This window comes from Budorcas taxicolor, chromosome 7 (assembly GCF_023091745.1).
Source record: "Budorcas taxicolor isolate Tak-1 chromosome 7, Takin1.1, whole genome shotgun sequence".
Lineage (NCBI taxonomy): Eukaryota > Metazoa > Chordata > Mammalia > Artiodactyla > Bovidae > Budorcas > Budorcas taxicolor.
The window spans coordinates 30,296,247-30,440,425 of NC_068916.1; the positions used below are offsets into that span (position 1 = coordinate 30,296,247).

The 144,179-nt window shown below is 38.4% G+C and overlaps 2 protein-coding genes across 2 annotated transcripts; one reads left to right on the plus strand and one right to left on the minus strand.

Moving 5' to 3' along the window:
• The first annotated feature begins 18,435 nt into the window (after positions 1–18,435).
• Positions 18,436–102,707, plus strand: CEP120 (centrosomal protein 120). The gene is made up of 20 exons (XM_052643098.1): positions 18,436–18,488; positions 25,551–25,707; positions 27,322–27,436; positions 32,352–32,493; positions 54,237–54,385; positions 60,629–60,826; positions 62,585–62,812; positions 63,769–63,985; positions 65,383–65,560; positions 68,862–69,011; positions 69,761–69,943; positions 71,682–71,778; positions 71,885–72,037; positions 72,787–72,876; positions 76,999–77,091; positions 78,202–78,363; positions 82,797–82,919; positions 88,632–88,730; positions 97,957–98,102; positions 100,964–102,707. The coding sequence occupies exons 1-20, from the start codon at positions 18,440–18,442 to the stop codon at positions 101,196–101,198; spliced, it is 2,964 nt and encodes a 987-aa protein (XP_052499058.1). The 5' UTR covers positions 18,436–18,439; the 3' UTR covers positions 101,199–102,707.
• On the minus strand, positions 86,348–86,743 carry LOC128050747 (ER membrane protein complex subunit 5-like). The gene has a single exon (XM_052643099.1). The coding sequence runs from the start codon at positions 86,741–86,743 to the stop codon at positions 86,348–86,350; it is 396 nt and encodes a 131-aa protein (XP_052499059.1).
• Positions 102,708–144,179: the final 41,472 nt, after the last annotated feature.

Consider the following 144,179-nt stretch of genomic DNA (forward strand, 5'->3'; position numbering starts at 1 on the left):
GATACAGGGTCAATGAAACAATACAAGTTAGGCTGCTTTCCATATTATCACTAGGCTAAGTGAAATCCGTTTTTTTTTTTTTTTAAACAAAACAATAACAATCTTTATCACAGGACTTGTGGACTTGTGAAACCAAAACAGCAAGTGAAAAGAGGCTGACATCAGGATGAAATATGAATAACCAACTACATTATTTTATTCCTTTACAAACATTTATTTTTGGCCCCTCACATTAAAAAGCTTTTTCTACAGCCATATTTCTCAGTAATTTTGATGTGGTCATCCTTCAGATCCAACAAGGCTCCCTACAGTAACTAATTTTCAGTGTGGCAAGTAAAAGAGCCTCATACAGGTACAGATCAGAATAGGGAGGGGAATGTAACTTTGATAAAAAATATTTTTAGATGCTTCTGATACCCCCCACATGGGTAATTACTGCTTTATGTTGTTATCTTTTATTGAATATTTAGTTCAACATCACAGGCAACTACCTGTTTAAAAAAAAAAAAGCTTTATTCTGCTAAACATTGTTGGTTTCATTGTTGTTTAGTTACTAAGTCACGTCCAGCTCTTTTATGACCCCGTGGACTGTAGCCCGCCGGGCTCCTCTGTCCATGGGATTTCTCAGGCAAGAATATTGGAGTGGGCTGCCATGCCCTCCTTCAGGGGATCTTCCCATCTGAGGGATCGAACCACATCTCCTGCACTGGCAGGCAGATTCTTTACCACTAAGCTACCAGGGAAGCCCACAAACTTTGTTAATGCTAGTCCATTCTCCCTTCTCCTTTCCTAACTGTATCCTGTCTTGCTGTCCTTTCTCCACAGTTCACGTGCTTCAGGGAAATGTGACTTCATCTCCAGCCTCAGGGTCAGGCCTGGCTGGTTCAAAGTGAATCTGAAACTCTTGCAACAGTGTCTGGTTTAGGCAAGTCAGCTGTGACATTCCCCTGGCCATAGGATTGTTCAGAAATGAGCCTGAGGGACAGTGTGAGCCAATGAGACTCCAGCTGCTTAAAAAGGAATGTCCTCAGTGTTAGGAGAAAGCCCCTCTGATAGGTGCTGTTTCTCTGGAAATCATTCTGGGTTATTACAGTCTCTTCCCACTGAGTGATGCTGATTGAGGATGAAATAACTCAAAACAAAGAGCACAAATAACACACCAGAAGGGACTGCATGAACCCTGAAGCTCTCTCTACTTCCAAAGTACCAGGTACAAACATTATCTAATGCTATAAGCCAGTTGGGGTCAAGTTTTCTACCTCTTGAAGCTGAAAGCATACTGATGCAATATATGTAATATAGAAGAATTCCTCAAAATATAGTTTTATAATTTTAGTGTGAAGTCTTCCCAGGCTGGAATAATAGAGAAAGAGAAGCTGCTTGACTCTCTGTAATTATTGATTTAAGTTAATCACTTTTAACAGCATCTTAAATATTCATTCTAAAAGTTTCCATTAAATACAGCATAAAATATGGTTGGTTATAAAAGGCTTTTAGCAATCACAAAATACCAAAGATCTTAAAGCAAATCTCAATAATAGGATTTGTGCTTAAACTACGTTTTACCTGCAATGTCCTTGAGATCTAATCTTAAAATATGATTGCTGATAAGTGATTAAGATACATTTTTTCCTGAATAATTTACGTGTCACATCATCAAGTTGAAGAATTACACTGAAGAGCGTTCAATAACTATTTATAAAAACAATCCTTATATTTTTTTAGTGGTCCTTTTCAAATAATTCATTCCTTTACATTTATTGAAATGTTTAAAAATAACATTAATAACAAAAAAAATAGAAGCAGGTAATTAAAAAAAATGAACTCAATTTTTTCTTTCTTTGGTGAAGTTTCATATTTTGTTCCATAGTTTGTATGTCTAAGAAATCGGGGCATGGGAAGAGGAGGAGGTGCTAAAAAACAAATGCACGGTGACTCAAATGATTGTTTTCTAGCAGAAAGGTAACTGCGCTACAAGTATATGTTTTGAAAATTACTCAGATGCCAAAAGAATTGTGGAAAACTTGTGTTATATTCTGATAGAAAATCTTCTGTCCTTCAAAGATACCTATTTTGGGCATTTCCATTTTCCATTAAATTCAGCAGTAATTATTCTGCAGACTACAGATCCATAAGTGCTTTGGCATCCATCCTTCATTATTGCTGCTGCTAAGTCGCTCCAGTCGTGTCCGACTCTGTGCGACCCCATAGACGGGAGCCCACCAGGCTCCTCCATCCATGGGATTCTCCAGGCAAGAGTGCCGGAGTGGGGTGCCATTGCCTTCTCTTCCTTCATTATTACTTGCATTTAATCTGGGGGAGTCATATTTCCTACATATTGTAATAGCATGTAGCCACAGAAGAAACAGAGTATACAAGCTGGCTGCATATTGATCATCTAGATTTAAACTGACTTCTATTTTGCTGACATAAGAAAGTAGAAAAAAGAAAGAGCTTCACTGAAAGAGAAAGCTCTTTAATTAAGGGAAATGTATTAAATTAACTCTATTTTTTGTGTGTTTGATTCACATATGAGATTTTTACAGAGAAAACGGTAGCTGATAAAGTCCAAATAACTAATATAAGCTGATTTATAGGTTCTGTTTCCAAAATTTTAATCCAATGAGACTTTGTTTTAGGGGGAAGATTTATAAACAAAATACCCCAATGAGTGAAGTTTTGACTAATGTAAATAACGTATCTGGATATGTTACTATCTTTTAATATAACCATGGTTGATTTAGGGAGAAGGAGAGAAAAAAAAATGCATGGAATAGTTGCCTCATTATTGGATATCAGATTAAATTGTTTGATTTAAATGGATGTAAAGTTAATGAATACAGGGAACTGCTATGAAGTTCTACCTTTTCTTATCAAAATGATAACATTAGGCACCCATACTCTTGAGAACCAGGCTGGGTGGGGAGAAAGTTAATTGATCTAGGCAGAAATCCTTCAGGGGAAAGGACAAGAAGAAAAGAAATCTGGCCCTGTGTGTAAAATGAGCACTCCCTCAGCTCTATTCTGAGAAGTGGTAAATTAACCATTTGGATGGACTGATAGTTGGGTTCCATTGCAATGCATTTGTTATACCATTTAATACTTTTTAAATGGAAACCAATTTAAGCTCTGGAATGTCTGCTCAGTTTTCCTAAAACTTAGAAGCTTACATTAATTAAAAAAAAACAAACAGTGAACTTGATGGGACAGAGATATATGATAAATTTATATAATTGCCCTGATTAAGTTCAGAGGTAAATTTTCCAGGCTAGATAGCAATGTGAAGTTGGGTATTTGAAATCTGAAGAAACTCCTGGGAATCTTATGGTTCTAATTTGGTCCACTTAAGAAATAAGAGAAAGTCCTTGAAAACTTAATTTCTACATTAAAAAAAAAATGAAGTGTAAAAGTTTGACAAAAGTAAGCTACTAGCTAAATATAACAAAATAGTATTATAGTATTTTATTTTGAAGAAGTAAATATTCTAAGAAAATGTTTAATATTTTGATAAATTTACTTTATAATGGAGGATATTAGTCAAATATGTCATATCATGTTAGGTTTAGAGTCCATCTGCTGGCTAAAATACATTCTAGTTTTGTCAGTTCATTCAACAGATATTTATTAAATGCCTACTGTGTGTCAACCACTATTTTGGACCCTGGAGATAAAGAAAACAAATAAGATCCTGTCCCATGGAACTAAATTTATAGATTGTCTTTTATTGGCACTTGTTCAACTAATATAATGACTTGTTAACGTAAAGATTTGGAATGAACTATACCAAAGCTGTTACCATTTCCAATAAGAAAACAGTAACAAACAAGTTATAAAATGTCCTTTTAACTTCATCCTGCTGAATAGCCATCATTTTGGTGTGTTCATATTGGTTAATAGAGATGATGGAAACCAGTTTGTTACTGCTGGATGGTGGACAAAACTATAAAGAAGAATTCTGTGGAAGTCTATTAAAATATTTCTTTTTCCTTGTTTTATCTATCCTTCTCACTCCCTGATGGAGTATTCCTTTTTCCTTCTCAGACTTCTTATGGCACTGCCAGTGAGGACACTAATGATATCTCCTTTAATATCTCCTTTTCCTTTTCTTCGATTTTTCTTTTTTTCTCCTTTTAACACATGCAGAATAATTATCCTTTTCAAGGCTAATTCACTCACTCTCATCTCTGCCATCCTTGCAAAATCATTTCATTACTGTCATCTTGACCTTTGAGACTTTCCCAAAGTACTACAGTAAGTGCTTCCCAGGTGGCCCTGTGGTAAAGGATTTGCCTACCAATGCAGGAGACACAAGAGATGTGGGTTCAATCCTTGGGCTGGGAAGATACCCTGGAAGGAGGAAATGGCAACCCACTCCAGTATTCTTGCCTGGAAAATTCCATGGACAGAGGAGCCCGGTGAGCGATAGTCCATGGGGTTGAAGAGTCTGATATTACTGAGTGGGCATGCACACACACACAGTTCAGTTCAATTATTTCTTTTCATATTGTTAAAAGTTCCTGAGATCAAGTGGATTACAAAGTGTTTTTAATGTATTGGAGAATGACTGTTGCAATCTGATCAGGAAAATTTCAAGACTACATTTCTTGAGCTGTACCAAATTATGTATTCACTTTAGTACTCTACACTTGGATGAATTACATCTCCATTACTCTCTGTCACTGGTGTAGATATAATTCTATGATTGCTGTAAATTTGGCTCTATTTATTTAGCAAGAATCTGTTGAGCCTCTATTACAAATTGACTTGACACTCTTCCAAGCACTAGCAATAGGATAATGAACAAGATAGACATGCTTTCTAACTTACTGGGATTTACAGTCACTAATATTTGGAAGATTATATATTTCTGGTTAATGTGAGGATAAGTCAGTCAATGTTGACATTGTAGTTTTTAGCCACAAACTAAAAAAACAAAAACAAAAACAAAAAACCACTGATTTTTACCTTGTATTCAACTTTGTCTGGGACAGTAGTCATTTTTATGATAAAAAACCAATTCACAATTGTAGAAATTTGCAGAGTACACTAATGTTCTGTTATCACACTCAACAGTCCTAAGAGTACCTCTCAGCTAAATGTCCAACCATTTAAATCTAACATGACTAGAATATCAAAGTCAACCAACCTCAGGACTTCATTTACTACATTGAAATAATGATGATTTCAATATATAATTAGTCTTTAATCTTCTCTAACTTCCGCTGGAGAAGGGATAGGCTACCCACTCCAGTATTCTTGGGCTAACCTTGTGGCTGAGCAGGTATAGAATCCACCTGTGATGCGGGAGACCTGGGTTCGATCCCTGGGTTGGGAAGATCTGAAAAAGGGAAAGGCTACCCACTCCAGTATTCTGGCCTGGAGAATACCATGGACTGTATAGTCCATGGGGTCTCAAAGAGTTGGACATGGCTGAGTGGCTTTCACTTTCACTTTTCAACCTCATAGAGTGCTATGTGGAAGTATGATATTACTTCCACTTAGACATTATATTCAACCTCACTTACGCAGATAAAACGACTCTAATGGCAGAAAGCGGTGGTTGGAGAGCATCACAGACTCAATGGATATGAGATGAGCAAGCTCCAGAAATTAATGAAGGACAGGGAAGCCTGGCACGAGGTAGTCCACGGGTTGCAAAGAGTTGGACACAATTTAGCAACTGAACAACAACAAAAAGACATTATGTTTCCTCCTTTCATTATTGCAAATAGCTTTTAAGATATGAATCTAGCTCAAGAATATAAGTGAGGTCCTTTTCTAAGGGTCTAGTAAATAACCAACTGGAGAGGAGGGCTGACATGAACGGAGTTGGCGGGCCAGGGTGAGGGGGTGGGTGGCAGTGGTGTTGGAGGCTGAAAGTGTGTTAGTCGCTTAATTGCGACTAACAGTCACAGTCATTGTCTGATTGTGACCCCCTGGACTGTAGCCCGGAAGGCTCCCCTGTCCATGGGATTCTCCAGGCAAGAACACTGGATTGGGTTGCCATTTCCTTCTCCAGGGGATCTTCCCAGCCCATGTATTGAACCTGTCTCCCAAGTTGTAGGCAGATTCTTTATCACTGAGCCACCAGGGAAGTCCCTGGAGGCTGAAAGTGTTCTCCAAAGCAAATTTCTTTGAAGTGTTATGCTCTGTCTTTGAAAATCAGGCAAAATATTTCTGGGATCCATACAGTTTCACGCTCATTTTAATATAAAAACAATGTTTTCATTTCTTACCACTTATTAACATTGTTGCCCCATCCATAGTGTAAAGAAGTTTCGACTCCAGGGCCCCAGCACTGATTCATGCTCTCAGGTCATAGGTGTACCTGGTAGGGGGCTTCCCTGGGGACTCCTGTGGTAGAGAACCCACCTGCAATGCGGGAGACCCAGGTTCAATCTCTGGGTGGGGAAGATCCCCTGGAGGGAGGGCATGGCAACCCACTCCAGTATTCTTGCCTGGAGAATTCCATGGACAGAGGAGCTGGGTGGGTTTAGTCCATGGGATCACAAAGAGCTGGACACGACTGAGTGACTATCACTTTCACTTTTCACTTTTCAGGGCATTTGAACATCACTGGCTTAACAGAAGCACTCAGACACCCTGACATCTGATTGTTATCAAATTATTCAAGTTATCCAACCTCAGATTTTCTCAGCTGTTAAAAAGTAGTAAAAACCCCTGGTTTACTCTCCAACCTGTGCTTTACTCTGCTGCTGGAAAGATCAGAAGAGTCAGTAGAATATTATCATTATTAAATAACTGATTTCTTCAACAATCAGTGCTTAGGTCAGTGTAGAAATATGAATGGTTCCGTGTTTCTCCAATTATTGCTTTCAACTATGCAACATTGAGTTTCCTTCTCCCATCCCTTCAAGACAGCTTAGTCAGACCCTACAGCTTTCTGATCATTCAGCTATTAAAATATCAGTTTAGTTCTACTTATTCCAGTTTAAAACTTCACCTTATACATATGTTTAAAATCTCATTGGCTCCCAACCTCCCCATTCCACGGAAGCTTGCATTTAAGTAATTTAGACTGGGAAAGGAGTGGGATCAGCTGTCCTACACCCTCACCTCTCTTCCTTTTGGGACCCCTTCTCCTCCAAAGAATTGGGATCAAAGATGGAGAAAGACTGCAAGTATCAGGTGTCAGTCTTCCCTTGCCTGTCGTTCTTTCTCAGTTCAACATCCATCTATCTCTGAGGCCTTCTGAGTAGCTCTCAGCTAAATGCTGAGTCTTCCCTGGGATATGTATGTGAGTTTTCCAGGGGTGATGTTGGTGGGAGTGATGTGGGGGGCTTTCCAGTGCACTATATTCTCTTCTGGGAGATCAGCCTGACTTGGTCACTTTTGACTCCTGCTCAAATGCTTCTGAAACCAGATCTGTTCCCACCTCAGATTCTAGACCCCACAGCCTCTGGTGGTTGCAGCCTCTTCACTTTATGGCCTCTCTTCGTGGACACCAAATATCTCCATCAAAGTGACCCACCACCATATTCATCTCAACCATGGGAATCTCCTCTACCTTGTTGCCGCAGCAAAATCTGAATCTGAATCTCTCCCATTTCTCCATCTCTCTCATATATACACACAGAGTCTCTCTGTCCTTCCAACTCAAGTATCCACAATGAGCTTTGACCAGCAAGTCTGTCCATGTCTCTGAGAAGTTCCTTTGGATTCGCCACCTTTTACTTCTCTTGGGATGAGGCGGGCAGGGGTGTGCGTGTGTGTGGCTATTTCCACTCTCTGCAATGGGAAGGATGTCAGGCTTATCACTCATTCCTCCTCAGCCCACCATTTTGAATATAGTGTTAGCTGGGAGCTGGACTGATGGTAGTGGGTAGCAAAGCTGTTGTAGTCACCTCTTACAAGACCTAAGAGAGGGGTGTGGACCTGAGTTGTCCAGGGTGCTCTTCAGGAAGATGGACAGATGACACCTCTTTGCCATCCTTCGGTTCACGGGTGTCAACTCCATGGCAACAAGTGAAATCCCCACGCAACATCCTGTTACCTTGCTATGCTCATTACTGCTTGGGAAAACTACTCATTTATGCACACACAAAGTATTACATTGGCAGCAGGAACACACGCAAAAATTCAGGAGGGACAGTACTGTGATTTATGTGGAATCACATGGGATAACAGTTTTGTTGTACCGTTTGTGGTATGACAAAGTTTGCTAGCTGCTGGCTGGGGAAGCTGCTGTGTTCTGGCTTAGGGATGCATGTGAGAAGGAGGCTTCTGTTTTCTTTGAATCCAGGCCATGTGTTTAGAAACTTTGTCTTAATTCAAGGGTGGGGGGCTGTAATTATTGGTATGTAATTTGTTGTTGGTTCACTATAACATAGTGAGGTAGAGAATGGTTTTATTCCCTTCAGGTATACTTGTAATAGCAGCAAAAAATAGAACTCTTGTGCCAGGAATTTCTTGTAGCACAGAAGACTCTGTGTTACTATTTAGTGGAGTCAGACTTCTATGGGCCAATCACCCAGAAGCCTGGGGAATTTTGCCACCAGACAGCTGAGTAGGCTGGCACAAGCTCCTCCTCCAGTTTTGGCTTCAGTGTTTCAAAAGGGAGCTTTTTAGAAGGAAAGAAATATCAACACACATCAGACATTACATAACAGGTGAAGCAAAGTCCCAAAATGTCACGTACTGTTTCTCAATGTCACAGTGTTCCCATGGCAGGTCTTTCATCCCAGCGTCTACCATATGTTCTATGGTAGTAAACGGGATCCCTTAAAGTCAGCTGCCCCTAGTACGTGGGCACTCTACAGATAGCGTAGTCTTTCCAAAGCAAGACAGCAGCATTTTTGTTGGCCTGCAGCCCTTCCCCAGAGCTCCAGAAGTGTCTCCAAATCTTCTGGTCTCTGGAGCAGGGGGAAGGTTCTCACCCTTTACATTTTGCCCCACAGAGAGCTGCTGTGACAACATACTGTGACTCAGGGGCTCAAAGCTCATCCCAGCCTAAAGTAACCCCATGAAAACTATTCCACATAGGAGGGAGTGCCAGATATGTTCCCAGCTGGGGCTAGTGGTTAAGAACCCACCTGCCGATGCAAGAGATGAGGGTTCCATCCCTGGGGTCAGAAAGATCCCCTGGAAGAGGGCATGGTAGCCCACTCTAGTATTCTTGCCTGGAGAATCCCCTGGACAAAGGAACCTGGTGGGCTATGGTCCATGGGGGTCACAGAATTGGATATGACCGGAGCAACTTAGCAAGCACGTACACATGCCAGAAATATTGCTTTTCTTTAGATTCTTAACTTCAGTTCAAAGTTCCTTCCAACAGGCAGAAATTCAGTCTCAGTTATCATTGTAGCTCCCCTCACAGAGTGTTGTGCAAAGGTTCTAGGGTGCTAACACTGAGCAAAGACTGGCCTTGGAAGTTTTTGCCCTTGCTGGTCTCTGTTCAGCTGTCTATCAGCCCAGGCTCCACAGTTCCTTGAATTCTAGTGAGTTTGATGATTCGGTGTCAAATTAGGGGCATGAGAACTGGTGGCAAGTGCGATAAATTGAGGGCTATAAATTGACTCCGAGGTCAGGGGCAGAAGTCGGGAGGACCCCACGCCCGAGGGGTGGCAGCTGAGAGGAGCTACCCCACGTCTGAGGTCAGGGACGGCAACCGAAAGGAGTTATCTTGCATCCGAGGTCAGGGGTGGCCAGGAGGAGCGACCCCACGTCCAAGGAGTGGTGGCTGCGTGGGCACCAGAGGGCCTAGAGGAGCTGTTTCACGTTCAAAGTCGGGAGGGGCGGCGGTGAGGAGATACCCCTCGTCCAAGGTAAGGAGCAGCGGCTGCGCTTTGCTGGAGCAGTCGTGAAGAGATACCCCATGTCCAAGGTAAGAGAAACCCAAGTAAGATGGTAGGTGTTGCAAGAGGACAGACACATTGAAACCATAATCACAGAAAACTAGTCAATCTAATCACGCTAGGACCACTGCCTTGTCTAACTCAATGAAACCAAGCCATGCCTGCGGGGAACCCAAGACGGGCAGGTCATGGTGGAGAGGTCTGACAGAATGTGGTCCACTGGAGAAGGGAATGGCAAACCACTTCAGTATTCTTGCCTTGAGAACCCCATGAACAGTAGTAGGAAAAGGCAAAATGATAGGATACCGAAAGAGGAACTCCCCAGGTCGGTAGGTGCCCAGTATGCTACTGTAGATCAGGGAGAAATAACTCCAGAAAGAATGAAGGGATGGAGCCAAAGCAAAAACAATACCCAGTTGTGGATGTGACTGGTGATAGAAGCAAGATCTGATGCTGTAAAGAGAAAAATTGCATAGGAACCTGGAATGTCAGGTCCATGAATCAAGGCAAATTGGAAGTGGTCAAGCAGGAGATGGCAAGAGTGAACATCGACATTCTAGGAATCAGCAAACTAAAATGGACTGGAGTGGGTGAATTTAACTCAGATGACCATTATATCTACTACTGTGGGCAGGAATCCCTTAGAAGAAATGGAGTAGCCATCATGGTCAACAGAAGAGTCCAAAATGCAGTACTTGGATGCAATCTCAAAAACAACAGAATGATCTCTGTTCGTTTCCAAGGCAAACCATTCAATATCATAGTTATCCATGTCTATGCCCCAACCAGTAACGCTGAAGAAACTGAGTTGAACGGTTTTATGAAGACCTACAAGACCTTTTAGAACTAACACCCAAAAAAGATGTCCTTTTCATTATAGGGGACTGGAATGCAAAAGTAGGAAGTCAGGAAACACCTGGAGTAACAGGCACATTTGGCCTTGGAATGTGGAATGAAGCAGGGCAAAGGCTAATATAGTTTTGCCAAGAAAATGCACTGCTCATAGCAAACACCCTCTTCCAACAACACAAGAGAAGGCTCTACATCACCAGACATCACCAGACGGTCAACACTGAAATCAGACTGATTATATTCTTTGCAGCCAAAGATGGAGAAGCTCTATACAGTCAACAAAAACAAGACCAGGAGCTGACTGTGGCTCAGATCATGAACTCCTTATTGCCAAATTCAGACTTAAATTGAAGAAAGTAGGGAAAACCACTAGACCATTCAGGTATGACCTAAATCAAATCCCTTATGGATTATACAGTGGAAGTGAGAAATAGATTTAAGGGACTAGATCTGATAGAGTGCCTGATGAACTATGGAATGAGGTTCGTGACATTGTACAGGAGACAGGGATCAAAAAGCAAAATGGCTGTCTGAGGAGGCCTTACAAATAGCTGTGAAAAGAAAAGAAGCGAAAAGCAAAGGAGAAAAGGAAAGATACAAGCATCTGAATGCAGAGTTCCAAAGAATAGCAAGGAGAGAGAAGAAAGCCTTCTTCAGTGATCAATGCAAAGAAATAGAGGAAAAGAACAGAATGGGAAAGACTAGAGATCTCTTCAAGAAAATTAGAGACACCAAGGGAACATTTCATGCAAAGATGGGCTCGATCAAGGACAGAAATGGTATGGACCTAAGAGAAGCAGAAGATATTAAGAAGAGGTAGCAAGAATACACAGAAGAACTATACAAAAAAGATCTTTACGACCAAGATAATCACGATGATGTGATCACTCACCTAGCGCCAGACATCCTGGAATGTGAAGTCAAGTGGGCCTTAGAAAGCATCACTATGAACAAAGCTAGTGGAGGTGATGGAATTCCAGTAGAGGTATTTCAAATCCTGAAAGATGATGCTGTGAAAGTGCTGCACTCAATATGCCAGCAAGTTTGGAGAACTCAGCAGTGGCCACAGGACTGGAAATAGTCAGTTTTGTTTCATTCCAATCCCAAAGAAAGGCAATGCCAAAGAATGCCCAAACTACCGCACAATTGCACTGATCTCACACACTAGTAAAGTAATGCTCAAAATTCTCCAAGCCAGGCTTCAGCAATACGTGAACCATGAACTTCCAGTTGTTCAATCTCGTTTTAGAAAAGGCAGAGGAACCAGAGATCAAATTGCCAACATCTGCTGGATCATGGAAAGAGCAAGAGAGTTCCAGAAAAACATCTATTTCTGCTTTATTGACTATGCCAAAGCCTTTGACTGTGTGGATCACAATAAACTGTGGAAAATTCTGAAAGAGATGGGAATACCAGATCACCTGACCTGCCCCTTGAGAAACCTATATGCAGGTCAGGAAGCAACAGTTAGAACTGGCCATGGAAAAACAGACTGGTTCCAAATAGGAAAAGGAGTACGTCAAGGCTGTACATTGTCACCCTGCTTATTTAACTTATATGCAGAGTACATCATGAGAAACGCTGGGCTGGAGGAAGCACAAGCTGGAATCAAGATTGCTGGGAGAAATACCAATCACCTCACACATGCAGATGACACCACCCTTATGGCAGAAAGTGAAGAGGAACTAAAAAGCCTCTTGATGAAAGTGAAAGTGGAGAGTGAAAATGTTGGCGTAAAGCTCAACATTCAGAAAATGAAGATCATGGCATCTGGTCCCATCACTTCATGGGAAATAGATGGGAAAACAGTGGAAACAGTGTCAGTCTTTATTTTTGGGGGCTCCAAAATCACTGCAGATGGTGATTGCAGCCATGAAATTAAAAGACGCTTACTCCTTGGAAGAAAAGTTATGACCAACCTAGATAGCATATTCAAAAGCAGAGATATTACTTTGGCAACAAAGGTCTGTCTAGTCAAGGCTATGGTTTTTCCTGTGGTCACGTATGGATGTGAGAGTTGGACTGTGAAGAAAGCTGAGCGCTGAAGAATCGATGCTTTTGAACTGTGGTGTTGGAGAAGACTCTTGAAAGTCCCTTGGACTACAAGGAGATCCAACCAGTCCATTCTAGAGGAGATCAGCCCTGGGATTTCTTTGCAAGGACTGATGCTAAAGCTGAAACTCCAGTACTTTGGCCACCTCATGCGAAGAGTTGACTCATTGGAAAATACTCTGATGCTGGGAGGGATTGGGGGCAGGAGGAGAATGGGACAACTGAGGATGAGATGGCTGGATGGCATCACTGACTCGATGGACGTGAGTCTGAGTGAACTCCGGGAGTTGATGATGGACAGGGAGGCCTGGCGTGCTGTGATTCATGGGGTCGCAAAGAGTCCGACATGACTGAGCGACTGAACTGAACTGAGCTGAAGTTCTCAGTCCCCTCCTGAAGGTTCTGTCATGAAATGGAATGTGGGTGCCTTCCACACTCCCCTTCATCTTCTTCCCAGTTGAAGGCAATCTTTTCTCCTTCCCTTATGTTGTTTCCTCTGCCCTCCAGGGACAGCTATGATAACCACTTTAATGAGTTTAGAACAGGGAGAGGGAGTAAGTGTGGGAGTGGGGGGGTGGGTGTTGCATGTGCTCAGTCGTGTCCGACTCTCTAAAGACCCCATGGACTGTATCCCACCAGGCTCTTCTGTCCATGGAATTTCCCAGGCAAGAATACTGGAGTGGGTTCCATTTCCTCCTCCAGTGAATCTTCCCAACCCAGGGATTGAACTCACATCTCTTGCATTGGCAGGCAGATTCTTTACCACTGAGTTCATATAAATGTTAGCTGCTTATTGAAATTTGGAAAATCTGGCTTTTATTGCATGACAAAAACCAGCAGGGGAAGAGAAGTGCTCTCCTTTCTTCTGATCAGGCCAAGCCCAGCCCATTGCACTAGTTAACAGCACCTGCCTGACCTTAGGAGTATCTGACTTTGGAAAGTTCTGCTGTGATTTTTCACAAAAGCCAAGCAGAATGGGTAGAACATAAATATAGGCATAAGTATAGAAGATCTGGTTATCTTTAAAAAACCAGAAGAGGAACAAACTAAAAAATAATAGCAGAATAAATTATCCCTCAGAATCCCATGGACGGAGGAGCCTGGCGGGCTACAGTCCAGGGGGTCACAAAGAGTCGGACACGACTGAGCGACTTCACTTTCACTTTCCACATTCATAATAAAAATGGCTATTATATTCAGAGATTGCATCACATCCTAGGCCCTTAAAAGAGGCAATACCATTTAATCCTCACAAAAATCATGTGAGCTGAGGACTACTTAACCCTGGTTTACTGATGGGAGAACTGAGTTTCCAGGCAAAGTGATTTGGCTAAGCCACAAAGCTGCTAGGTTGAGAAACTTGGAATGAAGCCTCGTATGTCTCTTTACTGTGGGGCTATATTGCCTCCCCTCCTGTAGACATTAGTGGTCTTTCTTTAAGGGATTAAAGGCACGAAAATTAGTTGCCAAGTTTAATGAGGTCAGATTGGAGGTCATCTTGACACTGAGTACTAGTTACTAAGTCTACTGCCGTTTCCTCTTCTAGAAGGAGGCTATTTATTTCTAAGCACCACTTCAAGATCAGAGTGGCACCATGCTTTTACTAATAGCAGTTACCAATAGATATGTTAAGTTCTTGGAGCTTGCTTTAAATTTTACTAAGTGGGCATGTGTATGTGGGGAGGGGACCAGAAGAGGCAGGGGGCTGACGAGGGGGACACAGCTCATGATGCCTCCTGTGGTGGCCACAAGTGTTGAAAAGATAAGAAAATATATAGATTTACACTACCAGGAAAGTGGTTTGCCAAAATGTAAAATAGCTACAGAAATTGAAAGGCTTGAAATGAGTCAAAATGCTCTGTTTGGTTCTGGGAAATCCCTAGAAATAGAAAGCTACCTAACATAAACTTTCAGGTTGACAAACATGATTTCAGAATCAAGCATTTAATCACACTGGTTAGTTTGAATTTGCATGTTTAGAGTGTAATGAATCTCACATTATGTAATGGACACAAATTTTACATTTTATTAGCATTTACTGATGTATTTTGGAAAAGACTGATGCTGGGAGGGATTGGGGCCAGGAGGAGAAGGGGACGACAGAGGATGAGATGGCTGGATGGCATCACTGACTCGACGAACGTGAGTCTGAGTGAACTCCGGGAGTTGGTGATGGACAGGGAGGCCTGGCGTGCTGCGATTCATGGGGTCGCAAACAGTCAGACACAACTGAGCAACTGAACTGAACTGATGTATTTTGAAACAGTAATTGACACTTTATAAACTTTAACAAATTTTTTTCTCATGAATTTAAGTTGAAATATGATTTATGCAAGAACTGAAGTTATTACTGCTAAATATCTCATATGAGAGGAAATTAGATTGTAGAATAACAGATAAGGAGGAGGCTCTAGATGCTGATAGAATTATAATTCCATTTCTAGGTGGGACAAATGGGAAATTTTATGTCATTAGTTTTATAGTTATAAAAAACAAAAAAACAAACCATGCCAACTAAGTTGATGACTTTTCAGTAGCTATGATGAGGTGATTTTAGAAGTAATAGTGTCATGTGGGGTAAAAATTTAGAGAAAGATAACTATGTGAAAATTTTACTATGTGAAAAAGTTTCTTAGTTAATTTTAATGATTTTTCAGATTTTTTTTTCTGACCTGAGATTATTCTTTGGCATTCAGTGGTGGTTTACAGACCAGATTTTCAGCCCTGGTAGATATACTAAAGCAAAACAATGAGGTATGTTGATGGCAGTTCCTGATTCTTTCATAGCTATTAGGTAAGGTCTGAGATTGTTCATATAAAAAGGTGATAACTAAATGGCGTGTACTACATTTAAGTCTTGAACTAAGGAATCATTTGTGTTACCATTACAGAGCGGAAACAGAGGCTAACAGCAGTAAAATGCCTTGTTCAAGGTCACCAGCATGCAAATAGCAGAGGCAGGCACCCAAACTCTTATCTCCTGGGTATTCTTTCCATTGGAGATCCTTAGTTTCAGTGCTTTGACGTCCCTTTTCCGAAAGTGTAAGGCTAAATAGTGTTTTACACTCTGATAACCTTGTATTTTGCTTGTTGTTGTGATCTGTTTTGCTAGTATTCTTTGAGTATTTTCAATGTGGACTTACTTGTTAGACTGCCCAACAGAGGATATGTTAAATAACAACACTGGTATTGTATCAAAAAATTTAGACTGTGGTAAAATCTGTAAAATTATGTGACCAGTTTCTTCAACAAAGAGTTTCAAGGAAAAATAAAGTGGAAGTGAGTACCTATAGATTAAAAAAGGCAAGAGACAGATGAACCAAATACATTGTATTTTGGGTCCTAATTTTAACAGACAAATGAACCAAATACATTGTGTTTTGGGTCCTAATTTGAACAGACCAGCTGAAAAAAATTATTAGACAACCAGGGAATTTGAACAGTGTATATTTAATTGTGTTAGTGAATTATTGTTAAATTTAAGGTGTAACAGTACAATTGTGGTTAAGTATCTAACATTTTGTTGCTGAGTTGCTCAGTCATGTCTGACTCTTTGCGACCCCATGGACTGCAGTATACCAGGCTTCTGTGTCCTTCACCATCTCCCAGAGCTTGCTCAAACTCATGTCCATTGAGTCATTGATGGCATTCAACCATCTTGTCATCTGTAGTCCCCTTCTCCTCCTGCCCTCGATCTTTCCCATCATCAGGGTCTTTTTCCAATGAGTCCTCTCTTCGCATCAGGTGGCCAAAGTATTGGAGCTTCAGCATCAGTCCTTCTAATGAAATCTAATATTTAAGATATTAAAAAAAACCTTTATCTTTTAGAGGTACTTATTGAAAAAGATGAACTGATACGACATTAGGAAAGTGAAAGTCCCCTCTGACTCTGCACCCTGGTGGACTATACAGTTCATGAAATTCTCCAGGCCAGAATACTGCAGTGTCTAGCCTTTCCCTTCTCCAGGGGATCTTCCTAACCCAGGGATCAAACCCCCGTCTCTCACATTGCAGGTAGATTCTTTACCAGCTGAGCCACAGGGTAAGCCCAAGAACACTAAAGTGGGTAGCCTATTCCTTCTCCAGGGGATCTTCCCGACCCAGGAATAGAACTGGGGTCTTCTGCATTGCAGGTGGATTCTTTACCAACTGAGTTATCAGGCATTTCCTTCAAATACCTGTTCCTCTGCAACGGATGAAGATGACTGGTCTTCAGCTGATAATTTCCCAAACTGTGTTCTGGGTACCTGGGGGTTCTTATATTATTCGATCCACTTTTGAGTCTGACATTTTCTGCAGAAGAATGTATTGAACCCAAAGTGGATCATTACTTTGGTTTTATTTTGCATAATGCCTTATTTCAGGGAGGCCTCTAAAGGGGCCTGAAAATGTTTTATAAGTAGTCTAGTCCGGTCTCCACATCCTCCTTTTCTTTGGGGCACAAAGCGGAGATGGGGTGGTGGGGTGGAGTGAAGGAGAAGAAATTGTTCTCTCTTCCTCCTCCTCCCACCGATCCCGCCCAAGAACCAGTTTCAAACTTGGTGCTTTCCAAAAGACTTCTGCTGCTGCTGCTGCTAAGTCACTTCAGTCGTGTCCGACAAGACTTCTAATCTTTCCTAAAATAAAGCCTGAAGTGTGTGGGGGAGAAGGCATGGAAAGGGGGAAATGTCATCTAAAATGAAGCTTTTAGATGCTTTTTAATTTCTGGTCTTGATTTCGCTAATTACTTTGTCGTTAGGGGGTAGAAGAACCTATACCTTTAATTTTCCTGCCCACGTGACAATGTTTTTGTTTTAGGGTAGTTTTTACTGTACAGGAAATTCTCAGCTAGCTTACGTCACTGCCAGCAGTTAGAGCAGTTACCGTAATGACGCTACTTTAGTTTACAAAGCATGAAACCTGAGCTGCTGCCAGGACAATTTTAGTTGATTTTAGAGTTCAGACTTAAATCATTATTTTTCCAGGATTTAACTTTTAAGTAGTATTGACATTGGTGGCCTAAACAGAGCTAGCTTTTTTGGTTTTCAAAATCTATATTGATGTATTTCCCAGGTTTTGTTTACGACGAAAAGCAGAGACTACATTACATTCACTTTCCGTACTGGGGAAGTTTGGGAAGGGTTTACTGCAGTAGAGCGCCTGCGCAGTTGATCTCCACCAAGTCGCCCGCTTTCCCCGGCCCTGCTAGCAGGGGGCGCTGTGAGGTAACGGCTAGTCTTTTTTTCAGGGCTCTGGAACGTAGCGTAAAAGGGTAGGAGGTGAGGCGGGCTGAGGGACGTTCTATCCTCGACTGCCCTGATCTCTATCACCCTTTGTCCTCCAGCATTCCCGGGGCTCTGGGCCTGCGGGCCTGGTTGCTAGGCGGAAGCGGGGAACTGCGGCGGCTGTGGCGGTAGCAGCCCGGGTGTGTGAAAAGCTTTTACGCCGGCGGCAAAAGGTCCTCTGGCGGCGGGCTCGTGTCTCCCTGCAGACAGGCCGCGCCGGGAGGCCGATGGCTTTTGCCCTGAGTCGGGACCGGGTTGCGGGTGGACCGGCAGCCTCGGGCCGGGGAGCCGGGAGCGCTGCAGGCTGACCGCCGAGCGGGATTCGGGTGTCCGGGGCTGTGGGCGGGCGGCGGGAGCCTCACCGGGAATTTGGGCAGGGGTAGCGGGCTGCCCGCCGCTCACCCGGGCCCCTCTTCCTCCCAGCAGACCCCCGCCTACCGGCCGCCGACCGCGACCATGGTCTCCAAGTCCGACCAACTGCTCATCGTCGTCTCCATCCTGGAAGGTGAGCGACCGGGGACTTGGCGTTTGCAGCTGCTGCTTCCTAAATGTTAACGGAGTAGTGTGGGACCGAGGCTTTGTTAACCTGAAGAACCCTGTCATCGTCGCTGGTGCGGTCTCCAGAGACTTGTTTGAAGTTGTATGCCGTAGGGTCTGTTGGGCAGTTGATTTAAAAGTCCCCCAAGGGAGTGGGAGTATGAGAGCTGTTAAGGGTAGGTGATACTTAGCGTGACTAGCGGTAGACCCAGAGAATGTTGGAGAAAGTTTCTATCCGAAGCAGCATATCGATGCTGCTTATCATATGAGCTGAAAGAGTACCTGGAAAGCACGTTCTGTTCAGCGACCTCCTGGTATCAGTGTTGAGAACTTTGCTTTGACTCAAATACACATTTCTTGCATTTTTCAGAAGTGTTTATGTGTTCTTGCATTTTCAGATGTCTTTGTGCGGGGCGTCTCTACTGGGTGCTTAGAGGACTAGAGTTGTCAAGGGGGTCTATTGCACATGCCCGGAAGTTGGGTTTGTTTGTCCCTGAGTGTCAGGCACTGTGCTGGGAATAAAAACACAACAGACCTGGTTCCAAAAGCTACCGGTGTAGCCTGGAGAACAATAAAGCGTATCAAGGTGTGGAAGAAGGAATGACCGCCTCTGTCTGGGGACGTTGGGAACGTTTTCCCAAAGGAGATGACTTTTTTTTTTCTTTTTTTGGTCCTAAAGAATGATTAAAAGTTTGTCGGGGAGAAAAAAGGAAGGAAGGGCATTCCAGGCAAAGAGAAGAGCCAGTGGTGTTTAAGGGATGGTAAAGTCAGACATGTTCTTTGCTTGAATTCAGTGTGGTTGGAGAACAGGAAAGTGGAGGATATAGGAGTTGATGGGTATATTGAAGTTAGGTTTTGAATAATATGACAAGAAGGAGTCGTCTTGAATGGTGAGAGGAATGGTTGGGGACCCCTGGCCTTCAGGGGAGATATCTCATGGAGGCCTGGCACTCTTTGGGAGCTGAGAGGAAAGAAAACATTTGGAGAAGATGGGCCGGAATCCGTAGTGTCGGGGAAGATTTAACTGTTAGGTTACTGACTGTTTAAAGACATAGGACTAAAATCCCCTTGTAATTTGGTGAACAAAAAGCTTTTGGACTGTGGCCCATGCTGTGAGGTAACAGAAATGTAAGGTACTCTCTTTCCCTTCAAGGTTGTAGGGTTCTGTCTCCTTAGGGAGGTCACATTAATGTGTGGGACATAATATGTTGGGATGTAATGTAAATAAAGTAAAAATAAATGATACAGTCTGTAAACACAGGTTTGGGAGGTGGATGAGGTTGATGGCTGAAGTGCCTTGGTTGGTAGGTAATCGAGGATAGAAGAGTCATTCCAGGCGATTAGACAACTCAGACCACTGTGGGGATTGAGTATGGTGGTTTCCAGAGAACCTGGAATTGGGAAGGTCAGTTAGGCGTTGCTATAAACATACGCAGACCGCCAAGCTGTTCCTCCTTTTGTGTTTGTATTTCCATTCATTGTAACCACGCTGTTGCTTCAAGCCAAGACCCTGGGAGGCATTGTCTTCTTGGGTTCCCTCTCCATCCCCAGCATCCAAATGGTCACCAAGTGTTGATTTTATTTTAAAAATAATAGTAGGTGCTTTATATAACTTTTTCAAAAATGTAAACTTTTAAATGGACAAGTTTCCATTGTGGGTGCCTTGCTGTGGGGCTGTCATTATCCCCCGAATCTTCTGTAGTGATCTTCTTAGTAATCTGTTTCATAAATGTTTTCAGGAAACACTGTCCACCTTACTGTCAGGGGTAACTTCTGAAATGCCTCTCTAATTTTCTTAAAGTCTTTTGATGTGCTGAGGGGTAAGGTCCTGCTTAGAGTGGCATACATGGCCCTTTAGGGTAGACTTGTGACCTCCCTTTTCAGCCTTCTCTCTCCTGCTGTGTGTATTCACATGTTCCCGGTCCTTCAGCTATTTGAACTGCTTGTAATTTCTTGGCCATGCTTCTAGAAGTGCTTTTTATTCAAAAGAAGATCACTGGGCCTCTACCATGAGCAAACCTTGGCTTAAGTACTAGATTCCATGGATGAGAATGGCAAGGGTTTCTGTTTTCAAGGTCTTCTTTGTCTTTGGGACGAGGCAGGCACCTGTTGTTCCCTTACTTATCCTCTGTTTTCAAGCTAATTGGAAGTTGTAGTTAGGATAGTCTGAAATTATAGGGAAATTCATGAAATTCATTTGTGAAACAGTGATCGATTAGAGCAGCCCACAGTGATGTCCTGTGAGAGGCCCCTGAGTTCTAACTGGGAGAGCCATGCCCAGTGTGGCAAGACTCTTCATAGGGAGTTTCAGATGAGCACTTTAGGCTGACACTGACAGGTTTGCAATCAAGGTCTTTATGACCAGCTTAATTCCTTTTAAGCAGCTTGAACCAGAGTAAGTAGCAGGAGGGATGTGCTTATTTAACAGTGGTTAAACTCCCCTCATGGAAACTCCCTCAACAGACCTGCAGACATATTGGCTTTAAGATGCTTAGTGCTTATTTCTTTTTTAGTGTTTTTTTTTTTTTTTCCACTGTGTTAAGTCTGTTTCCACTAGACCCTCAACTCTTCAAGAACACATACTCTGTTTTCTTCCTTTTGCATCCCATTTTCTGGTATTAACCTAACTCTGAATATGTCTTCAGCAACCTGAAGGAATGAAGTCAGGCAGTACAAATGAACAGTAATGCATAGAGAGAATATTTTAATATTTCTTGATAGTGTATAGCGTTGTCATTGAAAATAACATGAATGAATGAATGTGTTTATTTTCCTCTGGCTAATTTGTAAAGTATCCTTTACTGTGTTAGTTCAGTTCAGTTGCTCAGTCGTGTCTGACTCTTTGAGACCCCATGGACTGCAGCACGCCGGCTCTCCCTGACCATTGCCAACTCCCACAGTTGACTCAAACTTATGTCCATTGAGTCATGGACGGATGCCATCCAACCTATCTCATCCTCTGTCGTCCCCTTCTCCTTCCCCCTTCAATCTTTCCTAGCATCAGGGTCTTTTCAAATGAGTCCGTTCTTCACATCACATGGCCAAAATATTGGAGTTTTAGCTTCAACATCAGTCCTTCCAATGAATATTCAGGACTGATTTCCTGTAGGATGGACTGGTTGGATCTCCTTGCAGCCCAAGAGACTCTCAAAGAGTCTTCTCCAACACCACAGTTCAAAAGCATCAATTCTTCGGCGCTTAGCTTTCTTTATAGTCCAACTCTCATATCCATACATGACTACTAGAAAAACCACAGCTTTGACTAGACGGAACTTTGTTGGCAAGATAATGTCTCTGCTTTTGAATATGCTGTCTAGGTTGGTCATAACTTTCCTTCCAAGGAGTAAGCGTCTTTTAATTTCATGGCTGCAATCACCATCTGCAGTGATTTTGGAGCCCCCCAAAATAAAACCTGTCATTGTTTCCACTGTTTCCCCATCTGTTTGCCATCAAGTGATGGGACCGGATGCCATGATCTTCGTTTTCTGAATGTTGAGTTTTAAGCCAACTTTTTCACTTTCCTCTTTCACTTTCATCAAGAGGCTTTTTAGCTCCTCTTCACTTTCTGCCATAAGGGTGGTGTCATCTGCATATCTGAGGTTATTGATATTTCTCCTGGCAATCTTGATTCCACCTTGTACTTCATCCAGCCCAGCATTTTTCTTGATGTACTCTGCTTATAAGTTAAATAAGCATTGTGACAATATACAGCCTTGAGGTACTCCTTTTCGTATTTGGAACCAGTCGATTGTTCCATGTCTCGTTCTAACTATTGCTTCGTGACCTGCATACAGATTTCTCAGGAGGCAGGTTAGGTGGTCTGGTATTCCCATCTTTTTCAGAATTTTCTACTTTTTTTTTGTGGTCCACACAATCAAAGGCTTTGGCATAGTCAATAAAGCCAAAGTAGATGTGTTTCTGAAACTCTCTTGCTTTTTCGATGATCCATCGGATGTTGGCAATTTGATCTCTGGTTCTTCTGCCTTTTCTAAAACCAGCTTGAACATCTAGAAGTTCATGGTTCACATACTGTTGAAGCCTGGCTTGAGAATTTTGAGTATTACTTTACTAGCATGTGAGATGAGTGCAATTGTGCGGTAGTTTGAGCATTCTTTAGGATTGCCTTTCTTTGGGATTGGAATGAAAGGTGACCTTTTCCAGTCCTGTAGCCACTGCTGAGTTTTTCAAATTTGCTGGCATATTGAGTGCAGTACTTTTACAACTTCATCTTTTAGGATTTGAAATAGCTGAACTGGAATGCCATCACCTCCACTAGCTTTGTTGGTAGTGATGCTTCCCAAGGCCCACTTGACTTCGCATTCCAGGACGTCTGGCTCTAGGTGAGTGACCACACCATCGTGATTATCTGGGTCTTGAAGATCTTTTTTGTACAGTTCTGTGTATTCTTGCCACCTCTTCTTAATATTTTCTGCTTCTGTTAGGTCCATACCATCTGTGATTTTCTTGAAGAGATCTCTAGACTTTCCCATTCTATTGTTTTCCTCTATTTCTTTGCACTGATCGCTGAGGAAAGCTTGCTTGTTTCTCCTTGCTATTCTTTGGAACTCTGCATTCATATGGGTATATCTTTCCTTTTCTCCTTTACCTCTTGCTTCTCTTCTGTTCACAGCTGTTTGTAAGGCTTCCTCAGACAACATTTTGCCTTTTTGCATTTCTTTTCCTTGGGGATGGTCTTGATCCCTGACTCTTGTATAATGTCATGAACCTCCATCCATCATTCTTCAGGCACTCTATCAGATCTAAAACCTTGAATCTATTTCTCCCTTTCACTGTATAATCATAAGGGATTTGATTTAGGTCATACCTGAATGGTCTAGTGGTTTTCCCTACTTTCTTCAATTTCAGTCTGAATTTGGCAATAAGGAGTTCATGGTCTGGGCCACAGTCTTGTTCTTGCTGACTGTATGGAACTTCTCCATTTTTGGCTGCAGAAAATATAATCAATCTGATTTTGGTGTTGACCATCTGGTGATGTCCACGTATAGAGTCTTCTCTTGTGTTGTTGGAAGAGGGTGTTTGCTATGACCAGCGTGTTCTCTTGGCAAAACTCGGTTATCCTTTGCCCAGCTTCATTCTATACTCCAAGGCCAAATGTGCCTGTTACTCCAGATATTTCTTGACTTCCTACTTTTGCATTCCAGTCCCCTATAATGAAAAAGACATGTTTTTTTGGTGTTAATTCTAGAAGGTCTTGTAGGTCTTCATAGAACTGTTCAACTTCAGCTTCTTTAGCATTACTGGTCGGGGCATAGACTTGGATTACTGTGATATTGAATGGTTTGCTTTGGAAATGAACAGAGATCATTCTGTCATTTTCGAGATTGCATCCAGGTACTGCATTTTGGACTCTTGTTGACAGTAATGGTTACTCCATTTCTTCTAAAGGATTCTTGCCCACAATAGTAGGTGTAATTGTCATCTGAGTTAAATTCACCCATTCCAGTCCATTTTAATTCTCTGATTCCTAAAATGTGGATGTTCACTCTTGCCATCTCCTGTTTGACCACCTCCAATTTGCCTTGATTCATGGACCTAACATTCCCGGTTCCTATGCAATATTGCTCTTTACAGCATCAGACTTTACTTCCATCACCAGTTGCATCCACAGCTGGGTGTTGTTTTTGCTTTGGCTCTATCTCTTCATTCTTTCTGGAGTTATTTCTCCATTGATCTCCTGTAGCATATTGGGCACCTGCTGAGCTGGGTAGTTCATCTTTCAGCGTCCTATCTTTTTGCCTTTTCATACTGTTCATGGGGTTCTCAAGGCAAGAATACTGAAGTGGTTTGCCATTCCCTTCTCTGGTGGACCATGCTTTGTCAGAACTCTCCACCATGACCTGTTTGTCTTGGGTGGCCCTACACAGCATGGTGCTCACGGTTTCATTGAGTTAGACAAGGCTGTGGTCCATGTGATCACATTGATCCTGTTACTGTCTTAAAAGGAAAATTAAGATTCAGGTAAATTTGTTTTTGCTAATTTGATTATTTCTTAACTCTCTAGATAACCTCTTCTGTAATAAATACTGGTATTTGTTGTTGTTCAATTGCTCTGTCTTGTCTGACTGTTTGTGACCCCATGAATTGCAGCATGACAAGCTTCCGTGTCCTTCACTATCTCCCAGAATTTGTTGAGACTTATTACCATTGAGTCAGTGATGCCATCCAACCATCTTGTCCTCTGTTGCCCCCTACTTTTCCTGCCCTCAGTCTTTCCCAGCATCAGAGAGTCACCTCTTCATTTCAGATGGTGAAGGTATTGGAGCTTCAGCTTCAGCATCAATCCTTGTAATGAATATTTAGGATTGATTTCCTCTAGGATTGACTGCTTTGATCTCATTGCTGTCCAAGGGACTCTCAAGAGTCTTCTCCAGCACCACAGTTTGAAAGCATCAGTTCTTCAGTGCCCAGATTTCTTTATGGTCTAACTCTCACATCCATACTTGACTACTGGAAAAACCATATCTTTGACTATATGAACCTTTGTTGGCAAAGTGACGTTTCTGCTTTTTAATATGCTGTCTAGGTTTGTCATCGGTTTATTCCAGGGAACAAGCATCTTTTAATTTTGTGGCTGCAGTCCCTGTCCACAGTGATTTTAGTAATATCTAAAATTGGTATAATTACATTTTTAACACTTTAATTCTGAATGTTCTTGAGATCATTGCTGCTCAAAGTGTGAACCAAGAACAACACTGTTGACGTCTCCTGGGATTTTATTAGAAATGCAGAATCCTGGGCCCATCCCAGACCAGTTGAACCAGAATCTACATTTTAACAGGACTGTGTGTGATTGCACAGTAGTGTTAGAGAAGCACTAATTTATTAATTTGACTAATGTTTTTATGAATCATGAATTTGAGTATATATGTGAATATGTGCTAGTGAGTTAGTTTATGGAATACATGATAAATTAACCATGTTAACATGTCAGTTTTTAAAACTTATGTGCCAAGGGACCATATTTGATTTTTGTACACTTCCAGTTAACCTGTACAGTCTTTTTTTCTAGGTCGCCATTTCCCCAAACGTCCAAAACATATGCTTATAGTAGAAGCAAAGTTTGATGGAGAGCAGTTAGCTACTGATCCTGTGGACCATACAGACCAGCCGGAATTTGCTACTGAGTTAGCCTGGGAAATTGACAGGAAAGCACTTCATCAGCACAGGTGACTGTTATCTTCAGTGTGTTCAGCTCTTGTTTCAATTTGTGATGTGTGTGTGTGCACGCACATGTGCACATGCTCACAGGTACTGTGCTGTGCTTTGTTGGCCAGTCGTGTCCAACTCTTTGTGATGCTATGGACTGTAGCCCACCAGGCTCCTCTGCCATGGGGATTCTCCAGGCAAGAATACTGGAGTGGGTTGCCATGTCCTCTAGGGGATCTTCCCAACTCAGGGATCAAACTGGGGTTTCCTGCATTGCAGGTGAATTCTTTACCATCTGAGCCACCAGGGAAGCCTAAGAATACTGGAGTGGGTAGCCTATCCCTTCTCCAAGGGAACGTCCTGACCCAGGAATTGAACTGGGGTCTCCTGCATTGCAGGTGGGTTCTTTACCAGCGGAGCTACTGTGTGTGTGTGTGTGTGTGTGTGTGTGTGTGTATACACACACACTCATATATCTAGGTAGGCTTCCCTGGTAGCTCAGGTGGTAAAGAATCTGCCTGCAGTGCAGGAAACCTGGGTTTGATTGGGAAGATCCCCTGGATTAATCCATGAATTTCTCTGAAATGGTATTAAATTCCTAGAGGATACTAGAATTTTGCATTTTCATCTTAGTGACTTCTGGAATATCTGCTCAGACAGTGTCTTCATATTGAGATATTAGTGCCTGCATTGGTGTTTGTGTATATGATTGTGTTAGTATAAAGTGGCACCACTCTGTATTTAGTAGACTGAGAAAATAACACAGATAAATATAAATGATGATTTTTGTGCCCAGTGCAGGGTTCATAGTCATTCCATTAGATAATGGCAGTGATGGCAAAATCCATCCAGCTTATTGTATGTGTAGGGGTTCCAGACTCAAGCCATGTTGCACAAGTCAAGCTCATGCTTACATGATCTTATCATATATTACACTGAATTGTTTTTAACTTAATTTTAATAATTTACAATGTTGTAACATTTAATTCTTAAGTTTATTTCATTTTTTTTTTTTTAGCAACAGAAAGAGTTATAAGCATATAAAGAGGGATTTCCCTGGCATTAACAGTAGTTAAGACTGTCTTCCAGTGCAGGGGTGCAGGTTCCATCCCTAGTCTGGGAGCTAAGATCCATGCCTCAGGGCCATAAACCTAAAACATTAAACAGAAGCAATATTGTAACAGATTCAATAAAGATTTCTTTCATCTACATAAAAAAAAAATCTATTAAAAAAAGCATATATATGTGTATTCGAAGCTTTATGTGTGTAAGTCTAAGAAAAACAATTTAAAATCAGTCTTGAGGATTAATGGTAATTTTTGACTTTGAAAGCATTCTGTGTGTCACATAAGCTTGAGAAACATTGACCTAGATGTTAGCCTCTTGGATGAGAGAGACTTAAAGTGTTTTTTTTTTTTTGACATGTTTTGTGTATTAGTTGGTATACAGATAAGTAGACATGATTAGTAGTTCATGCCTGTTGAAGAGTTTTTTAGAAAGTACAGAATAGATATAGGTTATCCAACGAAATAATAGTTGTCTTGAATAGTAGTAAGTAGCTTTTTCAAAGCTAATAGGAAGTTCAGTATTAAGCAAAAGTGATTTTATGTATCACATGAATTGTTATGTTACAGGCTACAGCGTACTCCTATCAAACTGCAGTGTTTTGCCTTGGATCCTTTAACTTCAGCCAGAGAAACCATTGGTTATGTTGTTCTAGACTTAAGAACTGCTCAAGAAACAAAGCAGGTACTGACCTTTTGATGTTTTGTTACTGATTCTGTCAGTTATTTTCAGTAGATAAGAGACTGATGGAAAGGACATGGACTGTTAGACCTAATAGGTCGTGTGTTCGTACCATGGTATATGGTATGGTAGCTCTTAGTTCTTAAGGTGAATTTGGTTTAGAAGATCCTGACCTTTTGATCCTTCCTTTGACCTAGACCTATCTCTCAAAGAAACTTCTGAGTTCAAATCTGTGTTCAAGTTGCTGTGACCTTTACGTTTAACATGTTCAGCTCCTGCGCTTCACCTTCAAAGTGCTCCTCTTTTAGAGTTCCTTGCTTCAGTGATGGTCACTGCTCTCCTTCCAGACGTCTTCCTTGATACTTCCCTTTCCTGGCCTCCAGAGCCAACCCTTTGCAGTTGGTTTTCCCTCCTGATCCATCTAATATCCTGCATTTCATGCTGCCATCTCAAGCCACTTACCGAGGCTGTCATGTTGTTGAGCCACTAAGTCATGTCCAACTCTTTGTGACCGCATGGACTGCAGCACACCAGGCTTCCCTGTCCTTCGTTATCTCCCAGAGTTTGCTCAGATTCACGTCCGTTGAGCCGGTGATCTGTCTAACCATTTCGTCAGTGGTGCCATATGGCCGTTTCATCCTCTGCTGCTCTCTTCTCTTTTTGCCTTCAATTGTTCCCAGCATCAGGGTCTTTTCCAGTGAGTCATGTCTTCACATCACACGGCCACAGTATTGGAGCTTCAGTTTCAGCGCAGTCCTTCCAGTGAATATTCAGGGTTGATTTCCTTTAGGATCGACTGGTTTGATCTCCTTGCAGTCCAACGGACTCTCAAGAGTCTTCTCAAGCACCATAATTCAAAGGCATCAATTTTTTGGCACTCAGCCTTCTTTACGGTCCAACTCTCTTCTTCCATACATGACTGTTGGAAAAATCATAGCTTTGGCTATATGGACCTTTATTGTCAAAATGATGTCTCTGCTTTTTCTTACACTGTCAAGGTTTGTCATTCCTTTCCTTCCAAGGAGCTAGCATCTTTTAATTTCATGGCTGCAGTCATCTTCTTCAGTGATTTTGTAGCCCAAGAAAATGAAGTCTGTCACTGCTTCCATTTTTTTCCCCTTCTATTTGCCATGAAGTGATAGGACCAGATACCGTGATTTTTGCTTTTTGAATGTTGAGAGTTAAGCCAACTCTTTCACTCTTCCCTTTCACCCTCATCAAGAGGCTCTTTGGTTCTTCTCTTTCTGCCATTAGAGTGGTATTTTCTGCATGTCTGAGGTTGTTGATGTTTCTCATGGCAGTCTTGATTCCAGCTTGTGATTCATCCAGTCTGGCATTTCACATAATGTACTCTGCATATAAGTTAAATAAACAGGGTGACAATTTACAGCCTTATTGTACTCCTTTCCCAGTTTTGAATCAGTCAGTTGTTCCCTGTAAGGTTCTGACTTTTGCTTCTGAACCCGCATACAGGTTTCTCAGGAGATAGGGAAGGTGGTCTGGTATTTCCATCTCTTTAAGAATTTTCCACAGTTTGTTATGATCCATGCAGTCAAAGACTTTAGCCTGGTTAATGAAGCAGAGGTAGATTTTTTTCTTGAATTCCCTTGCTTTGTCTATGTTCCAACAAATGTTGGCAATTTAATCTCTGGTTCCTCTGCCTTTTCTAAACCCACCTTGTACGTCTGGAAGTTCTTGGTTCACATACTGCAGAAGCCTTGCTTGAAGGATTTTGAGCGTAACTTTACTAGCATGCTAAATGAATGCAATTATACCCTAATTTGTACATTCTTTGGCACTGCCTTTCCTTGGGATTGTAATGAAAACTGACCTTTCCCAGTGCTGTGGCCATTGCTGAGTTTTCCAAATTTACTGACATATTGAGTGCAGCACTTTAATAACATCGTCTTTTAGGATTTGAAATAGCTCAGCTGGAATTCCATCACCTCCACTAGCCTTGTTTGTAGTGTTGCTTCCTAAGGCCCCCTTAACTTCAGACTCCAGCATGTCAGGCTCTAGGTGAATGACCACACCATCGTGGTTATCTGGGTCATTAAGAATTTTTTGTATAGTTCTTCTGTGTATTCTTGTCACTTCTTTTAAATCTCTTCTGCCTCTGTTTGGTCCTTACTGTTTTGTCTTATCGTGCCCATCCTTGCATGAAATATTCCCTTGGTATCTCTGATTTTCTTGAAGAGATCCCTAGTCTTTCCCATTCTGTTGTTTTCCTCTACTTTGCATGGTTCATTTAAGAAGCCCTTCCTATCTCTCCTTGCTATTCTCTGGGAACTCTGCATTCAGTTGGGTATATCTTTCCCATTCTTGCTTTTTGCTTCTCTTCTTTCCTCAGCTATGTGTAAAGCCTCCTCAGACAACTACTTTGCCTTTTAAATTTCTTTTTCTTTGGGATAATTTTGGTCACTAACTCCTGTACAATGTTACGAACCTCTGTCCATAGTTCTTCAGGCACTCTGTCAGATCAAATCCATTGAATCTCTTCATCGCCTCCACTGTATAATCGTAAGGGATTTGAATTAGGTCATACCTGAATGGCCTAGTGGTTTTCGCTACTTCTTTCAGTTTAAACCTGAATTTTGCCGGCTTTCATAGCAGCCCTCTAATTGGTGTCCCGGCTTCCTGCTCCTTGCATGCCTTTTGTATTAGTTAGGAGTAAGGGAACTTCTTGAAACACATTTGTTATGTAAATAGTATCCCCTTGGCAAGATGGTAAAACAGCTCAGGGTCTTGCTTATGCTTTTGTTATTGAAAATGCTTCTTAGGTCTTTTAAAGTATCTTACAACTTTTTTTGTACGTTACTGACTTTAGAAGTTCTTAGTTTCAGTTTTTCTTAATGACATTTTTTGGTCCTACTTTCTTCAGAAAATAAAGTAAAAAAATATTCTCTCTCATTTTAATGTCCTTGATGGATTTGGATCTTAAATGAGGATTCTGTGAAGAAAAATTTATCTGTTACTGACATTTCTGTTCCTGGTAGAAAGATAAAGGCATACCTCATTTTTATGGCACTTCAGTTTATTATGCTTCACAGATATGCTTTTTTTAAAAAAAAAAACCAATTGTGACAACTGGTTGTCAAGGAGATCTGTTGGAGCCGTTTTCCAGCAGCATTTGCTCACATTTTGGTAACTGGAATATTTAAACATTTTCACCATTACAGTGATCTATGATCAGTGCTCTTTGATGTTACTATTGTAAGAAGATTATGACTCACTGAAGGCTTAGCTGATGGTTAGCATTTTTTAGCAATAAAGTATTTTTTAAATAAGGTATGCACTTTTTCTTTAGGCATAATGCTGCTGCACTCTTAAACTACAGTATAGTGTCAACAGAACTTCCGTACGCACTGGGAGGCCCAAAAACTTGTACGGCTCCATTTATTGCAATAGTCAATTTATCGTGGTCGTCTGGGACCCACTTGGAGATACTATATCTCCAAGAGTATGTGTGTAATTGCAAATAAGCCAGGCAGTCTGGCCCAAATTTGGAACTATTCAAAAGAAACTGAAATGCTTTATAAAAAGGACTTGTTTCTCCTCCATCCTTGGGTCACCTCTCTTCCCCCCAAGTCCTGAGAAAGGTTTTCCTTCTAGGCTTAGACCCGGAATACTTGTGTAGTTTCTTTGGTTAAAGAGAAGGTAGCTCCTCTGAAGAGAAGGATGTCCGAGCCAGACTCTCGTCTCTAAATGCTCTTGGCGTGGCCTTTACCTGCTTAGTCCTTTAGGGCAGTTAGTCTTCATGTTGGTGAGCAGAGTTAAAGAGGAAGGTTTCAAAGTATGTTAGTTTTGGGAAAACTAAATATTGTCTTGCTTAATGTTTTTTGTTTGCCAGCAGAAATATTTGAAGTTGGATAGTAGAATATTTTAATTTCAGGGTAAATTGATTCTCCGTAAATAAACACAAACAGAAGAAACCAGATTTGTTTTTTGAGGTAATACCAGAAAAATAAAATATATCATAAATTCTGCGAGCAAATAAAAGTCTTTTTTTTAGGCTAATGCTTAAAGTTAGAAAATATCTGTTATGAATACAGCAACAAACTATGAGCTTTTGCCTTAAAAAAAAACTTGGTTATGGATTTTAAAAATACATATGGTTTATTTCATCCTATTTTACTTATAAACATAGTTTGAATATAAAGCTGCAGTTTCTGGTTCTGATCACCAGTTCCTTTACCTTTCTATTACAGTGTTCAGAGTAAGAATGCTGTTTATAGGGACTGAAATGGTGCCCCTGCACTAATGGTACATGTGATCTTGGGCCATGAGAGTTTGCAGGCTGATTGGGGTATTAGAATTCCTGAGGTTACTCTTGGGTTTGAGAGGAGGGGGTGGCTATTCAGGTATTTTAGGATTCCTCATTCTGTGAGAAAGCTTTTATATTTTGATTTCAGTCAAATACATGGCTCATAACCCAGAACTCTACCACTAGACCTTACTTTAGTATTTTGTTTGTGCTTTCATTAACACTAAGCTTTTCTTTTCCTGATTTGAAATAAACAGAACAAAGCAGAAATGTGGCAGGCAGAAAAGGTATAACAGAAAAAGTGAAAAATTAGCGGTTAGAAATTAGAAAACTGATAGTCTTTGTTGTTATAAGGGATGAAGTAAGACAGATGATATGAGTGAAGATAGAAATACACATACCTGTTGAAGCATAGGAATAAAAACAAGCAAGGCAATCTAAACTTTTGCTTGTTTTTTTTTTTCAACAGGAAACTGTTAGTTTCCTAAGCAAGATTCATTTATTTTGAAGAAAACGTGGGGGAAAAATACTTTAAAAGAGAAGGAAGTTCTGAGAAACTACAGGAAATATATTTGTAACCTTATAGAACATTTCCTACTACTGTTTATTTCCTATTAACTATTAAGGAGTTTTACTTTTTTTGTTACTCTCTAGGCACCAAAATGGTACCAATTGCTGAGTAATAAATACGCCAAGTTCAAGTCTGAGATACAGATAAGCATTGCTTTGGAAACAGACACAAAGGCACCAGCGGACAGTTTTAAAGCAAAGGGAGCCCCTCCTCGTGATGGAAAAGGTTTGTGCATCATCTCTAAGGTTATTCTCTGAGAAGTATACCTGTGGACTAGAATTTCAGGAAGGGAGGGGTGGCCGTATTATAGGGAGATAAATGCAAGGATGTGAGCTGGTTTTACTCCAGAGCATCAGGCAAATGCGGTTACATTGTTGCACATGAACACTTGTTTCTCTTTGCTGTTGTCTTCAAAAATTAGCAATAAGGAAAGACTGTGTTTTCATTGTTTGATATACACCAGAATAAAGCAGAATTTTGTATTGTTTATAAAAGTTGCTTCTTAGGAAAATTTTCTTCCTTGGATGAGTGCAGGGAAACCAAAAATGTCTTTATTAGTCTCTATTAACTCAGCTGTAGTTTAAGAAAACCTTCATTTTTTTCTTTATTTTTTATTTAATAAACTTTTGTTTTTTTAGAGCTTTTTTAGGTTCACAGCAAAATCAAGTGGGAAGTACTGAGTGTTCCCAAATACTACCCCCTCCCCCCACAGCCCTCCTCACCACTATCAGCATCTCCCACCAGAGTGGTACAATACAATTGATGAGCCCACACTGACACATCATTATCACTCAGTGCCCATAATTTATATTAGGTTCTGTCCTTGGTATTGTGCATCCTGTAGGTTTTGACAAGTGTGTAATGACACATATCGATGGTTGGAGGATCCTACAGAATCGTTTCACTGCCCTGAAGATCTTCTGTGTTCTGTCTGTTCATCTCTCCTCCCCCTCTCACCTGTGGCCACTGCTGATCTTTTTTACTGTCTCCATAGTTTTGCTTTCTCTAGAATGTTGTATTGTTGGGATCATGTAGCATATGGCTTTTCAGATTGGCTTCTTTCACTCAGTAATATGCATTTAGGTTTCTTCCAGGTCGTTTTGTGGCTTGATAGGTCATTTCTTTTTAGAGCTGAATAATATGCCATTGTTTGGATGTACCAGTATTTATTTATCCACTCAAGCTATTGAAGAATATCTTAGCTGCTTCCCAGTTGGGGCTCTTAGGAATAGAGCTATTACAGACATCCTTGTGCAGGCTTTTACATGGACCTGAGTTTTCAGTTCATTTTGGCCAATACCAGAGATCATGATTATTAGATCATTTGGTAAAAGCATGCCAAGTTTTATTAATATAAGAAACTGCCAAACTGTAAGAGTGTGTGGTAAGAAAGTTTAATTTTGTAAGGAACCAACAAACTTGTCTTCTAAAGTTGGTGTACCATTTTCCGTTTCCACTAGCAGTGAATGAGTTTCTGTTGCTCCACATCCTTGATAGCATGTTATCTGTGTTTTGGATTTTGTTTATTTTAAGAGGTATGAAGTAGTATCTCATTGTTTTATTTGCAATTCTCTAGTGGTAAATGACACAACTGAGCAACTTCACTTTCACTTTTTACTTTCCTGCATTGGAGAAGGAAATGGCAACCCACTCCAGTGTTCTTGCCTGGAGAATCCCAGGGACGAGGGAGCCTGGTGGTCTGCTGTCTATGGGGTCACACAGAGTCAGAGATGACTGAAGTGACTTAGCAGCAGCAGCAGTGGTAAATGATAACATCTTTTCATGTGCTTATTTGCCATCTGTATATCTTCTTAAGTGAGGTGTCTGTTTAGGTTGTTTGCCCATTTTTTTATTTTTCATTTTTGCATTTTAACTATTCTTTGTATATTTTTGATAATAGGCCTTTATCAAATGTCTTCTGCAAATATTTTTTCCATTCTCTGGCTTGTCTTATTTGTTTGACATTGTCTTTAGCAGAGCAGAAGTTTTAAAATTTTAATGAAATCCTGCTCATCAGTTCTTTCACGGATTGTACCTACAGTGTTGTATCTAAAAAATCATTCTATAACTGTGGTCATCCAGGTTTTTCCTAGATTTAATAGGATTTGTACTTCGGTCTTTTAGGGTTTAATAAAAGTTTGTACAATACACTTAGATCTGTGAACCATTTTGAGTTAACTTTGGTGAAGATTTTAAGGTCATACAGACCTTAAAATAAATTTATGTTGACTTTTTTACATGTGGCTGTCCCGTTGTTTTAGCACCGCTTGTTGAAAGACTGTCTGCTTATTAATTGTATTATCTTTGCTACTTTATCAAACCTCAGTTTACAGTGTATGTCAGTCTATTTCTGGGCTCTCTGTTTCATTGATCTTTGTGTGTTTCACTAGTACCACACTGTCTTAATTACTGTAGCTTTGTAGTCAGTGTGTAGGTTGAGTAGTATCAGTCGAGCAACTTTGTTCTTCAATATTGAGGTGCCTATTCTGGGTCCTTTGCTTCTCTGTATAAATTTTAGAATCATTTTGTCTTTATGTCCACAAAATAACTTGTTGGAATTTTGATCGGGATTGCACTGATTCTGTAGATCAAGTTGGAAGGACTTGACAGTATTGAATTCTTCTACTCATAAGCATAGAATTTGGCTTAATTTATTTAGTTCTCTGATTTTATCACAGCTTCATAGTTTATTTTATATAGATCTTCTTCATGTTTTGTTAGACTTATTTCTAAGTATATAAGTGTTTTGGGTGCTGATGTAAATGGTAACTTGTTTTGATGTTACATTGAAAATTTTTATTTGATGTTGGAGTATATAGTTGATTTAAAATTTTGTGTAACTTTCAGGTGTTAGAGCAAAGTGATTCAGTTATACATATGCACATATCTGTTCTTTTGCAAATTATTTTCCCATTTAGGTTATTACAGAATATTGAGTAGAATTCCCTGAGCTATATAGTAGTTCCGTGTTGATCATCTGTTTTAAATATAGTGTGTTATTTAAAATTTGGGATTTTAAATAAATCCACCTTATCCCAAATTCCCAGTTTATCTCTCTCCCTCCCACCTTTCCCCTGGTAAGCATGAGTCTATTTTTCTATGTTTGTGAGTGTTTCTGTTTGTAAATAAGTTCAATTGTATCATTTTTCTCAGTGTCTGCAATAAGGGGTATTGTATAATATTAGTCTTTGTCTGACTTCAGTTAGTATGGTAATCTCTATAAATAGTATTATTTCATTCTTTTTAATGGCTGATTAATATTCCATTGCATGTACGTACTCTATCCATTCCTCTGTCAGTGGACATTGGGTTGCTTCCATGTCTTGGCTATTGTAAATGGTGCTGCAGTGAACATGGGGTGCATGTATCTTTATGGTTTTCTCTGAATCTATGCCCAGGAGTGGCTTCCCAGGTGGCACTAGTGGTAAAGAACCTGCCTGCCTGTTTAAGAGATATAAGAGACAGGGGTTTGATCTATGGGTTGGAAAGGTCCCCTGGAGGAGGGCATGGCAACGCACTTTAGTATTCTTGCCTGGAGGATCCCATGGACGGAGGAGGCTGAGGCTGGCAGGCTGCAGTCCATGGGGTTGCAAAGAGATGGGCATGACTGAAGCGACTTAACATGCACATAGGTACACACATATGCCCAGGAGTGGGATTGCTGGATCATATGGTAGCTCTAAGTTTTTTAAGAAATCTCCATACTGTTCTCCATAGTAGCTGTATTATTTAATATTCCTATGGAAACACTGTAGAAGGGTTCCCTTTTCTCTACATCCTCTCCAGCATTTATTGTTTAGACTTTATTTTTTTATTGAAGGATAATTTCTTTACAGAATTTTGTTGTTTTCTGTCAAACCTCAACATGAATCAGCAATAGGTATACATATATCCCCTCCCTTTTGAACTTCTCTCCCGTCTCCCTCCCCATCCCAGCCCTCTAAGTTGATGCAAAGCCCCTGTTTGAGTTTCCTGAGCCATACAGCAAATTCCCATTGGCTATCTATTTTACATATGGTAATATAAGTTTCCCTGTTACTCTTTCTATACATATCACCCTCTCCTTCCCTCTCCCCACGTCCATAAATCTATTCTCTATGTCTGCTTCTCCATTGCTGTCCTGAAAATAAGTCCTTCAGTACCATTCTTCTAGATTCTGTATATATGTATTCAGTTCAGTCACTCAGTCGTGTCCAACTCTTCGTAACCCAGTAGACTGCAGCACACCAGGCTTCCCTGTCTATCACCAATTCCCAGAGCTTACTCGAACTCATGTCCATCGAGTCGGTGATGCCATCCAACCATCTCATCCTCTGTCATCCCCTTCTCCTCCTGCCTTCAATCTTTCTGAGAATCAAGGTCTTTTCCAGTGAGTCAATTCTTCGCATCAGGTGGCAAAAATATCGGAGTTTCAGCTTCAGCATCCGTCCTTCCAATGAATATTAAGGACTGATGTCCTTTAGGATGGACTGGTTGGATCTCCTTGCAGTCCAAGGGACTCTCAAGAGTCTTCTGCAACACTACAGTTTAAAAACATCAGTTCTTCAGCACTCAGCTTTCTTTATAGTCCAACTCTCACATCCATACATGACTACTGGAAAAACCATAGCTTTGACTAGGTGGACCTTTGTTGGCAAAGTAATGTTTCTGCTTTTTAATATGCTGTCTAGGTTGGTCATAACTTTTCTTCCAAGGAGCAAGCGTCTCTTAATTTCATGGCTGCAGTCCCCATATGTGGTCATTTTAGCCCTCAAAAATAAAGTCTGTCACTGTTTCCACTGTTTCCCCATCTATTTGCCGTGAAGTGATGGGACCAGATGCCATGATCTTAGTTTTCTGAATGTTGAGTTTTAAGCCAACTTTTTCACTTTCCTCTTTCACTTTCATAAAGAGGCTCTTTAGTTCTTCTTCGCTTTCTGCCATCAGGGTGTTGTCATCTGTATATCCGAGGTTATTGACATTTCTCCCGGCAATCTTGATTCCAGCTTGTGCTTCATCCAGCGTGTCTCATAATATACTCTGCATATAAGTTAAATGAGCAGGGTAACAATATATAGCCTTGAGGTACTTACTCCTTTTTCTATTTGGAACCAGTCTGTTGTTCCATGTCCAGTTCTGTTATATATGCACTAGAATATGATATTTATCTTTCTATTTTTGACTCACTTCACTCTGTATAATAGGTTCTAGGATCATCCATCTCATCAGAACTGACTAAAATGCATTCCTTTTTATGGCTGCATAATATTCCATTGTGTATATGTACCACAACTTCTTTATCCATTTATCTGTTGATGGACATCTACGTTTCTTCTATGTTCTTGCTAATGTAAATAGTGCTGCAATGAACAATGGGATACATGTGTCTTTTTCAGTTTTGGTTTCCTCAGGGTATATGCCTAGGAGTGGAATTGGTGGGTCATATGGTGGTTTTATTCCTAGTGTTTTAAGGAATCGCCATACCATCTTCCATAGTGGCTGTATCAATTTACGTTCCCACCAACAGTGCAAGAGTGTTCCCTTTCTCCATACCCTCTCCAGCATTTATTGTTTGTAGACTTGTTGATGATGGCCATTCTGACCAGTGTGGGGTGATATTTCACTGTAGTTTTGATTTGCATTTCTCTAATAATGAGTGATGTTGAGCATCTTCTCATGTGTTTATTAGCCATCTGTATGTCTTCTTTGGAGAAATGTCTGTTAAGGTCTTTTTCCCACTTTTTGACTGGGTTGTTTGTTTTCCTGGCATTGAGTTGTGTGAGCTGCTTGTATATTTTAGAAATGAATTCTTTGTCAGTTGTTTCATTTGCTATTTTTATCCCCTGTTCTGAGGGTTGTCTTTTCGTCTTGCTTATGGTTTCTTTTGCTGTGCGAAAGCTTTGAAGTTTAATCAGGTCCCACTTGTTTACTTTTGTTTCTATTTCTGTTACTCTAGGAGGTGGATCATAGAGGATCTTGCTTTGATTTATGTCCTTGAGTGATCTGCCTCTGTTTTTCTCTAAGAGTTTTATAGTTTCTGGTCTTATATTTAGGTCTTTAATCCATTTTGAGTTTATCTTTGTGTGGTGTTAGGAAGTGTTCTAATTTCGTTCTTTTACATGTAGCTATCCAGTTTTCCCACCACCATTTATTGAAGAGGCTATCTTTGCCCCATTGTATATCTTGTTTGTCAAAAATAAGGTACCCGTTGGTCCATGGGTTTATTTCTTGGCTTTCTATCTTGTTTCATTGGTCTATATTTCTGTTTTTGTGCCAGTACCATACAGTCTCGATGACTGTAGCTGTGTAGTATAATCTGAAGTCAGGAAGGTTGATTCCTTCAGCTCCATTCTTTCTCAAGACTGCTTTGGCCATTTGGAGTCTTTGTGTTTCCATATGAATTGTGAAATTTTTTGTTCTAGTTCTGTGAAAATGCCATCGATAATTTGCTGGGAACAAAACTGTAGATTGAATCTGTAGATTGCATTTGGTAGTATAGTCATTTCCACAATATTGATTCTTCCTACCCAGGAACATGGAATTTATTTATGTTGTCTTTGATTTCTTTTATTAATGTCTTATAATTTTGTGTGTACAGTTTTTTTGTCTCCCTAGGTAAGTTTATTCCTAGGTATTTAACTCTTTTTGTTGCAGTGGTGAATAGGATTAATTCCTTAATTTCTTTCTGATTTTTCATTGTTAGTATATAGAAATGCAAGTGAATTTTGTGTATTGATTTTGTATCCTGCAACTTTGGTAAATTCACTGATTAGCTCTAGTAATTTTCTGATACTATCTTTAGGGTTTTCTATGCATAGTATCATGTCATGTGCAAACAGTGAGAGCTTTACTTCTTTTCTGATCTGGATTCCTTTTATTTCTTTTTCTTCTCTGATTGCTGTAGCTAGGACTTCCAGAATTATGTTGAATAATAGTGGTGAAAGTGGACAGCCTTGTCTTGTTCCTGATGTTAGGGGGAATGCTTTCAGTTTTTCACCACTGATAATAATGTTTGCTGTAGGCTTATCATATATGGCCTTCACTGTGTTGAGCTAGGTTCCTTCTATGCCCATTTTTTGACAAGTTTTCATCATAAATGGGTGCTGAATTTTGTCAAAGGCTTTTTCTGCATCTTTTGAGATGATCATATGGTTTTTAATCTTTCAGTGTGTTAATATGGTGTATCACATGGAATAATTTGCGTATATTGAATCCTTGCATGCCTGGAATAAACCCAACTTGATCATGGTGTATGAGCATTTTGATGTGTTGCTGAATTCTGTTTGCTAAAATTTTCCTGAGGATTTTTGCATCTATGTTCATCAGTGATGTTGGCCTGTAGTTTTCTTTTTTTGTGTTGTCTTTGCCTGGTTTTGGTATCAGGGTGATGGTGGCCTCATAGAATGAGTGTGGAGAAGTGTTCCTTCCTCTGCAATGTTTTGAAAGAGTTTTAGAAGGATAGGCATTAGCTCTTCTCTAAATGTTTGATAGAATTCTCTTGTGAAAATATCTGGTCCTGGGCTTTTGTTTTTTGGGAGATTTTTGACCACAGCGTCAGTTTCAGTGCTTGTAATTGAGTTGCTCATAATTTCTATTTCTTGTTGGTTCAGGCTTGGAAGATTGATCTTTTCTAAGAATCTGTCCATTTCTTCCAGGTTATCCATTTTATTGCCATATAGTTGTTCATAATACTCTTAAAACCCTTTGTATTTCTTCATTGTCTGTTGTAACCTGTCCTTTTTCATTTCTAATTTTGTTGATTTGATTCTTCTCTCTTTTGCTCTTGATGAGTGGCTAAAGGTGTCTCAATTTTATCTTCTCAAACAACCAGCTTTTAGTTTTATTAATCTTTACTATTCTTTCTTTCTTTTTTTTTCATTTATTTCTGCTCGGATCTTTATGATTTCTTTCCTTCTACTAATTTTGGGTTTTTTTTGTTCTTCTTTTTCCAGTTGTTTTAGGTGTAAAGTTAGGTTGTCTATTTGAATGTTATTGTTTCTTGAGGTAGGATTGTATTGCTGTAAACTTCCCTCTTAGAACTGCTTTTGCTGCATCCCATGGGTTTCGAGTTGTCATGTTTTCATTGTCATTTGTTTCTAGAAAATTTTTTATTTCCTTTCTCATTTCTTCAGTAACCTTAACCTGTTGGTTGTTTAGAAATGTGTTGTTTAATCTCCATGTGTTTGCGTTTCTTTCAGTTTTTTTCCCATAATTGATATCCAGTCTCATAGCATCATGTTTGGAAGATGCTTGATACAATTTGTTTTCTTTAATTTACTGAGGTTTGATTTGTGACCCAAGATATGGTCTTTCCTGGAGAATGTTCCATGTGCACTTGAGAAGAAGGTGTATTCTTCTGCATTTTGTTGGAATGTCCTGAAGGTACAATCAATGAGATCCATTTCATCTAATGTATCATTTAAGACTTGTGCTTCCTTATTAATTTTCTGTTTTGATGATGTGTCCATTGGTGTGAGTGGAGTGTTAAAGTCTCCTAGTATTATTGTGTTACTGTCAATTTCTCCTTTTATATCTGTTAGTGTTTGTCTTATGTATTGAGATGCTCCTATGCTGGGTGCATACATATTTACAGTTGTTAAGTCTTCTTGGATTGATCCCTCGATTATTACGTAGTGTCCTTCCTTATCTCTTGTAATATTCTTTAAGATCTATTTCGTCTGACATGAGGATCGCTACGCCAGCTTTCTTTTGCTTCTTATTTGCATGGAATATATTTTTCCATCCTCTCACTTTCAGTGTATATGTGTCTTCAGGTCTGAAGTGGGTTTCTTATAGACAGCATATATATGTGTCTTGTTTTTCTATCCATCCAGCCAGTCTGTGTCTTTTGGTTGGAGCATTTAATCCATTTACATTTAAAATAATTATTGATATATATGTTCCTATTGCCATTTTCTTGATTATTTGGGGTTGACTTGATAGATCTTTTTTCTTTTCTTGTATTTCTTGACTATATAAGTCCCTTTAACATTTGTGGTAAAGCTGATGTGGTGGTACTGAATTGTCTTTAACTTTTGGTTGTCTGAAAAGCTTTTTATCTTTCCATCAGTTTTGAGTGAGATCCTTGATGGGTACAGTAATCTTGGCTGTAGATTTTTCCCTTTCAGAACTTTAAATATATCCTACCATTCCCTTCTGGCCTGCAGAGTTTCTGCTGAAAGAGCTGTTAAAAGTAAGGGGTTTCCCTTGTATGTTACTTGTTGCTTCTCCCTTGCAGCTTTTAATATTCTTTCTTTGTGTTTAGTCTTTGTTGGTTTGATTAGTATGTGTCTTGGTGTGTTTCTCCTTGGGTTTATCCTGTATAGGACTCTTTGTGCCTCTTGGACTTGATTGACTATTTCTTTTTCCATGTTTGGGAAATTGTCAACTAAAATCTCTTCAAAAATTTTCTCATACCCTTTCTTTTTCTCTTCTTCTTCTGGCACCCCTGTAATTCAAATATTGGTGCGTTTGATATTGTCCCGGTGGTCTCAGACTATCCTCAGCTCTTTTCACTCTTTTTACTTTATTCTGCTCTTCAGAAGTTATTTCCACCATTTTATCTTCCAGCTCACTGATTCGTTCTTCTGCTTCAGATATTCTGCTATTGATTCCTTCTAGAATATTTGTAATTTCAGTAATTGTGCTGTTTGTATGTGTATTCTTTATTCTTCTAGGTCTTTGTTAATTGATTCTTGCCTTTTGTCTATATTGTTTTCAAGGTTTTTGATCATCTTTACCATCACTGTTCTGAGTTCTTTTTCAGGTAGTTTGCCTGTTTTCTCTTCATTTATTTGGACTTCTGTGTTTCTAGTGTGTTCCTTTATTTGTGTAATATTTCTCTGCCTTTTCTTTTTTTTTAACTTATAGTATTTGAAGTCTCCTTTTCCCAGGCCTCAAGGTTGAATTCTTTCTTCTTTTTGGTTTCTGCCCTCTTTAGGTTGGTCCAGTGGTTTTTGTAAGCTTTGGTAGGGTATGATTTTTGTTTGTTTTTCCTCTGATGGGCAAGGCTGAGTGAGGTGGTAATCCTGTCTGCTGATGATTGGGTTTATATTTTTGTTTTGTTTGTTGTTTGGATGAGGCGTCCTGCACAGGGTGCTATTGGTAGTTGGGTGATGCTGGGTCAGGTCTTGTATTCTAGTGGTTTCTTTTGTGTTTGTTCTCACTGTTTGGTACTCCCTAAGGTTAGTTATTTGGTAGTCTAGGGTCTTGGAGTTAGTGCTCCCACTTCAAAGACTCAGGGCTTGATCTCTGGTCAGGAATGAAGATTCCACAAGTGGTTTGTTATGGCATTAGTGAGATTAAAACAAATATCCAAAAATGAGAAACCAAAGATGAACCCCAAATGACAGTGACAAAATCAGGCAAATAATAATTAAAATATTGGAATATACACATATACATATACCCTCATGAGCAAAGTCAAAACAGTCCAACAAAAATAAAGTGTAGTAGATTGACCAGATGAACAAAGGAAATCAGAAACTATATTTACCAGTTAAGAACAAAACTAACTAAAGCACAAACTGGAAAACAAAACTAAAGCAAGGTGCCAAGTGGCTAATAAAGCAATGAAACTAAAACTAACAAATATGTTGAGAAGAAGGGAAAGAAAGAAAAGAAAGAATAAATATGCAAAGTTAAATAGAGGTGGATGAAGAAGATTTATATATAGTTTAACTGCAAGGGGAAAAGAACAGTAGGGAAGGCAAACAAAGGAATAAATGTAGAAAAAATACATAGGTTTAAAAAAATTAAACACTAAAATTATAAAAAAAGAATAGAAGAAGAAAAAAAAAAGGAAGCAGAAAAAAGGAAGAAAAAAAAGGAAAACGCCATAAAACTGCAAAAGCCCAATGTAGAGGCAGAGGTTTATATCAGCAATAAAAAGTGTGACTGAATATACACATATACATATACACCCAATAGCAAGATCGAAACAGTCCAACAAAAATAAAGTACAATAGACTGACCTGGCAAACAAAGGAAACCAAAAATTATATCTACCAGAGCAAAACTAACTAAAGCACAAGCTGGAAATCAGAACTAAAGCAAGATGCCAGTTGGGGAAAAAAGCAATGAAAATAAAACTAACCAATATTTTAAGATGAAAGAAAGAAAAGAAAAAATAGATACACAAAGTTAAACAGAGATAGATAAGAAGATTTATATATATTAAAGATTAACTGCAAGGGGAAAAGAACAGTAGGAAAAGCAAACAAAGGAATAAATGTAGAAAAAATAATAGGTTTAAAAAATTAGAAATTAAAATTAAAAAAGGAAAACTCCACAGAACTGCACAAGCCCAGTGTAGAGGCAGAGGTTTATAACAACCATAAGAAATGTGACTGAGAGGGGAAAAAAAAGCTCAAAAGCTTAATTAGATTTCATAGTGTCAATAAAATCAACAGCTACAGCAGAGTGGGGGGAAAAGGACAAAATCCAAAAGTATCTACAGAACAAGTCAAAACAGAAGAATAATTAATGTTTTTCTTGAGTCACTGCTGTCAGAGTCTTTTCCCTCGCTGGGAGTCACAGTCTACCTCACCTCCCTAGGATGCCCTTCCACACTGTGCTGACTGATCTCTGAACCTGCTGTGGGGACAACTCAGATTGTAATCTGGTCCTACTCCTGTGTGTTCTTGCCTCCAATGTCCCCAGCTATCAGAACTAGTGCATTTTCTTTTGTGGAAACGCTCAATGACCTTTTATATATTCCATAGACACAGAGTCTGCATAGGTGATCGTGTGGATTTAATTCACAGCTTGTACAGCTGGTAGGAAGGTTTTGGGTCTTCTTCTTTAGCCTCACTGCCCCGGGTTTCAACTGTTATTTTATTTCCAGCTCTGCGTGTGGGTCGTCCACTGGGGTTTGCTCCTGAGGCTGCCCTGGAGGACTTGGGTTTGGCCCCGTGAGGGCCAGGTGTGGAGGTGGTGCAGCTGCTTGGGTCACAGGGGTTCTGGCAGCACCAGATACTCAGGGGAGTTGGCGGCTAGGGCAGCAGGAAATACAGTGCTCTAGAAGGGTATGGCAACCACTGTTGGCCCATATGCTCTAGTGTTCTTGCCTGGAGAGCCCGCCTCCCTGACAGAGAAGCCTGGCGGGCCACGGCCTACAAGGTCTGTAAGAGTCGACACGACAAAAGTGGCCCTGCGCACATAGATGCAAGACTTTTCTTGCCTGTGGCAGCTCTGCCCCAGTGAGAGTTGAGTGTGAAGGTGGTGCGGCTGCTTGGCTTATGGGGATCCTAGCGGCACCAAGTGTGCAGGGACATGGACTCCCTCTGCCTTAGGAGTTATGGCCCTACCAGAGTCTTTTTCTCAAGCTTCTTGTAGCTGGCGATCAGAAGGCCTCTTTGCCTGTCTTTCTCCATAGCTCCGCCCGTTCAGGCAGTTAGAGGGCTTCCTTGCCTGGGGTCCTTCTCTGTTGTTCAGCACCTCAGGCACTTAGAGGGGGCCCCCCTGGCTGGGGTCCTACTCTGTAGATCGGCGCATCAGGCACTTAAAGGGGCACCCTGGGTGGGGTCCTACTCTAGTTCAGTGCATCAGGCGTTTGATGGGCCAGCCTCTCTGTTCAGCTGCCAATGCTGGTGTGTGGGGAGAGAGAGGCTATGGTGATGGCTCCACCCCTTACTCGTGACTCAGCAGTATCTCCTTGCTTCTGTGGCTTTTATGCTTCTGTGGCAGCTTTCCTGTACAGGCATTTCCCACCACAGTCTTCTCCCTTACATCCCCTTGATCTGTCTCTCCAAAGTCAACAGCAGTCCTCTCCCTGGGATTGCTCCACAGTCCCTAAACTCCATCTCCCAGCCGCTGCGCTTTCCAGGGGACTTGTGTCCCTGTCTGGGGTATATATTGCTGCAGCGAGGACTGTCTGATTCTCATTCCATTTAGCCTGACACAATCAGCTGTTTCACTGTTCCTCCTCTGACTCAGACAGTTGCCCTGATATGGGGATTGGACTCCTGCCAAGGGCAGGTCCAGGCCTACTGACACTCCTGTTTTTCCCCCTAGTTCCTTCCTCCTACTGAGTTTTTCATGGTTCTGTATATTCTTTTCCACTGGTCAGGTACTCCTGTCCACTCTCAGCTGGTGTTCTGCATGCACTTCTGTGTCTGAAGGGGTATTCCTGATGTATCTGTAGAGAGAGATGTATTCCATGTCCACCTACTCCTTCACCATCTTGTTCTTTCCTTTATAGACTTTTTGATGATGGCCATTCTGACTGCTGTGAGGTGATACTGCATTGTAGTTTTGATTTGCATTTCTTCAACAATTTGTGACACTGAGCATCTTTTCATGTGCCTCTTGGCCATCTGTATGTCTTCTTTGGAGAAATGTCTATATAGGTCCTCTCTATAATGCCTATGTAGGCCCATTTTTTAAAAAAGATTCATTTATTCATTTAGTCTTGGCTACACTGGGTCTTCTTTGCTGTGTGTGTGTGCCTTCTTTCGTTGTGGCAAGCAGGGACTGCTCTTCGCTGCGTGCATGAGCTTCTCATTGCAATTGCTTCTCTTGTTACGGAGCACAGGCTCTAGACTTGTGGGCTTCAGTGTCTGTGGTGTGTGGACTCAGAAGTTGTGTTACATGCGCTTATTTGTTCCATGGCATGTGGGATCTTCCTGGACCAGGGATCGAACCTGTGTCCCCTGTGTTGGCAGGTGGATCCTTGACCACTAGACCGCCACGAAAGCCCCTGCTGACCATTTTTTTTGATGGGGTTGTTTGTTTTCTTGATAGTGAGCTGCATAAGCTGTTTGTAAATTTTGGAGACTAATCCCTTTTTGGTCACATCGTTTGCAAATATTTTCTGTCATTTTGTGGGTTGTCTTTATGTTTTGTTCATGGTTTCTTTTGCTGTGCAAAAGCTTCTGTGTTGAATTAGGTCCCTTTTTTGTTTATTTTTTTAAGTTACTTTTTATTGGAGTATGGTAGATATAATGTGTTAATTTCTGCTGTATGGCAAAATGAATCAATTACACACATACGTAGATCCTCTTCTTTTTAAGGTGCTGTTCCCATATAGGTCATTACACAATATTGAGTAGAGTCCTCAGTGCTATGTAGTAGGAACTTATTAGTTATTTATGTTATATATAGTAGTGTGTATATATCAATCACAATCTCCTAAATTATCCGTCCCTGCTTCCCCCTTGGTAACTATAAATTTGTTTTCTACATCTGTGGCACCATTTTTGTTCTGTAAATTGATGCGTTTGTACAATGTTTTAAAATTCCACATATAAGCAATATCATATTTGTCTTTCTCTGACTTACTTCACTTAGTGTTACAATCTTTGAGTCCATCCATGTTGTCACAAATGGCATTATTTTGATCTCTTTATGACTGAGCAATATTCCATTGTATATATGTACTGCATTGTTTAAAAACCATTCCTCTGTCGATGGACATTTAGGTTGCTTCCATGTGCTGCGTATTGTAAATAGTGCTGCAGTGAACGTTGGGATGCATGTGTCTTTTCAAATTATGTGGTTTTCTCTGGACATTTGACCAGGAGTAGGATTGCTGGATCATATAGTAGCTCTTTTTAGTCCATTGGTTTATTTGTGTTTTTATTTCCATTACTCTAAGAGACAGATTGAAAAAGATATTTCTGAAATTTCTGTTAAAGAGTGTTTTCCGTATGATTTTCTCTTAATGGTTTTTTTAGTATCTGTTCTTATATTTAGGTCTTTAACCCATTTTGAGTTTATTTTTGTGTTAGTGTTAGAGAATGTTCTTATTTCATTCTTTTACAGGTAGCTATCCAGTTTTCCCAACACCACTTACTGAAGAGACTTTTCTCCATTGTATATTCTTGGCTCTTTTGTCATAGATTAATTGACTATAGGTGTGTGGATTTATTTCTGGGTGTTCTGTCCTGTTCCATTGATCAGTATTTCTGTTTCTGTGCCAGTGCCATACTGTTTTGATTGCTATAGCTTTGTAGTATGGTCTGAAGTTGGAGTGCTTGATTCCTCCAGCTCCGTTTTTCTTTCTCACAATTGTTTTGGCTCTTCGGGGTCTTTTGTGTCTCCATACAAATTAAAAAAAATTTTTGTTCTACATCTGCAAAAAATGCCTTTGGTAATTTGATGGGGATTGCATTGAACCTGTAGATTGCCTTGAGTGGTATAGTCATTTTGAGAATATTGATTCTTCCAATCCAAGAATTTGGTATCTGTCTTATCTTTAATTTCTTTCATAAGTATTTTATGGTTTTTTGAGTACAGGTCTTCTGCCTCCTTAGGTGGGTTTGTTCTAGGTATTTTATTACTTTTGATGTCATGATAAGTGGAATTATTTCATTAATTTCTCTTTCTGATCTTTCATTGTTAATGTATTAAAATGCAAGAGGTTCCTGTGCATTAATTTTGTATCTTGCAACTTTACTGAATCCATTGTTGTAGTTTTCTGGTTGCATCTTTAGGGTTTTCTGTATGTAGTGTTATGCCATCTTCTAACAGTGATACTTTTACTTCTTTGCCTATCTGGAGTCCTTTTGTTCCTTTATCTTCTCTGACTGCCATGGCTAGGACTTCCAAAACTATGTTGAATAAAAGTGGTGAGAGCGGATGTTCTTGTCTTGTTCCTGATCTTAGAGGGAATGCTTTCAGCTTTTCACTTTTATGAATGATGTTAGCTGTGGGTTTGTCATTTTTAGCCTTTATTATGTTGAGGTGAGTTCCCTCTTTTCCCACTTTTCAGAGAGTTTTCAATCATTAATGGGTATTGAATTTTGTGAAAAGGGTTTTTTGTATCCTCTAATAGCATATGATCTTATCAGTTCAGTTCAGTCGCTCAGTCGTGTCCGACTCTTTGCGACCCCATGAATCACAGCACGCCAGGCCTCCCTGTCCATCACCAACTCCCAGAGTTCACTCAGACTCACGTCCATCGAGTTGGTGATGCCATCCAGCCATCTCATCCTCTGTCGTCCCCTTTTCCTTCTGCCCCCAATCCCTCCCAGCATCAGAGTCTTTTCCAATGAGTCAACTCTTCGCATGAGGTGGCCAAAGTACTGGAGTTTCAGCGTTAGCATCATTCCCTCCAAAGAAATCCCAGGACTGATCTCCTTCAGAATGGACTGGTTGGATCTCCTTGCAGTCCAAGGGACTCTCAAGAGTCTTCTCCAACACCACAGTTCAAAAGCATCAATTTTTCGGCGCTCAGCTTTCTTCACAGTCCAACATGGAAAAGCCATAGCCTTGACTAGATGGACCTAGTCGGCAAAGTAATGTCTCTGCTTTTGAATATGCTATCTAGGTTGGTCATAACTTTTCTTCCAAGGAGTAAGCGTCTTTTAACTTCATGGCTGCAATCACCATCTGCAGTGATTTTGGAGCCCAAAAAAATAGTCTGACAGTTTCCACTGTTTCCCCATCTACTTCCCATGAAGTGATGGGACCGGATGCCATAATCTTTGTTTTCTAAATGTTGAGCTTTAAGCCAACTTTTTCACTCTCCTCTTTCACTTTCATCAAGAGGCTTCTTAGTTCCTCTTCACTTTCTGCCATAAGGGTGGTGTCATCTGCATATCTGAGGTTATTGATATTTCTCCTGGCAATCTTGATTCCAGCTTGTGTTTCTTCCAGTCCAGCATTTCTCATGATGTACTCTGCATATAAGTTAAATAAGCAGGGTGACAATATACAGCCTTGATGTATTATATGATCTTATAATATTTATTTATTCTTATTTTGGGCTGTGCTGTGTCTTCATTGCTTCATGGGCTTTCTCTAGTTGTGGTGAGCAGTACTGAAGAATCCTTGCATCTCTGCGATAAATTCCACTTGATCAAGCTGTGTGGTCCTTTTAATATATTGTTGGATTCAGTTCGCTAGTATTTTTTTTTTGTATCTGTGTTCATCAGTAATATTTGCCTATATTCCTCCTTGGGTTTATCCTGCCTGGGACTCTCTGAGCTTCCTGGTCTTGAGTGAGTATTTTCTTTCTCATGTTAGGGAAGTTTTCAGGTATAATCTCTTCAAATATTTTCTTGGGCCCTTTCTGTCTCTTCTCCTCTGAGACCCTATAATGTGAATGAAAATCACTCAGTCATGTCCATCTCTTTGCGACCCCATGGACTCTACAATCCACAGGATTCTCCAGGCCAGAATACTGCTGTAGGTAGCCTTTCCCTTCTCCAGGGGATCTTCCCAACCCAGGGATCAAACCCAGGTTTCCTGCATTGCAGGCAAATTCTTTACCAGCTGAGCCAGACAGGAAGCCCAAGAATACTGCAGTGGGTAGCCTATCCCTTCTCCACCAGATCTTCCCGACCTAGGAATTGAGCCAGAGTTTCCTGCATTGCAGGCGGATTCTTTACCAAGTGAGCTACCAGGGAAATAAATGTGAATTTTGCCTTTAATGAACATGAGTCTCTCTGGCTGTCCTCGTTTGTTTTCCTTTTTTTCCCTTTATTCTGCTCTGCAGCAGTATATCCACCATATGTCTTCCAGCTCAGTCATCTGTCTTCTGCCTCATTTAACTTGCCATTGATTCCTGTAGTATGTTTTTCTTTTCAGTTCTTGTAATGTTGATCTCTGTTTGTTCTTTAGGTCTTCTAGCTCTTTATTAAACGTTTCTTGTATCTTCTCGTTCTCAGCCTTCATTCTGTTTTTGAGGTCTTGGATCATCTTCACTGTCATTACTCTAGATTTTCTTTGGTGTAGGTCATGTTTCTCCACCTTGTTGTCCTTCTGGGGTTTTATATTTTTCCTTGATCTGGGAGTTACTCCTCTGATGTCTCATTTTGTCTACTTTCTGTGATTGTGGTTTTCATTCCACAGACTGCAGGGTTGTGAAAGTGAAGTAGTCATCATCAAATAGTCTTCTTGCTTCTGCTTTCTGACCCATGGTGGATGAGGCCTAAGAGGCTTGTACAGGCTTCCTGTGAGAGAGACTGGTTCCTGCCCACTTATGGGTGGACCTGGTCCTTGACCATCTGGTGGGCAGGGCCGTGTCAAGGGGTGTGTTTAGTGGGCAGCTGTGGGCTAAGAAAGACTTTAGGCAGCCTATTTGCTGATTGGTGGGGCCATGTTCCTGCTCTGTTGGTTTGACTTCAGGTATCCTAGCACTGGAGTCTATAGACCGTTGGTTGGGGCCAGATCTTGGGGGAGAAAATAGCACCCTCCAAGAGAGCTTACGCCAGTGAGTATTCCCCAGAATTACTGCCACCAGCGTTTTTGTCCCTGCAGTGAGCCATACCCAAGCCCTGCTTCTGCCAGAGACACTCTGATTCCAGCAGGTAGGTCTGGCCCAGGCTTTTATGAGATCAGTTTGTTTGTTTTTTACCCTGGTCGTGGTATACAGGAGACGTTGTGTGTGTTCTCCGAGAGTGGAGTTTTTGTTCCCTTCAGTACTGTGAATTTCCTGTAATCAAACCCTGCTTGCTGAGTTCAAAGCAGGTTTGCTCTGAGGGCTCTTCCTGATACCAGACCTCCAGGCTGGGGAGCCTGACGTGGGGCTCAGAACTTTCCCTCCTGTGGGAGAACCTCAGCAATATAATTATTTTCCCGCTTGTGAGCTGCCCATCTAGTGGGGCTGGCATTTTGATTTTATTGCATTTGCGCCTCTCCTACCCTCTTGTGGCTTCTTTGTCTTTGGATGTAGGATATCTTTTTTGGTACGTTCCAGTGTTGTTTTTTGTTTGTTTGTTTTGCTTGTTTTTTGGTTGATGATTGTTCATCATTTAGTTGCAATTTTGATTTTGTTTTGAGAAGTGAGCTTATATACAGTATTATTCTACCAATTTGTCTCCATAATGGTTAATTCTCTGTAAATGGTGCTTTAAATTTCAAATTCTACTTGCGTATTCTTGATCTGTAGGAAAGCAATTGGCTTTTGCATGTTAACCTTGTCCGCTGCACTATAATTGTTTATTATTAGTTCCAGGATTAGGGTTTTTTGTTCTAGTTTTGGTTTTCCGTAGATGGACATTCTACACTTACCTGCAAACAAAGGCAGTTTAGTGTCTTTCTTCCCAACCTGCATGACTTTGTGCTTCCTTTTCTTGTTTTACAGCAACAGCTAGGATTTCCAGCGTACTATTGAAGAGCAGAGTGAAAGGGGACATCCTTGCCTTGCTCTTGATTCTGGTGGGAAAGCCTCTCACCGATAAGTATGATGTTAGCTGTAGATTTTTATAGATGTTCTTTATCAAGGTAAGGAGGTCACTCCCTATTTCTAGTTTACAGATAGTGTTTTGTCATGAGTAAGTGTTGGATTTTGTCACATGCTTTTTCTGCAGGTATTGATAAGATCGAGTGAGTTTTCATCTTTAGTCTGTTGACATAGTGGGTTGTATTCATGGCTGTTTGAATGTTGAACCAGCTTTGTGTATCTTGAGTAAATCTCATTTTGTTGTGGTGTATAGTTCTTTTTATGTGTTCAATTTGATTGTCTAATTCTTGGTTGAGGACTTTTACATCTATGATCATGAAAGATGTAAGTCTGTTGTTTTCTTGTAATGTCTTTGCCTAGATTTCATGTTAGGACAATGCTAGCCCCATATAATGAGTTAGGAAGTATTCTCTCTGCTTCTGACTTGTGAAAAAAAATTGTAGAGGATTGGTATAATTTCTTCTAGAAATTATGGTGAATGCTAGGTAGAATTCACCAGTGAACCCATCTGGATCCAGTACTTTCTGTTTTCTGAAGTTATTGATTCAGTTTCATTATATACGCCTATTCAGATTGTTTCTTCCTATGTGTGTTTTGGCAGATTGTTTTTAAAAAGAATTTTCTGTTTCATCTAGGTTATCAAATTTGTGGACATAGAGTTACTTATAGTGTTCTTTCATTAAACTTCTGATGTACGTGAAATCTATAGTGATATCCCCTCTTTCATTTTTGATGATAGTAATTTGTGTCTCCCCCTGCCCACCTCCGCCGCACTTTAGGCTGGCTACATTCTTACTGATCTTTTTCAAAGAGCCAGCTTTTGATTTTGTTAATTTTTTTCCCATTGAGTTCTTGGTTTCAATTTCATTGATTTTGGTTCTAGTTTTTATTTCTCTTCTGCTTACTTTTAATTTTATTTGCTCCTATTTTCTTAAGATGAAAGCTTAGGTTATGGGTTGTTTTTTTTTTGTCTTTTAGTATGCCTTATAATTTTTTATTGAAAGATGGACCTGATTTGCTACAGTGAGTGGTAATGGGGAGGAGAGCATTCTATTCAGAAGATCAGTTTCAGTCTTTTGGTGAAGACATGTCCCCTGTACATTTTGGGCTTGTCTGACACTAGATTTTGGTTAGGCATCTTTGGCAGGAGTATCAAGATGCTCTGTCTTATTGCATCTTATTGGTTGGTACACTATTTTGATTTAATCTCATTACTGATGATGGTAACTTGATTATTTGATTAACGTGGTATGTGTCTGTGTTTTCCTTTGTAATTAATAAATATTTTGTGGGGAAGGGTTAGAAATTTAGAAAAATATTCTTCCTCATACCTTTAATTTATTTGCTTATTTATATTATCTAAATATGGACTTAGAGTTTTCTCTTAGTTTAGTGGATTATAATCTTTAACCATCACTATTTGTCAGAGATTTGAGCATTAAGAACTCTTTCAATCATCTGTTTTTTAGTATGTCAGTAATTCTTTGAGCTTTTTTTTTTTTTTTTTGCTATAAGAAGATAGTCTAAGTTCATCGTATACTTTCCCTATCTCATTCCTGGATTCAGCTATTTCTATAAGGAGCTCTGCTTCTTTTTAGAAAAGAATGATGTTTAGAAGTCAAGATTCGGCTGCTAGGTGTGCTAGTTGCTGTTGGGCTGTTGCCGTTCCCATGTATGTATACACACTCAAACCCATGTACATATACATATATACTTTTGTGTATTTATCTGTCCATATATATACCTAACAACATATACTCACATTGACGTGTTCAGTCCTTTTACTCCTTCACCACAAGATTTATCCTAGTGTTTTCCTCTCTGATAATGAGTAATGAGACCCATCATAGTTAGTATTTAGACTTTAAGTACTTTATTAAAGTACTTGTCAGGTACTATGCCAAGTGATTTATTTTATCTAATTTGATCTTCTCAACAGCAGTGTAAAAGATTTTCAGAAGAAAAACTGGAAACTAAAGGAGTGGTATAATCTCCCCATACAACCCACTGAATAGTAGAACTAGGGTTGGAACTTTGGTCTGTGTGACTGTGGTGGTTGTGCTCTTAACCATTCAGCTACTTTTAGCCAGTGCGGCCATAAGCATATTTCTTGAGGATTAATTCCTGAAGGTGTCCGGGTTTGCTGGTGTATAGGGTATGCATGTATAAAGTTTTGGTAAGCTCTGACGTGTTACCCTTCAATTGAACTAGTTGAACTGAGCCTACCAACATGAACAGTGCTGACTTGCTAGCAGTCTCCCTAACACTGAATATTGTCTGTTACTTTAGTGTTATGTAGTTTCATTTTTCAACTTAATCAGTTGCAAAACCCCCTATCCCTCTGCCATCTCTTCATTATGAAGCTTGTTTGTTTATATCTGTTATCCTCAAATTGTTTATTGTTTTCTGTTATTCTTAGAACACTGTCCAAATGTTTCAGCATGGTCTTCAAGAAGACTCTTTATGATGTGGCTTCTCTCCTTTTTCTGTACCTAAGTCCTTGCATTATGGTCCAGCATGCCACACCTGTTTCAGTTCTCTACCCACATCCTTTCTCTTGCCTCTTGAGTTTTTGTATATATTGTTCCTTCTCCCTAGAATACCTTTTTCCTCTATCTAGTCACTTTGCTCTTTTCAGCCAGGTTTTGCTAATTTTTCAGTTCACAGTTTAGAGTCGTTTCCTTCAGGCAACCTGTGATGCCTTTTCTATGTGGTTACTGAAGTCAAAGGAAACCTTACTGAGATATTAACTGTGTCTGTGAAAATGGCCAAGTAAATGAAAAAGTGTAACCAGCTTACAAAATCTTATACTAGTTTATGGCAAACTACAATGTAGTTAATTGTGTTTTTTTCCATAAAGTACCTGCCAGCCTGTCTGGACTTGACCCAAAGGACATCGTGGCAGTGCTGAACGAGGAGGGAGGCTACCATCAGATCGGACCAGCAGGGTTCTGTACTGACTTCTTCATCATGTCAGTGACCATAGCATTCGCCACCCAGTTGGAGCAGGTGAGATTAGTGATTCACGAAGAATCTGAAAACATTTCATTTTTAAAATCTGTCTTTTAGGTATTGAAAAGACTTGTAAGTAGACTTAAAAAAATAATTTAGAATAATGTTTTCTTTCATGTCAGAAAACATTTTTGTTTCAGGAAAAGAATAAATAGGGATGATCTTGATAGTAAGAGAATAAATTAAATCTCTTAGAATTTAGAAGAAACATGAGTAAACACTGTTTTACATTGTATTGTGTGACGTTGTTAGGACTGGTATGAAATGATTCCCCTCCCTCACCCCTACCCCCAAGTATTAAATTATTTACTTTTTGGAGAAGTGTATAATGTTGGGAGCATTGTCTCAGTCATACCTTAATAGCTATCAGGTCTGGGATTAGACTTTACCCAATTTACAGACTAACAAATTATCCCAAATGCTGCCAGAAGATAGTAGATTCTTAGATCAGAGATACAGGAGTGTATTACTCTCAGCCCAGCAAACAATATGACTATCAGTGTATTTCTTTCAGTTTCTTTTACCCCAAGTACCATGGAGGTGACATAGAGGGGCCTAGGTGGTTTCTTCACACTCATTGGGTATGTCACAGCTTAGGAACACAGAGTTTAGGGAAATTACCACTTTTATCATAAGCAGTCCTAGTCTTTGTCTGGGAAGATATGTTACAACGTTATGAGTTGCACAGTAGTCAGGGCCTCACAGTCTTGGTACACAGTAAGAATGTACCAACCAGGATGAATTCTGGCAGCGTTCAGGCTAATTTGTTAGTTTGTAAACAAGGTAATATCTAAGCCCAGAATGTGTGGAGATGTTTAAGGCCCATGGCTGATTATCTCTTCCCCTCAATGGCTCAGCACAATAGTAGCTGTTTTTTCCTGCCCTTTTCAGGATCAAGTGCAGTTTTTTTGACATTATGTTGATCTATAGTGTGTGAAATAAATTAATATTTTTTAAAAACAGAGGCTATAACTTATGACTTTACATTTTTATCATACTATTCACTTTCTTAGAGGTGTACCTTTTCCAGATAATCCACATTCATAAGTGAAATATGAGTTAGTGACCACACTAAATCTTCGTAAGGTTTATCAGGTAAAGATTTTTCTTAGGAAGTAATGTTTAGCTTTGTCACACTGAATGCCTGCCCACTGCACAAAGTACTTTTATATATGCATATTCTTTGAGCATTACTCTTTCTCTCCCAATTTGGTCCTGTCATTTTCTCATTAATATTTTGTATGTGCTTTTGTCTTTCTCCATCAATTTCCTTATTTTTTTCTTCTCTTCATAAAACACTGCTTGTTGATTGCCTTGTTTAATATGCCTCACTGGTTGAGAGGAAAGCTAGCTACCTATTGTCTGTTCATTAATCACATCAGAACACACATTAGATAATGAGCCTACTGTATTTTTATTATGTTACTAAATACCTGCAAAGTATTTAAAATCGCTACTTTATTTTTAAAAATATTTTTTCAACTTCCCTGGGAAGGCATAATTGTTAATATTTATCAATCACTTACTTTTGTTACGTTTTGTGAAATACTTTGCTAATGTTGGGTTTAATCATACCACAACTTTAGGAGGTTATTAGTTTTACTTTTGAGATAAGGAAACCAACTCTTGAGAAAGTTCTGTAACTAGTAAATATACTTAGGAATTTCCAGCCGTAGGGTCACTTTCCACATTCTATTGTTGCCATATTTTGCTCCCTCTGAAGGAGTTTTGGAATAAGATCAATTTGAGCTGGAGTCTCATTCTCATACTCACTAGCTTCTTTAATTTAGGGAACTTGCTTAACCTTTCTCAGGCTTGAATTTTCTTGGTTGTATGGTATTGGTACTACCAGCTTTGTGGGTGTGTGTGAGGAATGAAATAAAACTAATATGCTTAACATGTAGTTTGTATGTGTGAAGCTATATACACACACATGTTATATGGTGAAAGCTAATCGACCTATTTGAATCCACCACTAAAACTAATTCAGTTCTTGGTAATACAAAGGAACTGATTAGGACAAATCACTCAGCTTAGTTAAAAATATAAAACAACCTTGTCTGGCAAGCTATTTGATATCTCTGATAAAAATTAAGCCATATGTGAACCTCCAAAGATTAAGCAGAAAATTACCATAGAACTCAACAGTTTCACTACTGGGTATATATCAAAAGAATTGAAAACAAGGTATTCAAATAAAAAATATTTGAATATATAATATATACTCATAGCAACATTATTCACAATCCCAGAATATCACAGAAATAACACAGTGTCCATCCATGGATGAATGGATTAATTATACACACACACACAATGAACGGAATGTTAATGGAATATTATTCAACTGTAAAACAAATGAGGTACTGATACATGCTACAACAAGGGTGAATGTTGTAAGCATGCTGAGCAAAATAAGCCATATATAAAAGGCCACATACTGTATGATTCCATTTATAAAAAAGTATCCAGAATAGGCAAACTCCTAGAGACAAAAAGCAGATTTGTGATTTCCGGGGCGTGGAATGGGAGTGGCTGCTTAATGGTTCTGGTGTTTCTGTTTGGGGTGATGGAGAAGTTCTGGAACACGGTAGTGGTGGTGGTTGCACAATATTGTGAATGTACCTAATGTTACTGAAATGCACAATATTTAATGGTTAAAATGTTAAAATTTCTGTTACATGTATTTTACAATAATTTTTTAAAACACACAAAAACTTAAGCCCAGTAATTTATTCATACCCTGATATTGCTTAGTATTAGTTGTTTGCTTTATTTTTTTTTTTTTTTGGACTAGCCCAAGGAGTTTTAAAAATAGCATTTTAGCTTTTTTCTTCTCAAGTTAGTCAAAAGCCATGTGAAAAGACATCTAGCAATAAAGAAAGAAACACGCTTTTCAGACGCAGACAAGGGGCTGAGAATACTGATACTGTGCAGCGGTAGAGTGGAGGAGTGAGGTTAGGGTAAGAATACTGGGTGATGATAGTCTTGCCTCCTTTTTAAATAGTGAAATTAAGGGCGAAACAAAACTGCTTCTAAATCCAAGGGTGATAAAGGATTTTTAAAAGCATCTCTTCCCTTAATGGGAATTACTTAGAAGTAAGTGTACTCTGAAATATAAAAGGGCTATCTTTATTTCTTAAAATTTTTGTTGCTTCCTGATTACGGAAGAAAGTAAAAGAAAATGAAAGTCTCTTTTAAGTAAACTCAGAAATAATCACCCATAAGGGCAGAATATGTTTTCCTCAGATATTTTCCCATTCATGTAACAGTTGACTGTGTGCTAGGTAGAACTGTAGACGTGAACATGTATTATTTCTTTTAATCCTTCAAATAACCATAAGAGAAGTGGAACTGCAGAGTGATTAAGTACTTGTCTAGTCTCAAGGCAAGCCATTGGTTGGACCAAGGTTGAGGACTGGAGAACACTCCAGAACTTGTTCCTAATAACTACAATATTAGTAGTTTTTGATTATGATTTTAGATTTGATTAATGATTAAAATATAATCAATTAAACAAATACATTTTAAAGTAAAGGATTAAAGTAATGACATATATAATAATACAGAGGTTCATGACATTGTACAAGAGGCAGTGATCAAGACCATCCCCAAGAAAAAGAAATGCAAAAAGGCAAAATGGTTGTCTGAGGAGTACTTACAAATAGCTATGAAAAGAAGAGAAGCGAAAGGCAAAGAAGAAAAGGAAAGATACCCCCATTTAAGTGCAGAGTTCCAAAGAATTGCAAGGAGAGATAAGAAAGCCTTCCTCAGTGATCAGTGCAAAGAAATACAGGAAAACAGTAGAATGGGAAAGACTAGAGGTCTCGTCAAGACAATTAGAGATACCAAGGGAACTTTTGTGCAAAGATTGGCACAAACAAGGACAGAAATGGTATGGATGTAACAGAAGCAGAAAATATTAAGAAGAGGTGGCAAGAATACACAGAACTCTACACAAACGATCTTCACGACCCAGAAGTAGCAGAAGTAGATGTTCTTCTGGAATTCCCTTGCTTTCTCTATGATTCAGCAGATACTGGCAATTTGATCTCTGGTTGCTTTATCTTTTCTAAATCAGCTTGTACATCTGGTAGTTCTCAGGTCATGTACTGTTGAAGCCTAGCTTGAAGAATTTTGAGCACTACCTTGCTTCATGTGAAATGAATGCAGTTGTACGGTAGTTTGAACATTCCTTGGCATTGCCCTTCTTTGGGATTGGAATGAAAACTGACCTTTTCCAGTCCTGTGGCCACTGCTGAGTTTTCCAAATTGGCTGGCGTGTCGAGTGCAGCACTTTCACAGCATCATCTTTTAGGATTTTAAATAGCTCAACTGTATTTCCATCACCTCCACTAGCTTGGTTTGTAGTAGTGCTTCCTAAGGTCCATTTGACTTCACACCCCAGGATGTCTGGCTCTAGGTGAGTGAGCATACCATCATGGTTATATGGGCCATTAAGACCATTTTTGTCTTCTGTTAATTCTTGCCACCTCTTCTTAATCTCCTTTACTTCTGTTAGGTCCTTGCTGTTTCTGTCCTTTATTGTGCCCATCTTTAAAGGAAATGTCCCCTTAGTATCTTCCAGATTTTCAATCTATACCTCCATTCTTTTTCTGAGATCTTGGATCATCTTTAATATCATTACTCTGAATTCTTTTTCACATAGATTGCTCATTTTCACTTCACTTAGTTACTGTTCTGGGGTCTTCTCTTGTTCCTTTGTCTGGGACAAATTCTTCTGGTATATCACTGTCTTTCTGTGATTTCAGTTTCTCTTCCACAGGCTATAGTTCTTTTTTGCTTCTGCTTTCTGCCTGTGGTGGATGAGGCCAGCCCAAGAGGCTTGTGCAGGCCTCCTGGTAGGAAGGACTGGTCCCTGCCCGTTGGCTGGTGGACCTGGGAGTCATCCTTTGGTGGGCAGGGCCATATTAAAGGCTGTGTTTAGTGGGCAGCTGTGGGCTCAGAAAGCCCTTATGCAGCCTATCTGGTAATTGGTGGGGCTGTGTCTCGCCCTGTTCATTGCTTGACTTGTTGCGTCCCAGCACTGGAGCCTACAGGCTGTTGGGTGGGGCCAGGTCTTGGTTAAAAAATGGTGGCTACCAGGAGGGCTCACGCCAGTGGGTACTCCCCAGAAACACCACCACTAGTGTCTTTATCCCTGGAGTGAGCCACATCCACCCCACCTCTCACACCCTCACAGGACACCTTGCAATGTCAGCAGTTAGGTCTGGCCCAGGATCTTGAGGTCACTGCTTTTTCTGGTGTTCCTGGCATGCACGAGACCTAGTGTGCATCCTCCGAGAGTGGAGCTTCTGTTTTCCCTCGTCTGTGGACTTCCTGTGAGCACTTTGCTGGCCTTCAAAGCCAGATGCTCTGGGGGCTTCTCACAAGACCAGCCCTCCACATTGGGGAGCCTGGTGTGGGGCTCAGAACTTTCACTCCTGTGGGAGAACTTTTGTGATATAATTATTTTCCGGTTTGTGGGTTGCCCACCCAGGGGTATGGTATGGAATTTGATTTTATCATGATTGTCCCTCTCCTGTCCCCTTGTTGCGGCCTCTTTGTCTTTGGATGTAGGCTATCTTTTTTGGTATGTTCCAGTGGTTTTTCTTCCTTTCTTTCCCCCCGGTGGTTGTTTAGCAGTTGTGATTTTGGTGGGTTTGTTTGAGAAGAGGTGAGCTCACATCCTTCTACTCCACCATCTTGTTCCACCCTCAGTAAACATTTCACTGGTGAAGGGGTCCATTTTCCCCCTGCAGTAGCTCTTTATAATGGGCGGAAGATAGCCTTTTGTAGCTATTAATTTATAGGTCTCCTAGTTTTGTAGGAATAACTAAAAAACCTTTTTTGTTTTCTTTCATCAAAAGCCCTGGACTGAGAATTTATAAGGAAATGTTCAGTGTCAAATATTTTACTACTTTCTTCTAAAATAGTATTTATGGACTTTCATGGACTAGTTAAATGAAATGTGAACTCTAAAACAATATAAGTGTTATGTTATACAACATACATGTATAAAATATTTTAGTTTCATTTTGCTTGTCTAAGTAAACCTTTAAAAATTAAAACTAGTAACTTAGTAGCAATTTGGCAGAGATTTAGAAATTTTGAGTTACTAATTTAAGGCCTGAAATAAAATTCATTTTAGCAAATGTTTTTGGAGTTTATCAGACATTTATAAGCATGTTTAGTGGTTTATAAAGTAATAATCTTTTTTTTCTCCCCCTTAATGTTTAGTTAATTCCATGTACCATGAAACTTCCAGAAAGACAGCCTGAGTTTTTCTTTTATTATTCTTTACTGGGAAATGATGTTACAAATGAACCCTTCAATGATTTGATCAACCCAAACTTTGAGCCAGAGAGAGCGTCTGTTCGTATACGGAGCAGTATAGAAATTCTTCGTGTTTACCTGACTCTTCATTCTAAACTACAGGTAAGTATAGCAGAAAATTGTTTCCAATTAATGGTTATTTTTTTTTAAGCACTAAAGAGGTGCCTAAACTCTCTTGTTGCTGAAGTACATACCATCTTTCTATCATATCTCTTATTTTTTTAGGAATTATCCTGACTTGTATGTCATAAGATGACAATTATTTCAAAATGTTAGGAGATGTAACACTTTAGTTATTTTGGAAAGAGGTAGGTCAGTTATCAATCATTTATCATATTCAATAACAAATTGTACCTGGAACTCAAACCTGTGAGCATCAGAGAGGTTTCATTATTGTTACTGGAGATTAGCTGTTACCATACAGATCACACTCGAGTTCAGAATTTATAAACCTTTTTGCTATTAAAGCAAAGAGATAATAAAACAACTTTTTAAAACCTGCCCTTGAATTAAGTAATTTTGTAAATGAATTTTAAATAGGACTTTATTTTTTAGAAAAGTTTGTCTAATCTGAAATTAAATCTCTGTTCGTTATGATTAACTTTAATCAGACTGAAATGGGTGGTGAAGTAGGATGGGGTAGTCCTTTTTTTATACTAAAGTGTTTCAATAGACTTTGCTTGTACTTTGGGTGGATAGTACAAAAAGCATAAGGAAATTTTAGTGGAACTAAATTTTAGAGGTGGTTGCTAAATCCAAGGTATTTAGAATGTTGAAGATTATATAAAATGATGCAGGAAAAAATTAGTTTGATCTTATATCTAACATATTATTCCTCACCAAACTATTGACTTACATATCAGTTTGATTCTTATGGACTTGTAAGTTATAAAAATCCTTTCTTTCCAGCCCATTAAAAATATCACACTTAATAACATTAAGACTGTTACAGGTCATTATTGACACTAGAATTAAAAATATTTTTATGTAATGATTACATATTGTTCATGTGAATAGTAGGCTTGCTGAGGCTTCAGTGTAGTAAGGGAAAAGAATAGTTATGTAACACATACCTGGAACAGCCATTTTTTTTTTTTTTCTTTTTTGGTAGTTTTCAAAGGTGGTAATGTCCAAGTTTTGATTAGCTAGCAGTGATTCACAGTACCTTCCATCTCAGTGGTATTCTCTTTTATCTTTTACTGTTAAGCACTGTTTTATATATAGAGTTTGAAAAGCAAGAAAAAAGAAGGATTCATAGTGTTTTATGGGTGAATAAAACAGAATTATTTGAAGTTCTTTAGTTCAAATAGGGCTGGATCCACTCATTAAAATCCATCCATTTTTAAGAACTGTGCTTAAATTAATGTTATAATGAAAAGAGAAAAGAATGGTGGATGTATTTTTCTGTTTAAATTCATGTATTCATGATACAATTTGCATAGTACAATAAGATAGTATAGTAAAATATTAAAGTAACCATAGCTCACCAAAGAGAAAAGAGAACAAGAAGTTACACATAATGCCTATGGATGATTCATGTTGAGGTTTGACTGAAAACAACAAAATTCTGTAAAGCAATTATCCTTCAATTAAAAAATAAAAAGTAACACATAGGAGCATATAATACTGAAAGGAAAAGTGAAAAGAATTAATAACTTTATTATTGAGTTCTGGGTAACTTTGTGCTTTATCAACAGTTTTAGCAATCAGGTGTGAGAATTTTAGTCACTGGCAGTCAGTAAGATAACCTGCATTCTGTTTTCCTTCTCTGGATCATTTTATAACTTTGTTGTTAAGTTTGTGTGTTTAGGATAAAGGAGAAAGTGTAAATCCTGGTTTTGACTTTCCCTTTCATTTTAGATCCATCTCTGCTGTGGAGATCAGTCACTTGGAAGTACAGAAATACCCTTAACAGGACTACTGAAAAAGGGTAGTACAGAAATCAACCATCGCCCAGTCACAGTTGAGGGTGCTTTTACCCTTGACCCTCCAAACCGAGCCAAACAAAAGCTTGCACCTATTCCTGTGGAGCTGGCCCCCACTGTGGGAGTGTCTGTGGCTCTGCAGAGAGAAGGCATGGATGCCCAGGCAAGTAGCAACCCGCCTTCCCCTCCTCCAGCTTCTCCGATATGTCGGTCATGATTAGTTACAGAAGTCAGATTTCAGGCGCATTATCTCACATAAGAGAGTATTTATCACTCTTAATTAGTGGTCTTCATTATACGATAACCCCGTCTCTAAAAAGACCCTTCTGGAAAGTGCTGCGGCTTCTGCCATGGTTCATAGTGACTCCGCCCAGAGCCTTTCAGTGCAGTCTTCTCGCGTAGTGGAAACCATTTCCCACACCCCAACTCACAGTCAGTGACTTTGGGACTCTGGTAGAGGAGAATGTTTTTAGGCCTGGTTTTTGGGGATCTGCATTAATAGATCTTTTTTAGTTGACTCAGCCTTAGCTAAGGTTCTCAGTTCATTAGTGCTTCACAGTCCTCATGCTGTCTCCAAGCAATAGAAACATTTATTTGAATGTAGATGTTTTTGATTATATATAGCCCTCGGGTCAACTGTAGTGTCCTGTTCTTTTAAAGAACTGATTTTTATGCAGACTGAACTAAAGCAAGAGTTTAAAAAGACACATATGCATGTATTTTTGGAGGATAGTGGAGCAAAGGAAGAAAATCATACTAGAATTCTGGGTTTTGGTTTTTGTTTGTTTTCTGGTAATGTGGACCTCATTTGTATTGCTTTGGTAGGAATAACCATTCTCAGGGACACCTATGCCTGACTTCTTTAATTGAATATCCCTTCTTAGGCATTAGGATGCATTTTGACACTGAGCTCTGGATATCATATTTCCTTCCTGTTCATTTCCCTTTTTCTGGTCCTAGATGCTATAAGAAAATATGCAAATTATGAAGAAAAATAGACTAGGAATATCCAAACTGAGAAAGGAAGCTAATTTTTTTAAAAAAACAACATCACATTTTTTGCTTAATTATGAAGGAAAGTTCTTTGCAAATTATACTTTATTTAAAAATTGTTTTTAGTCTTTAATTGAATTAAAGACCCAGAATGAACATGAGCCACACCATTCGAAGAAGAGAGTTTTAACCCCCATAAAGGAGAAGACACATACTGGGCCACAGTCACCAAGCGAGTCCCCTGTTCCACCTCACAACCAGTCACCTCCAACAAAAGACGATGCAACAGAAAGTGAAGTGGAAAGCTTACTGTATGATAAGGGCACAAAGCTCAATCCAAAGGGTAAGGTGTTCTTTTCACAGATCTCTTAGGTATAGATCTTCTGGCCATCTGATACATGACTGTGAGAGTTTTCATGGGTGCTAAAAACTAAGTTTTTTTAAAGAGCCAGTAATGTGTGGTGATACTTAAAAAAAAAAATCAGTTTAAAGTAACTGTAACTTACTTAACTTCATAATAGAATTTTCTAACAGAATTTTTCATTGACTGTCATACTATAAATAGTACCTTAGTCAAAGGAAGTTAACAAATGTAGTTCTTTGAAGTAGATTTTTAGCAATCTCAAATTCATTGTCTCAAATTCATTAGAATTTTGGAGAAAAGAGATATTGCCTCTTACAGTAAACTTAAAATAATCATTTTTGATCCTAAAGTTGAGACAGTTTGAGAATATATATTTATCTGTCTTACACAATTTCTATCTGTTACATAAGAATCTGTAGTTAAATTCAGTAGTATAAATTGTAAGAGCATTGGTGGATTCGGAATTAGAAGTTTGGGTGCAAGTTATAGGTGTTTCCGTAAGTAGCTATAGCACTTGAGCCATCCACTAAACATCTGTGATATATAATAGGATTGGAATAGACTCTGTCTTTTCAATTTAAAAAATTTTTATTGGAGTATAATTGATTTACAACGTTGTGTTAGTTTGAGGTGGACAGCACAGTGAATCAACTATACATATACCTACTCTCTTTGAGATTCTTTCCCCAAGGCCATTACAGAGTGTTGAGTTCCCTGTGCTATACAGTAGGTCCTTAGTAACCTGTTTTATATAGAGTAGTGTGTATATGTCAGCCCCATATCCCAATTTATCCCTCCCCCTGCTTTGTCCCCTGGTGACCATAAGTTTGTTTTTTATGTCCGTGACTGTATTTTCTGTTACCGTAAATAAGACCATTTGTACCACTCTTTGTAGATTGCACATACAAGTGTTATCATTGATACTTGTCTTCGTCAAGTTTTATTTTGTTAGACTATGTCATATGTGTCTAAGATAACCAAGCTACTTTAAAAAAAAAAAGGATGTAATTATTTACATAATTACTATAAAATACTGATCTATATGTGCAGTAAGTTTCAGATACAATCTTTGCAATACTAAGTTACGTTCACCTGCTTCTTAGAAATAAGTTAACACCAGGCTACTTTTTAAGTTTTGTACTACATCTTGAGAATGAGAGTAAGGGTTTCCCCCCACCCCTCCCGCCCAGTTTTATGATGGGAATTAAAGCCTACATAATTTTGGACAAATAACTTGGAAGTTTATGCTTTAGTTCATATGTTTATTTAATCAAATAGTTGAGTCTTTGAGATTATATCTTTGGTTTCTGAGTAACTTAAGAGAAATTGTTTGCAAATGGATTTTTTTTTTTTTTTAATTTTTATGTTCACCTTAGGTATCAGTTCTTCTGTACCTGCATTACTGGCCAAGCCAGTGACAACATCTATTGCTTCAGAAACAGCCTCAGGACAGAAGATTGCTGTTCCTGCAACATCACATCATTTTTGCTTTTCAATAGACTTGAGGAGTATCCATGATTTGGAGGTTGGCTTTCCAATCAACTGTATACTAAGGTATGATTTGGTTTCAGAATGTTATTTTCTGAGAAGAAATGCCTTTTCTGTATTTGGATGTTGTGGAGAAGGCAATGGCAGCCTACTCCAGTACTCTTGCCTGGAAAGTCGATGGACGGAGGAGCCTGGTAGGCTGCAGTCCATGGGGTCGCTAAGAGTCAGACACGACTGAGCGACTTCACTTTCACTTTTCACTTTCATGCATTGGAGAAGGAAATGGCAACCCACTCCAGTGTTCCTGCCTGGAGAATCCCAGGGATGGGAAAGCCTGGCGGGCTGCCGTCTGTGGGGTCACACAGAGTCAGACACGACTGAAGCGACTTAGCAGCAGCAGCAGCAGACAATGTCACCAAAGAAATTATAACATTTGTTAAATCAGTGGACTAGAAGGATTAAAGCTGTTGTGTCCTAATGACTTTGAAGATAATGGAGGGTGGCATTGATGGTATGAAGGGCAATAATCTTGCCTATTCTGATATAGTAATTATAGGTATTTTATAATATTTGTTAATGCTCTGTTTTAATATACACTGACTCTTGAACTTAAAATGTTTCTGGAAAAGTTGTCACAGTTCAAAATACTTGGATGTATAGTATCTGATTTTTCTATAAAATTGCTTTATAATGGAAGGTTATGTTCCTGATATCTACCTTTTATGCGTATGAATCTAAAAACCATTCCTAATGAACTGGAAGTGGAATGTTTCCACACTGTTTAGATAATTGAAATTCAGTCTGTTAAATGGCTTTATGCAGTGGCTTGTTTTTAATATTACATTTTTATAGACTTTTCAGCTGATAAATATATTAAATGTCATATTGTTTGTTTTAGTTTGGAGTCTTTAAGTTTTTATAAATTACTTTGGAGCAAGCATTAGCATTTATAATAACATTTTTGGTCTTTATGTGACTAACATGCAAAAAATTAGAAAATTTTTCTGTCATCTTGGATTACCATTCCCAAGAACTTCAACTTTTTGTTGCTTCCTGCTGTTGTTTGAGGCACATCTGCCTTTCAGATGCCTAAGTCAACTCCTTGTGTGTGTGTATGCTCAGTTGTGTCCGACTCTTTGTGATCCTGTGGACTGTAACCCTCCAGGCTCCTCTGTCCATGGGATTCTCCAGGCAAGAACACTCGAGTGGGTTGCCATTTCCTTCTTCAGGAGATCTTTCCTATCCAGGGATCAAACCCGGGTCTCCATCATTGGCAGGTGGATTCTTTACCACTGAGTCACCCAGGAAGCCTTACGTCTACTCCTATTGTATCTAATTGTATAGTTCCTTTGATTGTTTATCAAATTGTTTCCAAAGTCCTCTGAGCTTTGGTGTGAATAAAGGACAGAATCAAAGGGACCCAGCACTAAATGTGACAGTGAAGTCATAGAATGGAAGTCTATCCTCACAGCTTAAGTTCTGCCTTTTACTTCATGTTAAAGGCTGAGAATTTTATTTAAAAATTGAAAGCCCAGAAAGGGTTTTCTCTTATCGACATAGTTTTTCTCACAGGGTTTATATAATATAGAACTGTTCCTTTTTCTCTTTTGCTGCTACTGGAGAAACTTGTCTTAGAGATGATGTTGGCCAGAAGCACAGGGATGATCTAAAATTGGATGAAGGATTTCCCTGGTGATCCAGTGGTTAAGACTATGCACTTCCACTGCAGGGGCATGGGTTCAATCCCTGGTCAGGGTGCTAAGATCCCACATGCTTGTGGTACAGCCAGAAAATAAAATAAAATGAATAGGTGTTTTGAGGGAAAGTCTTGAACAAGCTCACTCAGAAAGCACATATTAGTTTTTGTGTTTCCTGATTGCCACAGGGCCATTTGTTTAATCATCAAGTGACTACAGTAAGCCAGCCGTTTGCCCAGTATTAGGGCAGGGGGCATATACATAGACAAAGAGCTCAACCTAGTGAAGAAGACAGATTCAGAAATATGTTAATATATGAGGGAGGCCAGACACTTGACAAAGAAAAGTGGAAAGAGTATTCTGCCCCAAGGACATGTTAGAATCCACTTAATACTCTGTAGAAATTACTTGATCATAAGACTACTGCTTCTCTTTGATTCATTTTAAGGCTTAAAAAAAAAATGTTGGACATTTTACGTTTGATAGATTTTATGTTACCATGCTCTGCATTAGTATAAAAGTGTTGTGTACAATTACCTAATGGAATTTGTGAGATAACATTTATATTAGAAAAAAGTTTAATGTGTTTCCTTTTTTTTTTTTAAATCACTACATCTGTAGTAGGGGGTTAAATTTCTAGAGGATGAACTTTGTGAGATCACCGAAATTCAGTTTATGTAATTGTTTAGGAGTTGAATGTATGCACAGGATTCTTCTTGTATTAATAGAAAAAGTAGTTTTCACTAGTAGAGTTTAAATCCTAGTTTTGTCAATAAACAGCAAATTATAAGATGAAATTTAAGTGAGCATTACAATATCTTTATATTTGACTTTAAATACAAAATAAGTTCAGCAATAGGCCAGGCATTCTTCTGTTTAATCTGGTGTGACTTATGTTGAAAGAAATAATGTTATGTCACTCTTTGATTCTTTTGTAGTATATTCTCAGTTCAGAGACAAAACACTATGAATGCATCATTTAGGAGTTGACTAAAGGCTTTTTTTAGCCCATAAAAAAATCAGGACATTATTGTACAAAGGAAAATAAGTTTAGAAATTAAACTTAGCAGGCGTTTCTTGTGTATACTGTGTCACAAAAGCTGTTCCTTGGAGTGCAAAGATGAAAATGATACAAACAGTGCCCTCAAGGAATTTTTTTCCCCCTACATTTCAGTTTAATTATTTCTTCATAAGAATATTTTTGACATATAACATTGTGTGAATTTAATGTGTTCGGCAGGTTAATTTGCCACATTTATACACCTCAGGGGTACCAGCACTGTCTTTGTTTAAGGGAGTCATTTTCACTTCTAAGTCTTTGTCTTATTGGGAATTTATCAAAGTGACTCTCTTCCTTACTCAGTATAATGCCTTCAAATTACAGTATTCTCCTCCTTCCCCAGAGCATCATTTGAAGATGATTTGTAAGGCACCTTTGGAAGCCAGTGCTGGGCAAATAATGCATTTTTTTCTGTAATTTCTGATTTTTTTATGTTAATACCAAAAATATTTATATAATTTTAAAGTTGGTGATAGTAAAACCATAACGTATTTGTACCATTTATCTATTAAAATTTATTTGCTCATAATATTCATATTACACTCTTTTTCACAGGTTATAAGTCTCATCTGTACACTGCTTTAGGATTTTTGTTTTTCTTAAATTCTAGGTACTCATATCCTTTCTTTGGAAGTGCAGCTCCTATTATGACTAACCCTCCTGTAGAAGTTCGAAAAAACATGGAAGTTTTTCTTCCCCAGTCTTACTGTGCATTCGATTTTGCAACTTTGCCTCATCAGCTCCAGGATACCTTCCTAAGGTAATGTGTACGTGGTGTGTATGATAGTATTTTTTCAAATCAGCTCTTGAAAATTTGTATCTTATTGACAAGAGGAATTCCTTTACATATCTAAATCCACAGCAGCTTATATGCATTTGAGAATCTAGAAGCAAACTTAACAGCTGTGCTTCCACTATAAGGTTTTATCAGTATGTGTTTATGAAGGCTCTTTTCAGATTTTCATATCTTGTTTGCCTGAATTGGGATATTAGAACTTTATTAAAACAATATATGAGTAATGAAGGCTCTTTGAAAAGTAATCTTGCTTTTTCCTAATATGTGAAGATAAATACAGACTGTTTAATTCTTATTGATTCACTTAATGACTGTAATGCATTATTTGTTTTTTCTGGTTTTTTTCATCTGTATAAAATAGAGATGTTGATCCAGCTATCTGAAGTGGATTTGTGAAGAAAAATGAGATCTTTGAAATATCTTTTTACTTTCTCAGAGTATCACAATTCAAAAAGAAATTTAAAAGAGAAAAAATAAACATTATGTGACTATTTGTGGGAACAGTGTTTGAAAGGTTTTCTTTATTGCATAGGAAGAGGTGTAAAAAAACAAAAATGTAATAATATTTTCTATTTGTTATTTGTGGAATCGCGCCTTTACATTCCAGGTAACAAAAACATGCTTGACTACATTAAAGGACTTCAAAATTTTTAGTCCAGAAAAGCCTTAGTTCACGGTTGATAAGTATGAACACGTGTTTCTCTTTTCCTTAGGATTCCGCTGCTGGTTGAATTATGGCACAAGGATAAAATGAGTAAAGATTTACTTCTGGGAATCGCAAGAATCCAACTTTCTAACATCTTGTCTTCAGAAAAAACTCGCTTTTTAGGTTCTAATGGTGAACAGTGTTGGCGACAAACTTTCAGTGAAAGTGTGCCTATTATTGCAACCCAAGGGTAATGCATTTCTTGTATTTAGTCTTTGCTTTTTATTCTGTTTAGCTAGTTATAACCTTATCCTTTAATGTCATTTTGTCATATCTTTTTTCTTTGAGCCATGGGGGCTATATCCTAGTTTGCTCGTTAGCTTTCTGATACCTTGTATACCCTCACAGGAGTGAATCTGTGGTACCATAATACTTACGAGTATTGAGTGTGTATTTCTCTCCCTTCTCTTTAGACTCATAATTTTAAGTTCAGGATCAGGGTTTTTTTTTTTTTTAATTTAGTAATTCAAGTCAAATTTATAATGTATTTTTACATTATTTTGAATTTTTCTACTTGAAAAATATGTAAACTTTTGCATTAAATATAATTGGTGAATGTTACAGATGTTTGACTCTAAAAACTGAGTATTGTTTTTTTGCTCTGAAATTCACTGCCACAGTGAAAAACTGGAGTTCATATATTTTAAATGAAATCATTCAACAATTATCTCTTCATATATCACCTGCCTTTATTTTTAAAGTGCAGTAAGAATGTGGAAGAAAAGCAGGCCCAGTGTAAAGCTGAGATGTCTTAAGTATTATTGGAATTTCTTCCCTCACTCTTCTTTCTCCATGCCACTTCCAGAGACTGAAGGGTTTAGTAAAGTTTCTTATTTACTTGGAGATCTGGGAACAATTTTTTTAGAAAATCAGTTGTTCTGGTTAATTGACAATTCTTTTAAAACTTAGCATTCTTTTCTGTTAGGTCAAGTAGAATATAATGAAAACAACCATTACTTGTTGGAAGTTATTTTAATGATGATTGCTTTGAATATTAACTTTATTGACCTGCTGTGTAGACAAGTTTCAAGAGATTTACTTAAGTGAAAACTTCAGAGATGATACTGCTTCATTTTACTTTACTCATTTCTTCTAAAATCTGAGATGAGAAGAAGGAAATGTAAAAGTTGATTAATTAAAGAGTTCTAATTGTGTGAATCCAATCCTTAAAGTTTTGATTTAAACAAGGCCACGTATTTCTGTTGCCAAAATTTTATTTTCCTTTAACATTTTGTCTTTTATTTAATGCCCCATGCAGTTCTGTGATACAGTGAGGTATTCATTATGATAAACATATCATTATCCTACTGCCAGGATTTAATCCTGAAGCAGTGCTCATATCCAGTAAAAGATTTATGAACAAGTATATACAGTCCAAGAAAAGCAAAAAAAGAGTTCAGAATAATCTACATATAATTAAGTAGGGGAATTGTTATGTGTTTAATGTTTTACTACATAAATTCATTAGTATGTTTTACAGGCTTTAAAAGTTAACATTTTTGAATTAGTGTTTGTTATTACACTGGAGATAATGTTCCTGTATAAATGGAAAAATGGACAAAACTATGAATTTTAATATGCATGAGTACTTGCATATCTACATAATCTAAAAAAGAAGAAAATGAAATTTTAGCACTATTTGTGGGCAGTGAGATTTAAATTTTCTCTTTTATACTTTTGAAGTTTTTCAAGTAACCTACTACTGTTATAGGTAATTTTGTAGTGAACATAGGTATGTACTTAATACTGTGTGACCAAATAAAATGACATATATAGAAGGTCTTGAAGTCTATAGAAGCTGCTGCACTTTGAGCAACAAGTGTCAGGAGCAAGGCATGTTGCCTACTCAATGTGCTAGCATTGGGGAAGTAAAAGGAAACATAAAAGTGTTTCCATGAGGTTTTAAATATTTCTGATTTCATTTGTAGGTCAAATAACAGGATAGTAGATCTTTCTTACACAGTGACTTTAGAGGATTATGGACTAGTGAAAATGCGTGAGATTTTTGTCTCTGATTCATCTCAGGTATGTGTCATTGAATGTTATGAAATTATTCTTTAAAATGGACCTAATGTGTGTATGTGTGTGTGTGTTTGTTTCAATATGCTGTTTCTTAAAATTCATCTTGTAGGGTTTATCTGCTGTACAACAAAAGCCATCTTCTGTTCCTCCAGCACCCTGTCCTTCAGAAATCCAGACAGAGCCTCGTGAAACCTTAGAATACAAAGCAGCACTTGAGCTAGAAATGTGGAAAGAGATGCAAGAAGACATTTTTGAAAATCAGGTTACCTTTTAAATGTTACTTAAAAAGTATTTTGTTCCGTTCAGTGTATCTTTCCTTCTGTAAAGTAGGCTTTTCTCTCTTTTTTCCATGGGTACCTTATTTAGTCCCTTTGAATTCAAGAATTGCCTTACTCTTTAAAAAAAAAATCTAACAATTAAAAAATATTCAAGGGACTTCCTTGTTGGTCAGGTGGCTAAGACTTCCCGCTCCCAATGCAGAGGGCCCAGGTTCAATCCCTTGTTAGGGAGCTAGATTACCACATGCCACATTTTAAGAGTTCACACGCCTCAACTAAAAAGATCCCACGTGCTGCAACTAAGACCTGGCAGAGCCAAATAAGTAAGTATAAATATTTTCAAAGATGAACTATCAAAAAATACTCAAAATGTGACCACGTTGCAGAAGCCATTCAGAAGGAGTCTCCTAAACTTTCTCCAAGTCAGAATTTAAGGACTTGAAGGTTTCTTGTAATTGCAGGATCTTATTTAGCATACCCTCCTGGAAGCTGGACTCATCTGTTGTTAAATAAGAGAGGTACAGAACAACTTCCTGTTAGCCCTGTTAGCTTGATACTGTCCTGAATTATCCTCAGATGGGTATAACTCACATCAGGCATCCTCTGTTGTGTTTTAAATAGAATAGAATGTCTGAAAGAAATATCAGTGGTCAGTATTAGTTAACTGAGAACAACTGTTATGTGAAATATTTTTCTTAACTTTATTTTTCTTTCTTTTTTCTTCCTTTGGCAGCTAAAGCAGAAAGAACTGGCTCATATGCAAGCTCTTGCTGAGGAATGGAAGAAAAGGGACCGAGAGAGAGAGTCACTAGTAAAGAAAAAGGTAATGACTGTATAAAAATTGAAGGAAAGAAAGAGTATTAATGATAGTATCTTTTATAGACATAAAAGTCTCTGGAATGAATAAGTATAGTGGTTATATATTGGCCTGGATAAAATGAATGAATGGGTCAGGGTAGAAAGAAGAGTTTTCACTATAAAGCGTTTTGTACTTCTTAGATTTTGAACCCTGTAAATATGTTGCCTGTTCAAAAAGTGAATAAATATAAAAAACCTGCTGTACAGGGAACTCTATGCAGTGCTCTGTGGTGACCTAAACGGGAAGGAAATCCAAAAAAGAGGGTATATATGTATACGTATAGCTGATTTACTTTGCTCTATAGCACAGACATTGTGAAGCAACTATATATCAATAAAAATTAATAAAATAAAGCAAATATATTCAAAATCAAAAAAAAGTGAACACTCTAGAGAAAGAGCCTATCTCTGTATTTAAAAAGAAAATTAAACATTTAAGTGTATATAAATATTACATTATAATCTATTAGTTAATGAAAAGTAGCCAAACTTTTAAGCTGTTTTAAAAGACTGAATCATGAAATAAATCACATCTTTAAAAATGATAACAAAAGGCCATCTGATCTTATTTCAGGAAGCCAAAATTTAATAGTTATCTATTCATACTCAAGTTACTGAGTAAAACAACCTTGAAAATTAGACCTGTCTCAGATATTCCAAATTTAAGTCTCTAAAAATACTCTTATATTAGTGGTTCGTGAAATGTCCATAAATGGGAGAAGACACACTGTGGCAGGGGGGTTTGCTACATAGACCAAGACACCGCCCAGTATGTGGATTAGAAAATTCTTTAAAGTTGTTTCAGGTCTCTTCTCTGACTTTCAGCCATTTACATTTAATTTAGTTATTGATACGCTTGGGTTTAATTCTACTATCTTGCTCTCAGTTTTCAATTTGTCACACACATTTCTTGTTCCTTTTTCGCTCTTCGCCTATTTTCTTTTGCAGTGCGTTGGATTTTTTTTCTAATGATTCCATTTTATTTTTACACTTGCTTTATTAGTAACATCTCCTTTGTTGTCTTCTTTTAGTAATTGCTCTAGAGCTTATAGTCTGTATCTTTGTTGTCGTTTAGTTGCTCCGTCATGTCCGATTCTTTTGCAACCCCATGGGCTATAGCCCACCAGGCTCCTCTGTCCATGGGATTTCCCAGGCAAGAGTACTGGAGGGCGTTGCCATTTCCTTCTCCAGGAGATCTTCCCAGCCCAGGGATCGAACCCACAGCTCCGGTCTTGGCAAGCGTATTCTTTGAGCCATCAGGAAAGCCCATGCATCTTTATTTACCACAGTTTATCTTCAGATGATATAGTACATTTAGTTTTTAACACAATTTAATCTTTGAGCCATTTTTCTAATGTGATTGATGAGTTTTTCGTTGTTGATGTTTGTAACATATGTAGAAGCAAAATAGTTGATGATAACATGAAGTGTGGAAGTGAGGATATGGACATACACTGTTGTAAAGTTCTCATTCTGCTTTGCTAGTTTAAGCAATCATCATCTCTTTTCTAGATTGCTGCGTTTACTTCTTAACTTGGTACCCTGTCCTCTTTTCCTGGCCCCTGTAGTTTTTTAATACTCATATCAGCCAAGAATAGAGGAAGTCAGATTATGTACTCCTCTGCTTAAAACCCATCCAGCTCATCACATTTAGAATAAAACTCAGGAGTTCTTACCAGACCTACAAGGCCTTATGTGACCCATCCCCTTGCTTCCTCTGTGACCTCATCTTCTGCCAGCCTTCAGTTCACAGAGTCTGTTCTAACCATGATGACCTCTTTATATTTCGTCAGACATGCTGAGCCACCTCTCACCTCAGGATCTACAGGCTGCTTTTCTTTAGAGATACTTTCTGGTTTCTGCTTAGGGTAATCTGAGGGAGGCCTTCTCTGATCACTATATCCAAAATAGTGTCCTCTTCACCTGGCATCAGGCACTAACCATCCCCTCATTCTGGTTTGTTTCCTTCATAGTATTTCCCTACTATTGAATTAAAGATTCACTTCTTTGATTATAGTTTGTTTTCCCTCAGAATATAGGTTCCACATGACTTTGTTTTGCCTGTTGTCTGTGAGGTGTACAATAAACATTTGTTTAAACTAAAAGGATAATGATTTCGGGTTTTACATAGTTTTGAGTTTGAGATTTATGGGGAATGTTGGCATGTTCAGCAGGTATTTGGATTTACAGGTCTATAACTGTGGAGCGAGGTTTGACTTTGCGATACAAACTTGGGATTTCTTTGTATATGTGATGGTATGTAGATAAGGTCACCCCAGGAAGTCACATAGTTTGAGAGGAGAAGACATCCTGAGGCAGAATTTTGGGAACACAGGTATTTGGGTTGTCAGAGGAAGCACACGTGGTTTGAATACTCTTACCTGTCTTCCTATAAGGCGTTTTTACATGTGGCACTCAGAATTTTATTTAGTTTTAAATTAGTTTTTATTGGAGTACAGTTGCTTTCCAATATTGTGTTAGTTTCTACTACACAGCACAAGGGATCGGCCATACTTTACGTAGATTGCCTCCCTTTTGGACTTCTTTCCCATTGCGATCACCACGGTGCATTATAGAGTTCTCTGTGCTCTACAGTATGTTCTCATTAGTTATCTATTTTATATACAGTATCAATAGTATATATGTGTCAATCCCAATCTCCCACCTCCTCCTAACCCCCTACCCCCTGGTATCCATATATTTATTCTCTAGGTCTGTGTCTCTATTTTTGCTTTTGCAAAGCAGCACACAGAATCTGAAACATTTATGTTAGTGATTTGCCTAAGATTTAAAGGTAAACCAAAAGTCTGTGGTAGAGTTAACAGAATAAATAAATAAATGATCTTGATGATTAGCATGTTGGGCTAAATATAATATAGTTTAACAAGGACAGATGTCAGATTCTGTCATCAGAGTAAACCATTAACTTGGACAGTGGATATAGTTATTCCAGGTTTAGAAATAAAAACCTTGGGGATTTTCTCTGACATAACAAATGGTGTGATTAGGATCCTCAGATAGCAAATGCAGTTTTAGATAAAATTCATAGGCATGTGTTGACCTGGTCTCTGAGTGCACATTCTTTGGTTTCTGAAAGAGTGAGATCACATCTGGGTGCCATATTTGTGAAAGGACTTAGTTTAGAATATAGACTCCAGATTAAGTCCAACATACTAGAGGATGTGGAAATAATAACATGTGGATAATAGCTGAAGCTTGTGTTTATCTTGGAGGAGAAAAAAAGACTAGGAGGATATATGATGGCTATTGCTAGAGTCAAATATGTGAAGGTCCTTTTTTTCTTCTTCCCAAGGGAGAGAAACATGATTAAAGGGTGGGCTTCTAAGGAGCATCAAACCAGAGCTTTATTGGCAGTAGTAAAGAGAAAACAGGTTGGGGGCTGGGACCTGGTAAGGAGGACAGAAAATTTAGTTCAGAAAGTCCTAGTAAACATGATCAGTCTGAGCTGAACCATGAGAGGGGATCCTGTGGAGACCAAGCATCCATCATGGACTCACATCTTTAAAGGCAGAGCAGAGCAGGACTTTAAGCATTGGGGTAGAATTTGGCATACTAAGTATGGGCCCGTGCAGGAACTAACTTTAGAAACAACTAAGAACTCAGTTATTTGAAGTGTAATAAAAGACCAGGTCTGAACAATAGGAAGACTGACTTGAAACCGATTAGCTGGTCTATCAACAATATTAGTTCCAGGGAGAGAGCTATATAAATAAATGAATAAGAAGGCTTCGAAAGAAAACTGGACTGTTGAACAAGGTAGATTTTTAAGGGGCTACTTTTTTTTTTTTTAACTAAACACAAGATTTTACTGGCAGTCCACCTTAGCACCCCATGGGTGAAGAGCTTCCTCTGGAGACTGAAAATTACTGCAGATACCCAAGCAGAAACTAGGTCAGCTTCTTTCCTTAAAGCATAGTAGAATGAATTTCTGCTTTGAATTGGTGCATATAATTCATGATTTTCCTATTCTCAGATCCTGTGTTTCAGTAAAATAATAATATACACACTTGTGAATTTGTGTTTTGAATTTGGAGAAAAGATAAAAGTAATTTTTGGTATATTTTAGGTGGCTGAATATACTATTCTTGAAGGAAAACTTCAAAAAACCCTAATTGACTTGGAGAAGCGAGAGCAGCAGCTCGCCATTGCAGAATCAGAGGTACTGTATTCATCTATCACGTCTTAATTTCACAGAATCCATTCATTACATAGATATTCATGAACTCATATGATTCATTTGTTTTTCCTTTGTATAAAGTATATTTCATGGAAATTGTCTTTCAGGCATTATGGGGGAAACTGCTATTCAACTGGGTAAAGCATATTTTTATATATTAGAAGGTGAGGAATAGAAAACTGTTGTTTAAAATGGTTAATTATTATTCAGTCAGCTTTGGCTGACTTCTGCAATAGTAGAGACTTTCGGTTATCTCTGTAATGATGTGGAAGGAATGGATAGTTGCACTACCTACAGAAAAGCATCAGGGGCCTAGAATTATACTTTTAATTTCAGTTAAGAAGGGAATATCCCTTTTTCTTTAAGATTATATCCCAAGAAAGGATAAACATGTTAGTATTGACTGGCCAAAAAGTTTGTTTGGGTTTTCCTGTAATGTCTTGCAAAAAACTTGAATGAACTTTTTAACCAACCCAATACTATGCCTAGTTAGTATTTTTGTTAGGTTTTATTGAATTTTACCTGATATACTTTTTTGCATTACTCTGAAGGTCACTTCAAATTATTAGAATTTCTTCCACATGAAATTTATATGCCCATTCCTTGCCCAAATATTTAAAATTTTCTCAGTATGTCACTCTAACCTTATCTTTACACATTTTCTGGGATTTCTAAATTGATTTACATAGTTAAACCTAAATATAATATAATATGTATTTGTTTCTAATACTAAGGCTCTGTTATCTTCTATATGATTAGGTAAAAAAATAAGTTTCTAAAGAAGAAAAGAAACTTGGGCATATTTGCTTGTATAATAAAATAGGTTATTTAGATCAGGATCTTAAACAGTTAATGCCTTTTCAGTTGAATTTATGCATCATATATGGATTTGGGGATATACTTTGTATTTTAGTAGTAAATGATTGAAAATTTTAATTTTAATATACCTAAACATCAACTCTCTAATACCTGAAAATATGAAAATCAGTTTGTAAAGTATTCTGAACACTTGACCGTATATATAAGGATAATATTGAGCAGTATAATGCAACTAGTAGTGAATCACCCTCTTAAAGATGTACCTGTTTTAAGCTTCAAAGAGAAAGAAGAGAACTGAAATCAGAACGTGAACGGAACCTGCAAGAACTCCAGGATTCTATCCGGAGGGCCAAGGAAGATTGTGTTCACCAAGTAGAACTGGAAAGGTTGAAGATGAAGCAACTAGAAGAGGATAAACACCGACTTCAGCAGCAAGTACGGTTAAAATATGTGTTACTTCTTTAAACTGAGAGTTTATTTGCATTCTAGAAATAATAGAAATGGTTCACTAAAGAGTTATAAAAATTTTCAGTAATTTGGACTATTAATCATATTTATTGCACTGAGATTCAAATGTAAGTTGAATCTTTTCCTGAGTCAAAGCTAAGGACTATTGGAATAATCTCTCATAATTATTTGCATGAGTCTGTGCTATATTTAAGTTAAATCTCAAATTAGAATTTTTTTTCAGATAAATCTCCTCTTAGCAAACATACTCTTCATATATGACTGGACCAAGTTCAGTTAAGAACCAAATTTCATGAGAGAATGTCTGTGCTCCTTCCCATTTTTTCACCTCTCACTGCTTCTCCACTTTCCCATCCCCATTGCCCCCAGCAGTTAAGTTCTGTGGGCGTTTTTCATTTCTCATCTAAATCACACTTATCACCAGCATCAACACTGTTGTCCTTGTTTTTGTATATTCTCTTCTCTCAGCGTCACTCTCCTGGTTTTTCTCTACTTGCTGGCCATGCCTCAGGCTCTCTGCTAGCTTATTTTTCTTTATCTAGCCATTAAATGTCAGACTGCCTCCCAGCTCCAGACTTACAACGTGCTAAGCAATCTCATTCATGCCTGTAGTTTCAGAGACAGTCTGTATCTCTGGGAATTGCACATTTGTATGCCACACCTTTCCTTTGCACCCTGGACCCACTTATCTCATTGCCTTTTAGACATCTCTACTTAGGTATTTAACTTCTATGCAGAGTACATCATGAGAAATGCTGGGCTGGAAGAAACACAAGCTGGAATCAAGATTGCCGGGAGAAATATCAATCACCTCAGATATGCAGATGACACCACCCTTATGGCAGAAAGTGAAGAGGAACTAAAAAGCCTCTTGATGAAAGTGAAAGAGGAGAGTGAAAAAGTTGGCTTAAAGCTCAACATTCAGAAAACGAAGATCATGGCATCCAGTCCCATCACTTCATGGCAAATAGATGGGGAAACTGTGGAAACAGTGTCAGACTTTGATTTTTTTGGCTCTAAAATCACTGCAGATGGTGATTGCAGCCATGAAATTAAAAGACACTTACTCCTTGGAAGAAAAGTTATGACCAACCTAGATAGCATATTCAAAAGCAAAGACATTACTTTGCCGACTAAGGTCCATCTAGTCAAGGCTATGGTTTTTCCTGTGGTCATGTATGGATGTGAGAGTTGGGCTGTGAAGAAGGCTGAGCGCCGAAGAATTGATGCTTTTGAGCTGTGGTGTTGGAGAAGACTCTTGAGAGTCCCTTGGATTGCAAGGAGATCCAACCAGTGCATTCTGAAGGAGATCAGCCCTGGGATTTCTTTGGAGGGAATGATGCTAAAGCTGAAACTCCCGTACTTCGGCCACCTCACGTGAAGAGTTGACTCACTGGAAAAGACTCTGATGCTGGGAGGGATTGGGGGCAGGAGGAGAAGGGGACTACCAAGGATGAGATGGCTGGATGGCATCACTGACTCTGGACGTGAGTCTGAGTGAACTCTGGGAGTTGGTGATGGACAGGGAGGCCTGGCGTGCTGTGATTCATGGGGTCGCAAAGAGTCGGACATGACTGAGTGACTGAACTGAACTGAACTTGGGTGTCTTAGGCATTTAAAACTCAACACGGGCCTCCTATCCGTACTTGACCTTGCTGTAAGTGTTCTTTACTTCAGTGAGTGACCCCTGTAACCTGTTCTTCTGTTGCAGCCTAAGTGATATTTTTGAAGTTTGGGAATCATGACACTCTCTTCTAAAACCATTTAGGGTTGTGTTAATGCTGATAGAATAAAGATCAGAATTACTGCCGTGCCCTACCAACCTTTGCATAGTTTGCACCCAGCCTCACCTCCTCTCTTGCTTTTGCTGTATGGTCCTCTTCAGGTCCTCAGGCATACCATGCATGCCTCACCCTTTAGAATCTTTGTGTATACTGCTTTTTCTTGGCCCAGTGAACTATACTAAACTCTGTTTCCAGCTGAGGCATCACTTTCCCAGAGAAATCTTCCCTGACCCCTGCTGTCCAAGTCTAGGTCAAGTTTTTGTTATATGTTTTCTTGGTGTATTCTTCTCATTCTATTTCTTTATGATATGTTATAGCAGTTTGTTTTTATTTTCATTAGTGTGATAATTTGATCAGTGTCAGATTGTTAGTTCAATAAAACTATTTTGGTTTCTATCTGTATGCCTGGAGCCCAGCCAGTCTTCAGCACATAATATGGGCTTAAAAAATATTTTCTGGGGAAAAAAAAAAAAAAAAGGCTCAAGCTGTTAAAAATGAAGCTTATCTATCTTGAAAAATTTCAGTGTAGATTAGATATGTATGATGAATGCTCTGAAGTCTTTAGTAAATTCTGGCATGAAGAATAGTTTCCATAGCAGTTCAGGGTCAGGTAAGACCATATTATTTAGGTGGTTATAAAGATAAATTCGATTGTTATTATGGCAGTCTCATGTAGATTTATGAAAGATAAAGTTGTAAAAGTGGGCAATTGTGATGGGATTCTCCAGGATTGCTTCTCTTCTACGATTTATCAGGAAGATTGAGCCATCTAGAAAAAGATGCTTCTAAGATGTGTTAGAATTCCTAGGGGAGCTCTTGGAACAAAACATGGGCATTGCTACCCTGTCCCTGCCCTACCTGAGGTATAATTAGCTTACATCTTTGTGGGAAGAATTAGTATTTTGGAAAAATTCCCCAGAGCACTCCTAAAATATAAGCTAAAACCTGCGGGAAGAACTGTGGTAGAAAGTAGAAGTTTTGGGGATGCCCAATTACACTAAGTCCATGACTGTAAACATTTCCCCTCATATATTAGAAAACGTTGTAGGCTCTTACTCTGAACCAGGTTACATGTACTGTACACACAATTCTAACAAGACAGGTAGAAGGGACAGATACACTATCATCAGTGCACAGTGATGAAGTATATACATTCAAACATGTAAAAGCATTTATTAGAACGGAAAAAAGCCAATGTAAATTATGATCCACTTAGCAAAGGAAAAAGACCCCAGTATGCCTCATAGTAGATTGATAAATGTGCCTGTCAAAAAAACGCCAAACACTAAGTTTATTAGCTTTTGTTTTAAACAAAAATGTGACAGATTCTTTAGAGAAGTTTCTGTTCAATTTTAAAAGTTTGCATGTTCAACGAGGTAAACTTCAGTTATATGGAAAACTTCCACGTATGGAATACTCATTACCTTAAGATGCTAGACAAATCCTGATTAGAATTATTGATAATTACTTGCGTAAAGTAAGAATTTATTATTGGTAATTTAAGTCCCATTTTGCTACCAATTTTCTCAGTATTTCACATTTAGTTAAGTCTTAGTCTTAGAGAAATAAATAATTGGTTTATCTAATGATGGCTAGTCATATTGATACGTTTTTGAAAAGCTTCTTTAACAGTACTTGAAAGTGAAGGGAAAGTGTTCAGTCATTCAGTCGTGTCCGACTCTCTGTGACCCCAGGGACTGTAGCCCACCAAGCTCCCCTTTCTGTTGGATTTCCCAGACAAGAATACTGGAGTGGGTTGCCATTTCCTTCTCCAGGGGATCTTCCTGACCCAGGGATCAAACCCGGGTCTCCTGCATTTCAGATGGATTCTGTACCATCTGAGCCACCAGGAAATCCCTGTGCTTACTTCCATTTGATTAAAAAAAAAAAATCCCAGATTTTGAAAGAACACTTTTATCTTTTTTGATAGTTTTGAAACTGTTTTAAGGGAAATTACAGTATTTAGTCAAGACAGTCTTTTTTTTTTTTTTAATTTAAGGAAGTATTGCTTGTTTTCATTAGAGGATCATTCTAGGAGATGAAAATATCTGAGTTCTGTTCGTATGTCTGCCACTTACTAGCTCTATGGCACTGCCTCAGTAATCCAGTTCTCTGACCCTCAGAGAACTGGATTTTGTTACCTATAAATAGGAAGGGACTGAGCCAAATCTTTAAGTTGTATTCATATTGAAATTATGAAATTCATAGAGTATCAAATTATAAGAACAATAAACACTGCATTAAAATTAAACTTACTTTCATCAGTAATTAGGTATAATGTTCAATCATTCATGACACATTAAAAAAAATTATTTCTAGTGTTTTTATAATATTACTTTTCTATTTGTCACCTAAAATTTAACAACAGTGTTCTCAAGATACTGGTTTTATGAGAAATTTCATACTCCTAAAAAGTTTTTGTATATTGTTAATTAGCTGACTTAGTGAATTTTTAAGATTACTAGAGCAATTAATTTTCTTCTTTATAGTTTATGTATTTTCTAAATTTTCTAAATATGAACATGCCTTAAAGAAAAAATGACAGTGTTGAATTCTGTAATACTATACTTTGCATACCTCTGTTTTAAAACAGCTATAATCTTTTTTTCAATACAGCTCAATGATGCTGAAAATAAGTATAAGACTTTAGAAAAAGAGTTCCATCAGTTCAAAGATCAGCAAAGCAGCAAACCAGAAATTCGACTACAGTCTGAAATAAATCTTCTCACTTTGGAAAAGGTACCTGTGTTAGTTTATGGCATCTTAACTAGCCCTAATGATCATTTTATAAGATCAGTAAATGATACTTGCATATTCAGTGTAATAACATTTAACTGTAATTTTCTGATATCAAATAATACATCACATCAAAGAATTTGATGCTCATGACACCGTCACTTGAATTTCATTGCTTTTTTATCAATTATAGCCTATACTGGAGTCATTGGTTGAAAACAGCAGAACTGAGTAACGCCTGGACTAAAGAAATTCACAAACCTGTCAGGAAAGCTATAACAGCAAGGAGAAACTGAAGCTTTAAAAAAGGAGAGGATGGTTGGGCCATAGAAATAAAATTTAGTCCTTGATAGGACTATTTAAGAGGCAAAAAGGGTGTATATAGAAAATTTGGAGAGAAGAATAAGAATGTGGTTTAAAAAACTGAGTTGAAAAAGGGTCTTAACTGATTTCTTCTAGCATTTCTGAATTCATTAAATGTTTCTGGAGCTTGTCAAATGCCATGCTTTTTTGGTTCCTCTTCTTACCTCATATGTATTTAATTGCAAAGTTCTGCTTCTTACATATCTAGACAGTTTCCTCACTCTCAGCCTTCTCCTCATTTCTTTACCAGTGACCTTGAATTTGAATCAAGCTGGACATTTGCCACCCTTTTTGATTAATCTAAGTATTTAAAGTACTTCTGTTTTTGTACTATGAATTCTGTGGCCTACCAGAGGTCTTTGAAGCATTCAGACAATATCTCATAAATTCTCACAAACTCTATTAAGTAGGTGTCAAAAGTATTTCCATTTTTACCTTGGGGAAATTCAGGACCAAATATCTCAAAATGGGAACAGAAATATCTTATTCATCTTTTCTGAATAGAAATTAGATAATATCCACCACAGAAATAAATGGTAAGTGATTTTTAAAATTCCTTCTTCCAACTGCATTTCTATCAATAGACTAAAAATCACCAAACATATTACAAGTATGAATAGTACCATGAACTTGTTGAGGGGAAAAAAAAAAAGTGTAATTGAAGTGCCTTTATATCAGACCTAATGAATTCATCCACTGTCTTTAAATACCTAGTAAAATAAGACTTCTCACCTCTTTTGAAAATTCTTTGTAAGTGTTTTTGGAGCCAGAAGAGGGCAGAATCTTATTTCTTAAGTAGTAAAGACATAAAAGCACAAAAAGGAAGACGTAAGTGAAGAAGTCCCTGATTTAGTCTGCAACTTCTAGTTATGTCTGATTGAGAGCTTTTTGGTTTTTGTTTACTCATCTCTTCAGTGTAACACAAATATTCCCATTTTTCACTGTAATGGTCTACAAATAAGTTAACATTAAGATTTAAAGTTAACATTTTTACTAATTTCACTTCTTGATTCCCTTTATAAGAAGTAACAAATAGTTTGATTTGCTTTAAGCTAGGAAATGACTTTATATGGCTTAAAAATTGGACTTTTAAAAAATAAGATAGGGAAAGCATTATAATTTAGTAGGGCACAAAGAAAACAAGTTCTATAGAAACTAAAATTGGTGTATTTAAGAACATTTGGGGAGTTCCTATTGTGTGGCCACCCCTGACTTAAGAATAAGAGGAAAACTATGTTATCCTTTTGAAAGGGACCTCACTTTTAAAGAGTTTGTAACCTAATTGGGGAGATAACCGAGAGAGGCTTAAATGATTGTATATAATTAAATACCAGGGAATGTGATAGAAACTCTTTGCAACTCAGAAAAAAGAAATCATTTGATTTTCAGAATATAGTAGTTTTAAGGCCTCTCCATGTAGAGGTAGAATTTAAGCTGAACCTTAAGTTTTAAGTAAGCAGTGAAGCAAAAAGATTGATAGGTAGTAACTTGGAAGTAACTTGGACTAAGAGATGGAGGGGGACAAAACTGGTGGTTGGTATTTCATATTGAACACCAAGAAAGTTGAACAAGTAGGATGGAAATTGTGTTTTGGTGCTGTAACACCTACGCAGAGGAGTTTAGGTTCAATATAGTAGCTATTGTAGATTCTTTAGTAGAGAGTAAATTGATGTAATAGTGGCTTGCAGGATTTGTAGATAGACTACATTAAAGGCTGAGGAGACAAGAGAAGATGAGATGAGCCTGAACTTAGGAAATGGTAGTAAGAATACAAAAAGAATAAAACTGGAAAATATTTCAAGGAAGAAATCTGTAGTTTCTTATGACAGATTGGAACTGGAGAATAGAAGATTCGAGGCAAAGACAATGCCATGCCAACAGTAGAGAATTAGGAGTTGTGGATATATCAAGGATAGAAATAGGGACATTAAAAGCAGTGAACGTCTGCTTGGTCTTCACTAGGCCCTGAATTGATGCTAGGTGCTGAGCCGAATTTTATTTTCAGTCTGTAACTTGGCTTATAATTTAAGTGCAAAAAAGGTTTCCTCAAGTCTCATAGTGAAAAGTGAGTGAAGTTGCCCAGTTGTGTCCGACTCTTAGCGACCCCATGGACTGCAGCCTACCAGCCTCCTCCGTCCATGGGATTTTCCAGGCAAGAGTACTGGAATGGGGTGCCATTGCCTTCTCCAACGAATTCACTAGTTTAGTATACAGTAAAATAACAAGAGGCTTTGAATAAGTTAAACTGGCTAGTAACAACTCATCAGTTTTCTTCAGTGATCACTGTTCTTCTACATAGGCAGGATAATTAATTCACGGATGGTCTTTCTGGTCTATCTTCAACTATTCTTACACTACATAATCAATTAGGGACATCTTTTTACAGATATATGAAGGAGAACACAGATAGCTTTACACAAGTTGAGTTTGTTAAATCTATTTGTTATGACAGGGGATTTCTGACACAAAAATTGCTCACTGCACACTGAACCCCAGAGAAGTGATGAAGCAAGACAGCTGATGTTAGGAGGTATACGGGAGTGGGGTAGGGTGAGAAGTCACGGATAAATTAAAAACTGGCAAGTATCTGCTGAAGCAGAGCCACTTCTTAGGGGGCATAAGAAAAACTGATAAGCCACCATTTTGGTCTCTCTAGAGAAATCCATTTGTTGTTAAGAACCTAAGACCATTTACTACCATTCATACTGCAAAATGCAGCAGTCACACTATTTCCAAAAGGATCCTAAAAACTAGTGCAAAAGAAACCTAAGAAAATAAATAATTACAAAACCATCAACATTTTTCAAAGAAGTGTGCTCAGTGACTTTTACAAAAAATGTGAATTTGTTTTAAATGAAAAAAGAATTCTGTGAAAGATCAAAGACTCATTTCACAAATAACTTATATTGCATTAATGACTTGATTAACAGTGTACAAGTAAGGGTTGTAGACCCTTTTTTAATTAGGTCTGAGCGATCAATATAAATACTGATGGGAGAGTGTTTTGTATCCCAAACTCCAATATTCCAGCTTTGTGTCCTGTCCTGTTGTTATAATTTGTAAAAATCTTAACGACGCAGTGATTCAAGTTTTCGTAACTTCAATGATGTCTTGGAGGACAGTGCATCTTGGTTTGAAGACTTTGTTGTATCCGAAGGCCGGAACAGTACTCGACCACGATGATTAAATACATAAAATGATGGGTGATTCCTTAGTGTGTCAAATGTCTTATTTTTTAGTTCTGAAGTGGCATCCATGTCTTTAAACTCCCCTGCAATATGAACTATACCATAACAGGTAACTGCAAAGGCGAGAAGCGTCTGGAGAACTATATCTATTGGCAGTGATTCATCTTCCTTTTCTGTTAATCGCATATAAGAACGATGCTGCGCAGCGGAAAAGGCTGCGTGGGCTAGGGTAAAGAGGCCGATGCCCACTAACCCCTTCCATAGCGACGGCGCCATGACTCCGAAAGAGCAGCCAAACAAAAGAAGTGAAGAGCGGCAGAGCCGTTCCTTCCTCCACCGGCGGGTGTCCGTGCAGCGCAGAAAGATGACGTCAAGTCTCATCGCTACCCACAAAGGGCTCGAGGTCTTTGAATGCCCTGAAATTGTGTCAAAACTTTGGTTGTATACATTTTTCTGGGAATTGGGTGTGTATATTACATTAGAATCACAGAGGCATTTGTATCATTAAAAAAAGTTAGGAATCACTGATTTAATAGTTTGGGATAAATTAGGAAAATGATGTTTACATCTAAGATTTGTTAGCTATCACTGTTGTTTGTTAAGAAAAAAGAAATTATATGTTTTGATTATGTGTTTAGTGTGAATAACAATGCAAATGTGAATTATTTTGATAATCATGGCAAAATGATTAGCCTACCCAGCTTTTTCTGATGGAGTCAGTTTAGTGGGTAAAAACTATCTTTCTGGTTGTCCTAACCCTCATCCTGGGGCTTGTCCAGGACACTATACCTTCTCCAAGACCTAGGGACATGATCACTTTTATAATTGAATACTATTCTTGTATCTCACAGTTATAAACAGATTTTTTTCTTTTCCTCTGACTTATGTCTGGTTGTTAAATTACCAATTGTTACATAATTATACTAGACAGTTGTTTTCTGTCCAGTTAAGTAATAGGAATAAATCTTTGGGGGCATAAGTGGAAGAGATATTTGATAATCTCAGAATATTATTCAGCTTAAGACGTATGAGTCTAGTTGTGAAATGTCAACACATTTAAATCCAAGCTCTAGGGATTTGTAAAGCAGCAAAAACCGTGACTCTGTGAAGTCATATATTACTGCAGAGAACGTTCTGGTCTTTTGTGAAGGGGTTTTGGCAATCTACTTTTCCTTTCATTTTATTTCCTCCTGAGTTTTCTGAAGTTTGAATATTTGAATAGTGTCTTCAATTTTATTTTTCTGCAAAACATTAGGAGTTGTGTATATGGGAAAAACTAGAATTGATATTCAAAAACTACACCAGTTTAGATGAACAGTGTGTTACTGTAATTCAGCCATATTATCACCTTATCACTTCAATAGTAAAACTGTCTGTTGGCTGCATGAATTTGTTTGGTACTTGGTTTGAAACTTTGAGAGAGTACATTCCAAGACCTAGCCAAGTTGGCTTCAGTTCATGCACAACAGATTGCCTGCTGCAAGTATAAATAACTGTATTTAAAAAATTGAATCTCTTTCGTGTTTCTCTTCATGTGTTTGAGGAAAAATAGAAAATAAAAGTTAGATGAGTGTTTTTAGGAGCATTGTTTTTCTTACTTCGGTTTAACATTCTTAAAATATTTTTGACTTTGTACTCTTACTAAACTGCTTTCTGATAAAACAGTTCACTGTTCTCAGAATTCTGTGATTTTTGCCAAAATGAGTTATAAAAGTATCTCTACAAGCTCTTCACTGTAAGACAAAATTCCACATAATGATAGGTCTCCAAAAGGAGTAATCTGGTTTCAAGGTCGAGAGTGTCAGCTAAATTGCAATGCTAACAACTGCTTTTTGTAAAAAACAACCAAAAAAAAAATGTGTTTTTTTACTCTATGATCTTTGTTATATGTTTTAAATACATTTATAGTAACTGTCTGGAAGTTAAGACTGATTCAGTTCCTTTTAGTATAGGCTGTTAGGCAGTAAAAATACGACTATATTTTAAACAAGAAAATGTTCACGTGCCATAATATTTATAGTAAATTATATAACAGTTTTAGATGATGTCGTATGTTACGCTATATAAACTCTTTTCTTAAGCCAGACTCCTTGTATATATTATCTTTCAGTGATTGTACACAGTGGTATAGTGTTTCACTTGATATGATTTTAATCACTGTTAGGTTGAACTTGAAAGAAAGTTGGAATCCGCAACCAAGTCTAAACTGCATTACAAGCAGCAGTGGGGACGAGCTTTGAAAGAACTTGCCAGACTTAAACAGGTATGTAGTTTATAGCTGATGATGGATTATTATTTTTATGTCATTTTCCCTTGATTCTTTACAAGTTTGCATATGTGGCAATATGTTATGTTCAGATGTCCATATTTGAGTCTCCAGTTCTATATTTGAGATTAGGGCCTTTTTTTTTTTTTAATGTATTATATATAAGATCTTCCTTTCCTTAATTAAAAACTGAAACTTCTAGGTCTTTTTTTTTTTCTCTCCTTAATTGAAACTATCCTCTAGCCCACAGAAAACTAGGAATAATTTCTACTTATAAAACTACCATCCTTTTTTCCCTAGTATTAATTTCTTTCTATTAGGAGTACCTTTTGGAGGGAGAACTTTAAGAACATATTTTTAAATGTTACTTCCTAGGAAGACATAGTAATTTCTTCATCAAGAAAAGGAATCACAGGGTTGCTGCTGCTGCTAAGTCGCTTCAGTCGTGTCCGACTCTGTGCGACCCCAGAGATGGCAGCCCACCAGGCTCCCCCGTCCCTGGGATTCTCCAGGCAAGAACACTGGAGTGGGTTGCCATTTCCTTCTCCAGTGCATGAAAGTGAAAAGTGAAAATGAAGTCGCTCAGTCGTATTCAACTCTCTGTGACCCCATGGACTACAGCCTACCAGGCTCCTCTGTCCATGGGATTTTCCAGGCAAGAGTACTGGAGTGGGGTGCCATTGCCTTCTCCAATCACAGGGTAGTTCTGCATAATTTTATAAGAATTTAAAAGTGATAGTACTTTCCTGGATTCTTTGTTACTTTTTTTCCCCCTTCCTGGCACTGGGTGACAAATGCTGTTAGCTTTATGAAAAAATTTTAATTTTGGGTATAATTTCTTCAAATTATTAAGATCAAATAAAATATGAACAAGATTTTCATTTTGAAATTAGTGGTTAGTTTATTCTAAGCTTTGCTTTTGTTAAATGTGTCCATTTAAATTCTGAATGAAATTTGGTACATAGGGTCTCTTAGATTTGTTTTCTTTTTTCTTTAACATGTCTCCCAAACCATCAAATGTTATTAAACATCTTTATGGTATTGTTCTGAATGCATACCAGTGTCATAGAAGAGTATTGACTAGACTGCATGAGAATAGCACAGTTTGCCTTTACATAGCTTGTAGATGAATTGAGATTATAAGCATAAAATAATATTACAGTGAATATGTTTTATAAATGCTCATAAGACTAAGGATAATCATATATAGTACCAGGGCCTCCTGTGTTCAAGGCACTGCCCTTAATTTATAGATACAAGTTAAACATAGGTCTTTGTCTCAGGGAGCTTGCCATTTAGTAATAGGGAAGAAAACCATGACATTTACTGCCTAATAGTAAGAGCTCTGGAAAGAACCGCACAGAGTGCTCAAGAGGGGAAGTGTGTTTATTGAATAGAACTTAGAAAAGGCGTCATAGAAGATGAGGTATTTGAGATAGACCTCTGGAGAATTGCTTGTGGTTTAGAGAAGTTGTTGGGCGGGGGGAGAAGTGTTGTAAATACAATGAATAGAATGATTATAGTAAAGAGGCAAAAAGTCAGAAAGCGTAGACTCCATGGAGAACAGAGGAGGTCCCATTTTAGAGGTCATTTCAGGAAATAAGGACTAGAACTTAAGTGGTAGCAGTGAGAACGTGACAGAGAAGTTATTTTAAAAGATGTGATTTTGGTAGATTCTGTACAGGACACTATACCTAATCGGATGCAGAGTGAAAAGTCAAAGATGATGTCAAGTGTTCAAGGCTTAATGTCCAGAAAGAGTTTTCCAATAGTGGAATTATGGTTATTAAGACAAGCAGCTGATTGAGGCATGGGAAGGAGATAGGACATGCAGATTTGAACATTTTAATTTTTACAGAAAGAAATTCAGTAATCAGAAATATGGACTGATACCTGGAGGATGTTTGAGATTAAGGACAGATGCAGGAATCCTTTGCTGAGATGATAACTGAAGATGTTGTTGATAGCACTTAGAATGCTTATGTTTAAGGAGGAGGAAGGAAAGCTGTTAAGTCTCAGGTACTGTGCTAAGCCCTTCATATCTTTTCATTTCATCCTAAACAAGATCCAATATGGCCTTCCTTGGTTGCTCAGTGGTAAAGAATCCTGCCTGCCAATGCAGGAGATGTGGGTTCAATCCCTGGGTCAGGAAGATCACCAGGAGAAGGAAATAGCAACCCACTCCAGTGGGAAATCCCACGAATAAGAGGAACCTGGCAGTCTGCAGTCCATGGGGTCACAAGAGTCGGACACAACTTAGTGACTAAACAACAAGACCCCCCTTGTATAGCAGGTGCTATTTACATTCAGAGAAGTTAAGTTGCACATGATCACACAGATACTAAGTGGTAAGAGTGAGGATAGAATCATATAACTCACTCACGCTCTTTCCTCTTTCCAGTGAGTGTTATGGCTTAATTCCATAGAACCCACATAAGGAAAGTATTTCAGAGTGAGCATGGAAGACATTAGGGATCTCTGCCTGAGTACTGAAGCAGAAGTAGTAATGATTTGGCTTATGATAAGCAAGGAAAATGCCATCATTGACTGTTAGATAGACCAGCTCTGGAAATGAGAAATTAAAGTGAGTTTGAAAGAGAAGAAGCTAAGATAAAGTCATGGTGCCAAGACATTGAAGTTCCCTTTAGTTCCACAGGGAAGAATCCCCATGGAACTGGGAGTAAGGAAATAATGTGATGAGAGTGGCTATTAAAAATAACAGAATACAACTTCTATCAGAGGCAGCATACATAGTAGTTTAGAACATGGCATGGTGTCAAGAGAGCCAAACTGAATCGTGGCTGTTGATAACTCTGCGACTTGGGCCATTTGATTTCTCTGATTAGTCCCCTTATTTGTACAATGAAAAATCTTTCCTCCAGGTTGTCTGAGAATTACCGAGTGGTCTGTAAAGCATTAGTAGCGTTTGGTACTTTGTATGTGCTCAATAAAAGAACATGAGCCATAACGCTCCTGTGTCGCTACACAGTAGTGTAGTGTTCTTGGTTTCAGTGGGTGGGGACATAGTGAGATGGTAGCTCTGTATATTGATGAACAGAACAAATATTAGAAAGATTTGTGACTGACTAGCTGAAAGATAATGGCAGCAACAAAAATTTGAAAATTTTTAAGTCTAGAAAATAAGATGTTGCTATATATAATAGCTGGATGGCATCACTGACTCGATGGACGTGAGTCTGAGTGAACTCCGGGAGTTGGTGATGGACAGGGAGGCCTGGCGTGCTGCGATTCATGGGGTCGCAAAGAGTCGGACACGACTGAGCAGATATATAATAGCTGTAGGGAAGTGGGGTTCGATATAGTTTGAGTAAGAATAGTACTTTGGATGGTAGTCGTAAGGTAGATATTCAGTAGAAATGGACAGAAGGGAGAAAAACCTACATAAGGGCTAATTGTGCAGATACGCAGTAGTGTCAGTCAGCAGGTGCAAAGAGGTGGGAGTGCGTTAAGTCTGGAGAAACATCTAGAGTTGTTTTATTTGTTCATTCTTTCATTAGCATGTACTTATCAGGAGCCTACTGTGTGCCTTGAACAGTGGAGGATGCTCAGTTCTGGAAGAGATAGCAGTTCTCTTCCACAGGAAAGTTCGGCTGGGAGGGCTGATACTTAACAAGAATATGGCGGGGTTGTAAGAAATGCAAATGAAGTTAGCGAAACTAATAGAAAATAAGTATTAGACAAACAAGAGGACCGTGTCATTCATTTTGTCATTCAAAGCTAAAGGAGAAATGGTTCAAAACCAATGTTTCTAATATCAGTATTAGAAAAAGAAATCCAAATTGGAAAAGAAGTGAAACTGTCACTGTGCAGTTGACATGATATGACACACGGAAAATCCTAAGGGTGCTACCAGAAAACTACTAGAGCTCATCATTTTAAAAATAGTTAGAAATTGGTAAAAATAAAAAATAGCAGATAAAGAGCAGGTAGGAAAGAAGTGGGAGACAGCGCCTACCCCTGAAGAAGTTTATGCAACTTATGAAGGATAAGAGACTAATGCAGTGGTAAATATTTATAAGGCATTACCAAAATTAGTAATGAAAAGATGGAAACCTGTTAGCTGTTGATTAGGGTGTTTCTTCTGGAGAAATTAGGAATTAATTATCAGAGCATAATTTCATTATAATTGTCACGTTTCTTGCTAAGAAATACCCATGCAAGAACAGTGAGTAAGTAAATTGATTTTTAAGTTATGTTCATATGTGTATATTGATGGATGATATTATTTTCACATTGTTTGAGGTAGTTTTTAAAATGTAAAAAATAAGGTTTTGAATATAAACATGAACTGAAACTGACTCTAAAAAAGGTTCAATTAAAAATGCTCCCACCCAAGCACCCCCTCTCCTTCTAACATATACATTTTCATATACTTTTGCTATCTTCTGGGTTTGTCCTTTAATTCCTTGTTTTCTATTTACCCTTTTTTCCTATGTTTTTTCTACCCTCTTGCCTAAAAACCATTAGCATAGTAATTTTAGCTATTTGTACCTAATAACAGAAGACATCACAAAAGTTCAGATGCGTCTTTTAAGTTTCTATAAGTGAATTAAAGAGAAAACACTGTTAAATTACTGATTCAGACGTCTGCTTCATGAAAAAAAATAGTCTCAAATTCTTTGAGTGCAGTAAGCGTCATTGCAGACCACTTCTGTTCCTTATCCCGCAGACTTTCTGCTTTAGAAACAACACTGTAAACGAATTTCAGGGTCACTAGGAATTGCTGATGTTCTACAGGCCACGTTTGAGAGATGCAGCACTTTAAAAATGTAATAGACCTTGGGATTGCCATAGGGAATTGTGCTCTGCCACCAACTGTTCTTGGAAGATTAAAATTAATAACTTCATCGAATAGGCACAATTTATATGTGTGAAAATTACTTCAGTTTTTTTTCCTAAAACTTTTTATTAAAAACACATTGTGTTTGAATATAAAATTGGAATCCTCTATCTGCTTTTGTTCAGAGGATTGTTTGTGCAACTTCTTGTTTAAATTGGATTAGTACCATGTTAATTTTACATTGCCTCTGGTGAATAGCCACGGGGCTATAATCTCTGCCAGTAATTTGTCACAGCAAAATCCTCTGGAGGGCAGTACAAAACATTTGTGTAGTGCGGATTAGACGGCGAAAGCCGTATCTTAGATTGTTAATAAATGTTAATGACAAAACCCAGCTGGTAAAGCTTGGAAATAAGACCTAATGCTTGGTGCCTATTGCCAAAAGAATGTTTAAACAGAGATTTCCATTACTCAAAGGTGACCTCGTATAGTCAATTGGTGAATTTAAAAAATCATAATCTTCCAGTTATTTAGAAAAAAAAATCTTTTCTTCTGATTCATAAGTATAAAAGCCTGTGTTTTTTCATCTTGTAAACTTTTTTGTTCTTGGGTAAACTGGGTAGGCAACAGCTGTAAAATGTAAATAAGTGTAACATAAAATGGGTCCTAACTTAGAAGACAAGGAAATGATACCCATACATTCTGGATTTGCTATCTTTGGTATGATGTATAACACTGACTTTGAAGAGTTCTAGTTGTCAGATACTTAAGGGGTAATTTAGTTTCTTCCCCCCACCCCAATTCTAAGATTGTTACTTTACTGTGTCCTAAGTACCATATTTACTTAAAAACATTTCTTGACACATTAGAATATAGTTATGGAGGAAGAATAATAGCCACTACTTTTTAAAAAGAAATGAATCATCGTTAAGAGATATGAATTTGTTGTTCTGGGCAATTTAACATTTTCATCATGTCTGATACATTAAAACTAGGTATGTTTGCTTGCAGGACAGGAAACAGAACTAAGATTTGGGTAGGACGTGGGCCCCTTACCATATTTGTGCACAGTAGATCTGTTTAAAACTGAGCTGATATATTTAGTTAAAACAACACAGACTTCATTGGCTGACATCAGCACTATCTTGTCCAGCCTCCTGCTTATCCACTCAGAGTAATTAATTTGATTAATTTATAAGTAATTTAGCCAAGGATGGGATGTAAATCTTTGTTTAAGAAAACAGTTGGAGGTCCAAGTCTTGGTTAAAAACTGTGTCTTGAAACCATCCAGGCCCTCCTACTGACTTGTCAGCTCTGGGTTATTTTCAGAAAACTTGACTTGAGTTCCTTAGTTCAGTTGTAAGTTTTTTCCCACAGACTTCCATGGTCTGTGTGAGTGGGAGAGTAAGTAGTGGCCACGTTGTAGCCGCTGTTTAGTCTAGTGTATGTGTGTTTACATCTCCTCTCTGGATTTATAGGCAGCCAAGGCAAAATAAAGCTTATACTCACTTGATTGAGGAGCCTTTCACCCACAGCACCTGGCGGCAGAGGAGCTCTCCTCGGACCTCGAGCTTGTGTGTGCATGTGTGGCTATTGCTAGTGCTGCACACTGGATTAAAACTTCAGGGCCTGTAAAGGCGTTCCCTGTGGTTTAGAATTAACGTGTTTCAAGTTTCATAATGTTACAGTTTCACAGAGTAACCTAAAATTAAATCATTGACCCCCTCCCCCCGTTTGCAATTATATCTGCTCACTGTAAAAGAAAAAAAAAAAGTCCAAATTTTTTGCAGCATAACATACAAGATGAAAGTCACTAGTAACCTTATTCAGATAAGGTCACTAGTAACCTTCAGCCAGATATAACAATCCACTGTGTTGTCTGGATTTCTTTTCCTTTATTTTCTTAATAATTACTTTTGAAATGAAACACGTTATATGTTCCAAAAAGGGCATCAAAGAAGATTCTTACGCTCCTCAACCCCCACCTTCTAGTTTAAGAAGCAGCATTATCAGTGCTGTGTGCCTTTTCCCACCTGCATCCTCTTCACAGGTAATAACTGCTTTGCTGACTTTGGTATTTATTACTCCTTTGCTATTTTTTTAATAAGATTATAAAGATACTAAAAATATTGGTAAATAATACTATTTACTTTTGCATGTCTTTAAACTTTATATACATGGAAATACTCTGAATCATTCTGTGACTGCCTAGTGTGATTCAAAGTGGTTTTCTGTGATTTAACTATTTTCATGTAGTAGCCTGATTCTATTTTTACTGGGTCACACAACTTAAACATATAGTAAGACAACACTGAAAAATTTTATGTGAGCATTTCTGTTTCTGTCTAAAAGTAGAACTTCTGGGTAGTAGAGTTTGCTCATTTCTGCTTCACTAAATGTTGCCAAATTACTTTCTGAAGAGGTTGTACAAACCTGCAGTTCCCAAGACGGGTGTATAATTGTTACTCTTCACACCATGTCGAATACTTGGCTGTTATCAGATGTATAAATTTTTTCTAGTTTCATGGGTGTGAAGTGGTCTCAGTCTATGGTTTACTTATTTATTTCCCTGATTATTGACTTTACACATCCTTTGTTTATTAGACTTGCATGTAGAATGTCTTTTTGTTTTTTTGCTCAGTAGAAATCAACAGATTTTGCAATCCCCAGACAGAAAGTTAGAAATAACTACCAGAAAATAAGTGATATGATAGAGAAGTGTATTAGAGAAGTGGAACCTTTTCAGTCATGTAGACATCCTGGAACTGAAAAGTTTTACAGCGGAATTATAAATTCAGTAGATGAATTAATAGCAGAACCAAGGATATGTGAGCTGAAGATAAACCAATAAAAAGTATCCAAACTGGAAGAGAAAAAAGGATAGAAAATGCAGCATAGAACATGTGACACACAGGATCTGTATATGGAGCTGGTTACCTTTTGTGTAACCGCTAGTCTGTTTGGGCTGCTGTAACAAAACAGCACAGACTGGATGGCTTATAAAGAACAGAAAGTTGTTTCTCACATTTCTGAAGGCTGAAGTCTGAGATCAAAGTGTACACACAGGTTCTCTGTCTGGAAAGGATCCACTTCCCAGTATATAAATAGCCATCTTTCCACTGGGGAACTCTACTGAGGTTCTTTTTTAAATTAAAATAGTCAAACAGCTAGAACTCATCAATGAACTTGGTAAAGTTGCAGGCTAAAAAATTAATACACATAAATCTGTTGCATTCCTATACACTAACAATGAAAGATAAGAAAAAGAAATTAAGGAAACAGTCCCATATATCATTGCATCAGAAAGAATAAAATACCTAGAAATAAACCTACTTAAGGAGGCGAAAGACCTATACTCTGAAAATTATGAGTACTTTCCATCAGTGTAAAAGAATGAAAGAAATCAAAGATGTACCATGTTCTTGGATTGGAAGAAACATTGTGAAAATAACTATACTACCCAAAGCAAGCTACAGATTCAGTGCTGTTCCTATTACACTGCACAAACTGTTTCAGAAACTAGGAATAGAAAATAATTCTCACTTAAAAACAATGAGACCACCATTATCTTCATTCTAAAATCTGACAAGCATGTTATTATAATAATATTAATTGGCCAATCTCATGAACTTACACATAAAGCTTGTAAGTAGCACAACTAAATTTATTAAACAAAGGGGACGTTGACTGTCACCTTAAAAAATGAAATCAAATGCTCTTATCAAAAATGCAGAAAGTCAGTGCCTGTTCATAGTAACAATGTAGAGAAGTTCATGAGATCACTATGTTAGATGACAGAATGTCTTGCTGCAGCATTTGAAAATGTTACTGAGAGAGTGGTCGACTAAATCATGGAATATCCATTCTGTGGAATGTTACACATTTATATAAAAGAAATTTTATGTGCATGGATTTTTTGTTGAGTCTGAAGAGTGGAAAGGCATATTATTTCTTGAGATAGGAGTGAAATTAATTACTAGTACAGGGGCAGTTATTGAATTTTTCTTGGTAACTCTGTATAATTTGTATTTTATATAATTACTTTGTATACTTTATCATTCCTTTATAATTTCTTATATAATTTTATATAATTAACCATTTCTTAGATGCTACTCTTACCATTGCTCTTGTGGCAACTTACTGTGTTGACAGCAGACTCTTTCTTGCCCTTAACTTCTGTTATCTTATATTCAGCTAACCTCAGTCACTGGTTGGAACATGAGTGGTTATGGCTTATAACAGGAAGGGAAGTCATAGAAAAGTTTGTAAAGAGAACATGGACATTTCTAGATAATATGTGTCTCCAGAATCTGCAGTGTATGGCTATATCATGGGTACAGTCAAGGAAGGTTATAATCACAAATCAAAGTCATGTAAGTATATGTATTCCTAACATTAGAGATCTGGCTTGTTTCTTTCAAGCGAGAGCAAGAAAGTCAAATGGCTCGTCTTAAAAAACAGCAGGAAGAATTGGAACAGATGAGACTACGTTACCTGGCCGCTGAGGAAAAAGATACAGTAAAAACCGAGAGACAAGAATTGTTGGATATAAGAAATGAACTGAACAGGTATAATGATTAAAAAATTACTTTCTTTTCCATAGTAATATGGAACTCAAGTTCAAATAGTACTACTCAAGTTCAAATAGTACAACTTTTTATTTATTCATTGGTCCAGGGAGAGTACAACATCAAGTCTAAGAATAAGGGACATCATTTCTAAAGTGTAGCTAAGTTATATAATAGAAAATCTTTGCCAAAGACCATTACTCTCACATTTTTTTTTGCCATGAATGTAGCTCTGTTTAGCTTTTTTGTTTCCAAAGCATTAGTACTTTAAATTTTATTCCCGTGTGACTATTTCAGATTTATTGCAACTATTTCAAGGTAATTAATGATAATAAATTTAGTTATATAAAGTACAAATTTCACTATTGTTATATTATTTATATAAATAATAGATTAGCTCTTAATTATTGCCCTTATTGTGTATCAGCAGCTATTTTAAATATGCCTATCTCCACTGTTGTTGTTTTTTTTTTTTAAACTCTGCAAAGCAACTTTTTGAGGAAGATATAATTAATCCCATTTGGAGATGAGGAAACTGAGTTTTAAAGAGATTTAAGTACCCCTTCCAAGGTAGTAAAGCGTCTGCCTGTAATGTGGGAGACCCAGGTTCAATCCCTGGGTCGGGAAGATCCCCTGGAGAAGGAAATGGCAGCCCACTCCAGTATTCTTGCCTGGAGAATTCTGTGGATTGAGGAACCTTGTAGGCTACAGTCCACGGGGTCGCAGAGAGTCGGACATGACTGAGCGACTTGACTTCACTTTCCGAGGTCACACAGCTAGTAAGTCAGGGGGCCAGAGTTTAGATCTGATGCCAGAGGTGGTATTTGTAACGACTATGCAACACTGGGCTTCTCTGTAGCGTCAGGGTATGGTACTCCTAGTTACTATTTTAAGTATTTCGTGTTAGAAAAGTAATTGTTAGGAAGCAATATTAGAACAAATTAGTGTCTTTTTGGAGGAGAATGTAGGGGAAGACTTTTAAAGTTTATCATCAGGAGACTAGTATTTTGTTGCAGCGAAGCATACTGTCTTAGCTCAGCTGGCATAACAAAATACCATAGATTGGCTTTAACAACAGAAATTTAGGAGGCTAAAAATTCCAGCTCAAAGCACCAACACAGTTTCTGGTGAGGACTCTCTTCCTAGCTTTTAGACAGCTGCCTGACCACTTGTCCTCACAAGCTCTCCCATGTCTCCTGTAGGAAGTGCACAAATTGCATCATGATGGCCCCTGGCTCATGATGTCATCTAAGCCTAATTCTCTTTCAAAGGCTCCATCACCAGACACCATCGCACTGGGGGTTGCCTCATATTCATTCAACATATGAATGTGGGGAAGACACAATTCAGGACATAGGACATACATTGACAGACTACCCCATGATACATCCCTACACAAACTAGGGAAACTCAGTCACTGTATCCGGTGGGTTTGGAGCTGAATTACACAAATGCATTTAGAATAGAATATTAATGTATAAATATCAGTTGGAAAAACGTCAAGGTCTTTAGTGCATGTTACAGGGCTCAGTTCACTCTGTTAGTCTCTTAATTCAGCAAATACTTATTTGGTGTCAACTGTGTTACAGATCTGGAAGATGTTATGAATTAATTTTAAGATGCCCCTTGCTTCCAAAATTTTGCTATTGTATATAGCAGTTTAGCAAATACATATTAAGCCACTACTCTTTGCTCAGTACTGTTTTGGTGATTTAAATGAAGATAGCCATGTTCCTGTCATATGTGTAGGTCATACGAAATTAAATCTTATTATTAATCATCCCCATGTATTGCTCCATTTTACCAGTGTCCCGTTAATCACTTGATTTCCTCCTGAGTCCCAAAGCACAGGGCCCTATTTTTCCTTTCTTAGAACAGATTGGAGGTATTTGGTGTCCTGTTTGGACTGTACACCTCAGTTTCTTTTTCTTTTGTGAGGGATCTTAGGAGTCAGTTCAGGTTTCAGAGTCATATGAACAAACAAAACTGTGTGCTACCACTGATCCTGCACCCTTTCTGGCATCCTGCAGAACTCTTCCTGGCTCTTCCTCTCCCCCACACCATACGTAATTTCAGAACTGGTTCTCATTGGCTTACTTACGGTGAAGGCTATCTAGAAGCAGGAACTTAGATTCAATTGTTTTTTATCTTCTTTATAAAGACAAAAGTCAGGAGTAGTTGCAAATTAAAATATTTTAACTTGAAGCTATCCATACAAACTCTTAAAAGGTGCACACCCTAGATTCGAGCATTCACATCTAAAGAATACCACTTTCTACAAATAATATTTATATAAGCTCCATAATAACAGAAACTTTTCTTGATTTGACACAGTATCCCCCAAACCTAGCACCTTTTGGTATGAGTAAATATTTGTGGGATAAAGTTAGAAGAAAATTATGTTCAAGAAACAATAACAAGGGCTTAATAACAACCTAAATATCAATAATAATAATATAAGAAAATATTCTTTATATTAATAGTGAAAATATATTGATAATTGTACAGAATTACATATATTCATTTGCTTTTTAGAAAACTGAAATGCATGCATTTTTTAATTGAGAAGAGATATAGAAAATTACTTAGATTGCTTACCTCTGGTTAAGATGATGATTTTTTTCCTGCATATTCCCAAAATTTCTAGTTTTCATGTATTTTATGCAAGAATTGGTTTTTAAAACTGTTTTTTATAAGTGTGCTAACTCTAGCTAGCCAAGTAGATTTTTCTTTTCTTCCTGAAAATATTACTGAAAATGTATTTTACCATTGAGTCATTCTGTTGTTAAGTGGCGGTGTTAACTGAAAACCAGAACAGTGTGTGTAGCCTGCTCGAGTGGCCTGTGTTCTTGACTTCTCAGGTTAAGGCAACAAGAACAAAAACAGTACCCAGATTCCAGAGAGATTGCGAGTGGAAAAATGGATGGCCCCCATGGCAGTGCATTGGAAGAAGGTTTGGATGATTATTTGACTCGCCTAATAGAAGAAAGGGATACTTTGATGAGGACGGGTGTGTATAATCACGAGGATCGAATAATAAGTGAACTCGACCGACAGATCAGAGAGGTTTTGGCAAAAAACAATGCCAGTAACTAGTAACATTTTGAAAAACTTTGCCTGAGACTCCGGGTCTAAATTTTAATTGTAAAACCCTCAAAAGAAGGGAAATGGCTGTTTTAAAATGCAGTTTTCAATTTTTTATAAGCAGAATTTTGTACGTTATTGTATAGTATTTATTTGGTTTTATTTGCTGTGTGCTACCTCTCCCACCCTGGTTTATGTATAATTGTATTTTATATGCTCATTTTTTAAAGATGTCAGTGTTTATCATTTCATGGCTAACTTTCAAAACAGCTTTTCTCTAAATTTGTTCTGAGAAATGACTATACTAATTTCCAGTTACATAATTTTTTATGTTGAGCCAAAAGAATGTATGTTGCACTTTAAAAATGCTGTTCATTTGAGGAGATATCTTAAAAGTTGATACCACTTAAAATCCAACTAGTTTTATTTAATTCATTTTAGATTACCTTTTTTTAACTTGAAACATTTGCAGGGAAGTCATATGTGATCTGTTGAGTGACAAATTAGTCATTTATTTAAAATAAAGTTAGTGCAGATTAAACGTGTTTCGATAGCTGTTAAATTTTCAAGCTTTAAAGAATATGAAGTAATAGCTTAATAAGTCTTCTCTGTCAGTCTCCTGCTCAAGATTGCATTTTTTTCTTTTGTTGGAAAGAGATTTCATTGTCCAGTAATAGTAATACTAGTTGTTAACATAAACCCTCTGTAATAAAGCATGAAAGCAGACGTATAAACGCTTCAGCTAAGAAAGTATAGTGGAAACCTATTTTTGATTTTCCCTAGTTTTAATCAATCTTTTACAAAAGTACATGAGACTAAGTCATCGTATTGGTGTAGTGCCATGTCAATATAAATTTTTAAGGATTCCTTATGTAAAGTTGTTCAGAGCAAACATTTGCCCTCAGAGCAACACTTTCCACTTCCTTTTACCAGGTACTGAAAAGGTTTAATGAGCAAATTCACAGATTAGGTCAGCTTTACAATAGACGTAGTTAAAAATTTCTTATTCCCAAATATAATAAATTTAAGTATATACTTTAGGAAGTATATACTATTTACTGAAAACTTCCACAAAAGCAGAATAGGCTATTTTCTGTTGTTTTCAAGGAGGTGTATTTCTTGTTTGGGAAATTAAAGTCCCTCCATGCTTTATATTTTCTTTTTTTCCCTTTTTACCAAGTGTTAATCCCCAAACAACCCAACAGTAAATACAGAAATTACTGAATGAGAGAATAATGAATATGAGAATTATAGAAAGAATGTGAAATATTAATTATGGCTAAACATTTTCTCTCATTGATTTTTGTGCCACATGAAAAGAAGTATTCTTTTTGTTTGGGAAGGTCTCGGGTAAAATATTGTGACTGTGCCTTCAGCTGCCTTGTGTGCTGCATGTGATGTTTTCAAACACTAGAGGGGGCCTTAGATTTAAAGAAACAAAAGGGACAGTTCTAAAATGGATGTGTGGTTTGCCTTTTCTAATCTTTTGGCTGTGTATTTTATCAAATAAAAATCAAAATTGTATACATCTTTGAGTTTCTGAGCAGTCTATTACTTTTTTGTTAAATTGGGCTAGTGCTTGTCACTTCCTGTATCAAGTAACTAACTTTGTATTTTTGGTGTTTAAATGTTTACATTGCAGATACCTTTATATGTTCTAAAATTGATTGGGAGAGTCTGAAACTTCTTTAACACCTTTTTGTGGTCCTTCAGCACCAGACATTTCATTTGTCAGTGACATTTAATGTGTTTACACTGACTGCTCTGCTGGATTGTCATCGGTGCCTGGGGTTTGAGTATGACCACAGTAGACATAAATGAATGAGAAAAGGAGTAGGTGAGAGGATGAGAAGTTTCCTCAGTACTATACGCAATAGCAGACCTTTCATCAGATACTTTCATATGAAACAAAATTTACCTTTAAAATGTGTGTGATTCCTTTTCATGAAGAAAGCCTAGTATCCATGCCTAAGGCCAGCACATACTGCAGGGGAGGTGAATCACATCTTCCGGGTACGTGTGGTGCCATGTTTGTGTAAGTTGGAAGAGTTCCTTTACAGGTATAACCCAGTGATTTCTACATAGACCTGGGATCCTGTTGCTTTCAGCAGCAGTGGAGTTTTCGGTAGGATTTAAGGATGTGTAAAGGCACTGCATGAACAGCTTAAGAGTACAGCAGGTGAGTCTGACCAGATGACTTTCTCATCCACCTACCTGTCCAGTTACTTCCCAGCCTGAATCCTCAGATCACCTCAGTACATACTGCTTGTCCTCAGCCACCTCAGAATGGACCACCTGACCTGGTTCTTGCAGCCTATAAAAGATTCCTTTCCTCTGGTAGCTATGTATGGACTTTTAAAAATTTGGCCTCTCACTACCCTTGTGTCTGGCTTGACTGAATAGCTAACCTGACATTTTTATTGATAGAATTCACATACCATAGGATTCACCATTTTGATGCACTTCAGTGGTTTTTAGTATATTCACCTGGTTGCACAGTCATCATTACTACCTAACATCTTCCCCCAAAGAAGCAGCGTACTCATTAGTAATCATTACCCCTTTACATCTCCCCCCAGCCCTTGGCAGCCACTAATCTACTTTCTGTCTCTCTGGATTTGCCTATTTGGGATATTTCATTTAAATGAAATGCTAAATTTGATACTAAAATTGGAACCCTGAAATATTTTTCTTGTGCCCAGTTGCTATGGTATATAGCATTTTTGTTGTTGTTCAGTCACTAAGGCATGTCCAACTCTGTGACCCCATGAATTACAGCATGCCAGGCTTCCCTGTCCTTTACTATCTCCCAGAATTTGCTCAAATTCTTGTCCATTGAGTCAGTAATGTTATATATATTTACATACATATATATATATATAATAACTTTATTTGGGCCTTCTGCATCTCATCATTTAACATCTGATAAAATGCTATATATATATATAGAGAGAGATACAGAAGGCCCAAATAAGGGTATAACATTTATCAATCAGTTAATATAGCTCAGCTGTGTTATTATCCATTCCTTAGTAAAGCAGTCACCAGAAATAGTGAAAGGTAGATAATGTTCTGCTGTGACACCTCTGAGTAGTCCTGTGGTGCTGGAAATGCATTACTGATACAAGGCATGTGAAATGCCACTGATATCCTATCCAAATTGCACACTTTCCAAATTAGCACAGCCACTATGGAGAACAGCATGGAGGTTCCTTAAAAACTGAAGGCAGAGCTACCATATGACCCTTCAATCCCACTCCTGGGCATATATCCAGAAAAAAACATGATCCAAAAGCCATATGTCCATCGCAGCACTGTTTACAAGAGCCAAGACGTGCAAGCAACATTAGGGCCATTGACAGGGGGATGGACGAAGAAGATGGAGTACACGGGTACATATATACAATAGAGTCTTTCTCCGCCATCAGAAAGAATGAAATGCCATTTGGAGCACATGGATGGACCTAGAGAGTATTGAGTGAAGTCAGTCAGACAGAGAAGGAGAAATACCATATGACACCCCACATATGTGGAATCTAAAAAGAAATGACACAGATGAACTTACTTACAAAACAGAAACTCAGAAAGTGAACTTATGGTTGCTGGGGGAAAGGGGTAGTTAGGGAGTTTGGGATGGTCATGTGTACACTGCTGTATTTAAAATGGACCTCCTGTATAGTATGTGGAACTCTGCTCAGTGTTACATGTCAGCCTGGATGGGAGGGGTGTTTGGGGGAGAATGGATACACGAGTATGTATGGCTGAGTCCCTTTGCTGTTCATCTGAAGCTATTACAACATTGTTAATTGGGTATATCCCAATAAAAAATTTAAAAAAAATCAAAAGAAAAATCACACACTTTCCCACGTGATTCCTAGAGTGTGAATAAGGAGAAGTATGGTTAATTAGAATATAAGGTCCATGAAGACAGAGGTAAGGTCTGTCTGCCAGTTGCCTGCCCCATGCAGCCACTCAGGAGTTGCTGCATTCATGAAGAAATACATGAAGAAACAAATAGTTTATGGTCTGCCAGTCAAAATAGACATAAAAATGAACGATGACTGAGGTACAGGGAGAATAGGCTTTCCTGGCTTCATTGCCCAGCCCCTGCTGAAACTGAGGGATTTGTTTGTTGGATTGTTGGGCTTTTTAAAAGGATGCTTCAACTACACAGACAAAAGGTAGAACAGAGGTTACCTAAGGGATGGGGTGCAGGAATGGGGGAGCTATATGTTGAGTAGGTACAGAGTTTCTGCTTAGGATAATGATTGCATAAATCACTGCATGGCATTGTGAATATATTGCTATGTAATACCACTGGATTATATACTTAAAACTTAAATTTTTCTTTTATATATTAATATATTTACTACAATTAAAAAATGTTTGCTTCAAATCTGTCTACCCAGTGTTTAAATGCTAAAAGGTTTTTGCACAAGAGTCTCCCGGCAAGCCATTGTTAAAACACTTATCTTCATTCCTAGGAATGCATCAGATTCTTCGTTATATATTTATAGTATCTTTGTTAGCAAAATATGAAATTTGTGGAAATTAATGGTTACATTTTCATCCCAACTTCTAAAGGTAAAATTGGAGCATCCTTGAAACTTGGAATTATAATGCCTTCACGAGTTATAAAATTAAGGTCTTATTATCCTTTTAAGAAAGAAAAATGACAAAATCAAAACAATGCTGGTTATGTAATTTAGCAGATAGTCCAGACCATGGACAGACATAAATTTGAGTCATAATTTTTCACAATGTATTACTGCTGCTACTGCTGCTAAGTCACTTCAGTCGTGTCCAACTCTGTGCGACCCCATAGATGGCAGCCCACCAGGCTCCCCCGTCTCTGGGATTCTCCAGGCAAGAACACTGGAGTGGGTTGCCATTTCCTTCTCCAACGCATGAAAGTGAAAAGTGAAAGGGAAGTTGCTCAGTGGTATCCAACTCTTAGCGACCCCATGGACTGCAGCCTACCAGGCTCCTTCGTTCATAGGATTTTCCAGGCAAGAGTACTGGAGTGGGGTGCCATTGCCTTCTCCTCACAATGAATTACTAGTTTCTTAAATTGGGCTTAATATCTTTCTGTTTGAGGTAGTCTGATGGTTGGTTGGTTGTCTTATTAACTGACAAAATGGTTTGCGTGGGAGTAAGTGCTGAATAAAGTCTAGGTGGATAATTTTTAACATGATATAACTTGAAAATCCATCTTTGATGTTTGGGTTTTGGCAACTGGGACAGAGGCCTGGGAGCCCAGACTTTGCAGCCTGCAGTTCTTTTGTCACCTGCCCTAGAGCATAGTCTTTACGCTGCTTCCTATCCACTGGGCTCTGCTTCTGTGACTTGGCAGACAAGGATGCAACTCCTCCATTCTGGTGTAAATGTGGAAATACCAACAGAATTGTTTAAGCACCTACATTTTTCACTGAAACCAAAAGAATTAGAGTGGTCACTGATTTTGTTATATAACCTCTATTTGGCATCAAATTAGAATCCACTATTGTTAGGAATGTAACTGTAGAAAGGCTGCTATATACTTAAATCTCATTTTATTTGCTTCTCTGGGGGTTGTCTTCATGTTTTCATTAGGAATGTTTTTACAGATGTAGGCTCTTCAGATATAAAGTTGCTGAAATAGAGACTCAGAAGTTTAGCTTTCAAATTGAAAGGGGGTGGAAATCTGTTTAGAAAGATTAATTTATAGATAAATAATTTACTGACTCTGATACGTTAATGTACAATAATCCCGAGAGGCTTTTAAAGATGTAGTCATTATATTCTTAGGGTTTCTAGGAATGTTAAACCTGTCATTCATAATAAGAGAGAACTAAAATAGGGCCCATTTATAATTTCTTCTTGGAAACATTTCATCCACAAATTCATAGACAAATATTTTTTCTTTTCCAAATAGCTTATCTAATAGTTGGACAGCATAACCCTTTTTTCGATTAACATGTTAACTAGTCAAAAGCCTGCAGACACATTGGATGAGTGCTGAATTTTCCTCAATATTGCAGATTAAAACTTGGCCAGAACAAATAAAATATTACCACAAGAATCCTACTTTGACATTGTTGTAAATTTTAGTGAATGCCAACCCGATAGTGAGAGGGTCCGTGCCTAGTAGGTTTGCTCAGTCTTTTAGCAGATTCTCATATTAATGAGTAGATGGAGCAAGACTAAAAGCATTAAAGCACTGGCTTCATGTGTATGACTTCTTTCTGAGGCTGAAAAACTGAGAAAGATTTGGTCACTAAAATTTCCATCTGTTTTCTGGAGAGAAACGCTGAATTTCAAGCAAGGCTATTATTGAGTTACTCGAGTTCAGTTCAGATTGTGTGCAAAGATGCCCTGAAGATGGGATGTCAGATCAGGAACTCGAGGCATTAATATTCAGCATGTATCTTGAGTCATTCTATTTAGATTGGATAAGATAGGAAAAAAGAAAAAGCACTAAGTCGTGTCCAACTCTTGCGATCCCATGAACTGTAGACTGCCAGGCTCCTCTGTCCATTGGATTCTCCAAGCAAGAATACTGGAGTGGGTTGCCATTTCCTTCTCCAGGGGAACTTCCTGACCCAGGAATTAAACCCAGGTCTCCCGCATTGCAAGCAGATGCTTTACCAACTGAGCTACGCAGGAAAGCAGACTGGTTTAGTGGCCTGGTTGTTGCCTCAAGGAAAGAACTTTCAATTTCTGACTTAGCTTCATTGTTGGCAGATGAGAGTAATGGTCTTCTCTCGGTTTCTGGCAGAAGTTTATTTAGGTAACCAAGCAAAATTTGTAAAATTTGCACAAAGAAAATAAAGGTACCAAATAGGGAAGCTTTATAGTCTTCAGAAGTGATTTAAGCCAACAGATTTTTTTCGCCAATAAAAGGTGAAACAGCCAGCCCGTATTTGATCACTTCTTTGTCTGTTATTCTCCCTATAAATGTGTGTTTATCAGGAGTAAATGACACACAAAATTTGCCTCTAAAAGATTCCTTAAAAACTCCCCGGAAAAGAAAAGGAAGAAAGAAAAAAAGGAAAGAGTGGATGGACGAACTCACACCTCAGTTTTCCTTTGGTCTACCTTTTCTTTTTGTATCCAAGGTCTATAAAATAGGTGTTTTCAGTGGTTCAATCATTCTTGATTCCTTTTCACCTGAACCTCAGTGTTACTTCCAGATCTATCTGAATGCATTTATGAATCCAGCAGTATACATATGTTTGAGAAACAACTGTCAACCTAGTATATTCTGGCATGAATCCAAACTTAAAATTTGGAACATATATGAGATAGTCTTTAATGCTTCCTTCCATGTGTGTACTTATTTGGCAATTGCCAGTGGCATGCCAGTCTACCAAAGGAGAGAATAATCTGCCCGTCCCACTGAAATAAAAAAATTATACAATTGTATACATATATATAAGATTTTATAAAATTTTATATATTTATAATTATATATAATTATATAATTTAATATATACATATATACAAGTGCTTTATGTAATACACAGTTCTACATGACAGTTGACCCTTGAACAATGCATGTGTTAAGAGTGCCAACACTGGCAGTGAAAACTCCACCTGTCACTTTACAGTTGGCTCTCCTATCTGTGGTTTTGCATGTGCAGATTTAACCACAGTTCCCATAGCTCTACAGTACATATTTATATGCATGGGCCCATATAGTTCAAGTCCGTGGTGTTCAATGTCAACCTATGGTTATATGTCAAGTATACCTATTGTTCTTGCATGACTCAATGAAGCTATGAGCCATGCCATGCTGGCCACCCAAGATGAACGGGTCATAGTGAAGAGGTCTGACAAAACATGGTCCACTGGGGACAGAAATGGCAACCCACTCCAGTATTCTTGTCTAAAGAACTCCATGGACAATATTGAAAACGCAAAAAGATGTGACATGACACCAGAAGATAAGTGGCCCCAGATCAGAAAGTGTGCAATATGCTACTGGGGAAGAACGGAGGGCAATTATTAACATCTCCAGTAAGAATGAAGTGGCTAGGCCAAAGCGGGAACAACACTTAGCTGTGACTGTGTCTGGTGCTGAAAGTAAAGTCTGATGCTATGAAGAACAATATTGCATAAGAAGCTGGAATGTCAGGTCCATGAATCAAGGTAAATTAGACATGGTCAAGCAGGAGATGGCAAGAGTGAACCAACATTTTAGGAATCAGTGAACTAAAATGGATGGAAATCGGTGAATTTAATTCAGATGACCATAATATCTACTACTATGGGCAAGAATCCCTTAGAAGAAATGGAGTAGCCATGATAGTCAACAGAGTCTGAAGTGAAGAACCTGGGCACAATCTCAAAAATGAGCCATTCAGCATCACAGGAATCCAAGTGTATGCCAACCACTGATGCCAAAGAAGCTGGAGTTGACCAGTTTTGTGAAGACCTACAAGACTTCCTAGAACTAAAAACAACGAAATGTCATTTTTATCACAGGGGACTAGAATGCAAAAGTAGGAAGTCAAGAGATACCTGGAGTAATAGGTAAGTTTGGCCTTGGAGTACAAAATGAAGCAGGGTGAAGGCTAACAGAGCTTTATCAAGAGAACACACTGGTCATAGCAAACGCCATATCCAATGCAAGAGATGTTGGATGGACATCACCACGTGGTCAGTATACATGGACATCTCCACGTTGTCAATACCAAAATCAGATTATGTTCTTTGTAGTCAAAGATGGAGAAGCTCTGTACAGTCACTGAAAATAAGACCTAGAACTGACTGTGACTCAGATTTTGAGCTCCTTATTGAAAAATTTAGGCTTAAATTAAATAAAGTAGGGAAAACCACTAGGCCATTCAGGTATGACCTAAATCAAATCCCTTACAATTATTTAGTGGAAGTGACAAATTCAAGAGATTAAATCTGGTAGACAGAGTACCCGAAGAACTATGGACAGTGATTCATAACATTGTATAGGAAATAGTGACAAAACCATCTCCAAGAGAAAGAAATGCAAGAAGGCAAATTAGTTGTCTGAGGAGGCCTTACAAATAGCTGAGGAAAGAAGCAAAAGGCAAAGGAGAAAGGGAAAGTGAATGCACAGTTCCAGAGAATAGTAAGGAGAGATAAGAAGGCCTTCTTAAATGAACAGTGCTAAGAAACTGGACAACAATAGAATGGGTAAGACTAGAGATCTCTTTAAGAAAATTGGGGATAAAGGGAACATTTCCTGCAAGGATAGGCAAGACATCCGGGAGTGTGAGGTCAAGTGGGCCTTAGAAAGCATTTCTGTACAAATCTAGTGGAGGTGATGGAACTCCAGTAGAGCTATTTAAAATCCTAAAAGATGATGCTGTTAAAATGCTACAAACAAAACTCGCACAACTCAATACCAGAAAAACAACCCAATCAAAAAGTGGAAAAAACATAAACAGACATTTCTCCAAAGAAGACATGTAGACGGTTAATAAACATATGAAGAGATACTCAACATCATTCATTATTAGAGAACTGCAAATCAAAACTACAGTGAGATATCACCTCACACCAGACAAAATGGCCATAATCAAAATATCCACAAACAACAAATGCTGGAGAGGGTGTGCAGAAAGGGGAAACCTCCTACACTGCTGGTGGGAATGTAAATTGATGTAGCCACTATGGAAGACAGTACGGAGACTACTTTAAAAAACTAGGAATAAAACTACCACCAGTTCTGTTCAGTTCAGTTGCTCAGTCATGTCCGACTCTTTGCGACCCCATGGACTGTAGCACACCAGGCTTCCCTGTCCATCACCTACTCCTGGAGTTTACTCAAACTCATGTCCATTGAGTCGGTAATGCCATCCAACCATCTCATCCTCTGTCTTCCCCTTCTCCTCTCGCCTTCAATCTTCCCCAGCATCAGGGTATTTTCAAAAGAGTCAGTTCTTCACATCAGGTGGCCAAAGTATTGCAGTTTCAGCTTCAACATCAGTCTTTCCAGTGAACACCCAGGACTGATCTCCTTCAGAATGGACTGGTTGGATCTCCTTGCAGTCCAAGGGACTCTCAAGAGTCTTCTGCAACACTACAGTTCAAAAGCATCAATTCTTCAGCGCTCAGCTTTCTTCACAGTCCAACTCTCACATCCATACATGACTAGTGGAAAAACCACAGCCTTGACCAGACAGACCTTTGTTGGCAAAGTAATGTCTCTGCTCTTTAATATGCTGTCTAGGTTGATGACCCAGCAATACCACTTCTAGGTGTATACCCTGAGGAAACCAAAATTGAAAAAGACACATGTACCCCAACGTTCATTGCAGCACTATTTACAACAGCTAGGACATGGAAGGAAACTAGAGGTTCAACAACAGATGAATGGAAAAGAAGCTGTGGTATATATATACAGTGGAAACTACTCAGCCATAAGAAGGAACACATAGAGTCCATTGTAATGATGTGGATAACCTAGAGCCTATTATACAGAGTCAAGTCAGAAAGAGAAAAACAAATATTGTACATTAACACATATAAATGGAATCTAGAAGGATGGTACTGATGAACATGTTTGCAGAGCAGCAGTAGAGAAGCAGACACAGAGAACAGACTTATGGACAAGGGTCGGGGAGAAGAGGGAGAGGGTGAGATGAATGGAGAGAGTACCACGGATGCATCAGTTCAGTTCTGTCGCTCAGTCGTGTCCGACTCTTTGCGACCCCATGAATCGCAGCACACCAGGCCTCCCTGTCCATGACCAACTCCCGGAGTTCACTCAGACTCACGTCCATCGAGTCAGTGATGCCATCCAGCCGTCTCATCCTCTGTCGTCCCCTTCTCCTCCTGCCCCCAATCCCTCCCAGCATCAGGGTCTTTTCCAATGACTCAACAGTCACATGAGGTGGCCAAAGTACTGGACCTTCAGCTTTAGCATCAGTCCTTCCAATGAACACCCAGGACTGATCTCCTTTAGAATGGACTGGTTGGATCTCCTTGCAGTCCAAGGGACTCTCAAGAGTCTTCTCCAACACCACAGTTCAAAAGCATCAATTCTTCTGCACTCAGATTTCTTCACAGTCCAACTCTCACATCCATACATGACCACAGGAAAAACCATAGCCTTGGCTAGACAGACCTTTGTTGGCAAAGTAATGTCTCTGCTTTTCAATATGCTATCTAGGTTGGTCATAACTTTCCATCCAAGGAGTAAGTGTCTTTTAATTTCATGACTGCAATCACCATCTGCAGTGATTTTGGAACCCAAAAAAATAAAGTCTGACACTGTTTCCACTGTTTCCCCATCTATTTCCCATGAAGTGATGGGACCGGATGCCATGACCTTAGTTTTCTGAATGTTGAGCTTTAAGCTAACTTTTTCACTCTCCTCTTTTACTCTCATCAAGAGGCTTTTTAGTTCCTCTTCACTTTCTGCCATAAGGGTGGTGACATCTGCATATCTGATGTTATTGATATTTCTCCTGGCAATCTTGATTTCAGCTTGTGTTTCTTGCAGCCCACCATTTTTCATGATGTACTCTGCATATAAGTTAAACAAGCAGGGTGACAATATAGAGCCTTGATGTACTCCTTTTCCTATTTGGAACCAGTCTGTTGTTCCATGTCCAGTTCTAACTGTTGCTTCCTGACCTGCATATAGTTTCTCAAGAGGCAGGTCAGGTGGTCTGGTATTCCCATCTCTTTCAGAATTTTCCACAGTTTATTGTGATCCATACAGTCAAAGACTTTGGCATAGTCAATAAAGCAGAAATAGATGTTTTTCTGGAACTCTCTTGCTTTTTCCATGATCCAGCAGATGTTGGCAATTTGATCTCTGGTTCCTCTGCCTTTTCTAAAACCAGCTTGAACATCTGGAAGTTCACCATTCACATATTGCTGAAGCGTGGCTTGGAGAATTTCCAGCATTACTTTACTAGCATGTGAGATGAGTGCAATTGTCTGGTAGTTTGAGCATTCTTTGGCATTGCCTTTCTTTGGGATTGGAATGAAAACTGACCTTTTCCAGCCCTGCGCCCACTGCTGAGTATTCCAAATTTACTGGCATATTGAGTGCAGCACTTTCACAGCACCATCTTTCAGGATTTGAAGTAGCTCTACTGGAGTTCCATCACCTCTACTAGCTTTGTTCATAGTGATGCTTTCTAAGGCCCACTTGACTTCACATTCCAGAACTCTAGGTGAGTGATCACACCATCGTGATTATCTTGGTCATGAAGATCTTTTTTGTACAGTTCTTCTGTGTATTCTTGCCACCTCTTCTTAATATCTTCTGCTTCTGTTAGGTCCAGACCATTTCTGTCCTTTATTGAGCCCATCTTTGCATGAAATATTCCCTTGGTATCTCTAATTTTCTTGAAGGGATCTCTAGTCTTTCCCATTCTGTTCTTTTCCTCTATTTCTTTGCATTGAGTGCTGAAGAAGGCTTTCTTATCTCTTCTTGCTATTCTTTGGAACTCTGCATTCAGATGCTTATATCTTTCCTTTTCTCCTTTGCTTTTCACTTCTCTTCTTTTCACAGCTATTTGTAAGGCCTCCCCAGACAGCCATTTTGCTTTTTTGCATTTCTTTTCCATGGGGATGGTCTTGATCCCTGTCTCCTGTACAAGGTCACGAACCTCTGTCCATAGTTCATCAGGCACTCTATCTATCAGATCTAGGCCCTTAAATCTATTTCTCACTTCCACTGTATAATCATAAGGGATTTGATTTAGGTCATACCTGAATGGTCTAGTGGTTTTCCCTACTTTCTTGGATTTAAGTCTGAATTTGGCAATAAGGAGTTCATGATCTGAGCCACAGTCAGCTCCTGGTCTTGTTTTTGCTGACTGTATAGAGCTTCTCCATCTTTGGCTGCAAAGAATATAATCAATCTGATTTTGGTGTTGACCATCTGGTGATGTCTATGTGTAGAGTCTTCTCTTGTGTTGTTGGAAGAGGGTGTTTGTTATGACCAGTGCATTCTCTTGGCAAAACTCTATTAGCCTTTGCCCTGTTTCTTTCCATACCTGCTTTTGCATTCCAGTCCCCTATAATGAAAAGGACATCTTTTTTTGGTGTTAGTTCTAAAAGGTCTTGTAGGTCTTCAAAGAACTGTTCAACTTCAGCTTCTTCAGCATTACTGGTTGGGGCATAGACTTGGATTACTGTGATATTGAATGGTTTGCCTTGGAAACGAACAGAGATCATTCTGTCATTTTTGAGATCACATCCAAGTACTGCATTTCAGACTCTTTTGTTGACCATGATGGCTGCTCCATTTCTTCTAAGGGATTCCTGCCTGCAGTAGTAGATATAATGGTCATATGAGTTAAATTCACCCATTCCAGTCCATTTTAGTTCGCTGATTCCTAGAATGTCGATGTTCACTCTTGCCATCTCCTGTTTGCCTACTTCCAATTTGCCTTGATTCATGGACCTAACATTCCAGGTTCCTATGCAATAGGATGCAATATTGCATCAAGCATCAGACCTTGCTTCTATCACCAGTCACATCCACAGCTGAGTATTGTTTTTGCTTTGGCTCCATCCCTTCATTCTTTCTGGAGTTATTTCTCCACTGATCTCCAGTAGTATATTGGGCACCTACTGACCTGGGGAGTTCATCTTTCAGTATCCTATCATTTTGCCTTTTCATACTGTTCATGGGGTTCTCAAGGCAAGAATACTGAAGTGGTTTGCCATTCCCTTCTCCAGTGGACCACATTCTCTCCACCATGACCCGCCCGTCGTGGGTGGCCCCACACGGCATGGCTTAGTTTCATTGAGTTAGAGAAGGCTGTCGTCCATGTGATTAGATTGACTAGTTTTCTGTGATTATGGTTTCAGTGCGTCTGCCCTCTGATGCCCTCTCGCAACACCTACCATCTTACTTGGGTTTCTCTTACCTTTGATGTGGGTTATCTCTTCACGGCTGCTCCAGCAAAGCATGGATGCATATACACCAACATATATAAATAGATAGCCTATGGGGATTTGCTGTATGACTCAGGGAACTCAAACTGGGGCTCTATAATAACCTAGAGGGTTGGGAATGGACAGGTGGTGGGAGGGAGTTTCAAGAGGGAGGGGGCACATGTATACCATGGTTATTTCAATTGAGGTATGATAGAAATCAAACCAATATTGTAAAAAAATCAATTAAAAATAAATATTAAAAATTTTTTTGTAAAATACTGCACTCAAAATGTCAGCAAATTTGGAAAACTCAGCAGTGGCCATGGGACTGGAAAAGATCAATTGTCATACCAATTCCAAAGAAAGGCAATGCCAAAGAATGCACAAACTACCATACAATTGTGTTCATTTCACATGTAGTAAGGGTATGCTCAAAATCCTTCAAGCTAGGCTCCAGCAGTATGTGAACCAAGAACTTCCAGACATGCTGGGTTTAGAAAAGTCAGAGGAACCCGAGATGAAATTGCCAACATTCTTTGGATCATGGAGAAAGCAAGGGAGTTCCAGACAAACATCTACCTCTGCTTCATTGACTATGCTAAAGCCTTTGTGTGCAGCACAACGAACTGTGGAAAACTCTTAAAGAGATGGGAGTACCAGTCCACCTTACCTGTCTCCTGAGAAACCTGTATGCGGGTCAAGAAGCAATAGTTAGAACCTTACATGGAACAACTGACTGGTTCAAAATTGGGAAAGGAGTATGACAAGGCTGGATATTGCCCTCTGCTTATTAAACTTGTATGCAGAGTACATCATGTGAAATGCCAGGCTGGATGAATCACAAGCTGGAATCAAGATTGCCAGAAGAAATATCAACAACCTTAGATACGCAGACGATACCATTCAAATGGCAGAAAGTGAAGAGGAACTAAAGAGCCTCTTGATGAGAGTGAAAGAGGAGAGTGAAAAAACTGGCTTAAAACTCAACATTTGAAAAACGAAGACCATGGCATCTGGTCCCATCACTTCACGGCAAATAGATGGGGAAAAACTGGAAGCAGTGACAGATTTTATTTTTTCGCACTCCAAAATCACTGCAGATGGTGACTGCAGCCCTGAAATTAAAGGACACCTGTTCCTTGGAAGGAAAGCTATGACAAACCTAGACAGCGTGTTAAAAAGCAGAGACATTACTTTGCCGACAAAGGTCTGCATAGTCAAGGCTGGTTTTTCCACTAGTCATGTACAGTTGAGAGAGCTGGACCATAAAAATGGCTGCACTCTGAAGAACTGATGCTTTTGAATTGTGGTGCTAGAGAAGACTCCTGAGTCTCCTGGAGAGCAAGGAGATCAACCCTGAATATTCACTGGAAAGACTGATGCTGAAGCTCCAATACTTTGGCCCCCTAATATGAAGAGCCAACTCACTGCAAAAAAAAATCCTGATGCTGGGAAAGATTGAAGGCAAAGGATAAGGGAGTGGCAAAGGATGAGATGGCTAGAGAGCATCACTGATTCAATGGACATGACTTAACTGAACAACAACACTGTTCTTCCTATTTTGTTATAATATATATATTATTCTGTTCATGATGATTAGTAGAAACTATTGGTGACAGTGGGCCTCCAATCCCCTGATGGAATCACCAGCAAAGAATGACCAAAATAGCATTTCTGCATTTTCCTTCTCCTCATCATTTATCTGCACTTCTCTGGTGGCTCAGCAGTAAAGAATCTGCCTGCCAATGCAGAAGATGCAAGTTGATCCCTGGATTGGGAAGATCTCTGGTGAAGGAAATGGCAACCCACTCCAGTGTTCTTCCCTGGGAAATCCCAGGGACTAAGGGGCCTGGTGGCTACAGTCCATGTGGTCCCAAGGAGTAGACACAACTTAGCCACCAAACAACAACAACATCCTTTATCCACACTCATTGTTCTATCATTTCTATGATAGAATCTGTTACTATAAAGTAGAGTGAACAAAAGTTTCCAAGCTCAGCTTTATTAAAAAAAGCTCTCCTCAAGCATGTTAATTATTTTATCTCACAAGACTTTTCCTCAAAGTTCACATGAGTATTCGGACATTAAATTTGATATTAAAAGGAGCATCAAATTTGTTTGAACCAGAGGAACAATTTACTTCAAAGTAGCTACTAGTCACACTGAAATTTCAGAGGTAGGTATGGGGGAGAATGAAAAAATTAAAACAATATGTGTATAAGCCTGTGCTCCCAAAAATTACCTTGCAAAGGGGATGAATATGTAGGCAACCAGAGCTGGAATCTAAGGTGGCCTTAAAATCCTTCAGTTCAGTTGCTCAGTTGTGTCTGACTCTTTGCGACCCCATAAATTGCAGCACGCCAGGCCTCCCTGTCCATCACCAACTCCCAGAGTTCACCCAAACTCATGTCCATCGAGTCAGTGATGCCATCCAGCTATCTCATCCTCTGTCGTCCCCTTCTCCTTCTGTCCCTAACCCCTCCCAGCATCAGAGTCTTTTCCAGTGAATCAACTCTTCGCACGAGGTGGCCAAAGTATTGGAGTTTCAGCTTTAGCATCATACCTTCCAAAGAGCAATTCCTTAGGGTCTTAAGTATTTCCATAGAATGTGGCAATAGACATTTTGGGGTACAAGTGATAGTAGTGGTCAAGTGAGAAAAAGCATTTGTCAAAATCCAGCATCCATTCCTAATAAACACTACTAGAAAACCAAGAATATAAGGGAACTTCTTCAACCTGATAAAGGGCTTCTACAAAGCCTTAGAGCTAGCATGCATGTGTGCATGCTAAGCTGCTTCAGTCATGTCCAACTCTGGATCCTATGAGCCGTAGCCTGCCAAGGTCCTCTGTCCACAGGATTCTCCAGGCAAGAATACTGAAATGGGTTACCATGCCCTCCTCCAGGGGATCTTCCCGACCCAGGGGTTGAACCTGCGTCTACTGTGGCTCCTGCATTGCAGGTGGATTCTTTACTGCTAAGCCACGTGGGATGCCCAGGGCTAACACACTTAAATGATAAAAGAGTGACTGCTTTCCGAAAAGATCAAGAGCAAAAAAAGCATCTCCTCTCACTATCTCTGTTCAATACCGTATGGAAGGTTCAAATACCACTGTATGGTATACCCAGTGAAGTAAGGCAGAAAAGAACAAGATAATAGAGTTGCAGATAAACAGCCTGAAGAACATATAACAAGTATGCAGCTATTCATGAATGAAAACAGCCCTGGTAGGACTCAAGAGTCCCATAAAAGCCTATAGCAAGACAGTGCAACCAAACTGGAGAATGAAGAACAAAAATGACTCCTTGTGAGATTAGCATAGTTCCTGTCTCAGCAGATGCACCTGCTTCCCAGATCCCAGCTACCACGGCTGCTGGACTTGTATGCACATCTCAGACAGCAGAGCAACCACCACTGTGGAAGCCAGTGCCCCAAACCCTGGAGCCACCATTTCTTTGTGATCATTCACACTCGAGCCCAACTTCACAGCTGTTCCATGGTACCTATGTATCAGACACCAGTGTCAGCTTAAACATGAGGGCACTCATGAGCTGGACATGGGTCCATAAGGGATACCCTCTCCCATGACATGCCCAGCAGAAAAGATCAGAGTTCCCCAGAAGCCTTTACCACCAAGACCCCATCAGACCCCACCACTGCTTCAGACAGCCACAATCCTGGGCCAATGAAGATGGCCCAGAAATCTTTGGGAACAGTGACTTCAGCTGGTGGACTTCCATGGAGCAGCACTATCAGGACCTAACTGGAGCCAAGGACGACCACATCCCACTCAGCCACTGCCCTTAGACCACCTGCTGATAACCTTCTCCTGCTAAAATCCGTCCATAAAGTCTGAAAGAGGTGACTGACCGATCAAATGCAGAGACATCAACAAAACACTACAAGAAAAGGTGAAAAATCAAGGTAAAATGACATGGCCAAATAAACAATAATTTTCCAGTAATCAACTCCAAAGAAATAAAAACTATGAGTTGATGGAAAATTGAAAATATTTGGTTTAAGGAAGACCAGTGAGCTATAAGAGACTACATATAGACAATAAGACTATGAAAATACATAAGCTAAGCAAGAAGATCAACAGAGAGAAATCATAAAATAGAACCAAACATTCTGGAGCTAAAGATTACAATAAATGGAATGAAAAAAATGCAAGTACATCTACAGACTTAATCATGCAGAAGAAAGAATTGGTGAACTTGAGAACAGGTCATTAGATATTATCCAGTCAGAGGAGAAGAAAGAATGAAAAGCAAAGGAAGCCCATGTGAATTATGGGATCACATTATGCAAAATAATATTCGTACTATGAGAGTACCAAAAGCAAAGAGAGAAAGGGGCAGAAAGCTTAAAGAAATAATGACTGGAGAGATAAAGATGATGGAGTAGGAGGATGCTAAGCTTGTCTCCCTCAGTGAACACATCAAAAATACATCTACATGTGGAACAATTCTCACTGAAAACAAACTGGAGACTGGCAGAAAAATTATAAAGGCTATAAAGAAAGATCCACAAAGAATGCCAGGTAGGAATAAAAGAGAGGTGATTATGTCAGGACCTGCACCCCTGGGAGGGGACACAGAAGGGGGATATTACTCCTGGAGGTGTTTCCTAGGGAGTAAGTGGTTCAAACCACACATTAGATATACCAGACTTTGGGTCCCATACAAGGAGGATGAGTCCTGCTGTAGGCTTGAAGTCCTGTTGTTGGCTTGAAGACCAATACAACTGGTGGGGGTGGGGGGCACTATGAGAACTTGGGCTCCACTTGTGAAGTTCACATACATGTTTCCTTGTTCCCCAATCAAGCCTGAGTCAGCAGATTGAGACTTCCCAGGACTCGGGCCAGTTTCCCATGACCACCCAACCATGTACCCTGGCCCATAATGAGGGCCCACTTTGACGCCTCTTGCTCTGTGGGGGAGCACCCCACTAGGATGAAGGCTGCTGCTGCTAGCAGGAATGTGCTGTTACGGAGGACAGAGCTGGCTTATACTTGGTACTACATCTGAATGGGGCAAGGGCAGCCCTTGCTGGCACTCTTAGAGGCAGCAGATCAGAAATGGTCCAAAACTCTGACTGGGTATATGGGACCACCACAGTACATGTCCTGGGCTGCACTGGGTGTCTGATCTGGCCTCTCCTGCTCCAACTGTGCTTCCATCTAGAGTCAACTGTGCTTCCATCTAGAGTGAAGCTTTCAATGCCGGGGACAATACAGAGCATACACTTAGAACAAAACCAGCTTGGATCTGAGCCTCAAGCCATCTTCTCTAGCACCTTGGGAACTGAACCCACCCCCAAAGGGGTGGTGTCAAGCACTGAACATAGAAGAAACCCCAGCTCACATGCGGCTCTGGCTCCAGCTCTCCCATCCCTGCTCCCTACTGCAGTGACAGCTGCCAGCATACCCTGGGGGGAGACATGACTCACGTTCTCCACCAAAAGCACTAGATACACACACAGACACAGCCATACAAAGACACCCTTCAAGACCAGGATGGGTAACTGCTTTACCCAACTTCAGAGAGAGAGAGAGAAACTTATGGAAAATGAGAAGACAAAGGAATTTGTTTCAAATGCAAGAACAAGGGAAAAACCTCTGCGTACATCACGAGATAACACACCTGTTTCTCACCAGGAATTGTGCTTGAATCGGCAGCTAAGAGGCCTCTCAACCCTGTCCAAGCACCCTGTGAACAAGTGAAACTAGACAGAGCAAAGAAAAACAAGAGCTTTATAGGGTCGGAGGACAATAAGGCAGAGCAGAAGGACCTGAGTTTACCTCCTCTCAAGGACACTTCAAAATCACAACTACTTGCTTCACGACCATCAAAAACAAAAAGACTGGAACCTACAAAAAGAGATATTCTACTTCCAAAGACAAAGAAGCCGCCACAACAAGCTGGGGCCAGACACCCGAAACAGGAGGAACTAAAATCCTGCAGCCCGTGGGACCACAAACACAGCATCTTACACAAAATGAGACAGCAGAGGAATATGGTTCAGATGAAGGAGTGCGATAAAACATCAGAATAACAAGTGAAATGGAGACAGGCAATCTATCTGAAAAGGAATTCAGAGACCTTTTTAGGTATTCAGAGTAATGATAGTGAAGATGATCCAAGATCTCAGAAAAAGAATGGTGGCACAGAGTGAGAAGATACAAGAAATTCTTAACAAAGAGCTAGATGATTTACAAAAACAATCAGTTGAACAATTGAATAATGAAAATGAAAAATACACCCGAAAGAATAGGAGAATAAATGAAGCAGTAGAATAGATGAGTGGGAAAAAAGAATGGTGGAAATCAATACCTCAGAACAGAATAAAGAAAAAAGAATGAAAAGAAATGAAGAGTCTCAGAGACCTTTGCAACAATATCAAACATGTCAACATTGGTATTATAGGGTTCCCAGAGGAGCAGAGAGAGAGAGAAAGGACATGAGAAAATATTTGAAGAGATAATAGCTGAAAACTTCCCTAATGTGGGAAAGGAAATAGTCACCCAAGCCCAGGAAATGCAGTGAACCCTACGCAGGATAAATCCAAGGATAAATGTACCAAGACACACAGTAATCAAACTGGCAAAAATTAAAGACAAAGAGAAAAATTATAAGTAACAAGATTAAAGCAACAAACAATATACAAAGGAATTCCCATAAGGTTATCAGCAAATTTTTCATCAGAAACCCTTCAGGCCAAAAGTGGCATGATATATTTAAAGTGATGAAAGGGAAAAACCTGCAAACAAGAATTTTCTAGTTAGCAAGGCTCTCACACAGATTTGACAGAGAAATCAAAGGCTTTACAGATAAGAAAAAGCTAAGAGAATTCAGCACTACTAAACCAGTTTTGTAAGAAATCCTAAAGGAACTTCTCTAGACAGAAAAGAAAATGCCACAACTAGAAACAAGAAAATTCTGAATGGGAAAGCTCACCGGTAACAACAAACATAAATATAATATCAAAACAAGCAAGAGTACATATGCAAGATATTGGAAATGAAGACCAGCAACTTAAGATGATCTTGTACATATACAGACTACTATATCAAAGTTTACCTCATGATAACCACAAACCAATAGAAATAAATCCACAAATCCATAAGAGATATACACACAAAAAAGAAAAAGCGACCCAAACACAATACTAAAAATAGTCATCAAAAAAGATTAGAACACAGAGAAAAAGAAGAAAAAAGATCTACGAAACAAATCCAAAACAATTAATAAAATGGCAGTAAGAGAAATTTCCTTAAACATAAACAGATTAAATGCTCCAACCAAAAATACAAACTGGCTTAACGGATACAAAAACAATATCCATGTACATGCTGTCAAAAAGAGACCCATTCAGAGCTAGGGACATACAGACTGAAAGTGAGGGGATGGAAAAAGGTATTCCATGCAAATGGAAATTAAAAGACAGCTAGAGTAGCAATACTCATATTAGACAAAATAGACTTGAACATAAAGACTGTTGCAAAAGACAAAGAAGGACAATTATAAATATATACGCACCCAGCACAGAAGTACCTCAATATGCAAGGCAAATGTTAATAGCCATAAAAGGGGAAACTGACAGTAACACAATGAAACTGGGGGATTTTAATACCCCATTTATGCCAACAAGTAAGATTATCCAGACAGAAAATCAATAAGGAAACACAAACCTTAAATGACACATTGGACAAGATAAGCTTAATTGATATTTATAGAGCATTATATTCAAAAGCAGCAGAATACACATTATTAAGTGTACATGTAACACTCTCCAGGACAGAACACATGCTGTGCAATAAGGCAAATCTCAGTACATTGAAAACACTGAAATCATATCTAACATCTTTTCTGACCACAATGCTATGAGATTATAAATCAGCTATAACTACAAGATCAACTACAAGGGGGAAAAAAAAACTATAAAAACCAGAAACACTGGAGGCTAAACAATACATTACTAAACAACCAAAGAATCACAGAAGAAATCAAACAGGAGATTAAAAAAATACTTAGAGAAAAATGAAAATGAAAACACAATGATCCAAAAACTATGAGATGCATCAAAAGCAGTTCTAAGAGGGAAGTTTATGGCAATACAATCTTACCTCAAGAAACAAGAAAAATACCAAATAAACAACCTAACCTTACAACAGACTGGTTCCAAATAGGAAAAGGAGTACGTCAAGGCTGTATATTGTCACCCTGCTTGTTTAACAACCCACTCCAGTACTCTTGCCTGGAAAATTTCATGGACAGAGTAGCTTTGTAGGCTACAGTCCATGGGGTCGCAAAGAGTCGGACACAACTGAGCGACTTCACTCACTCACTCAGAGTACATCATGAGAAAAGCTGGGGTGGAAGAAACACAAGCTGGAATCAAGATTGCTGGTAGAAATATCAATCACCTCAGATATGCAGATGACACCACCCTTATGGCAGAAAGTGAAGAGGAACTAAAAAGCCTCTTGATGAAAGGGAACGAGGAGAGTGAAAAAGTTGGCTTAAAGCTCAACATTCAGAAAACGAAGATCATGGCATCTGGTCCCATCACTTCATCGGAAATAGATAGGGAAACAGTGGAAACAGTGTCAGACTTTGTTTTTTTGGGCTCCAAAATCACTGCAGATGGTGATTGCAGCCATGAAATTAAAAGTCGCTTACTCCTTGGAAGGAAAGTTATGACCAACCTAGATAGTATATTCAAAAGCAGAGACATTACTTTGCCAACAAAGGTCCGTCTAGTCAAGGCTATGGTTTTTCCAGTGGTCATGTATGGATGCAAGAGTTGGACTGTGAAGAAAGCTGAGTGCCGAAGAATTGATGCTTTTGAACTGTGGTGCTGGAGAAGACTCTTGAGAGTCCCTTGGACTGCAAGGAGATCCAACCAGTCCATTCTGAAGGAGATCAGCCTTGGGATTTCTTTGGAAGGAATGATGCTAAAGCTGAAACTCCAGTACTTTGGCCACCTCATGTGAAGAGTTGACTCATTGGAAAAGGCTCTGATGCTAGGAGGGATTGGGGGCAGGAGGAGAAGGGGATGACAGAGAATGAGATGGCTGGATGGCATCACTGACTCGATGGACATGAGTTTGAGTGAACTCTTGGAGTTGGTGATGGGCAGGGAGGCCGGGCGTGCTGCAATTCATGGGGTCGCAAAGAGTCGGACACGAATGAGTGACTGAACTGAACTGAACCTTATACCTAAAGCAACTAGAGAAAGAAAGCAAACAAAATCCAAAATTATTAGAAGTAAATAAGTCATAAGATTCAGAGCAGCAATAAATGAAATAGAAATTAAGAAAACAATAGAAAAGATAAATGAAACTAAAGGCTGGTTGTTTGAAAAGACAAACAAAACTGTTAGACTTTTAGATAAACTCATCAATAAAAAACAAAGGGAGAGAGTTCAAATCAATACAATTAGAAATGAAAAGGGAGAAGTTATAATAGACACTACAGAAATACAGAGAATCATAAGAGACTACTACAAGCAACTATATGCCAATAAAAAAACCTAGAAGAAACAAATTCTTTGAAAGATACAATCTCCCAAATCTGAATCAGGACAAAATAGAAAGTATGAATAGACAAATCACAGGCTCTGATATTGAAACTGATTAAAGCACTCCTTGCAAACAAAAATCCAGGACCAGATGGCTTCAAGGCGAATTCTATAAAATACTTAGTGAGGCATTAAAACATCCTTTTGAAACTATTTTTTAAAATTTCTGAAGAAGGAACACTCTTTAACTCATTCTTCATGGCCTGATACCAAAACCAGACAAAGATACCAAAAAAAAAAAAAAAAAGAAAAAAAAGACTTACAGTCCAACATCACTGATAAACATAGACGCAAAAATCCTCAGCAAAATACTAGCAAATCAGGACTTCCCTGGTCATCCAGTAATTAAGAATCCTCCTTGCAGTGCCAGGGACGTACGTTCAATCCCTGCTCAGAAAACTGGGATCTCAGATGTTGTGGGGCAACCAAGACCATGTGCTGCAATGAAGACCCAACATAGTCTAATAAATAAATACTTAAAAAAAAAAAAAAACTAGCAAATTTAACAAATTGAAGAGTAAAAACCATATGATCACTTTGGTAGCACAAGGATGACATGCAAATTCATCAAGTGTTTCACATTTTTTTAAACAGATATAAAGGGAGAATTTGATAGCAATACAGTAACAGAAGACTTTAACATCCCACTCACATCAATGCACAGATCTTTCAGACAGAGAAATCAATAAGCCAACAGAGACACTGAATGATACAATAGAACAGTTAGATTTAATTGAGACTTTCAAGATATTATATCCAAAAAAAACCCCCAAAACAACCCAGAATACACATCACCTTGGTCTCTAGGCCCCCAACAACATATGAGGGAACAATGCAATGTAAAAACATAGAAAATCAATGCAAATTTAAAACATAGAAATCATCTCAAGCATTTTTTCTGACCACAATGACATGAAACTGGAAATTAACCATAGAAAAAGAAATGAGGAAAAATAATTACATGGAGACTAAAAAACATGCTACAAAGAAATCGATGGGTCTATGATAAAATCAAAGAGGAAAGTAAAAAATAGATGACAATGAAAGTATACCTGTACAAAATCGATGGGATACAGCAAAAGCAATTCTTAGAGAAAATTCATAGCAATTCAGGTATTCCTCAAAAAAACAAGAAAAATCTCAAATAAGTCAGAAGAAAAAAGGAAGTAATAAATATCAGACAGGAAATAGAGATCTAAAAAATAGAAAAAAAAATTCAATAAAACCAAGAGCTGGCCCTTTCAAAGTATAAGCAAGATTGACAAACCTCTGGCCAAGCTCCCAGAGAATAAAGAGAGAATCCAAATTAAAAAAACAAGAAATGAAAAGAGACACATAACAGTTGATACTGCAGAAATACAAAAAAAAAAAAAAACATAAGGGAATACTGTGAGCAATTTTATGCCCTCAAATTTGACTACTGAGAAGAAATGGACAATATTCTAGAAACAGACAGCCCACCAAAACTGAATCAAGAAGAAATCAGATAATTTGAAATGACTAATCACTAGAAGTGATATAGAATCTGTAATTTAAGAACTCCAAACATACAAAAGTACAGGACCAGATGGCTTCATAGGTGAATTCTACCGAACTTGCAAAGAATTTATACTAACTCTTCTCATACTCTTTCAAAAAACTGAAGAGGAGGGGGCACTCCCAAAGACATTCTATGAAGCCACCCTCACTCTGATACTAAAACCAGACAAAGACACCACCAAAAATAGAAAATTACAGGCCAATATATTTGAATATAGGTGCAAAAATTCTCAACAAAATATCACCAAACCAATCCAACAACACAAAAACATCATATACCACAATCAAGTGGGATTCATCCTAGTTCAAAAGGATGGTTCAACATATGCAAACCAATGTGGTTCACCACATCTAAAAAAGAAAAGCCAAAAAACACATAATCATCTCAATAGATACAGAAAAGCATTTGACAAAATCTCAAAATCCATTCGTGATAAAAACTCTTACCAAAGTGGGTACTGAAGGAACATATCACAAAATAGTAAAAGCTATTTACAACAAATACACAGTCAATATAATACTCAGTGGTTAAAATCGAAAACTTTCCCACTAAATCCAGAACAGGACAAGAATGCCCACTCTTACCACTTCAATTCAACATAGTATTGGAAGTCCTAGCCACAGCAATCACATGAGAAAAGGAAATAAAATGTAGCCAAATTGGAAGGAAAGAGTTAAAACTGTCATAAGCAGATGCGATGATACTGTGTATAGGAAACTCTAAATATTCCACATAAAAACTACTATAACTGATAAACTCAGCAAGGTAGTAGGATACAAGATTAACATACAGAAATCAGTTATATTTCTTCACATCAACAAAGAAATATCAGAAATGGAATGTAAAAATATCACTTTTAAAATCACAACCCCCAAAATAAAATAGTTAGGAATGAACCTCCCCAAGGAGGTGAAAGACTTATCCACTGAGAACTATAAAACATTAGTTTTATAGGAAGGAAAATGAAGACAATTTTAAAAAAAGGAAAGCTATCCCTTGCTTTTGGATTGGAAGAATTAATACTATTAAAATGACCATGCCATCCAAAGCAATTTACAGATTTAACATGATCCCTATCAAATTACCCATGATATTTTTCATGGAACTAAAACAAAGTATCCTAAAATTCATATAGAACCATAAAAGACCCAGAATTACCAAAGATATCCTGAAGAAAAAGAACAAAGTAGGAGGTAAAACCCTTCCAGACTTCAGACAATACTAAAAAGCTACTGTAAATACAAAACAGCAAGATATTGGCACAGAGATATGTGGATCAATGGAACAGAATAGAGAGCTCAGAAATAAACACATCTATGATCGATTAATCTTTGATCAAGAAGGCAAGAATATACAAGGGAAAAAACACAGTCACTTCAGCAAGTAGTGTTGGGAAAGTTGAAAAGCCACACGTAAATTGATGAAGTTAAATCCTCTCACCATACACAGAAATAAACTCAAAATGCTTGAAGACTTAAATGCAAGAGATGACACCATATAATTCCTAGAAAAGAACACAGGCAAACATTCTCTGGTATAAATTGTGCCAATGTTTTCTTAGGTCAGTCTCACAAGGCAATAGAAATTTTAAAAAAGGGGGGGAGGGTGTAGCTAATCAAACTTAAAGGCTTTTGCATTGCAAAGGAAACAATAAACAAAAAGAAAAGACAACCTACAAAATGGGAGAAAATATTTGCAGAAGATGTGACAAACAAGGGCTTAATTTCAAAATTTACAAACAGCTCATATGACTCAAAAACCAAGAAGCAAATAACCAAATCGAAAAATGGACAGAAGACCAAACAGACATTTCTCCAAAGAAGACATGCAGATGGCCAACAGGCACATGAAAAGATGCTCAGCATCACTCATTATTAGAGAAATGCAAACCAAAACTACAATGAGTTACCATCTCAACAGTCAGAATGACCATCATTACAAACAACAAATGCTGGAAAGGGTATGAAAAAAAAGAGAGAACTCTTCTACACTGTTGTTACAATAAATTGGTACAGCCACCATAGAAAAGAGTATAGAGGTTCTTCAGAAAAGTAAAAAGAGAGCTACTATATGACCAGTAATCCCACTCCTGGGCATATATCTGAAGAAATCCACACTTTGAAAATATATGCACATCAACATTCATAGCAGCACTGTTTACAGTAGTCAAGACATGGATGCAACCTAAATGTTCATCAGCAGCTGAATGGATAAAGAAGATGAGGTACATATATACAATGGAATAGTACTTTGCCGTAAATAAGAATGAAATAATGCCACTTGCAGCAACATGGATGCAACTAGAGATGATCATACTAACTGAAGTCAGTCAGAGGGAAAGACAAACCCTATGTGATATCACTTATATGCGGAGTCTAAAATACGACAATGAACCTATCAAACAGAAACAGAATCATGGATGTAGAGAATAGACTGGATGCACCGGGACTTTGGGATTTGCAGATGCAAACTGGCATATGTAGAACGGATAAACAAGGTTCTACTGTCTAGTATAGATAATGATATCTAATCCCCTGTGATAAACCATAATGGAAAAGAATATGAAAAAGAATGTGCTTATTTGTATAACTGAGTCACTTTGCTGTAGAGCAGAAACTAATGCACCAATGTAAATCAACTACACTTTAATTTTCTAAAAATAAAATACCTATATGATCATGTCAATAGACGCAGAAAAAGGTTTTGACAAAATTTAACACTTATTTATGATAAAAGCTCTCAAGAAAGTGGGCATAGAAGGAACATATCTCAGTACAATAAAGGCCATATATGGTATAAAAGCCACATACCCACTGCTCACATCACACTCAATGTTGAAAAGCTGAAAGCATTTCTTCTAAGGTCTGGAACAAGACAGGTATGTCCATTCTCACTCCTTTTATTCAACATAGTTCTGGAAGTCCTAGCCATGGCAATTGGAGAAGAAAAGGAAATAAAAGGAATCCAAATTCAAAAGGAAGAGGTAAAACTGTCACTGTTTGCAGATGAAATGATCCTATACATAGAGAATCTTAAAGATTCTACCAGAAAACTATTAGAGCTCATTAATGAGTTTGGTAAAGTTGCAGGACACAAAATTAATACAGAAATCTGTTTCATTTCTATACATTAATAACAAAAAATCAGAAGGAGAAATTAAAGAAACAATCTCATTTAGAATCACATCAAAAAGAACACCTAGGAATAAACCTACCTAGGAAGGCAAAAGACTAGTATTTCAAAAACTGTAAGATGCTGATGAAGTAGGACTTCCCTGGTGGCTCAGATGGTAAAGTGTCTCTCTACAATGTGGGAGACCCTGGTTCGATCCCTGGGTTGGGAAGATCCCCTGGAGAAGGAAATGGCAACCCACTCCAGTACTATTGCCTGGAAAATCCCATGGATGGAGGAGCCTGGTAGGCTACAGTCCATGGGGTCGCAAAGAGTCGGACACGACTGAGCGACTTCACTTCAAGATGCTGATGAAAGAAACTGGAGATTACACAGATGGAAAGATGTAAAATGTTCTTGGAACAGAAGAATCAACATTGTCAAAATGACCATATTGCCCAAGGCAATCTATAGATTCAGTTCAATCCCTATCAAATTACCAATGCCTTTTAAATTTTTTGGCAGATCTAGAATTAAAAAACTTAAAATTCGTATGGAAACACAGAAGACCTGAATAGTCAAAGTACTCTTTTGTAAGAAAAATGGAACTGAAGGAATTAGGCTCCCTGATCTCAGACTATATTAAAAACCTTCAGTAATCAAAACAGTATGATACTGGCACAACGACAGACTTACAGACCAATGAAACAGGACAGAAAGTCCAGAAATAAACCTATGCACCTAAGGTCAATTAATCCAAGACAAAAGAAGTAAGAATATACAATGGAGAAGAGATAGTCTCTTCAACAAGTGGTGCTGGGCAAACTGGACAACTTTATGTAAAAAAGGAATTAGAACAGTCTCTAATATGATACACAAAAATAAACTCAAAATGGATTAAAGACATAAATATAAGACCAGAGACTATAAAACTGTCAGAGGAAATCACAGGAAAAACACTCTTATTTAAAAAAATAAAAAGCCCTTCCCCCGCCCCCCCCCCCAGAAAAATTAAATCTCAGCAGTATCTTTTCGGATCTACCTCCTAGAGAAATGAAAATAAAAACAAAAATAAGCAAATGAGACTTAACTAAACTTTAAAGCTTTTGCACAGCAAACAAAACCATAAACAAAGAGACAATTTACAGAATGAGAGAAAATATTGTCAAATTATGTGCCCTAAAAGGGATTAATGTCTAAAATATATGAATAGTTCATGCAGTTCTATATAAAGGAACAAACAAACCAATTTAAAAAAGGGGGGTCAGAAGTCAGAAGATCTATATGGACACTTCTCCAAAGAAAACACACAGATAGCCAAAAAGCACATGAAAAGGTGCTCAATATTGCTAATTATTAGAGAAATGCAAACCAGAACTACAATGAGGCATCACCTCACACCGGTCAGTACGGCCAACATTTACAAACAATGAATTATGGAGATGGCATGGAGAAAAGGGAACCCACCTACAGGGTTGATGTGAATGTAGATTGGTGCAGCCACTATGGAGAACAGTATGGAGATTTCTTTAAAAACTACAAATAGAGCTATAGCAATCCCAGTCTTGGGCATATATTCAGAAAAAAATATACGTCAAAAAGATACATACAGCCCGATGTTCACTGCAGCACGATTTATAATAGCAAAGACACTAAAACAACCTAAAATCCATCAACACAAGAATGAATAAAGAAGATGTGGTATATACACATAAGGGAATACTACTAAGCCATAATAAAGAACAAAATAATGCCATTTGCGGCAACACTGGATGAACCTGGAGATCCTCATACTAAGCGAAGTAATTCAGAGAAAGACAAACATATCACTTATAAGTAGACTCAGAAAAATATACAAATGAACTTATTTAGAAAACAAAAACAAACTCACAAACTTAGACATAAACCTTTGATTACCAAAGGGGTAATGTGTGGGGCTCAGATCATGAACTCCTTATTGCCAAATTCAGACTTAAACTGAAGAAAGTAGGGAAAACCACTGGACCATTCAGGTATGACCTAAATCAAATTCCTTATGATTATACAGTGGAAGTGAGAAATAGATTCAAGGGACTAGATCTGATAGATAGAGTGCCTGATTAACTATGGACAGAGGTTCATGACACTGTACAGGAGACAGGGATCAAAACCATCCCCATGGAAAAGAAATGTAAAAAAGCAAAATGGCTGTCTGGGGAGGCCTTACAAATAGCTGTGAAAACAAGAGAAGCGAAAAGCAAAGGAGAAAAGGAAAGATATAAGCATCTGAATGCAGAGTTCCAAAGAATAGCAAGGAGAGATCCTCAGCAATCAATGCAAAGAAATAGAGGAAAAGAACAGAATGGGAAAGACTAGAGATCCATTCAAGAAAATTAGAGATACCAAGGGAACATTTCATGCAAAGATGGGCTTGATAAAGGACAGAAATGGTATGGACCTAACAGAAGCAGAAGATATTAAGAAGAGGTGGCAAGAATACACAGAATTGTACAAAAAAGATCTTCACGACCAACATAATCATGATGGTGTGATCACTCACCTAGAGCCAGACATCCTGGAATGTGAAGTCAAGTGGGCCTTAGAAAGCATCACTACGAACAAAGCTAGTGGAGGTAATAGCATTCCAGTGGAGCTACTTCAAATCCTGAAAGATGATGCTGTGAAAGTGCTGCACTCAATATGCCAGCAAATTTGGAAAATTCAGCAGTGGCCACAGGACTAGAAAAGGTCAGCTTTCATTCCAACCACAAAGAAAGGCAATGGCAGAGAATGCTCAAACTACCGCACAATTGCACTCATCTCACATGCTAGTAAAGTAATGCTCAAAATTCTCCAAGCCAGGCTTCAGCAATACATGAACCATGAACTTCCAGATGTTCAAGCTGGTTTTAGAAAAGGCAGAGGAACCAGAGATCAAATTGCTAACGTCTGCTGGATCATGGGAAAAGCAAGAGAGTTCCAGAAAAACATCTATTTCTGCTTTATTGACTATGCCAAAGCCTTTGACTGTGTGGATCACAACAAACTGTGGAAAATTCTGAAAGAGATGGGAATACCAGACCACCTGTCTGCCTCTTGAGAAACCTATATGCAGGTCAGGAGGCAACAGTTAGAACTGGACATGGAACAACAGACTGGTTCCAAATAGGAAAAGGAGTACGTCAAGGCTGTATATTGTCACCCTGCTTGTTTAACTTCTATGCAGAGTACATCATGAGAAACGCTGGGCTGGAAGAAGCACAAGCTGGAATCAAGATTGCCAGGAGAAATATCAATGACCTCAGATATGCAAATGACATCACCCTTATGGCAGAAAGTGAAGAGGAACTAAAAAGCCTCTTGATGAAAGTAAGAGGAGAGTGAAAAAGTTGGCTTCAAGCTCAACTTTCAAAAAACGAAGGTCATGGCATCCGGTCCCATCACTTCATGGGAAATAGATGGGGAAACAGTGGAAACAGTGGCAGACTTTGTTTTTCTGGGCTCCAAAATCACTGCAGATGGTGACTGCAGCCATGAAATTAAATTTTGTATTTGGGAACTCATGTACACCCGTGGTGGATTCATGTCAATGTATGGCAAAACCAATACAGTAAAGTAAAATAAAAATAAAAAATAAAGACACTTACTCCTTGGAAGGAAGGTTATGACCAACCTAGACAGCATATTAAAAAGCAGAGACATTACTTTGCCAACAAAGGTCCGTCTAGTCAAGGCTATGGTTTTTCCAGTGGTCATGTATGGATGTGAGAGTTGGACTGTGATGATGCTTTTGAACTGTGGTGTTGGAGAAGACTCTTGAGAGTCCCTTAGACTGCAAGGAGATTCAACCAGTCCATTTTAAAGAAGATCAGTCCTGGGTGTTCATTGGAAGGACTGTTGCTAAAGCTGAAACTCCAATACTTTGGTCACCTCATGTGAAGAGTTGACTCACTGGAAAATACTCTGATGCTGGGAGGGATTGGGGTGGGAGGAGGAGGGGACGACAGAGGGCGAGATGGCTGGATGGCATCACCGACTCAATGGACATGAGTTTGGGTGAACTCTGGGAGTTGGTGATGGACAGGGAGGCCTGGTGTGCTGCAATTCATGGGGTCGCAAAGAGTCAGACACGACTGTGCGACTGAACTGAACTGAACGTGTTGGAGGAATAAGGAGTTTGGGTATATGTGTATTAGTGGGAAAACCACAATTCTAAATACACATGTAACCCAATATTCATTGTAGCACTATTTACAACAGCCAACATATGGAAGCAACCTATATGTCTATCGACAGACCAATGGATAAAGAATACGTGTTATATATACACAGTGGAATATTCCATTCAGTTCAGTTGCTCAGTCATGTGTGACTCTTTGCAACCCCATGAATCGCAGCACGCCAGGCCTCCTTGTGCATCACCATCTCCTGGAATTCACTCAAACTCACATCCATCGAGTCAGTGATGCCATCCAGCCATCTCATCCTCTGTCGTCCCCTGTTCCTCCTGCCCCCAATCCCTCCCAGCATCAGAGTCTTTTCCAATGAGTCAGCTCTTCACATGAGGTGGCCAAAGTACTGGAGTTTCAGCTTTAGCATCATTCCTTCCAAAGAACACCCAGGACTGATCTTTAGAATGGACTGGTTGGATCTCCTTGCAGTCCAAGGGGCTCTCAAGAATGGAATATTACTTAGCCATAAAAAGAAACAAATTTGAGTAACTTCTAGTGATGAGCCTAGACCCTGTTACATAGAGTGAAGTCAGAAAGAGAAAAACAAATATCATATATTAATGCATATATATATATAGAATCTAGAAAAATGGTATTGATGAACCTATTTATAGAGAAGGAATGGAGATGCAGATATAGAGACTGGACTTGTGCATACCCTGGGGGAAGGAGAAATGAGATGAATGGAGAAAGTAGCATCAATATATATATACACTACCATGCTTAAAATAGATAGCTGGTGGGAAGTTCCTATAAAACACAGGGAACCTAGCCTGGGACTCTGTGATGACCTGGGGGGTGGATGAGGGGAAGGGACACTCAAGAGGAAGGGGGTATATGTACAATTAAGGCTGATTCACATTGCTGTTGTGCAGAAACCAACACAACATTGTAAAGCAATTTTCCTCCAATTAGAAAATAAACAAAATAATAAAATGAAAGTACAAAAAAAGTTTTTAAACAGTAATTAAAAAATTAAAAGTTTGGGATTAAAATATACATACTACTATATATAAAATAGGTAATCAACAAAGACCAACTGTATAGCACAGGGAACTCTACTCAATACTCTGTATTAACCTATATGGAAAAAGAATCTGAAAAAGAATTGATATCTGTATAACTAAGTCACTTAGCTATACAGCAGAAGCTAATACAACATTGTAAATCAGCTATACTCCAATATAAAATAAAATTATGTAATGTAAACTGGTAACGCATCATGAGGGGGGCAACTGGCCATTAACATTTTGGGGGCTCCAAAATCACTGCAGATGGTGAGTGCAGCCATGAAATTAAAAGACGCTTACTCCTTGGAAGGAATGACCAACCTAGATAGCATATTGAAAAGCAGAGACGTTACTTTGCCAACAAAGGTCTGTCTAGTCAAGGCAATGGTTTTTCCAGTGGTCATGTATGGATGTGACAGTTGGACTGTGAAGAAAGCTGAACGCCAAAGAATTGACGCTTTTGAACTGTGGTGTTGGAGAAGACTCTTGAGAGTCCCTTGGACTGCAAGGTCCATTCTAAAGGAGATCAGTCCTGGGTGTTCATTGGAAGGACTGATGCTAAAGCTGAAACTCTAATACTTTGGCCACCTCATGTGAAGAGTTGACTCATTGGAAAAGACTCTGATGCTGGGAGGGATTGAGGGCAGGAGAAAAAGGGGATGACAGAGGATGAGATGGCTGGATGGCATCACCGACTCGATGGACATGAGTTTGGGTGAACTCCAGGAGTTGGTGATGGACAGGGAGGCCTGGCATGCTGTGATTCATGGGATTGCAAAGAGTCGGATATGACTGAGAGACTGAACTGAACTGAATGATATATTAAGGGGTTTCCCAACTGGTATTAGTGTTAAAAAAAAAAAACAAAAAACCCATGCCAATGCAGGAGATGTAAGAGATGCAAGTTTGATCCTTGGACTGGGAAGATCATCTGGATGAAGACATGGCAACCCACTCCAGTATTCTTGCCTGGAGAATCCCAAGGACCGGGGAGCTTGGGGGGCTACAGTCTATAGGGCTGCAAAGAGTCAGACATCACTGAAGTGCGTGAGCATGCACACATGCATGATATATTAAAAGGGAAATTGGCTTACAGAACAGAATGTGTAATGTGATACCTATAATGTATATACTATATATGTGTGCCTATATGTTCAATATATATAAAAATAAATGCACACAGTTGCATATTTTGGTAAGTTCACAGAAATAGGTTGGGAAGGATACAGCATACCAAATCATTAATGGTGAAAAGAAATACAAAAAGAACAAATGTCACTTTTCCCCTCCATATATGTGTATGTTTTTGTATTTTGATAATGGACATGTTTTCATTTAGGGGGAAATTACATTATAACAATAAATATACTACTCTATAAGAAAGGAAAAATACTCTGAAAACGAACAACTAATGAAACATAAATAATTTACCAGATAACACAGTTCAAAACATTAGTAATAAGAATGGTTACTTAACTAGGGAAAAGGATAGATGAACATAGTGAGGATTTTAATAAAGAACTAGAAAATTAAAAGAACCAATCAGAGCTAAAGTTATAATAACTGAAATCAAAACACACTAGAAGGGATTAAACACAGACTACATCATAGAGAAGAATGCATAAGTGATCAAGAAGATAGAATACAGGAAATTATCTCATCAGAACAGCAAAGAGAAAATAACTTTTTAAAATACTAGGACAGTTTAAGGGACTCTGTGGAAAAACAATAAACATACCAACCTTTGCATTATAGAGGTCCCAGAAAGAGAAGAGAGCATGGGGTTGAAAATGCATTTGATGAAATTATGTCTGAAAACCTCCCAAACCTGAAGAAGGAAACAGATATTCAGGTACAGGAACTAGGGAGTGTCTCAAACAAGATATCCCAAAAGATCCAAAGCAAAACTATCACAGCTAAAATGACAAAGGTAAAAAATACGGAGAGAATTCTAAAGGGAGCAATAGCAAAACAAAGAGTCACATACAAGGGAATCCTCATAAGTTTATCAGCTGATTTTTCTGCAGAAATTTTGAAGGCCAGAAGGTAGTGGCATGGTCTATTTAAATTGCTGAAAGGGAAAACCTTAGAACCTAGGATATTCTACCCAGCAAAATTATCTTTCAGAATTGAAGGAGAGATAAAGAACTTCTTGCATAAGCAAAAACTAAGAGTGTATCAATACTAAACAGACCCTAAAAGAAATGTTGAAGGGTCTTCTCTAAGTGAAAAATAAAGGTTATAATAGGAAGTAAAACTTTTTAGGAAGGGAAAAAATCCCACTAGTGAAGGCAAATAAATAGTAAAGACTGGATCAACCACTTAAGTAAGCTAGTATAAAGAAAAAAAAACTATAAAATCAAATAAAACTGCAACAAACAGTTAAGGGATCAACATGAAGATATAAAATAACATAAAAATATAAAATGTGGGAGAGAGGAACTAAAAAATGTGTATCTTTTAAAATGTGTTTGAACTTAAATGATTACTAATTTAAAACAAGTAGATATAGTTATAGGTCAACATATATGAACCCCATTGTTACCATAAATCAAAAACATACAAAAATACACAAAAACTAGAAAACATAAATATACAACTAAAGAAAATAATCAAACCACAAGAGAAGAAACTGAAAGAAGAAAATAACAAAAGGGCTACCAAAACCACAAAACAAGTAACAAAGTGGCAATAAGTACAAACCTATCAATCATCATTTTAAAGGACAATCAACTAAACGCTCCAATCAGAAGACATCCGGGGGGGATTACTGGATTTGGGGAAAAAAACAAAAACACAAATCACATCCATATGCTCTTACAAGAAAGTCACTTTTGAGCTAAAGACACATGCAGAATGAAAATAAGAGCAAAGGAATATTTCATGAAAACAGAAATGATACGAAAGCTGGGGTGGCAAATTCATACCAGACAAAACAGACTTTAAAACAAAGTAAAAAAAACCAACAACAGACAAAGAAGGATATTATATAATGATAAAAGGATCAACACAAGAGCAAGATGTAACACTTGCTAATATATATGCACCTTACAGAGGAGCACCTAAACATATAAAGCAGATATTAACAGACAAAAGGGAGAAACTGACAATAATACAATAGTAGGGGACATTAACATGCCACTGACTTCAATGAATAGATCATCCAAATAGATAATCAGTGAGGCAACAGAGGACCTAAATGGGCCAGTTAGACTTAATATAAGTCTACAGAATATTACAGCCCCAAACAGCAGAATACATGTTCTCAAGAACACATGGAACATTCTCCAGGACAGATCACATGCTAGATCACAAAATATGTCTCAATAAATTTAAGAGGACATAAATTATATCAAGCACTTCTTTTGACCACAGAGGTGGCTGGATAAAGAAGAAAAGAGGAAAACCACAAAGAGGAAAAATGGGAAAAGCACAAACACGCACAGACCAAACAATATGCTAAAAAAAAAAGTCGGTCCATAAAGAAATTAATGAGGAGATCACAGGATACCTCAAGAAAAATTAAAATAAAACTTTCCAAAACCTACGGGATGCAGCAAAAGCTGTTCCAAGAGTAAAATATAGTGTGACACGCTTATCTCAAGAAACAAGAAAGTTACCAATTAAACAACCTAACCCACCCTCTAAAAGAATTAGAAAAGGAAGAACAAAGCCAAAATCCACCATAAGGAAGGAAGTAATAAGGATCAGAGAGGAAATAAATAAAATAGAGACACCCCCCCCCTCGCCAAAAGAAACAAAAAAGAAAATATGAGACAAATCAAGAGATTGTCTTCTTTAAACATAAAAAATTTGTAAAACTTTAGCTAGGATCATCAAGAAAAAGAAGGGGGGACCCAAATGCACAAAATAAGAAATGGAAGAGGAAAAGTTATAAGTGCCATCACAGAGATACAGAAAAATTTAAGAGACTACTATAAATAGTTATATGCCAACAAATTGGGTAACATGGAAGAAATGGATAAGTTTCTGGGAACATACAGTCTTCAAAGATTGAATCAGGTAGAAACAGACAATCTGAACAGACCAATCAGCAGTAGTGAGGTTGAGTTTGTAATTAAAAAACTCTCAGGAAAGGAAGTCTGGAAGTCTGGGACCAGAAAGGTTCACAGTGGAATTCTACCACACACACACAAAGCTAATAATTATTCTTCTCAAAGTAGTCCAAAAAAATTGAAGAGAAGTGAACTGAACACTCTCAACCTCATTCTATGACACCACCATTATCCTGATACCAAAACCAGACAAAAATTCAACAACAAAAGAATTACAGGCCAATATATGATAAATATAGATGCAAAAGTTCAACAAAATATAAGCAAACTGACTTCAACAGTATATCAAGTGGGATTTATTTCAGGGATACAGAGGTGGTGGAACATTGACAAATCAAGCTGTTACACCACATTAGCAAACAAAGAATAAAAATCACATGGTCATCTCAATAGATGCAGAAAAAGCATTTGACAAAATTCAACATCATTCACAATGAAAACTCTAGTCAAATCAGGAATATGAGCGATCACATCTCAAAAAAGTAAAGATCACTTATGACAAACCCATGGCTAACATCATACTCAATGGTGAAAGGCTGAAAGCTTTTCCTTCAAAAAAGGAGCAAGACAAGGATGCCCACTCTCAGCACTTACGTTTAACATAGTATTGAAGTCCCAGACCCAACAATGAGACAAGAAACAGAAAAGGCATCCAACTGAAACAGAAGAATTTAAACTGTTATTATTTGCTGATGACATGATACTACTTATAGAAAACCCTAAATTTCCATCTGAATACTATTACAATAAATGAATTCAGTAAAGATTTAGGATGTGAGATGAATATGTAGAAATCTGTTGCCTCTCTACACACTAAATGAACTACTAGAAAGAGAAGGTAAAAAAAGAAAAACTCATTTAAAATCCCATCAAGAATAAAATACTTAAGAATAAACTTAACCAATGAGGTGAAAGCCCTATGCTCTGAAAAGTATAAAACACTAATTAAGGAAATGAAGATGGTATAAATAAAAATATAAACAGTATTCATGGGTTGACAGAATTAGTATTGTTAAAATGGTATTACTATCCAAATCAATCTTCAGGTTTAATGAAATCTCCATCAAAATATCCATGACATTTTCTTCAGAACTAGAACAAATAATCCTAAAATTTACATGGAACCATAGAAAACCCTGAATTGCCAAAGTAATCTTTAGAAGGAAAAAAAAAAGTGGAAGCTGAATGCACTCTGAGTTAATAGTATACTATAAAGCTACAGTCACTAAAACAGTATGGTACTGGCACACCCTGAATATTCATTGGAAGAACTGATGCTCCAATATTTTGGTCACATGATGCAAAGAGCTGACTCATTGGAAATGACCTTGATGCTGGAAAAGATTGATGGCAAAAGGAGAAGGGGGCAGCAGAGGATGAGATGGTTAGATAGCATCACTGACTTAGTAGACATAAATTTGAGCAAACTCTGGGGGATAGTGAAGGACAGAGGAGCCTGGCATGCTGCAGTCCATGGGGTCACAAAGAGTTGGACACAACTAGCGTAGTCAAATTCATAGAGAAAGTAGATCACTAGTTTCTAGGGCCTGTGGGGAATGGCAACAGAGAGTTACTGTTTAAAGAGTATGAAGTTTCAGTTTTGCAAGGTGAAAAAGAGTTCTAGAGATGGATGTGATGAGGGTTACTCAAAAATATCAATGTATTTCATGACATTTGACCATACCCTAAAAAATGGTTAAGATGGCAAATTTTACATTATGGAGATTTTACCACAACAAAAAGTTTTTAATACAGAATTTCAGACCCCATGTGGATTTCCCGATTCTGTTTTTGCATGTTAACAAGATCACAGGACTTAAGACTAGAACACACATTCAGGAGCAGTCCATATGTGGTTATATACATACAGGCATTAGTAAGAATTAGCAGAAATGGACCTATAAAAGATGTAACTCAGGCATTATATGTAAGAAGATTAGGGAAATGAGGAGGAAGAAATTATTGGATCTCTGGGCCATTGACCTAGAGAAGGGCACTGGGGCTTTTCTCTCCCCTTCCTCTCCTTCCCTCTTCTCTCACATCCCTTTCTCCAACTGGTGATCCTGGTGTGAAGGGTTCATCAAGTTGATACTGCTTGCAAGAGGAGAGACTGTCATCTCATTCTTCTACTGACTATCTGCTAAGTCACATTTAGATTTAATGAATGCAACTTCCTAAGCAAGAAGAGAGAACTGATGAGAAAAAGTAGGACGAGAACAAAGAGGAGAAGCTTGCATCTCCACCAGATGTATGAGGATCTGAGGGAAGAGGTAGATGGGCCGCTGGCCTGAGCAGCTGGAGTTTGTCAAGCGGAGTAAATTGGAGCCTAGTTTTTCCCCTGACACTTCAAGGACAAAGTTAATGGCAGGAGCTGAGCTGTGCCAAAGTAAAAAGATAAGATGACCACATCTGTCACTCCTGAGATCAAGGAGACCACTGCAACAGCGCATGCAGAGGAAAGCTCCTTGGGGATCAAAAAGAGAGGGGGCACCACCCCATAATAGGTGCTGTCAATCTCTCGTAGGCCCCACGCTGGAATCCATCTTGGCAAAAAGTGTGCACACATATCAGGAAGGGCCCTAAGGCAGGTTGGATATTGGAAAAGAGCAGAGATAGCTGACCAGAGGAGAACAAGGACCCAGAAGAACTGCTCCACATACATGATTTTAATGACCTCTCTGATGTGCTCAGTAGGGAGATGCCTACACTCTTCTCTGGGTGTGTGTTTCTGCTTTGCTTCTCCTCTAAATAAACTGCTTTGCTGTCCTCTTTGCATACCCTGTGCTTCCAGTAAACTCTGTGCCTGCTTTATAGTGTCTTTTTGTGGAATTCTTTCTCCAAAAAAGATAAGGACCTACCGACATGATTCTTTGGGTCAGGGGGCACGATGAAAGGGGGATGGGCCTGAGCTAATCTTGCTGGAACCCACAGAGAGGCCCATGAAGGAGAGGCTACAGGTTGGTCCCCAGTGCCCACCCCAGGGATTAGAGTTGAGGAGGGTAGAAAGAAGTCAAGCTGGAACTGGATGTTCTGTATCAAAGAATGGTACAAGGGGAAGGTTCCCCAAGTTCATCACCCTTTATCCCACTAAAACGTCACATGTGACTCAGGAGGGAGGTGTCTTTGGGCCTGCTACAGAGCATGCAACCAAGCCTGTATTATAGAGACTACAACAACCCCGAAAGAGGACACAGAAAGACAGCAAGCTACATCTGTCCCTTTCCTTCTCTCTCCCTCTCACCTCATTCAGACAATGAGAAGAGCTAGAGGCAGGAAGAGAGAGGAGGGGGAGGCTCCCAGAAACGAATCTGATCATACTCTAAAGTGTTACTGGGAGACTAACAACTGGGGTCAAAGGGCAGGCCAGTGCCTTCTCCCCACTCAGAAGCCCCCAACTCACAAGCCTGGACTGGGTTGGGAGCATCACACAGCTTCATTATCCATAACTAATTTTTAAAAATAATTTCATTTTTTCATGTTCATGTCAATGTATGGCAAAACCAATACAGTATTGTAAAGTAAAATAAAGTAAAAATATATATATAAAAAAAATAAACTTCTCTCTTTTGGCATCAAAAAAAATAATTTCATTTTTTTCAATACATAAAACATGTACATGGTTCAATATTCAAAAGTAACTACAAGTTACAGGGGGAGACAGCTACTTCCCTTACCAGTGTCCCAGCAAAATAGGGGCCCTCTGTGCTCGTGAGTGAGCACTCAGTTGCTCAATCGTGTCTGACTCTTTGCGACACTATGGACTGTAGCCCACCAGGCCCCTCTGTCCATGGGATTTCCCAGGCAAGAATACTGGAGTGGGTTGCCATTTCCTTCTCCAGGGGATCTTCCCGACCAATCCTCACCAAAAGAAAACCAGCATGTTCAGATTCTTTTACATCCTTCTAGAGAGTCTGTGCAGGTACAAGCAATAGTTACTGTTAACCACGTTTTTTTAAATTTTCCCATAAAAATATAGAAAAATGACTGCAATAAGATACTTTTACCCACCTACCAGAAAGGATAAAATAAAAAAGATTAACTTCATGAAGTGTTGAAATAAATGTGGTAACTAGAGTCCTCATATATCACTGGTGGAGAGTGTAAAATGTGACAACTACTTTCAAAGTGTTTGGCAGTTTTTAACAAAGTTAAACATATATAATCTTATGACTCAGCAGTTTCACTTATAGGCATCTACTCAAGAAAATTGAATGCAGATGTCCGAAAGACTTCTACAAGTTGTTCATGGCAATTTTACTCATAATAGCTCAAAATCAGAAATAACACAAACAGGAGAGTGGACAAATTATGAATATTCATATAATATCACTCAAAAATACCCAAAAGAAAAAGAATGAACTACTGATATATGTAACCACATGGACACATTTCAAAAACATTATGTGAGTGAAAAAAGCCAGATATTACATGGTATGATTTCATTTATATGAAAGATAAGGATAGGGAAACCTAATCAATGTTGTTAGAAGTCAGAGTAGTGTTACATTTTGTTCAGGATGAGGGCAGCAAGGGATATTGTCTCACTCCTGGGAGTGAGGAATGTTCTATTTCTTGATCTGAGTGGTGATCACATAGGCAGATCCACGTGTAGAAATGTATTTATACAATTTACACACAGTATTGTGCAATCCACTGTACAGTGAAATTCTCAATTTTCTTGATGTAATCATTAATATTTTGAAAACAGTGTATATAAATTATATCTTAATAAAGTGTCATAAAGCATAACAGTTAAGATTTAAATAAAATAAAATGAAAAAAATTTAAAGTTAGAAAAAAAAATGAAATTAGAATTTCAATAAGCCAAAATACCTGGAAAGTTCTGACATCTGCCCAGGATATAGTTAGGCATCGGAGAGATTTAACAGAGTAAAAGGAATGAAGAAATGCAACATGGATTTATTCTTACATCTTATTGATTAGAGACTACTCAATGAACCAATTACAATTCCATTATGGAACATTCAGTTATATATAAAATGAGGCTGTAAGTTGTTTATGGAACACACATAGGTAACAGAAGTTAAAAAACAATACGGACAGGGCAGGAATGTGAAACAATGTGAACATTTAGGAGAATCATCAAAAAGCAAAAGGAAGTGGGGGACAGGGAGTAAAAGAGATTAAGACAAATACAAAATGATCTATTTTTCCTTAAAAGGCAAAGATCACACCTTCTTATTAAGAATCTGCTTGCCAGTGCAGGGGATGTAGGTTCAACCCCTGGTCTGGGAAGATCCATGCCATGAGGCAACTAAGCAGAAGCCTTCACACAGTAAGGAACAGTAGCCCCTGCTTACCACAACTAGAGGAAGCCTGCATGGAGCAACAGGGCCCAGTGCAACCAAAAATGAATTTTTAAAAAGGCAAAGATTAAAAAGCAACATAATGTTAATATCTGTTCATTTTACCTGGTGAATGTTTTTAAGATATTTGTAACCATTGTCTAAATACTTCATATTAAAAGACAAAATGAGATGGATCTTCATATAGTAACAGAAAATTATCTCCAAGATTTACTGCAAGCCAAGCTGAATGCTAAAGAATTAATGCTTTTGAACTGTGGTGTTGGAG

Excerpts from the sequence above, each read along its gene's own strand:
- CEP120 (XM_052643098.1), top strand. The coding sequence starts at position 18,440 with ATGGTCTCCAAGTCCGACCAACTGCTCATCGTCGTCTCCATCCTGGAA. Across the intron at positions 25,708-27,321 it reads AAAGCACTTCATCAGCACAG|GCTACAGCGTACTCCTATCA; the intron begins GTGACTGTTATC and ends GTTATGTTACAG. Across the intron at positions 62,813-63,768 it reads GAGAAGGCATGGATGCCCAG|TCTTTAATTGAATTAAAGAC; the intron begins GCAAGTAGCAAC and ends AATTGTTTTTAG.
- LOC128050747 (XM_052643099.1), bottom strand. The coding sequence starts at position 86,743 with ATGGCGCCGTCGCTATGGAAGGGGTTAGTGGGCATCGGCCTCTTTACC.